Source organism: Anastrepha ludens, chromosome 3 (genome assembly GCF_028408465.1).
Source record: "Anastrepha ludens isolate Willacy chromosome 3, idAnaLude1.1, whole genome shotgun sequence".
NCBI lineage: Eukaryota > Metazoa > Arthropoda > Insecta > Diptera > Tephritidae > Anastrepha > Anastrepha ludens.
In genome coordinates, this window is record NC_071499.1 from 43,818,276 (window position 1) to 43,940,171 (window position 121,896).

The 121,896-nt window shown below is 37.2% G+C and overlaps 6 protein-coding genes across 8 annotated transcripts; 4 read left to right on the forward strand and 2 right to left on the reverse strand.

Annotated features, from left to right (window-relative positions):
* Nucleotides 1-31,618: 31,618 nt before the first annotated feature.
* LOC128857467 (jerky protein homolog-like) lies at nt 31,619-76,432 on the reverse strand. The gene is made up of 4 exons (XM_054093223.1): nt 76,326-76,432; nt 49,313-49,539; nt 48,959-49,190; nt 31,619-31,724 (listed from the first exon to the last, which is right to left on the reverse strand). Exons 1-4 carry the CDS (start codon nt 76,430-76,432, stop codon nt 31,619-31,621), a joined length of 672 nt encoding a protein of 223 aa, XP_053949198.1.
* Nucleotides 76,433-78,142: 1,710 nt separating this feature from the next.
* On the forward strand, nt 78,143-80,324 carry LOC128856383 (N-acetylglucosamine-6-phosphate deacetylase). Its single transcript, XM_054091680.1, has 6 exons — nt 78,143-78,506; nt 78,576-78,642; nt 78,983-79,248; nt 79,323-79,541; nt 79,607-79,928; nt 80,007-80,324. Exons 1-6 carry the CDS (start codon nt 78,372-78,374, stop codon nt 80,240-80,242), a joined length of 1,245 nt encoding a protein of 414 aa, XP_053947655.1. The 5' UTR covers nt 78,143-78,371; the 3' UTR covers nt 80,243-80,324.
* Nucleotides 80,325-81,487: 1,163 nt separating this feature from the next.
* LOC128857832 (uncharacterized protein F54F2.9) lies at nt 81,488-83,832 on the forward strand. Its single transcript, XM_054093611.1, has 5 exons — nt 81,488-82,049; nt 82,114-82,212; nt 82,280-82,392; nt 82,458-82,665; nt 82,743-83,832. The coding sequence occupies exons 1-5, from the start codon at nt 81,591-81,593 to the stop codon at nt 83,430-83,432; spliced, it is 1,569 nt and encodes a 522-aa protein (XP_053949586.1). The 5' UTR covers nt 81,488-81,590; the 3' UTR covers nt 83,433-83,832.
* LOC128857830 (anaphase-promoting complex subunit 4) lies at nt 83,769-86,776 on the reverse strand. Its single transcript, XM_054093609.1, has 9 exons — nt 86,548-86,776; nt 86,340-86,456; nt 86,133-86,281; nt 85,674-86,053; nt 85,428-85,604; nt 85,208-85,370; nt 84,883-85,135; nt 84,047-84,825; nt 83,769-83,985 (listed from the first exon to the last, which is right to left on the reverse strand). Exons 1-9 carry the CDS (start codon nt 86,657-86,659, stop codon nt 83,845-83,847), a joined length of 2,271 nt encoding a protein of 756 aa, XP_053949584.1. The 5' UTR covers nt 86,660-86,776; the 3' UTR covers nt 83,769-83,844.
* A 585-nt stretch (nt 86,777-87,361) lies between these two features.
* LOC128857833 (brain tumor protein) lies at nt 87,362-112,309 on the forward strand. 3 transcript variants are annotated; one of them, XM_054093612.1, is made up of 9 exons: nt 87,362-87,471; nt 101,912-104,633; nt 104,718-104,907; nt 105,341-105,796; nt 106,327-107,725; nt 108,629-109,172; nt 109,242-109,405; nt 109,465-109,697; nt 112,105-112,309. In XM_054093612.1, the coding sequence occupies exons 2-9, from the start codon at nt 104,059-104,061 to the stop codon at nt 112,207-112,209; spliced, it is 3,666 nt and encodes a 1,221-aa protein (XP_053949587.1). In that variant the 5' UTR covers nt 87,362-87,471; nt 101,912-104,058; the 3' UTR covers nt 112,210-112,309. The 3 variants fall into 3 exon arrangements, with proteins under 3 accessions (XP_053949587.1, XP_053949589.1, XP_053949588.1); XM_054093614.1 differs by having other exon boundaries at nt 108,632-109,172; XM_054093613.1 differs by lacking the exon at nt 87,362-87,471 and adding an exon at nt 89,950-90,167.
* LOC128857834 (uncharacterized) lies at nt 112,201-119,849 on the forward strand. The gene is made up of 2 exons (XM_054093615.1): nt 112,201-112,916; nt 115,253-119,849. The coding sequence occupies exon 1, from the start codon at nt 112,303-112,305 to the stop codon at nt 112,855-112,857; it is 555 nt and encodes a 184-aa protein (XP_053949590.1). The 5' UTR covers nt 112,201-112,302; the 3' UTR covers nt 112,858-112,916; nt 115,253-119,849.
* The last annotated feature ends 2,047 nt before the right edge of the window (nt 119,850-121,896 follow it).

The window sequence follows — 121,896 nt, forward strand, 5'->3', positions numbered from 1 at the left end:
TAGAGAGACGCGAATAACAAGAGTAAAAAAATTGTCTGCTAATCCAGCAATTGAAATATGTCACTAACGTTATTAAAGGAGATTTATTTTCGCTTTCGTTACAACTATAATTTTTGACTTGAATCTTGCTGCAGTAATCCGACAGCTGAAAAGATCTACCAATTTCCAAGTCAGAGCAGTATTTAGTATTCGATATCCACTTCCCTTTTATTTTAATGTTAGCAACAATGAACTTTCGAAGCTCAGTTTTAAGTAGTGTTTTGTTATTATACCAATGTGGCCATATGTCATGAACTCAAACAGCCTTCAAACATTGAGCACTGCTGCATTGTTAACCCTATACTCCTGACTACTAAACCTTTGAATAGCATTTGCAGAATAGTAGAATGTTTTTTTCATTGTAATCGACGTATGGAGAGTTGATGCTTTCTAGTTTTTCATGCATTTAGCCGTACTTTAAATCAGTACTCCATAAAAGATTAAAGGCTTAACAATTCACGCAATTGGCGCAGGTGCCAGTACCCTCTCAGACATATACAGCACCACTGAGGCCTTTTTGCCTCTTCCTGCTTCTATATAGGGCGAGTTTACTACCCAGAAGAGGTTCAAATTGCTGCGTACTTTATTTAAGCTGTAGAGGGAGCCCCTCAGCTTAGTATTGTTTCAGACGAGAACCTCTGAAATAGCACCATATCGGTGTTCTGAACATTTACACTCAACTCAAGCTCAGTTATCGAGCCGCTAAAGCCTCTCAGCCCTTGGCTCGGTAGCCGATGAGGTGAGAAATCATTTTTAAATAAATTTGTTTCTAATTTTCTTTCCAAAAAGTTCCTGACCAGCAAGGCAAAGATTTGAAAAATGATTATTACATTATATGCAACCTTCCTTGAATTATAAATGTATATCCAGAATTTCAATAAAAGAGCGGAGATAGGAATTACTATTAAACTTTACTGTCTACCTTTAATGCGATAAGGAGTGCGGAAAAATTAACAATCCCAAGGGACGCGGTTGAAGGATTCAAACATATTTCTTGCCAATTTACATGGATACTTCAAAGATGCTGCAAATTGTGACCAAGAAACAAAGTAGAAAGCAAAAACAAAACACAACTTAATGAGCAAAATCCCAGAACCAATAAGCAGGAGAAGGAAAGAGTACGGGCGAGCACCAAAAGAAATTAGAAAAAAAACCAGCTACAACTACAAAGTGTACACTTTCAGTAGCCGCACAATTGTTGCGGCCGTAACGGAAAACCGAAAAAAATAATGCCAACAAAAATTAAATTTTACGCGGTTCAATCAACTAAAAATTGCAATCATAAAATATTCGCCTGACCGCACTTTTGGCAGCCGATTGGAACATCAACAATAAGGAGGAGACAATACGAGTACACGGATTTTTCTATACTGTGGAAAAAAATGTAAATGTATGCGTAAAGAGTAAATCAAGTTTCAGTTTTGAAGAAGGGTACAAGTAGGCAAAATTAAAAAATGAGTAAAAATTAAATTTTTCAAAGGAGGATGAATGTAAAAGGACAATAGAAAAGTTGCATGAATTTGTATATTAGGGTGGTCCAAAAAAATACTTTCTTGTTGTTACCTGCCCACAGTGCTTACTTCTTGCCAGCTCAACAGTGTAGGCAAGGGTTAGTCAGCCGATACTGCCCTGCACTCATTTGTGGGTACTATTGAGAAATCTTTCTCGGTTAAAGAATATACTCTAGCAGCCTTTCTATACATTGAACATGCATTTCATAATATCGCTCCAGAGAAAAAAAAATAATATATATATAATTGGCGCGCACACCTTTTTTGGGTGTTTGGCCGAGCTCCTCCTCCTATTTGTGGCGTGCGTCTTGATGTTGTTCCACCTTTGGGAGGCCCCCGATAGTCCACTGGCATCGAGAGCAGTGTACATCGCTCCGACAACTCGTGGTATATCTGACAGTGGCCAGTGCTTTCTTCATTTCCCCAGACTCCGTTTAACGTGAGCCTGTACGCCGCCTTCATCGCTTCCTTTCGAATTTGAAGATCTTCTATAATAGTTAATGGTTTAATAAATAATTTGGTATCGGTTTTCGTATACTTAGATTACAAATATCGATCTGTAAGCGTTTACACCAAATTTACGGAAAAATAAATGTTATTCCTATGCAAATAGTAATTTTCAAAGCGTTGGCGAGAAGGCTGAATATTAAATAAAAAAGAAAAGGTGGCTGCTATAGCCTAATGGGTCGGTTCGAATCTCCGTGAAACACCAAAATGAAAAAAAAAAGTTTTTTTCTAATAGCAATCGCCTCTCGACAGGCACCTTCGAGTGTATTCCTGCCATGAAAATGCTCCTTATAAAAAATATCTGCCGTTCGGAGTCGGCTTAAAACTGTATGTCGCTGCATTTGTGGAACAACAATAAGACGCACGCCACAGGTAGGAGAAAGAGCTCGACCAAGCACACAAAAAGGGTGCAAGCGGCAATTACGCACACACAAGTAAGAGGTGTCTCGTTTTCTTGTTCATAGAACAAAACTATCCCCATCAAAAGCAATTTTTTTCTTTGACCAGACCACCCTAATGTATGCATACAATACAATTATTATTTTTTTCTGATTGGCACCAGCATTAGGTCATTCTTCAGTTATAACTTTCATAAACAAGTTTTCTAATTTTGATTGCTCTTCTATTAATTCCCGCTTTCGGTAACTGAAAGTACCATTCACTAATAAAAATTATAATAAACAATATGAAAGGATTTTCGCAGACTTTGAAATCGGCCGCACAAATTGATGAACGGACTCTTCACAACGAATCAAGTAAAATTTATCAGTCACAAAAAGTTTGAAGGACGTAAAAAAATTACCGCAAAATCTTATTTGCTGTCAGAATACAGAATAAGCAAAAAATAAACAATAAGAAAATTACCAGAAAGGCAATACAGCAACAGCAACGCATATTGGCACCCGAAAAGTATCAAAAAACGGACAAGCAAGAATTCCACAGACCAAAAAGGTAGACGAATTGAAAAAACAAGCTGTTGTTGTCTACGTGTTCATTTTTGTGTTTTGTGTTTGTTTTCAAACAACAAAGTAAAACCAACCACAATTGCAACACAACTAGAAATTCGCACATTAGTCGGCAATGGGAGAATTTTGGCTCAGCACGACGACGCCAGCGGAAGCACTCGTAATGCAATATGGCAATTTCCGTCATAATGATGCCAGCCACCGTAATGAAGTAACTGGTGGAGAAACAAAACACAACAACATTAACGAGAGCGAAAACAAAAGCAATACAACGGCACAGCTTCTTTCAGCCACTACGGCGGCTCTGCTTCTGCACGACCAGCGCGTAGCACTCGAAAGCATGCAGTTCGCAACAACGTACCGCTAGAGTGCACGGCACTCACGGCGAGGCAACTAAAAACATTTTTGTTTTTTTTATAAATATTTATTTATATATTTTTTTTTTTGCTGGCTCTACAGTCGCAATGCCGCAGCACTTGAGTGCCGTGCTAGCTGCCATTTCTAGGAATAACAATGCGCATAGCTTAACACGTAACTACCTTTATTATACTTACACACTCGTATACACTTTTCCACAGCATTGCAATAATTTAGTTAATATTTGTTTTTAGTTTATTTACGCCTGCGAATTTCTTGTATTTTTCTTCCAAAGCGGCTTAGCAAATTATACTCTACAGCCTATGGCAGGATTGTGAGGAAAATTCAGTTTATTTCAATTCAACAAAGATTCACTTAAATATTTTACCACACACAAATTCATATGAAATTTTTTTTATTTTCCTGATTGACATTGGAGTGCCGGAATAAGTGCTAGTGAAACGATGAGTCGAGAGCAGGACAGAAGAGCTGCGATATTAGAGTCACTTCGCGATGGAAAAATTGATAATTGAGTGGTTTGGCTACAAAAAACGCAACCCTGGATGGACCGCGTGGCTGCTGGAAGAGAATATGTGTTTCAGCAGGACTCCGCACCTTCTCACAAGGCAAAGAAGACTTAGGCTTGGCTCCAGAACAACCTACCCTACCACTGATCACCAGATTTTTGGCCACCTTCAAGCCCAGACAGTTGAAGCAAAAGTTAATGCGAAGCCTCATAACACTAAGGACGCTCTGAAAACAACCATCGAGGAAGTGATGCCCACAATGGACAAAAAGGAGGTATCTCGCGCATGTGGGCGCTTCAGGTCCCGGCTGGAGCAGGTAATTGCACGAGATGGAGGTTACATTGAATAATTTTCAACTATGATATGTGTACTCACACTATACAAAGTTAAGTGCAAATAAAATTATTTTTGAGTAAATATCCAATAGTTTTGTTTTTAAGTTCAACATTCCGGATTTACCTCGACGGCCCTGTATAGAAGTAGAAAGGCCAAGATTATAAATTTGCTAAAAACTAACTATTGCAACGATACGGTTCAAAATTATAAAATCTCTTGGATTTTGAAAGTCAGATGTGATCTTATTTACCTCGGAGGCCGCAAAAATTTTGCTCTGCTCTCTTCGTAACTTAAACGAATTAGAAAACATAGCACGCTTCTTAGGAAGGTGCCCTGTTTTGAAACAAATTAGACATCGGTACTTTGGGCAAGATGAAGTTAATAAGTGATTGAAGCCGCTAGTGTTTTACAATATAAGCAGTAAACTAATTCAAATTTGGAATTCAGTGTCAATTTAATTGTGTTTTCCCCACAGACGAACATTTGACTTATTGTCGTACATTCATTAATAAATAGTTTTTAAGATATTTATATTTATTTCCACAATAAACAAAATAATCTAATCTATAAAACGTTTTAATGGCGTGTGGCTTATTTCCATTTTCATTAACTTATTGAACCACTCTAATCAGTTGACGGCAACATTAACGATTTTCGTTCTTAGATGTGTCCACTCTTCGGGTTTCTAATATACAAGACAAAGTAGTTTTATGAAGCGCGACAGTGTCCTGAGTAGCTTACCAGTTTTAATTTATCTTCTATTTAGTCGGAAAAGATTTCAGTACTGAAGCAGTGACCCGAAGAAAATGCGAAACATGGGAAAAAAGAATAAGACTCAAGAAAGTTAAAATCGTCCATTATCTATTAATTCCATTCATGTATTGCCACTCTTAACTCTATGTTAATTTTATATAACTTTGGTCTTTTTCACCTCATCCCGTTCGCGCTTCGAGTCTAGTTCCTGAGACTTTAGTCGTTTCTTCTTCTCAATTGGCGCGATAACCGCTTTGGCTGAGTTCAACAAAGCGCGCCAGTCGTTTCTTTAAAGTCCAGAGATGCGATGGACTTTAGTCATTTACTCGCCTGTATTACACCGCGTTGTCTCTCAGTTCAATTTACTGTTTTAATATAAGATAAAAAGTTTATTACGCTTTAAATGCCAAAATATACCAAAAAGCCATGATGGAGAGAATAATGAGATTGCACCTATTGTAGTCCCGTTACTTTGCTTTCAGCGAATTTGACAACGAGTTACGTGATTTTAGCTCCGGTATGGCCAGATTACCATTTTCGTAACTTGATTTAGCTCTTTTTTTTGTTATTTAGTCTCGGAGTTTTAGTTCTTTCTTCATGATATTTTTCTAGCCTGTTCTATATTAATTAATGTTCATAGTTTTGTAAAATATACATTTTTTAATAATTAGTTAAATAATTCACTCAGTTTTATTTAGCTTTACTTTTTTTTAACATCTGGTGGCTTGGCCCGCGATTGCAGGCGTTGTTTGTGTTCTTCTGCTTTCGGCAGTAACATCTCTCTCTCGCTACTACAGTGTTGCCTAGCTTTGGATATAAAAACGCACTAAAATGCCCATTTAAAGAAAATAAACAATACATTTTTATTGAATCACTTAAAGAACTTTGTATGCGTGAGAAATTGTCTTTAGAATGTGCCTTTTTTAAATAATGTGTTATGTTTATGTATAAATTAATTTATGGGTTTTTTTTGTTAAGCGAGACTATTTTGTTAAGGGAACGACTTATTTGCTAAATTTGAGGTTATGTAACTAGATAGGTACTCGTTTTGTAAAAATGTCAGTATGGTTTCTTTAATATTTTCTGGTATTTTGTGGCTTCTTTTTACAATGAATACACCTCTTGATGCCCTATGTCCCACTAAGGATTGATGGCCGGAAGAAACGATTACACCTCTATGGTTTTAATCCGCATTCAGTAAATTCAAACGCCCTTTTAAAATGTGTAAAAGTTTTCAATCTTAAGAAGAGTTGAGAGAGGGACATTTAATATTATTGCATAACCTTAAAAGAAGCAAAAAAGCATTAAATTTATTGCGAAGAGCAAATGGTTGGCAATACTGCACAACTAGGAAAAATGTGACGTCACGTACTCTCTGATGGGCGCAATCTTCTTTCTATCATTCTTGCCAAAAAGCGAAACATTCTACGAATATATTCTGTATGACTTTCAGTTGCTTCACTGTACTCCCTCAATGAATAGGCATCAAATTTAAAAGGAATAAAAAAATAATCGCAAAAAATTAATTTTCTTTAGAAGCCATCTTAGGGAAATCACTTTACGTTTTCAACTGAAATATTGCAGTATATAATAAAGCAAATGGCAATTTACCTGCGGAAAATAAAATGGCAAAACTTTCGCTTAGCACTCAACTATAATTTGTAAAGTAATCGCGCCACGATGTAACGCCTTCTTGCGGGCGTTGAACAAATAGAAAATGAACGATTAGAATTGTGTAATGAATGGTAGCGAAAGTGCGCAGGTAAGGAGGCGAAAAATGAAAAGTGCGGAAAAGCAAAGGGGAACAGCAAACTACGCAGGCTATGGCCAAAGGCATACTTAAAGTGCGCCCACACTAAACAAGAAAAGAAGGGAAATTTCGCAGAAAGTAAAATACTTTTCGAAAGAAATTTTTAATTTCCCAAAAGTGTGTTGCTGATCGGTCTCCTGAATCTAAAATTTTCGTTGATAAATAATTCTCAAAAGTGACGTTCAGTTTCCAAAAAGTCGTCTACTAAATTTCAAAAATTACTTTTTAACTGTTTTGCAATTTCTTATCTGCTATAATTTTTGCCATAATTTGTTGTAGAACAAAGCAGCTGATCGTGGTAGAGAGATTTGTTTTTGGCATACAAACAATATAAACAAATTATTTGGCCATACGTACTATAGGTAAATTTTTAAAGGGTGACCAGATTGAAGGTACTTTTTCCAATAGGGTTTTTTGACAAATCACGCCTGACTACTGTCAAACTAAATACAAACTTTTTTTCAGTATTCATTGACATTTCTTCATGGACAGACTTACGCCTTAACAACGTTTACAAATCGTACAATTGTATGACGAAAATCGACGCTCTGTGAAAAGTGTACATTGCGCGCTCAGGCTAACTTTTGGTGTTCAGCGATGAGGCCCTTTTTGGCTTAATGGCTACGACAATAAGCAAAATTGCCGTATTCGGACCGAAGAGCAACCTGAAGCCAATCAAGCACAGCCATTAGATTCATTGAAAACAACCGTAAGAAGCTGCCTATGGAGCTGGAGGAATCATCGGCCCATATTTCTACAAAGACGAGGCTGGCGACAATGTAACAGTGAATGGCGAATGCTATCGCGCCATGATAAACGTCTTTCTGATGCCGGAAATTGAAGCTCTTGATCTCCACAACATTTTGTTCCAACAAGACGGCGCTACTTGGCATACAGCCCGTGAAAGAATGGATTTACTGCGTCGTCTTTTTGTCATCAAGATCGTGTGATATCCTTTGGAAATTTTATTTGTAGAGTATATTTAAAAGGTGTCGTCTCACAAGAAGCAAAGCGAATGGTCAGGTGGTAAACGAGAGCAAACCAAGCGCCTCGGACGATGACAACATCCGAAGGGCTGGTCCTTTGAGTATTTGAGTGAAAGATTCTGCGGAAGATATTTTGGCATTTGCACGATGGCAAAACAGGTGCAAAAGCTGGGACGATGACAATATCCGAAGGGCCGTCCCCTGGAGTGTTTGAGAGAAAGATTATGCGGAAGATTTTTAGACCTTTGCAAGAGAGCAAATCAGGCGTAGAAGCTTGGGCAATATCCGAAGGGCTGTCCGTTGGAGTGTTTGAGTGAAAGATTCTGCGGAAGATTTTTTGGCCATTGCACGATGGCAAAACAAGTGCAAGAGCTGGGACGAAGACAATATCCGAAGGGTCGTCCTTTGGAGTGTTTGAGAGAAAGATTATGCGGAAGATTTGTACACCTTTGCACGAGGGCAAAACAGGTGCAAAAGTTTGGACGCTGACAATATCCAATGAAGTGACACTTGGAGTGTTTGAGGGAAAAATTCTGCGGAAGATTTTTGGACCTTTGCATGAGGGCAAAACAGACGCAAAAGCTTGGACGATGACAATATCCGAAGGGCCGTCCGTTGTAATATTGGTGAGAAAGATTTTGCGGAAGATTTTTGGACCTTTGCACGAGGGCAAAACAGGCACAAAAGCTTGGATGATGACAATATCCGATGAAGCGACACTTGGAGTGTTTGAGAGAAAAATTCTGCGGAAGGTTTTTGGACCTTTGCACGAGGGCAAAACTGGCGCAAAAAAGCTTGGACGATGACAATATCCGAAGGGCCTTCCTTTGGAGTGTTTGAGAGAAAGATTATGCGGAAGATTTGTAGACCTTTGCAAGAGAGCAAATCAGGCGTAGAAGCTTGGGCAATATCCGAAGGGCCTACCTTTCCAGTGTTTGAGAGAAAAATTCTGCAGAAGGTTTTTGAACCTTTGCACGTTGGCGAGGGCGTGTATTGTAGGCGACTGAACAATGAGCTTAACGACGACAGAGACATAGCGCAGCGAATAAAGATCCACCGCCTACGTTGGCTAGGTCATGTCATCCGAAAGGATACAAACACTCCGGCTCTGAAAGAAGTATTCGATGCGGTACCAGCTAGTGGTAACAGAAGAAGAGGAAGGTCTCCTTCTTTGGAAAAATCAGGTGTAAGAGGACTGGGTGTCACTTGGCGCACTTTGTTGAACTCGCTTTGTTGACATCGCTTTGTGTGAAGCATCAGAGTCTTGCTGAAAGATGTACGTATACTATCAATCCAGGGTTTCATTCCTGTCTCTGGAACCTCTATATATGCAGCAAAATTCACTCGAAATCCTTGAGTAAAGAAGTGTGCTGGCATGACATGTCCTTTGTTGCTCAGAACACTTTAAACCATAACAATGGCTAGTAACTTCGTGTGCATCACAACAGCAACTTATGTAGGATTGGAACATTGCCAGTTGTCTTGGTCAAAATGTTTTTCGTCAGAAAAAACATAACAGCTCAGGTGCTTTAGGGTGTTTAATTTTGTTCAGTAGACGTTTTGATGGAACAACTCGCTGTTCTCGTTTGCTCCAACACAAACTGTTTCCTCCGCATAACGTAGGGTTTATACCGAAGATCTGCATGGACAACTCAACGTATAAGAGGCTCAAAAACATTAAGCTCCCCTTTGCTCATTGATTGTGAAGGGCCCTCCTCAATGATCGCTTGCGCTTGAGAAATAAATTCCTGCAGATCGGACAATGTCAGCACGTTCCTCGTATGTTTTGCATTTGTAACAGATCAGACTCTGCATCGCCGCCTGATGCTACCAATGTAAGGCGAACCTTAGAAAAACGAACATGCGCACTTAAGAAGAATAAAGATTTCTAAATCGGTCCTTCATGTCTTATCTAAAAACGAGCAGAAATAAAAATAATCGTGTCGGAAAGTTGTGAAAAACTTTTCCACAGTATTTTTCTGGTCTACACGTTCAGAAGAAACCTTTTTGGCAGTAAAATTAATGCAAAAGCATTTTTCTTGCCATGTCTGACCGCAGCTTTAGTACTGCAACATGAGCAGTCATAATTCAACGGACAGAGTAACTCTGTGTACTTATAATATTTCCTTTTTTTTTTTGGTATTTTTATTCGTTCTTTTGGCTTTCTTTTTTTTTTTTTTGCTGAATACAGTTATTTATTTCCTCTGCTCTGTTTTCTTTGCAGCTTTTGCCATACCCCTTATACAAATGCCAGCTAGCATATTGCATGCGACTAATACTTTTTCTAGGACATTGCAGCATAAATGCTAAATATGCAACAATTGCCCTTGCCAGCGGCAGCCAGCGCAACAATAACGCAACAACCGAGTCGCACTCTAAACTAAACTCTAAAAACAAAACCAAAAAAACAAAGTAGGTGTTGCGCAAAGTCGGCACAATTCTCTATGATTGCAGTGGTCGCCGTTGGCGGTGGCATGCAACGTGCACGCCGTTCACAGCTCACGCGCTGCCTTTCTCCACTTGTCATTCTGCTTGTTGCAATTTGTGTTTGATCTGGCACTGTTTGTTGTTTCCAACACAATTGTTGTTGTAGTTGTATTTGGTGTTGCTGCCTTGCGGTTTCTATTGCTGCTCATGTTCGTGTTCGTGTTTGCTTGTTTGTTTGTTTGTTTGTTTGTTTGTTTGCTTGTGTTCGAGTAGTTTCAATTGCGCGAAACTTCTTTTACCCCGCTTACCCTTCGCTGCGCTCCTTGTGCTTGTGCATGTGCCCAATTGCTAGCCCCTTCCGCCGTTTGTGACGCTTCTAAAACAACCTGGCTTGCTTGCTTCAGCTTCTCATTCTTCTCAACGCCGCCGTCTACGAGTTGTGTTCAAGTGTTCCTGGTGGTTGATGTCACTTTGTTATAGATATTCTTGTTGTTGCTGTAGTTGTTGATGTTATTGTTTTTTATTTTTGTTTGTTTCTATTGCTGCTAGTTTTGTATTGCTGCCGCCGCTTGGCGCACGTTGCTGCCATAACAAATTGCCAACAATTGCGCTTTGAATGTAACATTCGTTCGGGGAAATTGCATCACACTTTGCTTCGTTTCACTTTTGTGCCAGATTATTTGGTAGTTGTTGTTGCTATTGCTATTGCTGCCGCTCCTATTTACTTTGTTGTATTGAAACGACGACCGCAACAGCAATTGCTGTTCCTTTGTTGGCGCCAAGACGAGTATTCATGTTTAGCCGTTTGCCTCTTGTTAGTGCGGCTGTGATTGCCCGAGGTTGCATGCTGCATGTTGTAGCTTTCACTTTTAGTTTTTCGTATCTTTTCTATTACCAACCCGATGCCATGTTGTTTCACTGTTATTTTACCGTTGGTGTTTCCTGTTCTTCATTGCTGTTGTTGGCGTAAAGTCGCAATTGTTTAAGCAAATTCATTTCACGTTCGCTGCTCGTATCGTCGTCGTTGTTTGGTACACCTACTCGTGCTGTGCTCACCACCCTCATTGTTTTTGAAATGCTTTTAGATGCTCTGCTTTTGTCATTGCTCTGCTCAGCATCTCGCATATTGTAACAGTTTGTTGGCAATAAAGTGTTTCATAACTTCGCAGAAGGGGTTGTGGCATTTGGCAATGAATTCGATAATTGATTTGACAATGTTGATGCGAAATGGGGAATGGGAGGAAACGAGGAAATGAGGAAATGAGGAAAGGTAAGATTAAAGTTCAAAAATTGTTAAAGAAAATATGTACTTTGCGACTAAAAAATTAATTTCGCCCAATCAGCATGGATTTTTCATGAGTAATTCACCCGTTTCAAACCTAACTGCTTTTGCTAAATATTGTTTTTCAATTTTTGCTCAAGGTTTTTAAGTCGACTGTGTTTACGCGAACATTTCTTAAGCACTTGATAGAGTTTCTCACACAATTCTATGACGCAAATCAGCCTTGTTTGGATTTCACTCTGTTTTCTTTGAATGGTTTAAATGCTACTTATCCGATAGGCGTTGTGTGGTAATGAATGATTGTGAATGATCTGATGTTCATTGCATCTTCAGGTGTGTACAAGGCAGTGTTTTAGAGCCTTTACTCTTCGTTCTATTTATTAATGAAATTAATTTCCCTCTGTATGCCGATGGTTTGAAAATATTTTTTGCGATTGAGGATGTTCTATGGATGTTCCTATGTTGAAATTAATGCGCTCTGGTATCTCGCTAAAAGCAAGAAATATTTCCATGCTACTTTCGCTACAATTCAAAATGTTTTTCAATAATCTTATAGCGTTGCTAATACTTTACTTCAATCTGCTCATGAATTTAAAGATCTCGGTATGGTCCTTGGCTCCCATTTCTCATTTAATAATCAAATTAACTTAATTGTATCTACTTCTTACTCAATTTTAATTTTTATATGGCGTACAGCTCGAATGGGTTGGTGCGTGATGGCGGCCACCGTAGCCGAATGGGTTGGTGCGTCACTACCATTCAGAATTCACAGAGAGAACGTAGGTTCGAATCTCGATGAAACACCAAATTAATAAAAGCATTTTTCTAATAGCGGTCGCTTATCGGCAGGCAATGGCAAACCTTCGAGTGTATTTCTGCCATGAAAAAGCTCCTCATAAAAATATCTGCCGTTCGGAGTCGGCTTGAAACTGTAGGTCCCTCCATTTGTGGAACAACATCAAGATGCGCATACCACAAATAGGAGGAGGAGCTCGGCCAAACACCCAAAAAGAGTGTACGCGCCAATTATATATATTAAGTGCGCAACTAAGTTCTCGCTGTTTGTCAATAGATGCCGTTATCAGTCTGTGCTAGTCGATTCCAACATAACCTAAACATTATAAACCAAGCTTAGACATATGGTAAACAAACTGCTTCGGCACATTAGTGATTTTGTTTTGGTGTCATATACTTTTGGTTTTGTGAAAATGTTTGATTTTGTGCCGCATATTCGTCATTTGCGGGAGCTACAAAAAGTTAATGGAGATGCTGATTTAAGTGAAACAACGTACCGAGATTGGTTCCATCACTTCAAAGTCGGTGATTTTAATGTTGACGATCGTCCGCGTGAAGGAAGACCAAAAACCTTCGAAGACGCTGAATTGGAGACATTGCTCAATGAGGATCCGTGTCAAACGCAAGAAGGCTTGTTTCAGTATTAGGAATTACCCGCCAATACGTTTACAAGCGATTGCATGCTTTGGGAATGTTTCAGAAACAGGAGACTTGGGTTCCTTATGAGTTAAAACCAAGGGATGTTGGGCGTCGTTTTTTCGTCTGTGAACAACTGCTCCAGCTCCAAAAAAAGAAGGGTTTTCTTCATCGCATCATGAGGGGTGATGATAAATGGATTCATTACAGCAATCCAAAGAAAAGAAAATCATGGGGACTGCCCGGTGATGCTTCAACGTCGTCGCCTCAGCCGAATATTCACGCCGCGAAGGTTATGCTATGTGTTTGGTGGGACCAAGTTGGTGTTATTTATTATGAACTGTTAAAACCAAGCAAAACCATCACTGGGGATCGGTATCGGCTTCAATTGATGCGATTGAGCGGAGCACTGCGCGAGAAGCGGCCGCAATACGCGAAGAGGCATAAAAAAGTGATTCTACAGCATGACAACGCTCGGCCTCACGTTGCCAAACTCGTTAAAACCTACTTGGAAACACTGAAATGGAAAATCCTACCCCACTCACCATATTCGCTAGATATTGCACCAACCAACTATCACCTGTTCCGATCGATGGCACATGGTCCATCAGCATGGCTGACCAGCAGTTCCATTCATATGAAGACATCAAAAAATGGCTTGGAATATGGGAAAAAGTAATAGCCAGCGATGGGCAATACTTTCAATGATTCACTTGCAACCATTTTTTCAGGATAAAGTTGTATTTTCATCAAAAGAACAGCGAGAACTTAGTTGCGCACCTAATATATTGAAGTCGATCGGTTGGTAAATGACAAAGTTATTCAACGTTTACATACCGACATAAAAGATGGTGCACCTTGTATTAAAAACTGTATGAGTTATCATGCAAACCATGCCGGTAGAAGTAGTTTCGAGAAAAACGAGTTTAAACTTTCAAGTGAAAACGAAGGACGGCTACTTATGCGCCTCAAACTCTCGTTGGGCAGATACATTTTCTACTTTCTTTGTATCTAGGAGGAATTTTTACAGCCGACTTCCACAGAAATACGCCTAAAACTATAAAAAATAATAACCTGTAAAAACAAAATCGATTCTTTTTAATTCCTCTTAAAGGAGAAGTCGATTGTTCATTCCTATTACGGAGTATTCACTTTCATATCCTTACTAATAGGACTATGAATAAGTTCGTGCGGTTTTTTTTCGAAATTTGAAACTTTATTGACGTAAAATGGTTACAAATTTAATATTCAAAATATTGTCCATCGCTTACTACTACTTTTTCCCATCTTTCTGGCAATTCACGGATTCCCTTTGTGAAAAATTCGGTCGGTTTTGCCGCAATCCACGAATCGATCCATTTTTTGACTTCATCGTAATTACGGAAGTGCTGGTCAGCCAGGCCATGTTGCATCGATCGGAAGAGATAGTAATCGGATGGCGCAAGGTCTGGACTATACGGCGGGTGGGGTAGGACATCCCATTTGAGCGTTTCTAAGTATGTTTTGACCACTTGTTTGTAGACATCCCCCGTAATCGTTTCATTCGGTTTCAGTAGCTCATAATACACAACACCCAGCTGGTCCCACCAGATACACAGCATAACCTTCAGGCCATGAATATTCTGCGCCGACGTCGATGTTGAAGCATGGCCAGGGTATCCATACGTTGCCCGACGTTTTGGATTGTCGTAATGGACCCACTTTTCATCGCCAGTCACAATTCGATGCAAAAAACCCTTTCTTTTGTGCCGTTGAAGCAGTTGTTCGCATGCCATAAAACGGCGTTCAACGTCTCTTGGCTTCAATTCATACGGCACCCAATGGCCTACCTTTCGGATCATTCCCATGGCTTTTAAACGTTTGGAAATGGTTGATTGATCAACTCCCAAAGTTTTTGCAACCTCTTCTTGCGTTTGAGCCGGATCTTGATCGAGCAATTCCTCCAATTCGGTATCCATGAACTTTGGCGGCGCACCCTCGCGTTCTTCGTCTTCCAAGCCAAAATCACCACTTTTAAAGCGTGCAAACCACTTCTGGCACGTTCGCTCAGATAGAGCATGCTCACCATAAACTTCCACCAAGATACGATGACTTTCGGCTGCTTTTTTCTTCATATTAAAATAATGAAGAAGAATTCCCCGCAAAAACACATTATTTGGCACGAAATTCGACATTTTCAAGTGTGGTAAAAATATTGTTGTTTACGCTTCAAATAAAAAACTTATACTGACGTTTGTGCCTTACGACAGTAGCTCTCCAATGAATGTTTGGAAATGTGGATCGATGGAATAATAATCAAGTTACGCCATCTGTTGTAAAACCGCACGAACTTATAAATAGACCTATTAGATCCCCACGCAACACTTACCATTTCATCTTGAATTTCTTAACACGAATTATGCGCGTAATGCTCCTAATACCCGCGCACTAAGAGATTTCAATGAGATCTCGAGTTCTTTTTCGCATGACTTTTCGGTGTCAAAGAATGAATTTTATGAATTTTTAAACCATTTTTTTTTTTAATTATTTATTTATTCATTTATTTAACTATCTGTAGTAATTTCAGCTCATATTAGCTCTCAGTGGTCTATAAAAACTATAAATATGTTTTAGACTTGAATCAAATGAAAGAGAAAGAAAATGTTAAAGATATTTTTTTTAAGAATTTGGTTCAAGGATGGAGATCTTTATGCCAAGAGGAGAATATTTAAAAATAATTATTGTTTAGTCACTCAATTTAATTGCTTAACAATTTGCGGTCGCTGTAACCGAAATAGTTGGTGTGTGACTATCATTCACTTCAGACTAACTCAATTTGAACCATGGAATTGCGATGGTGTGGTTGAAGAGCCGTCCACCTCAACTCGTCTTCATGCCCAACAATTGCACCTCTCACGCTCGTCATTATGCATAAAGGCTTGCATTTACACGCTTACAAGATGCAACTGACTCAAGAACTAAAGTCTCTTGACCATTTCAAACGTCGTCAATGGTCAGAATGGTGGCAGGAAATGGCAACAGTGAATGATAACGAACTTTTTATGGCCCGAATTGGAAGATATGGATGTGGACGATATGCGGTTTTAACAGGACGGTGCCAATTGTCACACAGCTAACGAAACAATGGCTCCTTTGCGCGAAAAATTTGATGGTCGAATAATCTCACGTCGCGGCGATGTCAATTGGCCGCCAAGATCATGTGATTTGACACCGTTGGACTTCATTCTTTGGAATTATTTGAAAGAAAAGGTGTACGTCGCTAAGCCAGCAACAATTCAAGAGCTAAAGCAACAAAACAAAAAGCTAAAACCCTCAATTATGCCTCATTATTATCGAAAATTTGGACCATCGGATGGAGGTGTGCCGCCGAGGCCACGGCAGCCATTTGGCGGATATTTTGTTTTATACGTAATTCAGCCATACCAATATTATCATAATAAAGAGAAATGACAATAATTAAAAAAAAAAATTGTATTTTATTCAAAATCAACACCGGCCCTTGAAACTTAACCACCCTTTACATGATTTTGGTCGAATTGGTACGCAAATTATGTCCCATCATTTCAGTAATCGGAATGGGTGACTTTCTATTTCCATTCTGCAGTAAGCAATAATCAGTCGGCACCAGGTGTGACTATTCAAAAATGAGAAAGATATAAATAAGCATTTTATTTTTATATAATATTTATCACCTGCAATTTACGCTCCTTATCTATCCATACAATTCTCCTTGCAAATCTTTTATTTCATCTTCTATCTTCTGTCAGCTCCTGCAGGACGCGTGCCGCTTCTTCTTTTTCTTCAAGGAGCTAATATAAGCTAGTGTTCACTATTTCGAAAACGTTACTTATATTTTGAGTACACACATACATATGCCCATATATATGCATACTTTAAAGGAGGAAATGAAGTGTGCAAGCGATTGCCAGAACATCTCCAGATTACCCAAAAGACTTGAAGAAAATGAAACCGGAAATGCAGAAACAAAACCTAAACTAATAGAACAATAAAAGCAACAAAAACAACATAAACAACATAAACCACGAATGCAGCTAAGCAACTGACACAAATACAACGTAAATGTTGCATGGCAAACTGAATATTAATTAGATTGCAAGAAGGTGCTCATTGCAACAACAAAATGGTTCAAAACTTTTGCCATACAAACAAGAAGACGACAAAGACAAATGATGAGGAATAAGTTATATGTAGATATGTATGTGTGTATGTATGTAAGCATAAATATAAATTCCCACTAAACAATACTAGCTGGAATTGGAAATAATTTCAAATATTTAATATGATATTTATTTTGAATAAAGGGGCGCATGATTTCAGATAAAGTGCGGAGGTTGGTAAGACCTTGTTGAGAATTGCAGAGTTAAAGTGGGTGAATAAAAGACTAAGTTACCTAGGCAATGGGATTTTTCATCTTGGATGTGTCGAAATTTGAGATTGTGCATGACTACCAGCTGGTTGGGCACGGCTTCGAAGTCTAAGTGGGCATGAAATAAGAAATGAAAGAAATTTTTTTTTTATTTCATTCGGCCCTCAGGCATCAGCACACTTTTGCCATAAGAAAAAGAAAAACATAAGAAACCATATTCTATTTGAATAAGGCATTAAACCGTAGGCTTCTATTTAGCCAAACTCCAGTGATGCTGATTTTCAAATTTTGATATTTTTAGCACATCGGAAACCAAATAGGAATTGGACTATTTAAAATCGCTCGCTGATTCCGAAAATCGATTTAATTTTTTATGTTCAAAAGTTCCAAAAACTATTTGCAATTTACCGTTAATTAGCCAACAAAAACTAGTTTAACCTATTCAAGTATTTCTTACAAAACAAATGGCAATCTTAATACGCTTTGTAGAAAATGAAAGGTAATGAAATTTCGCACAATCGAGAAGCCCAATATTTGCTGAGAAAGTGAGTTTTGGTTTTTTAACAAAAAAATTCAAAAAATTTAAGAAATGTTATATTTCTACATTTTTTTTTTTGTATTAAAACCTGTTCTTTTGGAAAAAAATCAAGCTACTAACAATAAACAACGACGAGTAAATACGCAAGTTGCGAATGTTGAAGTGATTATTTTCTCACTATCCAGTCTTTCTCATACTTTTATGTATGTTCAAAGGGCTATATTGCCTGAGTACTTATCTTAGGCCTTAGTAAATGCTCCAGATCGAAGCTTGCAGATAGCCAAGAAAAGGAGAAACTTTAAATAAGAGGCAGGTATTCTCTGAAAGAAAGAGGAAGATACTCTTGCCAACTAAATTGAAGTTGGGTGGAAGAGCCAACAAAATGTCAACATGTTATTGCCAAAGGTAAAATGAAATATCCAGAAACCTGAGAAGTATCAAGAAAACTTAAATACTTATATAAGATATACTTATAAGTAGAGTAAAAGAAGTTAACCGACGACGAATGTCATGGTGCAGCAGAAAGAAAAGATGCTGCCTATAGAGCCACGCTGCGATCGAGCGCAACGCGAGCCATGTGGGATCGCTACCGAGAGCTAAGAAAGGAAGAGAGATGTATTATCCGAAAGAAGAAATAAGAGGCCGAAATGCGAGAGTGTGAGAAACTTTAAATGCTAGCTAATAGGAACAACGCCCGAAAATTCTACTAGAAAGTTCGGCGGCTTAGAGATGGTTTTAAGACCGGGGCGTTTTCCTGTAAGACCAAAGACGGCGATCTGGTGACTGACTTCCAGAGCATACTTAAATTACGGAGGGAACACTTCTCGAACCTTTTAAATAGTGATAGCTCCGCATGTCACAGAGTATGTGAAGATCTCAATACCCCAATCGTTGACGTCAGAACTGTCGTTCCGCTATCCGACCACAAGGAGGTGAGAATAGCGATAACGCGGCTAAAGAACAACAAAGCCGCGGGCGCCGACGGACTGCCGGCTGAGCTATTCAAAACTGGCGGCGAGGAGCTGGTAAGGTGCATGCATCAGCTTCTACGCAAAATATGGTCAGATGAAAGTATCCCTGCCGATTCGAATTCAAGTATGCTCTGCTGAATCTATAAGAAACGTAATCCTGCAATCTGTGCCAATTACCGCGGGATTAATCTTCTAAATATCGCCTATAAGGTTCTAGCGAGCGTATTGTGTGAAAGACTGAAGCCCACCATCAACCAACTGATTGAACCTTATCAGTGTAGCTTTAGACCTGGAAAGTCCACCATCGACCAGATAATCACAATACGCCAAATCTTGGAAAAGACCCATGAAAGGAAAATCGACACCCACTATCTTTTCATCGGTTTCAAAGCTGCATTCGACCTGTATGCCGCGATGTCTAAATTTGGTATCCCCGCAAACCTAATACGGCTCCGCAAGATGACGTTGCTCAATACGAGCAGCGCCATCAGAATTGGGAAGGACCTCTCCGAGCCGTTTGATACCAAACGAGGTTTCAGACAGGGTGACTCGTGAGATTTCTTTCACCTGATGTTGGAGAGGATCGTACGCGCCGCAGAACTTAATCGTTCAGGCGCAATATTTTATAAGGGCGTACAATTGCTGGCGTATGCCGATGATATTGACATCATCGGTCTTAACAACCGCGCTGTTAGTTCTGCCTTCTCCAAACTGAATAAGGAGGCAAAGCGAATGGGTCTGGTGGTGAAAGAGGACAAAACGAACTACTTCCTGCCATCAAACAAACAGTCAGCGCACTCGCGTATCGGCACCCACCTCACTGTTGACAGTTATGATTTCGAGGTTGTACAGGACTTCGTATACTTAGGAACCAGCATTAACACCGATAACAATATCATCTAGAAATCCAACGTAGAATCTCTCTTGCCAACAAGTGCTACTTTGGGCTAAGTAGGCAACTGAGTAGTAAAGTCCTCTCTCGACCTACAAAACTAACACTCTACAAGGCTCTCATCATGGCCATAATAACGTATGTCTCAGAAGCTTGGGCGGTGACAACAACGAATGAGGCGTCCCTTGGAGTGTTTGGGAGATTTTGCGGAAGTTTTTTGGACCTTTGAACATTGGCAACGGCAAATATCGCAGATGATGGAACGATGAGCTGTATGAGCTTTACGACGACATAAACATAGCGCAGCGAATAAAGATCCAGCGGCTACGTTGGCTGGGTCATGTTGTCCGAATGGATACAAACGCTTCGGCTTTGAAAGTATTCGATGCGGGACCATCTGGTGGTAGTAGAGGAAGAGGAAGGCCTCCTCTGCGTTGGAAAGATCAGATGGAGAAGGGCGTGGCTTCACTTGTGTGTGTCCAAATGTGGCAAGTGCTCCCACAAATCATTATGAAAACTACAAATTAGATGAGGCTTTTAGAACTGATAAAGTTGTTCCTATTTTTAAAAAGAGGGATCCTGCCTTAGTTGAAAACTACGGAGGAATTTAATTTATGAACTGCATTGCTAAGGTTACGATGATCATAATTACTGAAAGAATAACCTGACAGGACTGGCAGTATTTTGAACGAGTATCAAACCGGTCTTAGAAAGAACTGATCCACAGTCGACAATATATTCAATTTAGCCGCTGTAATTCATTTCCAATTCGAAGAAAAGAAGAAAGTTTACGCGTAGTTTGTCGACTTTAAAGCTGCGTTTGATAGAGTATCAAGAAACGCCTTGATTTGTAAGCTGCAACATAGTGACTTTGCAACGAAACCAGTGAAGTTCATAGAAAATATATACAGCAACACATAGGCAGTTGTATGGGATGGCTCAGAAATTCCAGATCGATTCAAAACATACTCAGATGTCAAACAGCTTCACATAAATGACTTGCAGGAAAGCTAAGAAGGAGAATTAAACATAGAAGAGAAAAATATTAGGCTTTTAATGCATGGGAATGATATCATTTTGTTAGCAGATCACCAAGACAAACCACAAGAGATGATTAATAACCTTCAAAGTTACTGCAACTTATGGAACCTTGAAGTACACCGCTCAAAGTCGCAAATAATGGTGTTCAGAAAGGGTGAGGAACTTAGTAAAAAAGCAAAATGGTTTTATAATAAGGAAGAAATACCGACTAGATATATTTATTGAGGAATGGAAATAACACCTCAGATGAATTTTAAAAAACATGTTGAAAAGAGAACAGTCGTAGCAGAAAATGGTATTGATATTTCGTGGACTTGTTTTTTTAAAAAAGAAAGAAATTTCAATTGAAGCTAAATGGCAACTTTTTCTTGCATTTTGTTGTTCAATGCCGTCATACACAACACAGGTGGGGGGTTTCTGAAAAAATAGGGTGGTTTGAAGAAGTTGATATAAATTCTGTCAAAAAGTCACCGGGAATTGTACAAAAAATGTATTTTGTCGCCTTTAAAATAGGCTCCATTCGAAGCAACACACCAACGCCAAATGCCAACGATTAGTCCAGTAATCGAAACACCTTTTAAACGCGTTTGAAGAGATCTTCTTCAGCTCCTTCAGCGAATTCCCCTTAGAGGCCTCTATCGACTCAAAGCGGCGTCCACGGAGTGGAAATTTAAGTTTTGCGAAAAGGAAAAGGTCACGGGGGGATAAATCCGGTGAATACGGAGGTTGTTCTCATCGAATTTGTTGAGTTTTTGATCGAAAAAGTGTTCACAATATGAGCCTTGTGAGACGGTGCGTTATCATGATGCAAGATCCAAGAATTTTCTTTCCACAAATTAGGCCGTTTCGTACGCAATTCCTCTCTCAAACGCCGGATAACTTCCAAATAATATTCAATATTTACCGTAGAACTATTTGGAATGAATTTCGAGTGCACAACACCATGATAGTCAAAGAAAACGAGTGGCGTCACTTGCACTTTTGACCGACTTTGGCGTGGTTTATTGGATTTCGGCTCATAAGGATGTTTTCATGTGGATAGCGCCATTCAGCCGACTGGTGTGCAAGCCAAACTCATATATTATATGTAGCTACGCCACATCACCTGTTACAATGCGCTGGGTAAACGTTGGGTCCGAATTCACTTGTTCAAGACACTGCTCTTCAGCCACCTTCTTTCGATGAATTTGAATGAAAGAAATCCAACTGTTTGGAACGAGTCGAGCAGCCACGCGTCTCATGCCCAATTGATGGTGTAAAATATTGCAAATTGATTCATGAGACACGCTAAGGTCACGAGCTACCTCCATCAAACTTAACTTATGGTTTTCTAGCACCATTTCCTTGACTTTGTCGACGTTTTCATCCGTTGAAGACGTTCATGAACGACCAGATCGAGACAAGTCTTCCCTCTGCAAAATCTTTATACCACTCGTATACCCATTTTCACTATAGAGTCCAGTTGTACCAACATTCCAGCAAAAAGGCGAAGGAGCTCGGCCAAACAGCTAACAGAAGTACTTTTATTTGCAACAAACACCACTGCCACTACTACTACCATATTCTCTCAAAGATCAAAGAAGCTCAAAATTTTTGTTTATTGGATATACAATACTTATTAGACACACACACCCATGTATGCATGTAAATGTGAATGCATTTATAAATACATCAAAACATACAGTATATATGTAATGAGTATGTCTACTGGTTGTTAGTGTACGTGAGTTCGTGCATTTTCGACTACGACATCTGCACTTACAACATGTCACTTTAGCCAAGCAAGAACTTAAAGGTAAAATGTAAAGTAAACGCAGTGCTGAGCGGGAGTTTAGTTGACATACGTACATATGAATTTACATAAATGCATTCACAAGCGCACACACACATATACACACCGCTTTTTGTTTGTTTGTGATATTTACATTTACTGCTGTTGTTATTGTTATTTGATAGTTCTATTTTAAAATTGTTGTTGTGTGATTGCGGTACCTCCAATTCTCTGTGTTTACAGGAAATTGTTTGTATATGTGCGCGTGTGTGTTGTTGTTGCTGTTTGGGGTTCATTAGTTGAGATTTGCAGGCGTGCCAAGCAGATTAATTAATTTTAGTACGACACCAACAGCGCATAAACACAACAACAACAACAACAAGAAAGTTTAACATGACAATGGCACCAGGCAAATGGCAAATGGCAAGCCGCAACAATAAAAACAGCAACAACCCTAGAAGTTACACATTCAACAAATAACACGTGTTGCACGACATTATGAATTGAATTAGTTGCCGCCCTCTCGCAATCATGTGTAGCAGTGGTTGCTACTGCTGTTTATGCCACAAAAAGTTGCATGAATAAATTTGCATTGCAGCAACAGCGTGGCCGCGCTATGAATAATTTACATGGCATTACAAGATTTTATTGATTTCATTTAAGGTTCGTTGGGTGAATGAGTTGTTGGTTCCGCTTTTGTTCGTCAACGCAGTTTACGGGGCGTATGAGTAACATTTCTAATTTTTCGTTGTTTATTGTTTTCAGATGAACTTTATTGAAGTGATGGATTGATAATAAAATATTGAAAATTTTCATCTGATTATTAAAAGATACAGAAACGCGTTCTATGATATTACAAGCCGTAGAAATGGAGTTTAACTTTGCTGTAGCAAAAAGTAAAACATGCATTAAAAAACAACTGGTGTCGGTCAATAAGGTCAAGTTTGCTGCGAAATTGCAAAATCAAATATAATCAATAATCAAAATCAATTAAATAAAGGGTGGTTAAGTTCTAAGGGCCGACGTTGATTTTGAATAAAATACAAAATTTTTAGGAAATTATTGTCATTTCTCTTTATTATGATAATGCTGGTATAATTGAATTACGTATGGAACAAAATATCGGCCAAATTTTTTTTTATTGAAACGTTATAAATATTTAAATACATTTCATTCTATTACACCTAGTGCACAACTATCAAGTAATATTATTTTATTAAATTCGACAGTATTTACAGGAAATACGTATATAACTGGAAGACAGCTGACAGAAATTTACATATATTTGTCAGTCATCAAACTTTCTGGAACAAGATCATTTGGTTTTTTTCGTTTAAGTCTCCGTCATTGGTCATCTAAATTGGCAAGTCGCCGCGCCTCCGGGTTAGTATGTTTTTCGAGCCTTTCGGCACCAGCTACAGCGTAATGTTTGACAACTTCTGATACTAATGACATCTTGAGGTCACGATATAAATCAGTGTTCCTCACATACATTGAAATCGTTGTATCTTTTCGATTTGAGTTTGTTTGGCACAATCCCATAGCTGTATACTATAAGTCCACACAGATTTAAATACTTGTTTATAAATTAAAAGTTTGTTTTGTATGGAAAGAGGAGACCTCCTTCCAGTAAGCCAGTTTAATTTTTGCATTTTGAGGTTTAACTCCACGTTTATTTTAGCGTGCTCTTTCCAGCATAGTTTGGCATCAAGCATCATCCCTAAGTACTTCACCGTATTGGAGTAAGAAATTTCGTGCCAGAAATATATACAGGATGATATTGAATTTTTTAGTTTGTAAAATCCACATGAATCATTTTGTTAACATCTTCCTGAAGTTTGCGAGAGGACTGTGTCTCATCGTCTCCAATTGCTAAAATGCACGTATCGTCAGCAAAGGTAGGTCAGATGTGAAAGCACGTAAAGTATAGGGCCAAGGATACTGCCTTGTGGAATCCTGCCTTTAATTCGCTTTAGGCTTGAATAAGAGCTATCTCACTTGATCCTGAAATATCTGTTATTTAGATACGAAGTAAATAGGTCCGAAGACTCCCTTGGAAGCAAGATTTTAATTTTATGGAGTAGTCCGTCATGCCATACTTTGTCGAAGGCCTGAGCAACATCGAGAAATATGGAAGAGCACACTTTTTGCTTTTCGATTGCTTCTTCTATCACATTTGTGATCCTATGCACTTGTTCGATTGTTGAGTGCTTTGCTCGAAATCCGAACTGGTGCGTAGGAATAAGGCGTTTGTTTTCAATCAAAGGCTTTAACCGCTGCAGAATTATTTTTTCGAGTAGTTTGGACATTATAGGTAGCAAGGAGATCGGGCGGTATGATGACACTTCGTGAGGACTTTTGCCAGGTTTTGGTATCAATATTACCTCTGAAATTTTCCAGTACGTTGGCACATATTTTAGCTTAAGGCATGCATTTATAAATTTTGTTGGCTTAATCAAGGTTTTTTGAGGAATATTATTTAAGATTTCAGCGGTGATAAGATCGAAGCCGGGTGCTTTTTTAGATTTCAGGAGATTTATTTCACGCTTTATCTCTGCAGGCGAAGACAAACAGCACTGGTTTTCAGCTTGATGAATATCTGTAAGCAAATATCGGCTAAATGACCGCCAAAATTTCGATAACACTGAGGCCAATTGACATCGCCGCGACGTGAGATTATTCGGACATCAAATTTTTCGCGCAAAAGAGTCCTTGTTTCGTTAGCTGTGTGACAAGTGGCACCGTCCTGTTGAAACCACATATCGTCCATATCCATATCTTCCAATTCGGGCCATAAAAAGTTCGTTATCATCTCACGATAGCGAACACTCTTCACAGTAACTGACTGACCGACCTCAATGATGCCGCTGGCCATTAAACCGCACCAAACAGTCACTCTTTGTGGGTGCATTGGTTTTTCGGCAATCACTCTTGGATTATCATTCGCCCAAATGCGGCAATTCTGCTTATTGACGAATCCACTGAGGTGAAAATGTGCCTCATCACTGAAGATGATTTTCTTCGAAAATGCGCGATATGCATTTTGATTTGAACGCCTGTTTTCATAATAAGCCTGAATAACTTTAACGCGTTGCTCGATTATGGATCTTTCCATGGTTCAAATTGAGTTAGTTTAAATTGAAAAATGTCAAAGAAAATGCAGAAAAAAACTTGACGTTTAGGTGTGGTTTACATTCAACATCGGCCTTGAAATTTAACCACCCTTTATAATATAAATATTTGTATACATATCTCTTCCTCCATTTCTCGGCCGCACCTGCAAATAATCCTCTAAATATCGAAAATCACATCTTTAAACTATTTAGATTAGAAAGAAAAAACTGTTCTAAGCTCCAAAAGCACCTGGCGAGTGACAGGAGTAACCAAAAGCCCACATTCTTCTTTCTCTTCTTATGTTGGTCTACAACAAACTACGGCGGGGGACCGAAAAATTCTAATGGTTTGCTCTCTTCTTTAAGATGCTGCACTAGGGAAAGATGCAAGCCCAATTCCGTTCTGAGTTTGCCTGAGGCTATGCCAGTCTTTTTTCAATGTCTGATAATGAGAGCGATTAAAGTTAAAGGGAAGCTAACATAGTTGATTCCAGTTACATCAAGAATTCGACAAGGGGACGCTTAAGCCAGTGTTATTTTGGATGAAATCATAGCGCAAGTTGAAAAACGCGCCTCGTTTCCGCATGACAACTGGTGATTTTTAAATAGTATGCTTCGCAGACGTTGCTGTGTTGATAGCAGAAAACGAAGACGACCTGCAGACATTACTGCTCAAATCTAAGAAAGTGGTTTCATCCTTAAACATGCAGATATGAGAGAAATATACCAAAGAAATCATATAACCCAAACAGCCAAAAAGATCCAAGCTAGCGGACAACAATACACCAATAGAACAAGTCATGAAGTTTACATACTTGGGCTCACAAATAACCAGCGTTAACGATCTAAGAAAAGAAGTGAAGACTGGGCAAATAAAGCAGCAACACTATCTGGCTGCCTAAGATCGACGATATGGAAGAAAAATAAGGTAGATAGATACCTATGAAATGCGACTTTCAGCTATTAATCCATAGATGTCGCTAGGAGTATTTTTTATCCTTCCCAAATGTCTTGTTTTTTTCGTCTGCCATCTGTCCATTGTTTGTTACGTTTCATACAACAATGCATTTTTGCCGCTCTTAAAAATGTCGAATTTCGTGCCTTCAAACTACGAATTGCGGACATCGTTGATTTTCTGTTATCAATTGAAGAAAAACGCTTCCTAAACCCATCAGGTGCTTATAAAAGCTTATGGTGAACATACTCTGAGTAGAGCACAGTGCTTCAGGCGGTTTGAAAAATTCCGAAGTGGTGATTTTAGCGTGGAGAACGAGGACCGTGGCCGGCCACCGATAAAGTTTGAGGACGCCGAATCGCAAGCATTGTTGGATGAAGATGATGGCCAAATGCAAGAAATGATGGCAGAGCAGTTGGGAGTGACCCAAAAAACCATTTCCAAACGTTTGAAAGATATGGGCATGATTTTAAAGCTCGGAAGATGGGTGCCGCATGAATAGGTGTCGGTAGCGACGGCTATTCTTTTGAAGATTAAATTTGTAACCATTTTTTGTTAATAAACGTTCGAAATTGAAAAAAAGGCTCATTTCATAGGTATCTATATCAAAATAAGAGCGAGAACAAGAGCAGAAACTTTCATAACCCAGCAGTATATTAGCATTGTGCCTACACTACGGACAATATCAGGATACACATTGCTTAATAGAAGACCAAATGGCGAAATTTGGAAGATTTGTGGTGCAAAAAATGTAAGCCAGTAGATAAGAAGAAGGAGAAAAATACAGAGAGATTATGTTTGCAGAATAACGATGAACTTCAGAATAATCCACATTAGACTACCCGGACGGTCACCGAAGAGATAGCACGAATGATGGACTTCCGAATCCATTAAACTACAGTAAAAGTTATCCAAATATATTGTTGTTAACAGGAATTTTCCCAAATAAACGCAGAAGAAGATAATGAAAGCAGCGGTTATTTCAATGTGATCCGAAATTTGAGTTCTTCTGCACGTAAACGTCCTCAAATCATGACTTTGGATACATTAGCACCACTTGACCTCAAAATTTCTTCGCATTATCAGCAAAAAACCGCTTCAAGCTCTAACAGACATTTTATTCGCCACGAGTGGAAATATATATATTATATATATATAAGGGAAGTCCAAAATAAACAAGACTGAGCTAAGATAGAAATGACAGGAGCTCTGTTCTGATAACTTCGAGCTTATTTATTCAAAATAGTCCCCTCAGGTCTCGATACACTGTTTTGCGGAATCAAAAGCTTTTCGAAAGAGTATTTCAGGTATTTGAGCGGAATGTCCTTCAGGATCTCGGTACAAAGCTTTTGGATGGCCTCTACGGACGCAAAACGTTTTTCTTTCATGGCCAAATTCAATTTTCCGAATTGGTAGAAGTCACAGCTAGCCACATTAGGGGAATATGGAGAGTGATTGATGGTTAAAATGCGATATCTAGTCAAAATATCAGTCACAAGAGTGGATCGATGAGATGGTGCATTATCATACAGTAAGCGCCAGCTTCCTCCTTCGCGGTATTCAGGGCTAATTCGTCGAATGCGATGCAACAAACGCTTCAAGCGCCAAGATAGAAAATTGCATTGACGGTTTGGCCCGTTTGTACGAATTCCTTGTGGACACTTCCCTTAGAATCGTATAAACAAATGAGCATCGATTTGATTTTTGACTTCTCCAACCACGATTTTTTGTGTGTGGGCTCGTCTGGGGCCTTCCATTCGACACTTTGACGCTTAGTTTCAGATTCATGTTGGAAACACCACGTTTCCTCGGTGAAGTTCTCGTCTTTTCTTGCCCCTTTAATGAGGCCTTTCGAATGTTGAAATCTGAGCAATTTTTGGTCCTCAGTTAACTTGTGCGGAACGAAACGTGCACAGACCTTTCGTAAGCTCAAATGATCTGTTAAAATGCAATAAATCGATGTTTTGGAGATTTTCAACTCCGATTCCGTGAATTTCAATGATGATTTCGGTTCATTTTTGATAAACCACCACTCATGAACTCTTCGCTTCCACTGAACCGAATGTCACCAAGCTTTCACGGGAAGTCAGCTAGGGATGTAACTTCCAACCCACTAACTCATTAAAAAGTCTGGTTCATTTTGGACTTCTCGTTGTATACAGTACCTGGCCATTGAATTATGACCGATGATAAAAATTACATATTTATGTCTTTGAGAGCGAATAAAAAGCAAACGGATTTAAAACATTTAAAAAAATTTACATATTTGTTTTTATTAAAAGCTTCTTAACATTTTTGCATTAAAAATAATTATTTTAAACTAATATTTCGTGGCTCCTCCCCTTGCTGTTAAGACGGCCGCAATTCGTTGAGGCTACGCACTGTGTTATCTTTATCTTAAGATTTTGCTCATTATACCACACATTTTCGATGTTTTCCTTAAGCTGTTATATTGTGGTATTATTCCGCTGGTATACTGCCGATTTCAGGTATGCCCAACAATTTTCGATGGGGTTAAGTCCGGTGAATTGCCAGGCCATGGCAAAACCATTATTTCCATTGAATTCAGATAATTCATGCTCATCGTGGATGTGTGACATGGAGCTCTATCTTGCATAAAGGTGTATTCGTCTCTCGGATACTTCAGGGTTTCTAAATATGGCTTCAAAACGTTTTCCATCACCTCCACGTACTGGGCAGAGCGCATTGTTCCCTCAACAAAATGTAGCGGACCAGGTCCATCTTAGGTTATACAGCCCCAAACCATAACACTGGGGGTCTTCAGAATATCGCTCTCCGGCTCTTCTGCGAACAAAATTTGCTGTTTTTGTGACCGCTTTCAATCGGCATTCATCGCTGAAGATGATCTGTAAGTAGAAAAACACAATCACAAAAAAGTGTGAATATTCACATCTTCTTACTACTGTTATTTGAGAAAGGAAAAACAAGTTTTCTTTAACTTACTTTTTTCCAATATTCCGCGTCTAAGTCCCTGTGAAGGTGTGCCCAAAGTTTCCGCCGATTTCGTATAATGGGTGTCAGTTTTGGCTTTTTTGCTGGTCGTCTGCAAAAAAGTCCATTTTCGTATAAGCGTCGTCGCAACGTTCTTTCCGAAATATTTGTTCCTGAACCTCTCTAAGCCTCTCTTAAAATCATCTGATTTGAAGCATTTCTGTTCCAGAGAACTGTTTGGACGATTTTGCGATCCTGCCTGGTTGAGGTGCTGCGTTCTCGGCGACAATTTTGGCGATTGTTTGAAGTTCCCGCTAAAACGTTGTTGGTATTTTTCAACTTTTTGGCAACATTTACCACAGATGCCTTGAATATTCCAACGGTTCTTGCTATGTCTGCATAGCTCAGGTTCTTGGCTTTCAAAATAAGTGCAATTTGTTGCTTTTGTCCCGATGTCAAACCCGAATTTCGGCCCATTTTCTAAAAAAAACTGGATAAATTAAAAAAAAGGATAATCCATGTGACAAATTCAAAAAATATGTATATTTTGTACTTACTGTTGCTATATTTCAGATATATATGAATATTCACTATTCTTTCACTTTTCAGACGGTCTCAGTTAATTTTTTTATGCTCCTCACACAAGATCAAATTAACTCGCACTGGCACTTGCACACTTAACTTTTCACTTATAAGCAAAAAAACTGATCCTTTTCTAATCGTCGCAGGCCAATTGACCGGAAATTCTTAGAAACATCTAAGAACAGGTTAAAACCCCCTTAATACCCTTTTTTATTTGGAGAAACCCAAATTAGATTGAAAATTTTACCTGATATTTGAAGTTTTCAGAAAAAATGCCTTCGGTCATAATTCAATGGCACGTACACCCTTTTTGGGTGTTTGGCCAAACTCCTCCTCCTATTCGTGGCGTGCGTCTTGATGTTGTTCCACCTACAGTTTTAAGCCGACTCCGAACGGCAAATGGTATTTTATGAGAAGCTTTTTCATGACAGAAAACACTCAGAGGTTTGTCATTGCCTGCCGAGGGGCGACCGCTATTTGAAACATTTTTTTTTCTTCATTTTGATGTTTCACTGAGATTCGAGTCTACGTTCCCCGAATTCCGAGTGGTACTCACGCACCAACCATTCGGCTACACCGGCCGCCCTGAGTGTAAATATGTGCGGGAACAACGCAAGTTAGTCCGCTAAGCATTGAAAAAGTAGTTACTTGCTATCGGTTTACGTAGTTTCCCCTTATTTTTAAATTTTCGAATGAATTTTTATTTTATAGAAATTATTTTTATGATTATTCCCATTAAAAAAGAGCAACGAACGAAATACAATTGTTGTTGGGCAGTAGAAAATGTTGTTTACATTTTTCTGCAACAAAAGAGAACAACAAAAGCACACAGCTGCGTAGTCGCACAATAATTTATGTATGCGAAAAAATAAAAATAATTAAACCAAAAGACAAATGCAAAAATAAAGTAATGCGAAAACGAAAAAAAGCAAAGAAGCAAAACAAAGCGGAATGCAGAGGAAAGAAGCAAAGTGGCATTTCAATGCTTTTTCCACGCACTTCCACAACGCCGCCAGTTTTCTTGCCACTTTTCTTTCGCGCAGCTGCCATTCCACCATCAACTGCTTCTCTCCTTATGTCAAGCGCATTAAGTGCATTTATTAAAAGCGCCGACAACAACCAAAACGGTGAAAAAATTACAAACAAGCAATGCACGAACAGCAACAATTCTGCGTTCATAAATATCTATGTACACAGACATACATACATACATAAGTTGAAAGCAAAGCTCCTGCAATAGCAACAGTAAACCCAATAGGAAAAACAACAACAATAGTACAACAAAAATGAATTTTGCTTTAAAAATGTACAAGCAAAAGTCCAACAAATGCAAGTTCAACTACAATTTATTGTTGTTGTATATTAATTGCTATACCCCGCCTGTCGCATGCCAGTGGCAATAACACAGCACATTGCTGAAACACAGCTGTAAATGCGAATGTTTTTGTAATTGTTGCTTACTATCAACACCAACAACTTGACTAGCTACACTGCTGCTGCTGCTGCTGCTGATATTTCGCGATATTTCACTGCTGTTGATGCCTGATAATTGTTGCTGTGGCTGTCACAGCTCTTTAATGCGCGATAACAACTTCGACGCAAATTGTAAAAAGAGAAAGGAAACAAATAAGCAAAATAAAATTTAAAAATAAAAATAAAGATATATCGAAATTTTAAATAAAAAAGCATCCCAAAGAAGAGAGTGAAAGCTGCAGGCAAAAAATTGAAAAGGGAAAAACAAAAGCAACTGAAAAATATTGAAATGTTGCATTCTGTTGCAGCTGAAGGGAGTAGACATCGAGTTCCTGCAGAAGCGCACACAAATCTACTACGACACCAACTGAAATGCGCAACGGTCTAGAAAGGCAGGAAGAAAGGAAGCACCACATTTTGTGCACAACGAAGGGCGCAATAGGGAATGGGGGAAGCATCTGCGAAAGGAGAGTTGTTAGTGATGCGTCAGCAACGTTAGTGAAAGGATATTTGTAATTATTTCATTCAATGTTGGCAGCGTAAAAGTGCCGTTAGTTAGCAAAATTATTGGAAAATACTTTGTATAGAGATGGGTAATAGTAGTTGTGATGCGGATTTAAAGGATTATAAATATTTAAAGGAGAAATAAAATGCGTGATTTTACAAGCTGCTTGCGTGCCATAAAATACGTACATACATACATAACGGAGAGATTAGTTGAGGTGACGGAGGATGCCATACTTCATGAAGGTGTATAGGGAACCTTGGACTCAACTGTCCCTTTAATTCCCGCATTGTCTCTCTGAAGAACTATGAAACATTGTGGCTGGTTCTAAGCCTGCCAGATATCCAAAGTAGTAAGAATTGAGCTCTGAATGTCGTTTTGCACTTACTTCCCATCGACTTTTATGTTATTTCCATCGCTGCTTAAAGTGTCTTCAGGTTAGAGTAGGTTGGCCTCTGGAGGCAATCTCTGAGGGTGTATAAGAGCATTTTTAGGCAGTTAACACCATATTTCTTTAAGCTTTCGACAGATCTCTCCATCCGCAAACTGGAGTTTGAGGGTCGTACTCAGGCAATATTTAGAACGAGGGGAAAGTCTGAAACGAAGCTTGCACCTCAGTCTTCAATGACGGTTTCAAGATGGAATCGAGAGTAAAGCGTTGGGTTCTCTCTTAATCAGCCAATTTATCTATCTCCTTTAAACTGCTGAATGCTGCTAGTGTTTTTCAGGAAGAAGCCTTTGCGATCGCAATGCTTAGGGAACGTGGAAGCGCGAGAGATATTAACATTTTTCCTATAGTCAAACCGCAATCAAGTCTCTAACAATGGCATGTTGCAGATCTAAACTAGTCAATTCCTTTAAGGAGAAGATCAAATATTTCGGGTGTGTAGAAAACATTTCTCTGATCCGATCCCAATACATAGGAACATTGAGGAACATAGAAAAACAATGAAATTTTTGACGAGCTTGCCAGAAAAGAGTCGATTGAATTAGTCTCAGGGTCATCGGCATTCCTCTGGATGTTGCTAAAGGGAAATTGCACAACTTATTTCTCAGGAAAGCACAGGATAGATGGAGCGCCATTTCTTCAAGTGCTATTTCGAATACACTTTTGCCCCAGTGCAATAGACGTAGGACGCAGATTGCTATGAGAACTCCACACCATTCAATTTCCAAACTCGTAGCTGTGTTTATTGGTCATTAAACGACCGGCACCCACATAGGTACGCTAGGTTTACCATTTAACCCTCATTGCGGGAACCTTTCAAAGAAGGCGGCTGTTGAACACTTTCTCTGTAATTGACCGGGTTTGGCAGCTAGACGATTACGGTCACTGGGAGCACCTTTCTTCGACAACCTGGGTCAGTGCGCTAACCTAAATCCCATCAATCTTCTCCATTAAATCAACAGCTCTGGCTGGCTGTAGATATCTGTCTGTTGGAGATCTCATAATGGTATCAAAACGGCACGTTAGTGCTGCTGGGGAGTGCCAGAGTGGTACTTCAATCTTCTGACCTACCTAAGAGCTAAGTCGAGTTCACCAGCTAAGTCGAGTTCTGGTAAGAGCAGAGCATTGATAGAGGAATTATTCACTGCCCTCCACCTCCTTCTCATTGCTACAGCTGGGCCAGAAGTTATTGGAGAGGAAACCTCATGCACGTTCCGTGGGTGTCCGTTAGACAACACAACTACTGTACTAATGAAAGGTCAGCTAAGAGGGATCTGGTTATGTTATCATTGCTTCTATGCTAGATTTATCTAAAGAGCTCCATGACCCATCAATACTTGGTTTACGCGATATAGACCGGACTGAGCTTGCTTGAGAATAAAGGTATGCCCACATACTGGGCAGAATTTAATAATTTAAGATCAGTTCCCTTCCTAATGAGCTCATGCACGCTGCAATTTCAAGGTATTGCAATGACCCAAGCAACACTCGTGAAGCTCTGCTTAGCCAGCCGATTTTATTGTATTATAGAGATTGCCGTGGACATTAGCTATAAAATATTTTGAATTCAAAAAAATAGTAATTTGATATGTAAGCATTTCATTTAATGAGAACGTCAAAATCTCTTTCTATGTGAATTTTGGAACCTTCAGTGTATATTAAAATCTTTTGAGTCACTTCTATAGACATAAAGAGTGAAGGTGTGGCCAAAGTCAAATCGCAAGATATCCTCCTCATTCTCATGCCAACGGAACCCAAAAATCGTGGTCTTGCTCTAGGAAAAGCAAGACACTCACAGAGAAAATGTTCAGTGCTATCCGCCCCCCCCCAGCATGACAGGCTCATCGGGTCGTCAATGATTCCAATGGTGGTCACATGCTGACCCCATGGGTTGTGTCCTGTAATGATACTGACCATCAACCGAACGTCTTTCCTTCCAAATTTTGGTAGAAAGTTTGACAGTTTTCTGTTGACTTGACACAAAACACTTTGCAGCTCTGCAGCGTTCCAGACCGGGCCATCGCTCGTTATGTAGATAGCCTACATAATCGCTCATCCAATTCATAATTCCTGCGGAACTGATTCCGATTATTGGCTCTGGCCCCTGTGGGGGCACCGCTGATCCACGGTTCGCCAGTTCGTCGGCAATTTCGTTTCCTTGAACACCGGAGTGTCCTGGAATCCATATAAGTACAAGCCTGTTTTGTCTTGCGACAGAACTAAGTTTCTTCTTACATTCTTGAACAATCTTTGAGGTTTGCTTCGTATTTTCCAGGGCCCTCAGTCCAGCCTGACTGTCACTGAAAACTCCAATCTGTTTCCCGCTCCATCTCCTCTTGAGTATCCATTCAGCTACTTTCAGGATGGCATAAACTTCCGTTTGGAAGTTTCCGTTTCTCCCATAGCATAGTGATACTTATTACTATCGCTTAAGTACCATCCGGCTTCAAACCCTATTTCATTTTGGACCCATCGGTAAAGAAAATATCCGTCAAACCTCCCTGCATGCATTCTGGATTGCTCCATTGCCCACGCAATGGAAATCTGACATCAAATTTCCTTCCAAATGAACATACACCTCTTTGCAGTCTGTATAGTTCCTGACGTGGGAACTTAACCATGACCCGTCGTCACTAAACCGCATAGGCATAAGTGATGAGTGAGTTGAGTGTTTGTGGACTATGAACGGTGACTAGTCTGCTATCGTGTTAACCTCCTTAGGCTGCTGATGAAGTTCATCAGATTTTTGTTATCAAGACCTGCTATATCAGCAGGCGCAGACAAGAAGTGAGAACCAAGGTGCTTGAATTTTAGCCCCGCGATAGCTGGGCAGCTGAGGAGCAGGTGCTGAGATGATTCCACCTCATTCTCCATACAGCTGACGCAAAAAGGGCTCGAAGTGATTCCGAGTATCTCGGCATGTGTACCCCGCGGCCAGTGCCCCGTGAGGATGACCACGAAATTTGAGAGATGAGATTTTGTCATCCTCAAAATATCCAAACGTGGCCAGAAGGACTTCGCGACCCTGAACGTTCGTGTACTTACCCAGCGCTCGCTGAGTTGGTGCAAAGCCCATCTTTCCAGGAGTAGAGCGCAGGTTGTCAAGGGGATCCCGATGCTCTCCTTTCGCGGGCACACCGCCTCACAGGTCCCTTGTCTGGCCAGCTTGTCGGCTTCGCAGTTTCCAGTAATGTCACTGTGACCAGGTACCCAAATTATCTTTATATCGAAAAATTCTCATGCAATCGAGAGAGAGACCAGGTATTCTCTGACCAGTTTCGAAAGCACCATAATAGAGCTTAGGGCCCTAATTGCCGCTTGGCTATCGGAGTACATATTTACCTTCTTAACAGTTATTACGCAAGTAAGTAGCCAATCAGCTGCTTCTTTAGTTGCAGCCACCTCTGCTTGGAACACACTGCAGTGATCCGGTAGCCTAAATTTGAGTTTGATGGAGAGCTCTTTGCAGAATACTCCTCCTCCAACCCTTCCGCCCTACTTCGAGCCATCCGTGAACAGGTTAACCAAGCCCTGTCCCAAAGTTTTGCCCCCGGTCCCCTCCCTCCATGGAATATGAGTGGAGAAAGTTCCGCTTAGACTAAGCGAAGGCACGCACTGATCCGTCGAAAGTTTCTGAGGATGCTTGAGTGCCCATATGTGAGATTGAGCTTATAGCCCAAGCCCCTCAGTCTAATCGCGGTACATGCAGCGGCCATTCTGCCTGCGATGTCTAGAGGTACTACATTTAACATTACATTAAGCGCTAGAGTAGGAGTAGCCCGAAGAGAAAACTGTCGAACTTTCTACCAAAACTTGGTAGAAAAGACGTTCGCTTGATGATTAGTATTAATAATGGGCACAACCCATGGGGTCAGCATATGACCATAATTGGAATCATTGAGGACCCGATTTTCCTGTCTTACTATGAGGAGGCGGATAGCATTGAGCACTTTCTCTGTGAGTGTCTTACCTTTGCTAGTGCAGAGCTACGATTTTTGGGTTCCGATGTCATGAGAATGAATAATATTCGTTTTCTCAATCTGGAGGATATTTTGCGATTTGCACGAGAAATCTGGAGAATTTTCATTGGACTAGCTATCCTGTTTCTGTCTCTGTTTGTATTTATCCTATTTCTTTCTCTCAGTCGCTTCTTTCTTTTCCTCCTTGACTATCTACCCTTTCACTTTCCAAAGCTTTGAATGAGCTTGTGTGTTACCAAGTTACCAAGCTCTCGGTACTTCTTGGCTCGCCTTCATCAAATTTCAATTTCGTGATCTTCGACACTTTGATGGATATCTCTAAATAAATACAGTAGCATTACTCGAGACTCTCATACGAATAAATATCGGATCGATCAACCATCAACTCAGCCCATCCCTTTTGTGTACATTTTAAGCGTAAATTTTATTAACGTTTACACACACGCACACACTCACACACTGCCACACACGAACATTCGCCATGCATTCCCATTCAAATACATCACACAGGAAAATGTTATCGGGGTCGATATTGATAACGTCGTTGTTGTCGTTTTAGCTTTTACTGTTACTTTTACTGTAATTTTTGTTATTGCCGCTGCTATTGCCGGACACATGCGCTCAATTGAGTTTAATTGCTGCTGCTAGCAAAGTCTGCCACAACAGCAGTAGCAGCAACATTTCCGCTAGCATATTGCCAGCCCTTGCCACCACCTCCGTTCGCCCCGCACCTACCTAGTGGCGCTTAAAAAATGCGCTGTCAGCTGCAATTTTTTCGCACAGTCGACACACTCACAGCAACAACAGCGCAGACAAATTTTAGTATAAGGCCAGAAAAAAGTAAAACTGAAAACAACACAAATACCATTAAACGGCAACGAGGCTTAACGTAGTCCACAACAGCAACAGTAACAAAAGCAATAGGGTAAAAAAAAAGTCTTAAAATACGCACATGTTCACACAAACACACACACACATACCAGCATACATGCGTAAACACATCGTTTCGTGCCAAACTGTAAGGAATATACTTTTTCATTGTAGAAAAACGATATAAAACCTGAAATTTTTTTCGCACAAAAAAAAGAAGCAAAAAGGCACAAATCAAAGATCGTAAGTAGAATGCGCTAAAAAATAGGGAAATAAAGTCAATGGAAAGTAGCAAAATGTTGAAAAGTGCGCAATTTGAAAATAATTGCTGAGAACAGCCTCGAAACCTCAGCACTCGCCCGCATTTCCACACACACACCCACACTTGCAAGTGCTTGCATCGACTTTGGGTCCGCCGTGCACGTTTTCCTGTTAAAATATTTCAACTGCAATCGAAATTGAAATGCATCGCCATGGCACATTTTTTAACTCGTTCCGTATTTTTTTGTTTTTTGTTAGTAATGATGAAGGCACAGCCGTGTGACTGTCTCACTTTAAGCCACTTAGCATACGGAAACTGTGCTCTTCATTTACAGTATTACTGTTGGTGGTATTCAGAGAGCTACTGGTTATTTATTGAATGTTGCCTTAGCTGGAATTTTATAAAAATAGAAGGAATTCTGTATAATTATATTAGCATGTGAAAATTTTTCGGAAGCTGTTACGATCCAGATTTGTGATCGCAACCCTAGGGACCTCAAAGATCAAGAAAAAAGTTAGCAGAGGAACACCCCTCTCCTATGGATGCTGGCATTAAGCTCCTGCTAAAGAGCCTAGAGGAGAGAGGACAACGTGTCGTAGGATATGCGGATGATGTTGCAATGGTAGTAAGAAGGAAATTTCCCAATACACTTAGAGAAGTCATGCAAGATTTACTAAACATAGTTGAAAACTGGTTAAAAGCAAATGGTCTAAGCGTCAACCCCAATAAAACTGAATTCATCCTATTTACCAGGAAACATAAAATACCAAATATAGCTCCCCCGACTCTAGATGGAACGGCAATGTCATTCAGGAATAAGGCCAGCTACTTGGGCCTAATACTAGACAGAAAACTAAGGTGGAAGGCAAATGTCGAAGATAGAGTAAAAAGAGCGACAATAGCACTCTACTCTTGTAAACAGCTGATAGGACTAAGTTGGGGAATTTCCACATCTATCGTATATTGGCTTTACACAGCAATTGACAGACCAATCCTAACATACGGTATACTAGTATGGTGGCCGGCTTTTATATATATAAAAGAACCAGGATACATGTACAAAGAATGGCCAGTCTTTGCATCTGCAGGGCCCTTAGGATCACACCCACAGAGGCACTAAATATTATGCTTAACCTTTTACCAATAGAGCAATTCGGTAAGCAAACAGCTGCCAAAGCAACTCTCAGACTAAGAGAAATCGGGCTAACGAACCAGCCACTCTTCAATTTTAGAAAAATTCCCCTGCATTCCTGGCACAATGGATTTCCGTAAGACCAAGGATATCAACTTAAATAAATCCTTTGTCACAGTATTTCCTTCCAAAGAGGAATGGGATAACCGGCTTATTGTTAAGAAAAATGATATAAACATCTACGCAGATGGCTCAAAATTAGACAACAAAGTAGGTGGAGGGGTTTACTCCGATAAACTTGGAGTTAGCCAATCATTTTGCCTACCTGATAATTGCAGTGCATTTCAGGCGGAAGTCACTGCCATAAAAGATGGGACTTACGGAAATAAAAACGAGAGTATTATCCACAAATGAAGTCTTCATATACTCGGACAGTCAAGCGGCAATAAAAGCGCTTGAATCTAAAACATACTCGTCAAAAAGAGTCTTAGAATGCTTTAAACTTCTGAATGACGTATCTAAGTGCTACAAAGTGCACCTTATTTGGGTGCCAGGCCACAGGAATATAGCAGGAAATTGCAAGGCGGATGAACTTGCTCGAACCGGTACAATGCTCGATCTCCAACCGGATAGGACGCTGATGCCCATGCCGGTAGCCACTTGTAAGTTACTTATAGACAGGGAAACCATCAAAAAGGTAAATACAAGCGGGCAAAACCTCACAACATGCGAACTAAGCAGACAGACATGGCCGAACTGGAACAGCGGTCGATCGCAGATCTTGTTAAGATTTAACAGAGAAGCTACATATAAGAAAAATGATAGGGGTATTAACTGGCCATTGTTTAGGCAGCCACGCTAGAAGGTTAGGACTCCCGTACTTCGATTTCTGTAGAAGCTGTCTTAATACAGAAGAAGAGGAAACAGTCAGACACCCTTTATGTGAGTGTGAAAGCTTAGCTATGAAAAGGCTGCGCACTCTTGATACAGCATTTTTAACCGATGTAGCGGACATAGACCATCTAAAACTAACGAAGCTCTGCTGGTTTATTTAAGTTACCGGATGGTTTGAAAAGGAACACGTAGGGTAAGGATAAGCTCCAGTGGTATCACAATGGGCCTGCGAAAGGTCTAAGTGTGTATTTACGGCAACCACCCAACCTACCTACCTACGATTCAGGATGAAATGGTTAGATAAGGTGTCGCAAAATTAATCATCCTTCTTTCAATAACTTTTTGTACTAAATAAAAAAACAATTACTTTGAGTGATGGAAATCCCTATTTTAACCTCGACGCGCCTTATTGCTTGTCTGTTTGTATACTTCAGTTGTGTAGTTCACAAGTGTCAAATATGATTGACGTACGACGGTCCGGGTCTTGACTTGCTATAACATTTGTGTCCACTTCAATTTATCCCTCGCTTGAGTTCTTCAACAACGTATGCCAAATAGCTTAGCGCCTCGATCTACACTATACAACGTTAGTTTTGGTCTTCCATATCCTATATTTCTTCTGCATGTGCCCAGTAGGAGGGTGAGTTTCGTCGGCCCATATAATGGGACCAGCCCATGGTAGACATTTAAGCTTTATTGTAGTGATAATATCCGGGTGTTTATACAGTCTTTGAAGCTCGAGACTAAATCGTATTCTCCAAATGTCGTTTTCGCAAACAGCACCAAATATTTTCGTAGAATTTTACGCTCGAAAACGTTGAGTTTTGCTCGTCGGTCTTGTTTAGTGCGATAAGAGTCTGATATTGAATGAATTGTTATTTTCCCTGGTCTTCCAAGTATGCTTTAAGCAATTTCAAAAGTTATGTTGTCTTTATTGTAGATTTTGACACCGAGATATTTGAATTCCTGAACAATTCCGAAAATGTAGGGACCTATTTTAAGACTTTGGCCGATGTCCTGTACTGCTCGTCCTTGTGGTGATAATACCATTGCCTTCGTCATGTCTGTAGCAGATCAAAGTTTTTATTCAAACAGCTCATGCGAGCCGTTGATGCATTTAGTACTGATACCTGCAAAACAACTGACAACAGAAATAAACTGCGAGCCCTTATAGGACTAACTACGGAGCAAAATCCTATCCTAAAAAATACACAGGCAGGCAGCAAAAAAAAATTTTCAAAAATTAACGCAATCTTTGAGCCACTTGAGATTACACTTGACTGCAACAAAATTGTATGGTTTATAAAACTGCATACTTTTTTCTGGACTCCAAAATTTTGATGAAGCGGCCGACGTAGCCGAATGTTTTGGTGCGTGACTACCATTCGGAAGGCATAGCTTCGAATCTCCGTGAAACAGCAAAATTAAGAAAAAGTTTTTTTCTAATACCGATCGCTCCTTGGCAGGCAATGGCAAACCTCCGAGTGTATTTCTGCCATGAAGAAGCTCCTCATAAAAAATATTTGCCGTTCGGCGTCGCCTCAAAACTGTAGATCCCTCCATTTATGGAACAGCATCAAAACGCACGGCACAAATAGGAGGAGCAGCTCGACATAGTACCCAAAAACAGAGTCTACGCGCCAATTTGGAGGTTTGCTATTGTCCGCTATTAGAGAAAACTTTTTCTTCGTTTTGGTGTTTCACGGAGATTCGAACATTCGTTCTCTCTGAATTTCGAATGGTAGTCACGCACCAATCAGTCAGCTACGGTAGCCGCGAGAGAGAGTTAGATGACATATTTTTGGGTCGGATTGAAAACGGACGAGTAACATTCTCTCTCTCTCAGCATACTGCTAAAATTCTTTAAAAAATCGTGGGACGTTTACAGTGCATCAATTAATTCCCACTCCACTTGTTTCTCCCTAACCTTCAAAACCTCTTTCCGGTCCATAAGAACAATGAGTGATATTGGATAATATTGTCTGAGTGCAATTTCCGGCCTTTCATAATTCCATTCCTTTCCCCCTAGTACGATGTCCTCTTCTTGTGAATACCTCCGCACTATAACTTTTTATTTGTTTATTTTTTTTTATTCCCACTGACTACGAGAGTGAATATTCCCAACACGACTGTCCCAACTCATTAAGGGCTCTCCCACCCCCTCTCGATCTCCCGCCCTCTCCCTTCCCCTCTTTTGTCCCAAAAACCCATTGCTCACTCAAAAATTAATTGAATGCACTTTATTCATTTTGTTAAATACTTTTTAATGCTCCAGTCACGCCCCATCGCCACAACGCGGCTCACTTACGCTCATTACCCCTTCACCCGCAAGGCACAGCGATGTTCCATTGAATGTCGATTTCGTTACAACGAATTGCAATTCGATGCAATTGTCATTCTTCGGTTACGTTGCGCTGACATTTTGGAATTTTCCAATGAGTTCACAGCAATTGAATTGACAAGCAAAAGTCAAAGAGAAACGCAGTAGCGGAATATGCACAACAATGGGGGTAGTGCTCAAAATGCCGCCTGATGAGCTTGAATGGCATACCAATGCGGAATTGTGACAGTTGATTTGTTGGAAAATTTAATCAATTTTATAATAACGGTTGGTAATTCATTTTTAAAAAGTCGCCATTATTCATTAACCAGTGGCAAGGCGAATAATACATGCGAGTACAAGCATATTAATTTTATTCGTGGAACTTGATGAGTGTATGTATATGGGTGTGTGTGCATCTGTGCATGTCAACACTAAATATAATACAAATATAGGAAATACCTATATATTTATTTAATTAATATTTAGGTAAGTTATTGTCATTGACACGTTGAAGCTGTTAATGCTTTCTGTGGTGTAAGAATTTATTTATTCTGCAGATATTAATTTTCATTGAATCCAGCGAAGGTAACAAATTGGCACAGCATTTTTGCCACCAACTCTCATTTGTATGAATTTTGTGTTTCTGGCATTTAATAATAATATTTTCTCTACATACAGTTGTTGTTGTTGCTATAATATTGTTCTTGTTAGACAAAGGCATTAATTAAAATGATAGGGCAAGCAATTAATTATGCGCATGGCATTGACGCTGGCGTGCCGTTTGCTATCGATGTCATTACAATAAAAATTAATGAATTAATAAAAATTAATTGCGCCAACCTGGTTGAATTTGCAAATAAAGTCGCAGCAGCCTGAAAGCACGCATGCATTGGTTCACACACACACACAAAGGGTGGCGCAATAAATTTAAAACTCTTATTACTTTCTAACTCTCACAATTATTATTATTATTATTAATTACAGTTAACTTTATTCTTTATTTCGTCTCAGTAAGCGAATTGAAAGTTTTTTAGTAAACGCAGTGCAAAACACATTGCCACGAAAAGCATGACACTTTTGCTAGGGAGAGCATCCAGGATTTATTTTTCGGGGAGGTTTGTTCATAAAATCTGCTCATAAATACAGGGACCACAGGGTCCGACACTCGAAGTGTAACCAATTAAAAAGGTCATAAATTTAGTTTTATTCAATTCAAAGTAAAAAATGTGTGAAAATAATACAAAATTAAGAATGAATTCACTTTTGCTCGATATGACCCCCTTTTGCCTAGGCTATGGCCTGAAGACGGTGCAGAAATGAATTGCAAGCTTCCCGAATGTGCCTTGCAGGTATTTTGGCTCACTCGCGGACAATGGCTTTTTTCAGCGCCTCCAAACTGGTGCATCTTTTAGTTCGGACTTTGCTCTCCAAAATGGTCCAAAGAAAATAATCCATCGGATTCATGTCTGGAGAATTTGGGAGCCATTCTGTGGACGTTATGAAGCTCGGAACGCTTTTTTTAGCGATTCTTGGTTCGCTCGAGCTTTGTGAGACGGTGTCGAGTCTTGTTGAAACGTACATGGTCTGCCACTGAAATATTTGTCCCACGGCTTCAAAGTAAGCTCCACAATAATTTTCCGATAATATTTCTCATTTACCTCGATTAAAACAATTGGAGAGCACCCATCTGCGGTTACGGCGCCTACAGCGGCCAAACCATTACATGTAGCGGGTGCTGCCTCCTGATGGCCAATCGATGACTCAAATTCTCGTATGAATAGACGTTCAAATAAACCTTATCGTTTTGGGAGTTAACGAATTGCTCAATTTCAAAAATTGTCTCGTTAGAAAACACAATGCTCGAAAATTGGCTGCTTTCGGCCAAGCGAAGCAACTCCTTCGCTCTTTTAAGTCTGAATTGTTGCTACTTTGGTGTAAGATCATGCGCCGTTTGGATCTTGTAAGGTTTGGCTTTGAGATTGGTTTTCAGTATGCGGGGACTTCGCTCACGTCACTTCTTTACTTTTTGAACCATTTCACGTGACGTTGCAGTCTTTTGATGACCACCTCCATGACGTTTCGCGATGCTACCAGTATCATTGTAATGAGTAGTGGTGCGTTAAACAAAAACTTTATTTACTTTAAGGTACTTGAGCTCACGAACACGCTGGCACGTGAAAAAGAAAGTCTACACCAGCAGCCCAGGGTCGATTCAAAACCTCAAAGATGGAATTCGTGAGACTATCGAGGACATGGGGCAGCAATTTGCAATTCATATGTACAACATGACATAGCCAATGAAGGCGCGGGCTCTTTATTTTCTGCACTGTGGCTGTGTGAGCGTAAAGCCCATGCTGCCCTCATTGTCTGTGGGATTCGCCATCGCCAACGGGCTTCAAAAATCTACAAGGGTCATCTCATTGGTTGATATCTCGTCGAAAACTTATGAAGTGCTAGTCTTGTTTGTCGATTATATTAGTAGAAATTGCTTTAGTCCAAGCCATACCAAAGTGTAAATGTGATCAAGCTTAATATTTTTTAGATCTTTCAAAATAAGGGTCAATATGATTCACACGGATGAGATATGTTGGATTGAAGTGCTTCACAAAAATACATGACCTCAATTTTTTATTATTATTATTATTTATAGGGGATATATAAAATATAACCCTAACTTAACCACCTCAAACTTTATTATAGACTATCAAAGGTAATAACTTTTTTTTTTCGGGACAACTAGCAAGTGCAGCACTCAGACACAATTAAGTCCATTGTACTTCACTCGGATTCCCTTTTAATTTTCTTTAAATCTACCAGATCTCCGAAGAAATCTGAGTAGATCTTGTGGTGCCAAGGAGCCAAAGTGGTCGCTTTTTAACACATCAGTGCCAAAGGCCTCAAACCTGATTCGAGCGAAGGCAGGTCAGACGCACAGGAAGTGGTCCACCGTCTCATCCTCCTCTTCACAAGCTGGGCAGAGTACACTGTCTGAAATGCCTACCTTTTTCATGTGCTTCGCCACAGAAAGTGGTCCGTCATCAGTCCAATCAGCTGTCTGCAGTCCCTTCTGCTAATCACAGAAAGGTTTGCGACAGTCGATCGGACATGACAGGTAACATCAGTTTAGTCCATCTGCAATCCCTCTCAGCTTGTCAAGCTCACTTGTGGGTTGTAGTAACCCATTTGCTAACCGTGGTTTTAATGGCTGCAAAAGGGAGTGGCTGAACGGGTTCCAGGCCAAAGAAGTTGGCCTCAGAGCCCATCTTAGCTAAGGAGTTAGAGGTCTCGTTACCCACGATACCCACGTGTCCCGGGGCCCATGTTAGCATCGGGTTATTATTATGTCTACCGACATAGGTCAGCCTCGATTTACAGGACTCGACTAGCCCTGATGTGGTTGGGGGGTTGCCTAAGGCCATGAGCGCATCTTGGCTGTCGCTGCAGACACATATAGATCTGCCTCCCCATCTGTTTTCCATAACAAAGTTCATCGCTTCTTGAGCAGCATACACCTCCGCTTGAAACACAGATGCATTCCAAGAGCAAAATGCTGTTTTGTGCTGTTGAATTCCACGTAGACCCCTCAAATTTTATTATAGACTATCAAAGGCATTAACTTAAAAACACTTCAAAACCAATATCGATGTTTACAGACTGAACAGCAAGTGAGCCAATATTCTACGGCTCTTTTTTTTTATTGCTATATAATTATAATTATTTTTTTTTTTTTTGTTTTTTGCTACTGCACAATTTAAATATTGGTGCGCAACTAACTTCCCGTTGTTTGTCAATAGATGCCGCCAGCAGTGTGTGTTAGTCGATTCTAGCATAACCTAAACATCATAATCACATTACAGATTTTGTTTTGGTATCATATACTTTTGGTTTTGTGAAAATGTCTGATTTTGGGCCGAATAATCGTCATTTGCGGAAAGTGTTGGTTTTCCTCTATCATTCGAAAAAAACGGAGGCTGAAGCGCATCGAGAGCTACAAACAGTTTATGGAGATGCTGCTTTAAGTGAAACAACGTGCCGAGATTGGTTCCGTCGCTTCAAAGACGGTGATTTTAATGATGACGACCGTCCGCGTGAAGGAAGGCCAAGAACCTTCGAATACGCTGAATTGGAGACATTGCTCAATGAGGATCCGTGTCAAACGCAAGAAGTGCTTTGGGAATGATTCAGAAACAGAGGACTTAGGTTCCTTATGAGTTAAATCCAAGGGATGTTGAACGTCGTTTTTTCGCCTGTGAACAACTGCTCCAGCGGCAAAAAGGGAAGGGCTTTCAACGGGTGATGAAAAATGGATTCATTACAGCAATCCAAAGAAAAGAAAGTAATGGGGACTGCCCGGTCATGCTTCTACGTCGTCGCCTTGGCCGAATATTCACGAATAAGTTGGTGTTATTTATTATGAATTGTTAAAACCAAGCGAAACCATTACTGGGGATCGGTATCGACTTCAATGGATGCGATTGAGCCGTGCACTGCGCGATTAGCGGCCGCAATACGCGGAGAGGCATGAAAAACTGATTCTACAACATGACAACGCTCGGCCTCACGGTGCGAAACCCGTTGAAATCTACCTGGAAACACTGAAATGGGAAATCCTACTCCACCCGCCAAATTCTCCTGATATTGCGCCGTCCGATTATCACCTATTCCGACCTATGGCACATGGTCTAGCTGGCCAGCAATTCCATTCATATGAAGACATAAAAAAATGGCTTGATCCGTGGATAACCTCAAAAGATGAATAGTTTTACCGCGACGGTAAACGAGATCCACCAGAAAGATGGGAAAAAGTAGTAGCCAACGATGGGCAATACTTTCAATGATTCATTTGTTAACATTTTTTCAAAATAAAGAGGTACTTTCATCAAAAAAACAACGAGAACTTTGTAGCGCACCTAATAATTATCACTGGCGTTAGCCAAATCGAAAATTTTATGTGAATTTATTTAATTTAAAAATTACTTTACAATATTTTCTTATCTAATAAAATCCAATGCCATATAAAAAAGTGCAATTGAAGCACCCTATACCTGTACTTAATATCACGTGGACAACCACTTTCTCCTACGCCGTCTCACGCTCAACGCATCTACACACAACTAATTGTCATATTTCTTTCGGACAACTCCCAACTCAGCCGCAATACTTCTCCTCCCTTTTTTTGGTGATTTATTATGGTTGGTTATTGCGATTTAAGCAACAAAAAACGGTTTTGCAAATTTGTCACACTAACTCAAATTAGTAGGTGCAAAAACAACGCATGTATGAAAGTATGTGGGTATGCATGTGAATATTAACGGCATAATCAACGCAATTTGCTTATCAGCTGTTCAGGCGTATATTGAAATTCCTCAATCAGTTGCTTAAAGGTAAAGTGCAAAATTTTCCTTGCCTTCTCTTGTCGAGTGATTTATTAATGAGGGTATGTAGGTAATTTATTTCCTCGCTTTTTTGCTTACTTAAATTTGTAATTAATTTGCAATTGTCGCTAATGTTATAATTAAATAGTTTAAGCCCATTATTGATCATAATCAGGTAAGCACAAAATGTCCTTACCAAATATTTATTGTTTAGCCAACATCTGTAAATGACATTTTTCTGAGTTTCGCATGCCGTTCACGGAAAGAGAGGGTCCTTCCTTTCTGATACAGCAGTAAATATCATAATAGAGTACCATTTTTTATGCAATACTGGTATCGCAATGGGCCTTAGAGCCACCGAGCAACCTGGCTAACCTAATCTAACCTGTGCGATACTAAAATTATTCCATCTGATTATAGTATATTATATATATATATTGTATATAATTGGCGCGTACACCCTTTTTGGATATTTGGTCGAGCTCCTCCTCGTATTTGTGGTGTGCGTCTTGATGTTGTTCCACAAATGGAGAGACCTACAGTTTCAAGCCGACTCCGAACGGCAGATATTTTTATGAGGCGCTTTTTCATGGCAGAAATACACTCGGAGGTTTTCCATTGCCTGCCGAGGGGCGACCGCTATTAGAAAAATGTTTTCCTTAATTTTGTTGTTTTCACCGAGATTCGAACCGATGTTCTCTCTGTGAATTCCGAATGGTAGTCGCGCACCCACCCATTCGGCTACGGCGGCCGCCATTCTATCTGATTATTATTATTAAATACAGCGCACGCTCGATAACGTGAACTAATTCAAACCAAGGCAGTTCACGTTAACAAAAGTGTTCACGTTTTGGAATGCCCAAAAAGACTAAGTAAATATATTTTTTTACATTTAACTTCACATTTTATTCTTGTTTTCGTTAAACATTAATTGAAAATTAAGTCATACGATGGTTTTATTTTAAAAAAATTAGTCATCTTTTTTGTATCTTCTGTTTTTCTAAAACTTGAAGCACAGCTTTATCCCTTAACCGTCTTAGCACACTCATATCATTTTGATCGACGTCTTCATGACCAGCCCATATTAACGCCTTGTTGAAAATTTCAACTGCTTCAGTCGGCTTAATTTTCTCCAGTTGCTCAGATAAGCTGTCATCATCGGATTCGTCCTCTTGTTGATGATCGTCATCTGCATTGCCCTCCTCGATATCTTCGTTCTATTCATGAATGACTGGTAACGTGAATTCAATCTGAAATTTTTAATAAAAAAAAGTTTTTTTAATAACCCACATACATATCTTTGAGCATTCAGCGAACCTCAGGATTTAAACTACTAAGGAGATCGACGGTGTTGCTCATCAAGGTGCGAAGTTCAGCTTCCCATTTTTCTTTTAAAACCGCCAACGGAACATTATCTGCGGGATCATCATTGTTTACCGCAAAATTTAAAATACTGTTCCAGCACTTAGCTAATGTCGCTTCACCAACACGAAACCAAGCCGCATCCAAAGATTTATAGCTGTTTTTAAGTTAATTTTTTTCAACGGCTCGAGCAAATCAGACTTTGTCGCTGCTATTGAAGCCAGAAGACTATTTCTGTAATGCAACTTAGTGATTTTTATTGCATTCTGATCCATCGGTTGAATGAGGGGAGTAACGTTTGGTGGCATAAACATTGCCGAAATTTGCCCATTCTCCGTTGTCAGTTCAGCTACATTTGAGTGAGAAGGATCATTGTCGATTAGGAGCAGAGCTTTAATTGGTAAGGCTTTCTGCTTTAAAAACGATGTAACCTTCAAAAACAACCAGTTAACCTTATAAATCGGACAAAACTTAAAAGGAATATTCAACTGTGGAACAAATGACTCATGAAACCATTGCTTGAAATCGGACAAAACTTAAAAGGAATACTCAACTGTGGAACAAATGACTCATGAAACCATTGCTTGAAAATAGCCGACGTCATCCAGGTGGATTTCGAGCTCTTATAGTCGGCAGGACACTGAAATTTTTTAAAGCAGCGTGGATGCTTCGCCTTTTCAATTACCAAAAGCTTAAGCTTGTGGGATCCAGTGGCATTTGAATAGAATAAAAACGTTATTCGCTGCTTCTCGGACTTTACCCCTGGGGCTCTCTTCTCCAAACTTGACGTGTACGTTTTCTCTGGCAAAAGTCTCCAGAATAACCCCGACTCATCAGCATTATATAACTGATTGTTGCACAACTTTAAGTTTTTCTTTAAACGGATCCACCAGCTGAGGTTGCGAAGACAGTTTTTCGCCTGATATTTTAAGAACACGAATACCGTACCTCTCCTTGAATCCTTGGAGCCATCCATCGCTAGCGAAGAAGTTTGCTTCATTTCCTTTAAATTTTGCATGCAGTGTTTTTGCCTTTTCTTTCAACATTACAGTACTTACTGGCCAGTTTTTATCTCGCATTTGGATAAACCAACGATAAAGAGCCATTTTGGGCAACTTTGAAGAACGCAGTGTTTTTCTATTTCCAGGCCCACAATACGGGTTGTTTACGCATTTTATAATCACTTGCTTTTTCGCTTTAACGTTACAAATTGTTGATTTAGCAACATTATATTTCTTTGCTAAAATCGTCACAGATGAGCCTTTTTTAAAAAAACCGAGAATTTCAGCTTTTTGTTTTAATGTCAAGCACCTGCTTTTCACCAGAAAACATAAGACGAAACACTTTTTGCAAAACCAAAACCGCGACTGAAATATTTTACTCCTTACATGCAATTACGAATAAAATGCCTATTTTATAATTAAGGGATTCCCCAATTTCAGAACTACTTGAGATCAATGTAAACTACATTCAATTAATTGTAATGATTATTGTTGTTGTTATAGAGCTTTTTGGGTTTGTTCTCGTTTTAGAGTAGTCAATGCACAAAAATGTCTATTCACGTTTTGCGATGTTCACGCTTTAGAGCGTTCACGTTATCGAGCGTGCGCTGTATTTTTGGGATTTTGTGAAAAACACTCCCTCAGATTTTTTTTCTTTTTTTCTCCATTAATAGCTGAGACTGCTCAGTCCTGAATGTTTCCTAGTGGGATCCCATTAACTTCTCGAGTTATATACAAATTTTTTCAATAATTTTTTTTTTATATTTTTTTTAATGAAGCCGTATAAATCTGACGGTGTAATTTTGTAATATTTTGATATTTTCGCAAATTTTTTTCCATTTGCTCACAAAAAGTGAAAACTTTGGTATGATATTAGTAAGGTGATAGCTCTGTTTCATTATTTCCATTTTAGATTTTATTATGCATTACAAAGCGAACTTTAATGCAAAAATGCGATTTCGAGCAATTCTACAACAAAAAATTTTAACCGTAGCCACTCATGTTGAATATGGTCAGTCTTTAATCATTTCGACCGTTTTTGCATTCATAATATACCTCTAAACTATAATTAAAATACTTAATTAATAAAAAAGTTAAACAAATACAAACAAAATAAACTAAAAACGAAAACCATTGCCACAGGTGAGAGAGGAGTATCGCCCACATCGAATTGCGCGAATTATACCTAGGGCTACATAGAAGTAAGCGCCTGATGTCATTAAACAAATACCAAGAAATTTTAATTAAAAAGCAAAAGAAATACAAATGAAGCACCTAACAGGCAGCACTAAAGGGGTGATAGTTGATGCAATGGAGAGGAAGCGCAAATTGTGGGAAGAAAGTAAGCATAGCCGTTGGTGGATGGGCAAAGAAAGCAAAATAAAATTACCACAAAACTTGTCAAATTTATAAATGAGCAAAACTTTAATTCCACAGATGCAGACGCAAAGATGCGCTCGCCACTTTACAATTCAAGGTAGAGCGAAGCAAACAAACTTCGAGCAGTCAAGCATTTTTGTTTGTATGCATTTCGTTTATTCGTTTGTTTGTCAGCCAACGGCGCGCGTGTTGTTGATGTTGTTGCACAATAATTTTTGGCAAAATTTCCTTCACTCACAGGTACTTAAGGCACTTCAATTGCTGCAGCCAGTTAGACGACGAAAGAGCGAAACGTAGCTGAATTCGCTCACCTGGGCCGCCTTAACAGCTGGCTAACGGCACAACTGGCAGAGCAAACAGCAGCCGGGAGAGATGCGCACTAGACAGAAGCACGCGACTTTTTGGCATTCATACAATCATACAATTACATATAAATTCGTTTGCATTTTGGCATTCATTCATGTATGTTTGTATGCATGTAGGTATTTTAGTATTTTACTTACTGTGCCGCACATAAATATACTTTAATTGAATGTAATTTAAATTGTTGCCTCTTCACGCCCAACTCTCATTTACTGCTTGGCTCACTCGCAATGAATATGTGTAGGTTTTTATGTGCACATGAATATTAGGGCGGATCAATTTGCACTTAAAAAAATAACCGACGTTGGATCGGTATATATTGTATATAAAAAGAATTGATTTTGAAATAATAACTATTATTATATACATATGTATATATTTTTTTTTAATAAATACTTCAGTCGCCCCAACAAAGTAGACAAAGAAATGTGGCCCGCCCTAATGTATGTATATATGTAGATTTATGGTTAGTAGGAGAGCCAGTTTTATAGTTGCCAAAAGACGACTTTGCTTGTCAAGTACTTGGCAAAGCTGTGTGCATGCATGTAACTATACTTATAAGTATAGAAGTACGTAAGTATGCCGGAGTAGTTCACTTTCAACCAAATTAAGTGCACAACGAGACGTTCAAGTCAAATAAAACTTTCGGCCAAAAGTAAAATTAATTTATTTTAATTTCAATTAGTGAGTAATTTGGATTGCTCTCAGCCATTCAAATATGTACATAATGGGTGTTATTTCTTAGAAATAATAAAGAAAGTTGAATTAATATTAAGATAAATATGTATTAAGAGGACAAAAAGGATCAATGAAATGACTAATAGTATTTTGGCTTTATTAGCGTGTAAATTTCATCGAATTTCCAAGCAAACATATTCGGAGCACTTCAAATTTATGAGTCCGCAATTAGTACTACTTAAAATAGAAAATAAGCATCGCTGGTGCTTCCACCCTTTATTGGATGTTTGGTCGAGCTCCTCTTTTTATTTGCGGAGTACGTCGTGATGTTGTTCCACATACAAAGGAGCTTACCATTTTAAGTCGACTCGGAACAGCAAATGGTTTTTTATGAGGAACTTTTTCATAGTATTTCATTCCCGGAGATTGGAAACCTGAGCACTTCCGAATCGCGAATTTAGCCGAGTTTAACAAAGCGCGCCAGTCGTTTCTTTCTCGTTTTAATCGGCGTCAGTTGGACACGCCAAGTGAGGCCAGTCCTTCTCCGACTGATCTTTCCAAGACCTCCTCCTTGTTCTTCCTCTGTGCCCACCAGCTGGTACCGCATCGAATACTTTCAAAGCCAGAACGTGTGTATCCATTCGGACGACATGACGCAGCCAACGAAGCCGCTGGATCTTTATTCACTGCGCTATGTCTATGGCGTCGTAAAGCGCATACAGCTGATTGTTTCATCGCCTACAATACTCGCCCTCGCCAACGCGCAAAGGTCCAAAAATCTTCCGCATAGTCTTTTTCTCAAACACTCCAAGGGCGCCTCAGCGGATATTGTCATCGTCCATCGAGTGTTAGTTTTGCTCATCGAGAGAGGATTTTACTATTTAGTTACCTACTTTATCAAAAGTAGTAGTTGTTGGCATGAGAGGTTTTTGGATGGATTTCAAGGCTGACATTGTTCATCAACATAAATCAGTGACTCGACTTAGAGCATGCAAGGGATGCTTTTTTGCAACACTACGTTTGATGAGCTATAATTCGAAAAGTCTGATATTTTTTAGCGTTCATATAACGATTTCACTTTCGAGCTTCATTTGTTCTTTTTTCAGTGAGTTGAAAAATGCATCTTGGGAAAATTTTTGTGCGATGATTTATTACGATTTCGACGTGGATTATCGAGCAGGAATGCATTGATCAACTTACCTCAACTTTTGGCGTTGAAGCACCACTTTGAAATGCGTGTAAAACAAGTTCCAACGTGGCCGTCAATCCTTGCAGAATGAATTTCGTGAAGGCCATTTCAAAACGGTTGTTCTGCCAGAAACAATCAATCGAGTCACATAACACGGGATAGAGGCATCTTTGGGCATTAGTGCAACCAGCATACATTCAATATTGCATGAACAGTTGATCGTCAAGGCGATTTGTTCTCGTTGGATAGCCCGAAAGACGACTCGTGTCGATTGGTATAAAAAAATGTTGAAAGAAATTCAGCGCGGTTATTCAAAGCACGTCTCTGACATCCTAGCAGTCGACAGAATGGGTGTTCCAAGACGAAAAGTTATGCGCGGAAGAAGGAGCTCAAAGCAACCTGGTTTCGTCTTACTACTGGATCGGATGATATTTATTTTAAAAGCTTAAATACTTTCTAGATTCTGGATTTCCTTCTTACATGACCTTACCGGACAATTAACAAAAACAAACAGTACTGAGGTGGCAATATTTCCAACGTTTTTCAAGCTTTAGGTGATTAGTTTGCTTTCGCGGAAGTACCACACAGATCGATAGTCAAACATTTCGAATACAAAAAAGATGTTAACGTCACAATAAAAACGTTCTAAATTACAATATTTTAATTAAAAAATCAGATATAACGTCAAAATACATAAGACAACTTTGGTTCGCCGGTTGGACTCGACGCATTGCCGCAGCAATTAGTCCAACAGCGTAAAAAATGTAAAATTAAATATATTTTTGGAATTTTTTATTGTTTTCCTTCGGCGTTCATTTCATGATTTATAATTTTACACAGACGTATAACAATAAAAAATTATACGTCAAAAGTTATTGTATGGCGAAGCAGAAATTAAAAAGAAAATTAGGTCAGGAAAAGACGTGCATAAATGAAAATAAATGCTGAGTTTTTAAAAAGACTGCAAGAAAAGATTTTTTGTTTTCCTACATTAGTTATACATCTGTCACACTGACAACTACAGGGTTTGATTGAAAAGAAATGAGCCTTCCCGCGCGGAGCGTCTGTCAAGCGATCAACCGAATCGGCTGGTGGAGGAAAATGATCGTTGGACCTTCCACTAGAAACCGGTCCCAGTTCGCTGGCAACAGCGGTGCAATCAACATCGCTCCGCGCGTGAAAGCTGTTTTAAAAGTGTGTTAGGATTTTGCACTGGCGAAAATGCAGCGATCGTTGGAGCAACGTTACTCGATTAAATTTTGAGTAAAGCTAAACAAAACGAGTACCGAAACCATTGGGCTACTCAAGGAGGCTTACGCGGACCAATCTCTGTCCAGTGCCCAGGTAAAACGGAGTCACAAGTCGCTCAAGGAAGGCCGGGAGGCGCATGTCGAAATCCAAGGTCAAAACCATGCCGATCACCTTTTTCGACTCTCGAGGCATCGTCCACAAGGAGTTTGTACCTCCAGAAAGCACTGTAAACGGCGGATTTTAAAAAGAAGTGCTCCTTCGACTGAAAAACCGCGTCGCCTGGGTTCGGCCCGACCTCGTCAACAATTGGACCCTTCATCACGACAATGCGCCGGCGCACACCGCCATGAACGCGATTCCGGCGGATGAGTTTAAAAAATGTTTCCTGCAATGGAAGGACCGCTACCAGCGGTGTATTGACGCTCAAGGATGCTATTTTGAAGAATATTAGTTGTATAAGCCAAAAGGTTTAATAAAACTGTTTAAAAGAAATAAGGCTCATTACTTTTCAGTCAAACCCTGTACGTCAGGAACTATGTCATTAAAATGTATGATGCTACGCTCAATGTCAAGTTGTGTTTTCAAAGGTGTACTTAGAATGAGTAGTTGAGAGATGTGTTTTCGATACTCATCCCAGTCAGTCCACTTTGTAAATATTTGGGATGTTGTCTCTGTAGGATTAATTTTAATTGTGTAGTTAAGTATTATCGGCGAGTGCTCAGAAGATAGTTCATAATTTGGTTTAAACTTCAGCTGGTTATGGTTAATATTTTTTATTTGTCAACCTTGAGCCCCAGTTAGTATGCTTTGCGTGTAAGTCTCCTCCAGCAATGAATCTATTGACTAATGTCTTAAAGTAATCAGAAAATTATTTCTCACAAAATTCTTGTAATTTCATGCATTATAATTTTTTATTATAATAATAGCTGCATTCGTTTGACCAACCACCAAAACTTTCCCTTGAATCCAACGTTGCATGCCATTTGACAGCAATGCATTTTTTTCGTTCTGCTAAACTTTTATGTAATTTCATTACTTCTTAAAGCATCGCGCCTGAACGGGGTGCACAAAAAATAATAAAAAATATCGCTTTTTAAGCATAGGTCTCAAAATCTATACAATTTGCATTGCCGTAAAATATGCGTGAAATTTCGTATGTATCTCTCAGCAAGGTAGTACTCAGTGCACGCCGTGAAAATACCGCGCAACATACCAGCAACATGATGCCAGCAACATTTTTGCACGCCTATGAAAAAATTCGCATTTCATTTAAAACTAAGCGAAAGCTGACCGTTTGTTTGCGAGTAAAGTAATAATACATATATTAATTGGTTTAAAAACACTTTTCTCACAAAAATTCGCCAATTGCTTCTGGCGCGAAGTTCATAAATTTGACGTTTCTTCTCATTTGATAACCGAAGTTGCTAGAAACACTTCACGGCAAAACAAAGGCATATTGCTGGCAAAATTTCACGGCGGCGAAACTAGTACTAGCTTTCATGCCTGAAAACTTGTGAGCTAACCAGCTAACAATAAAGTCGCTTGAAAATTTCCCGTTAGCCGGTTCCAAGTGACCGGAACGACCCGGATTTATATACGGTTAAGGACTGTTACTCCAGCAGCGTTCCTCAAATATTTATGGGGCACGTTTACTCTGCTACAACAACAACAGCCACGTCACTAAACTACTACCACTTTCACATTAAGTGCAAACAATGCGGATTTGCAACTAGACTTAATTCTCATACTTTAAGCTACATGGTAGTTAATATCTATTGTGAATGAAAAATGATCGAACTTTTGAGGAGAAGAACAGGAAAGACTGGATGCAATGCTAGTTTGCACTAACACGTTTAAAATTACATTAATTGTTTTGATATTTCGGAATAGTTTGCAATTTAAGATTTTATTTTTTAACCCTCACCGGCCACACATCAGCCAGGCCACATAGCGGCCACACCGGGGTAACTCATTTCCGCACGCTGAAATTCGGTTCTGCAGAATATTTCGATGTTTTAAGACTTATAACCTGTTGTGTTATATTTTTTAATATTCCTTTAACATTTCTTACTATTATTATTACTGAATTAACAAATGGATTTTTAAAAAGTAGTCATGAATGTGAAAATTTAGCAAAAATGGTTTTTTTTTTTAATTCATTACTCCGCCATTTTTCAATATTATTATTAGAATTGTATGCACAACATATGCCACAAACCTAAATAAATATTAATATGGCGAGTATTAAGTATATTTATTTTACAAAATTACTGAAGGGAAAAATTAAAAACATTACATACCATAAAATTTTCTTTTTTTGTGTGTTATTAGCTTTTAAATACATTTTTACGGGCGGAAAAGCTTAAAAAATGTTATTTTTATGATATTTTAACAAAAAAACATTTACTCAGAATCCCATTTTATTCACCAATATACGTAGTGCACAAAGGCAAGAGTTGAATGCTGCAAACTGGGCTTTTGCAAGCCGAGCATCCAACACATGTTTTTTTTTGTCTGTCCACGCATCTTCGCGCTGAATCGAAGGTAACTTTTTCCAGGTCCCCTATTTCTGGGTTGGTGTCAATTTCTAAGATTTTCCTCATGATCATCTGCAGCTCTTTCCGAAGAAATTGTCCTTCCAATCTCTGGCGTAGCATCAGGAAGGTGAGATGAGCAACCAGCATTTTCAAAACGATAATCGCAGAAGTGGATTCCCGTGTGCCACTGCAGCTCGACAGCTGCTTGATCGAGCTGCTTGATCAAAAAAAATCTATGTCGAGCAACGGTTGCGGCCACACTGGAGTAACTAGTTACCCCACGTCGATAAAACTGACGCTCGCCATGCCGCTACGCATTTTTTTCACTTCTTATGTAATGGAGTTAAATCTCACACTTGTTAACTATTGACAGATGGCGTTACTTGTATCAATTTTTAAATTATTAGACCTGTTATTCCACTTTTCTTGAACCTGGAGTAATTATTTACCTCGTGTGGCCGATAAGGGTTAATAAATAATTATTTCCTAGTTGCCAGCGATCCATCTTTTATTGACAAAACTATCGAATAAGCAAATCAGCTGTTCACTAATCCGCGCAGCAACCATCTGTCACACCACAGTTTGAATCAGAATTAACTGCGCCGGTAATCCCGATTAACGCCGCCGTTTGTCTTGGCTGACTGTCACAAAGCATTAATACACAAAGTTCTGTCCTGAATTTATCAAGCACAACTAAGTTCAATTCGTACACACTCTTCAGGAATATTTAAAGTTCATTGGCAAATTCATCCGATTCACTAGTAAACATGAAAATATTGTTCAATAGCTATCAGCCAACAATCGATCAAGTCACAATGGTAAAATTGCCAAAATAACTCGAAACTGAAATGCACTTTAACTTCTTAAAAACTTGTTTGTATCAAAGCTCTTTCACTAACTTCAGTTCTGTTTATCTGTAAGTATGTATGTATGTATGTTGGTAAGTTTGTATTTGTAGGCATGCAATGTCTATAGCCTTGTAACCAAATTTTCAATAAAACGCGTCATGTCTCAGCCCAACATTTAGGAAGTTTCCAAAATACAATTTCAAGTTTTGCGCGTACTAAAATAGAAACGTTCGTTCGCTCATTCCGCGTTACTGACATCTTCTGGCAATCATAGTGGCGAATAAGTTTGAAGAACTTCAATGTAACCGCTAAAACTGCCACCTAAAAAAACGCTTAACCCAGAAAGGGTGCTTGATGGTGGGAGAAAAGAAATTGATGTGACTGTAGCGCATTGTAATAGCTTTGTATTTTGTACTCGGCTTAGCTTATGCGGTTGTTATTTGTTTTGCAATGTGGGCTTGGAAAATATTATTTATTCTTTGTTTTCCTTTTTCGCAAGTTTGTTTGTTATTTGATTTTCCAATTATAAAACCAATAGGACTTTGAGTTGAAGAATGGCAACATAAGAGCAAAAGAAAACTAAAATTTAAAGCTCCACAATCTATGCTTTAGAGTTTGAATCAGTCAAATGACGCGTTCCGAATATTAAATCTCAGTTAAAACATAAAATCGTGTTAGCAACACTACCAACATATATTTTTTTAAAATTATTTTTAAAGGAGAGCACAACTCAAGATTGCTTAAGAGCCGATGCACGGATAAAAATAACGGTTTTTTTTTATTGATAGCCATTTTAACATAAATATCATAACAGAGCATAAGAAAATTTGATGTAACACAACAAACAGGGAGAATTGAGCTCGATGTCAACCAACAAAAAACGAATCATCTAATCAACTAACCTTTGTAGGTGTTGATAAATTCAAGTACAGGGTTCCCCATATTCGACGGACCCATCTGGCAACCCTGTATCTTTTGACAGAGACGTCAGATCGCTTAATGACATACCGCGTTGGAAGTGTCAGTCCAAGCAGATTTTTACCATGGAACAGTACATGCCACGCGAGCGCTCCCAAATTTTTGAAATTTACATTCAACAAAAGAAGTCAATTGTGAAAAGAAGAAAATTATGATCCCAATTATTCTTCGAAAGCGTATGAGGCAGTTCTGGTTTCAACAAAACGGCGCTCCACCACAAACAGCTCGTACCACAATCGATTTTTTGAAGGAATTGTTTCCTCGTCGTTTGATGTCGAAAAATGGCGATTTTGACTGGCCATCGCCCGATTTAACGCGCCTGACTTCTTCTTGTGGGGATATTTAAAATCAAAGGCTTATATTAAAAAGCCAAAGACCATAGAAGAGCTCAAGAACAACGTCCGTGAGGAAATAGCCGCTATTCCAGCCGAAATGTTAGCTAAAACTATGGAAAATGTTGCAAAACGGGCACAATATGCCGTACAGGCTCAAGGCGGCCATTTGAGAGATATCATATTCAAAAAGTGAAGTCAACAAATCTACTTGAACCAAATAAAGTTATTATTATAGTCAACATCAAAAAAAAACACATTGGCCCGTCGAATATGGAGAACCCAGATTTGGGCATTCTAATCATAAAGGACAATCGCGCTAGAGCGGGCATTCAGGACCGAATATTTGAGGCAAATAAAACCTACTTTGGCCTTACGCACCCATTTACATCGAAGATAATATCTAGGACTTGGAAACTGAGTATATATAAAACAATAGTGAAGCCCATTGCTACATATGGCACGGAAGTGTGGTCCATGCAGCAATCGAAGAAGAATCTCTCAAGACTTTGAAAGAAAGATACTCGGGAGGATATATCGCCCCAGGCGAAACGAAAGAAGTGATTACATAAAGGAACCAACGAAGAGTTATTCCAATTTATGCATGGCGAGGACTTTGTCCAATTCATCGAAGCGCAAAAGCTAATGCGGGTTGGACATGTTCTAAGAATCGAAGACATGCGTACTCGAAAACTAATAATGCAGTACAAGCCTATGATAATGAGAAGTAATGATCATCCGCGTAGGCGAGTAATGGACTGTATAGAAGTTGATCTATGAACGCTCGAAGTAATCGAATAGAAATATCTAGCGAGAGACAGATAGGCCTGGAGGAATATCGTAGAGAAGGCTTGGTTATGATAGCACAACAAAAAATAACACTAACACGAGGGAAAATAATGTGACATAACAAAACATAGTATAACATAAAATAAAGTAGGCGCGTACACCCTCTTTGGGTGTTTGGTCGATCTCCTCCTCCTATTTGTATCGTTCGTCTTGAGATGTTGTTCCACAAATGGAGGGACTTACAGTTTCAACCCGACTCCGAACGGCAGATATTTTTTATGAGAACCTTTTTTTATAGCAGAAATACACTCGTAGGTTTGCCATGGCCTTCCTAGGGGCGACCGGTATTAGAAACAAATTTTTCTTAATTTTGGTGTTTCACCGAGATTCGAACCTACGTCTTTCGAATGGTAGTCACGCACCAACCTATTCGGCTACGGCGGATATTATGGATGAAAAAAATTAGGGTAGGTTAATTTTCGTGAGACTAAGTCCTTCTTGATTGGCGCCATAACCCCTTACGCAATTTTGGCCAAGTTTAAAAAAGCGCGCCAGATGCTTCTTTCTCGTGCTAACCGGCATCAGTTGGGAACACAAGTGAAGATAAGTCCTTCTCCACCTGATCAAACTTAACTAAAGATGTAAACGCGTGGCGATATCCACGTAAATCGATTTTCTGTAGACCAATCCCCTATACATCATGAAATCTCTCAATAATTCTTCTGTGAAGTTTTGTGTCACCTTGGAACCTTAAAAAACCTGTATACAAGTTGCCCGGTAGCAGAATTAGGAATTAAAAGCTAAGTAAAAAATAATTACTAATGGTAAAAGTTCAATTCAATAACTGTTACAAGGAAAACAAACGCGGACTTTATTGACTTTTACGTCACATACACTCTTGGAATCTGATCTCCATAAAGCATAAAGCTCTTACTGGAGAAGTGATGTCGGGATGTCATTACTCACGAGCGATATTTTGTTTTAGTGCTGAGATGGTCGCTGGGTTTGTTTCATATTCCTTACTTTTGAGTTACCCCCCCAGAAAAAAACCTATAGGGGTAAGATCGGGGAAACTGGACTGACTAGGATATGTCACCGAAACGGCTTAACAATTTCTTAGGGATGAAATCAAATTATGTGTGCACTGAAGGAATGATGTTTCTAATTATTGAAATAAAATAATCGTTCAGCATGCGCCTATAAGAGTCACCGTCCAAAGAAATTTTGTTTTCCTTGTTCACTCCTCTCGAAAGCATAGGGCCTCGGCAAGACTCAGTCTTGCATTGGTTTCGTTAATCTATTTTGATATCTGACAGGTCTAGGTGATTAACCTGCCGCTAAAAGTATTTACCCCCGACGATTTTCAAAAAACATGATCCAATTATTCCACTGCTTGACAGGGCGCACCAAATTGTAAAGTGATTGTTGATGTTTTAATAGTGGATTCTGTGCTTTAGGTGAGTAATCGTTAGACTTAAGCGCTTGCACAATTTGAATTTTGAAAGGATGAAGATCCATCCTTATTATTTCCGCCACAACAGATTTTGGATTTGTGGCCGAACTAACGCGGATTATCGTGCAAACTTGTAGCGACGAGTTCAATATTTTCATTTGTTCTCGATATCCGCCTGGGTCTCTGCCGCGGGCTGTTTGCTACCGAACTTATTGCCCGGAATCTCCGCATCCATGAACGAATTAAATCTTCCCTTGCGGCATCACGTGAACGTCGACTGTTGTAACGTAAAGAAAATCTATGACGAGCAGTTGAACACGAACCTGTTACGCCTTGATTGCGAACGAACGTGACTAAATAACTCGCACGAATAACGAAGCTAACGTGGTCCCCTGCCCGCTCATACGCTCAACCATTAGGCAGGAAATTTATATTTAAATTTTAAAACTTAATAATTGTAATGCGAAAAGCTGTACTTTGGGGAGTGCTTACCTCGCCTTGAAGGTTCTGCTGACAAGAAATTCAACTTTATGTCACTATGACCCAATGATGATAGATTTACCAGGTTTGCTCTTTATCTATGGTGGAAAAGAAAATTATGAGGGGAACTTTGGCTGCCACGTCACTTGGGGACTCGGCCGCCGAATTCTGAGCGATCATTTCACATGCATTCATGCACTCGTCCAATCAGTCGCTGTCCAATAGCAACGAAGCAACATGCGAGAAGACTATGTTGATTAGTTTTCGTATATCACTAACACAATCTTATCGCCAGCCGAAACTATCACAATCATTTCACACATATTCGCACACTCGTCCAAACACATACTTACACACTCTTCCAATGCACCTTTTGTGACGGTCTAGTGGAAAATGAGGAGCATGTTTTCTTGTCTGCCCCCGGTTTGAGCTGGAAAGGGAAGATTGGAGTGATAAGGTTGTGGAGCCAATAATGGTCAGTAACCTAGTAGATATCATGCTTGACTCAGAAGACCATTGGTACGCTGTCATATTACTGCAAGAATGGTAATTACCAAACTGCGTTGCGTTGAACAACAGCGCAGACTTTCTGTAGAGGCAATAGGCCGCTCCCCCTCCCGTGAAGTAATACCTAACGGTACTAGTAACTAACGATTGTCCGCGGGAGAGAAACAGGGCTGGGGTGGGTTTTTAGTGGGTGAGTCGAAAGACAAGTCCCACATTTTCTGCTTTCAATGCTTTTTGCCACCTTTAGAAAAAAGAGAAAAAAAAACACTCTTCCAATCAGTCCTTGTTCAGACGTGAACGAAGTGTCTTTGGTTGATTTTTTTCGTGTGTCACTAACACAAGTTAAATTTTGTTAAACACATCGCATGTGACGTCAGCCCAACAGCTGATTCTGTCAAATTCGTTCAGAACCGAATAACGGTCGGCTAAAACCTCTAAAAATCTGTTCACCATGACTATGACCTGGCAGTTAATTTCGGCAGAGTCAGGCCAGTTTAGCTATGTGTTGTAGAGATCGGCGACGGTCTCGGGCAAGTTTGGAATTGAACTAAAATGAGCTCAACGCTTTAGTTACAGTACTCTAACTCTGACTAAAAATAAATGCATTTGCTTCTAGAGATTCGGCCCCAAGCTGCTCTACAGGGTCCAAACGAACTCCGTATTTCAAGAAACCACGCAATCAACAATAATGACAAAACGTACGACAATTTGTTATCATTTCCCAGAAATCAGGTTCCATTTCAAAAATTACATCAAAGTTCTTTGACCAAATCAAATTCATTAATCTTTAAATTGATTTTGGAACTTCCAGAACTTTCTAACTATCAAACCTTCATTCCGCCTTTAAAAATTAAATTCTGCCAAATTATACCACTACTAATGTAACACTTTCATATTAATTGTAATTGCAGTTCTCCCCTGTTTAAGTAAAAGTTATGCTAATTATCGTACATAACGATTTTTTGAGCAGAAACGCTTACTCTGCCACGAGCATCACACACATGGCGCCCCAATAAGTACCCATATGCTTGCATATACGAATGTACATATGTGCATTTTCTTAAATAAATTGAACCAAATTAGGCAGTCTATGGCTGAGTATTAAGTGGCAAAAGGAAACTTATAATCAGTGAAGAAAGTCAACCCACGCATTAGCATGCACGACCCATTGAACTGACGGCGTCGCAATAAACTCAGTGAAAAGAGCTCGTATATACATACGTATGCAAGTGTGTGTGCGAGGCTGAATATAAAGATGTGAAATAGAAAAAAAACTAAATAAATGAGTGCATAAAAAGTGGGGCGTCACTTTAATGGAGTTTTAACGAAAATACGAGCACATAAAAGATGCCCCTACGTTGCTCCAAAATGACATTGAAGATGCTTACACAAGTAAAGTGTTTAGAAAAGCTGTAGCAGTGCACAAAGTCATAGCAGAGATTTGAATTAATTTATCGCATGGGATATTCGGGTGCCAACAGTGGGGAATGTCTTTATACCTAGATGTAGTTCACACACACCTGCATACATATATAACTAATTGGCAAGCGAGTCAGGTGTCGGCTTTAAAAGACAACGACATCGGCAAAGGCTGTGTGAGCGACAACGGTTGGCTGACGTGCTCCTTCGTAGTGTGTTATGTGCTGCTGGTACACATACTTAAATGTTCGTGCCACCCACTTCGTATGCAATTTGGGTGTGTATTGCACGTTAAAGGTGCTATAACTTAAAATTTCCATACACCGTTTTTTGGTGCAAAACTTTTCGAACTGCGTCTTTTTAACTCCTGTAGAAAAATAGTGGTAGATTTTTGTTTTTTTTTTTCTTGCAAATCATCAAATAGGTTTAAAGTTGTTTTCTAATAGCGGCCGCCCCTCGGCAGGCAATGCCAAACCTCTGAGTGTATTTCTGTCATGGAAAAGCTCCTAATAAAAATATCTGCCATTCGAAGTCGGCTTAAAACTGAAGGTCCCCCCATTTGTGAACCAACATCTTAAGACGAGCGGCACAAATAGGAGGAGGACCTCAGCCAAACACCCAAAAGGGGTGTACGCGCAATTATATATATACAGTAATGGTCATATAAATAGCACATTTAGACTTTGAAAGCAAAGAGTTAAATATGTTAAAATAAAAAACTTATTTACTTCCACTTTAATTTACGAAAACGTTGATAACTCACGAAACCTCCTGGACACATAAATAGCACATCCTAAAAAATTCCAAATAAAAGCATACCATAATCAGATATTTAAGTAATAATATTGTTTTACCAGATTAGTATTTTTTACAATATCCACCGTTTTTGATTACTTCTTCAAGCCGTCGCTCCATGCTTTCTGCAACTTGTGGCATCTTTCCTTTGGAATCGAGTACCAAGCCTCCTCAACTGCGGCCCACAAATCATCAAAATTTTTAAAATTTTTGTTAGCGATTTTGACCTTAGCGTCATTCGACAAATTTTCTATTGGATTGAGATCAGGTCTCTGCGCCGGCCAATGCAGTACATTAACTTTTTCTCTTCTGAGCCATTTCTTCACTGTCTTTGCAGTATGCTTTGGATCATTGTCCTGCATAAATGTCCAATTGAATAGCATAAACTCAAACACAAATGGCCCCACTTTATTTTGGAGTATATCCAGATACTGATATACTGATACTTAACTTAATTAAGAGGATTATAAACCATTTTCCAAGAGCACATCATCATTTCAGCTATTTCTGCATAGCTTTTTCCGTTTTGACTCATACGGTATATAAGAGCTCTTTTCTCCTGCGAGAAATGCTTTCCACGTCCCATTTTTAGTAGTTACTTAAAAATTTTATTTAAGAAACAAAAAATTATACTAAAAATCGCTGAAACAATATTAAAGTTTTACTTTCCGCTGCACAAATTAAAATGTGCTATTTTTGTGTCCACTTCAAAACAGCAATAAGCATAAATAAAATAGATCGCAAAAAATTCCATAAAAAAACGGTAAATTCCTCGTAAACGGTAAATTCCTGTAAACAAACAAATTTATTTGGTCAAAGCAGAGTTCGTACTAAAAACTTAACTTAACATATGAGGTTCACATTTGTGCTATTTATCTGTCCATGGCTGTATTATTTTTTTTTTCTCACCAAAATTAACCAAACCAACTTAACCTAACCTAACTCAATTCTAAGGTAAAATAGAATAACTCAACTTAACCTAACCTAACATAAACTAAAATTTCCTCGCCTAACCTAATAAGTACCGATTGCAATAGAAACTAAATATTGGAAAGATTACAGATATCAGCCTACAGTTACTTCACTAATACTCGCACCAACCCCAAAACTTAAACCAAAGTTAATTCTAATATTATTTACAAAGTTTCATATCAAATACCTCCTAAAAACATCCGCCACTTGGCACTTCAGTTTTCCCCAAAAGTGCAACGTTGTACCGAACTCAACATTTTTACCTACTTGTAACTCAAAGCTTTCCAAATTTTCCTCACCTAAGCGCACTAAATTTAATTTAAAGTTTCAAATCCCAGCTCGAAAAAAACACGAGCTCTATAAAACTTCGAAAACAATAACAAAACGCCTTTTAAAGATATTAGTCTAACCGCAAAAGCTCCCAACGCACCTGTTGATGTTAGCAGCGGAAGACGCTTGCACTGACTTTGTCTACCATTCCACCGCTTTTCACTTTCCACTTGTTTCCCATTCTGCGTTGTGTGCCATGCGAGTTAAATATTAGTTTCTTACACAAAAAGATATGTTACAATTTTTATTAAAAACATTACCATTATTTAGTGCAAACAACGCGAACAAATAGCAATAAAATGGCAACAATTAAAATGAGAATTAAGTAGTTCTTGTAATTGTAGGAAACGTAAAGAGGTGCAGAGGTAGAGGGTGACCGAAGAAAATGAAAAGCGAACAAGCTTTGTGAAATGGCAAATATTTAGTAGGCAAAAGCTGTGTGCATTTGATGTAATTAGAAATTACACTCACACATATGCACTTAGCTCCCCTATGCACTCACTTGATGTAAAGCAACTGACACCCTTACATGTGCACACCTGCACACGTGGAGAGGCCCATAAGTGGCGTGCGCTCGTTGCACTTGTCTATGCTGTCAACAGCCAGGTACAAGCAACCATGCAAGGTACATAGTTGTCTACGATATTACAGGAGATGAACGTCAGTGGATTGAAGTCGAAAATACTTCATAGAACTTCCTTAGGTTTGGTTAATGCATACACGCATATCTCTTCATATAAGTGAGTGTTTGCAGGTGCAAGTGCACACGCGAAATGCAGCCGAAGTGTGGGTAGTAAACGGCGTGCCGCAAGTGATGGCTTCATTCCGTCAAGTACAAACTCTGATATTTGCACATGCAAGTTATTTATGCATACATAAATACGAGTATATGGTGCATATATTGGGCACATGCCTGCAATTAAATCTACTAGTTCCGAACTAACTTCACTAGTTTCTCAAAATTGTCAAGCATCAACGGCGTTTTAATGTCACTTGTAACTTGCACTTTGTTGCATTAAAATCAAATGAACTATAGAATTGCATACCAAAATTATTCTAAAAACTCTAATTAAAAAGTTGGAAATATTAGCGAAAATTTGCAGAATTTTCATAATTTTTGTACATACAAAGGTTTAAAAAACGATTTTTATACTTATCGTTTTTTTTGGGTAATGAGGTAAACTTTTATGAAAAATTAATATGTACATACACTAAAGAAAAATAGCCAAACCTAGTCCAAATCTAGCACTCCCCAAGTAGCGCTAAAACGCCGTTTTGATAACATTTCGAGACCTCCAACGGGCAGATATCTACAGCCAACCAGAGCTGTTGATTTAATTGAGAAGGTTAATCGAATTTAGGTTGGAGCAATGCCCCCAGCTATCAAAGAGAGGAGCATCTAGTGACTTTAATAGTCTAGCTGGCAAACCCGGACATTTACAGAAAAAGTGCTCAACAGTATCCTTCTCTGAAAGGTCCCCACAGCTTCTGCAATGAGGGTTAAATAGTAAACCTAGCATTCCTCGCGGATCGTCCAATGATCAGCAAGCACAGCTACGAGCTTGAAAATTAAATGGCGAGAAGTCTCCAGAACTAGCTGAGTCCTGCGTATACACGAAGAAATGGGACTCCATCTGTCCTGCGCTCTTCTGAGATATAAATTATGCCAATCACCTTTAATAAAAGTCAAGTGAATGCCGATGTCTGGGTAGGAGACCTCTGCGGCCAATTCAGTCGACCAGCTTCCTGGCAAGCTCATCAGCAATTTCATCGTTCGTCTATGTTCCTCTATGTTTCTATGTTCTGGAACCCAGATCAGAGAAATGTTACCTGCACACTCAAGAGATTTTATCTCCTCCTTACAGGAGTTTACTATTGTAGTTTCGTTCTGCACCATGGCGTCATCAGAGCCTTGATCACAGCTTGGCTATCGGAAAGAAATATTAATATCTCACTGGTTCTCCTGTTCTCTAAGCATTCTGCATGACTGCAGAATCACAAAGATGTCTGCCTGAAAAACACAAGCACTATTCGGCAGTTTAAAGGAAACAGATAAATTACCTGATTTAGAGGAACCCCCTGATCCGTCTCCCGATTCCATCTTGGAACCGTCAGAGAGGACAGAGGTTCTAGCATCGGTACAGATTTTCTTCTCGTTCCAATTCTGGCTACTTGGAAACATTGCCCTAGCAGCCTTTATAAGTGATGTATATAATTTTGGCCGGCCGCTATAGCCGAATTAAGAAAACGTTTTTTCTAATAGCGGTCACCCCTCGGCAGGCAATGGCAAACCTCCGAATGTATATCTGCCATGAAAAAGCTCCTCATAAAAATATCTGCCGTTCGGAGTCGGCTTGAAACTGGAGGTCCCTCCATTTGTGGAACAACATCAAGACGCACACCACAAATACGAGGAGGAGCTCGGCCAAACACCCAAAAAGGGTGCACGCGCCAATTATATATATATATATACATATATATAATTTTAGTCTATTTTACAAAATTAATCAGCCTATCGGAAAATTTATAATTTTTGCAAATGGCATCGTACGTCAATCATATTTGGCACTTGTGAACGAAACAGCTGCAGTATACAAGCAGACAAGAAATGAGGTGCTTAAAGGTTAAAATAATAATTTCCACAATTTAAAATATTTTTTTTAATTCAGTAAAGAAGTTATTACACTGACTACCCAGTGCCCGAAAAAATGATGGTTTCCATAATTTTTTTTTTTTGCTAGTCAATTGCTTTATTTTACAAAAATAAAAACATAGCATTAATACATCATGTTTCGACTTGACTTAAGCAAAATTTCAAAAAAAAATTAATAATTGTAAAAGTTATCGCTGTTTGTGTGGAGCCCGTTTCTCTAGAAGTCCCTTGCGGGGATCATCACAAAATCGAAATTTATGAAAAAAAATTCCTTCAAGGCACGAGTTTTTTATGTTTTTCAAAAACAGTATAAATATTATTGAAATCTACTAAGCGGTTTTTAAGTTACAGTTTTACTAGCGATTCCTGAGCGCCCGAACCCCTTTCTTAATTGTTGAATAACTCGAGAAGTATTTGTCGGATCCACTTCAAATTTTCACACAATATTCTTAAGACATTATACTTTAAGAAAATGTAAAAAAATCCGATTTTTTGAACATTCCGACTACCCCTAACCCCTCCGATTGGTCATATGCCAACTGGCACAATTCTAGTTCATCTCGAACTAGTATGAGTTCTACCATTGAATGCCATTTATTGGTCTCGAATGTTTACTGGGTAGCTTCATTTTTCACTATAACCATTTTATATGTATGTGTTTGAGGAAAAGGCGTATGTTCCTGATTCGTTGCAGTAGATAGCTTAAAGTTTTCAGCAAGTAAGTACGAGAACGGGCAGCAGTAAAAGGTAAGCACACTTCATATGCAGCAGCATTTCTTACTGGAATGTTAAATAAATAAAATGATGCCGGTTGCTTCGAGTATTAAATTTTGTAAAAAAAAGATAAAATTCGAATTGGTAGTCCCTTTAAGAATTTCCGCATATAAATTTGTTTAACTATGATCGGTGTCTATTGAGGTACGGAAAAAGTTCGTAGCGTTTTCATATTTTCTTTGATTTTACAACTATTTGTTTGCTGATTGGCAAAGGGGCTTACCCCTCATTAGAAAGAACTCTTTCTGTTATCCAAAACTACAATGTTTATTATATTTTTGTGTTGTTTAACTTCTTATAAGTTTTGAAGCTTAGAAATGAATTACCCAGGAGGCAAAAATCAACATTTTCGACACCTGATTTTCTTTGCTTTTCATCGAGGACAAAAAGATGCTGTAGCAGCCTAGGACATTTGCGACGTGTATGGAGAAGGTGTCATAAGCCAGCACCTACATGCTGCTACAGCACAGAAATGGCTTGCAGAGTACATAAATGGCGACTTTGTCGTCGATGACACGTCCGGCAGCGGAAAGTCTTCTAAATTCCTTCGCCTCAAATCACTTTTGAAGGAGAACAGTCGCCAAAGGAGTCGTGAATTGGCGGAACAAATGAGCTGCGATCATAAAACGGTTCTCAATCACCTTCATTGAACGGGATTTACCGAAAAATTGGGAGCTTGGATGCCTCACGAGCTCAACGAAAAAAACAAAGGAAGTCCCCTTCAAACTGTTTCTCAGTCTCCCGTCAGACAGCGCGCAACACGCGGTCATAAACAACGATTTTCGTACCAAATCGGCACGCAAGATGAGAAATGGTGCCTATACATCAATATGAAGCAAAAAAAAAAAGAGTGGGGGGCTCCAGGAGATACGCCAAAGCGAGAGTCAAGCTCGATCTGCATGCAAAGAAGATCATGATATGTGTTTGGTGGGACTGGGAGGGCATTGTGCGCTGTAAATGTTCAAAAAGAAAGCCACGGTCAACAAGGAGCTCTACATTGCCCAGCTACATCGCGTGAATGAGGCTATTCGACTGACATCGACATGGTCAATCCATACTCTTTCACGACAACATCAGACCCCATGTTGCACAAGTCGTCAAAGGCGCACTTCGAGTGCTCGAATGGGAGGTTCTTCAGCATCCGTCGTATTCTCCGGACCTTGCAAAGATTACCATCTTTTCCGCTCCCTGTCAAGCCATATGAAGGGCGTTACCTTCGACAACAAAGAAGTCCTCAGAAACTGGCTCAACAGCTTCTTTGACACCAGACCAGGCGATGTTTGGCGGAACGGTATCAACAAATTGATCGAGAGGTGGGTAGACCTTATTGATATAATTATTGTTTTTTGTTTAAATAAAATTCTTCGGTAAGTACGCTAAGAACCTGAAATTAAAAGTGTGCAAAGAAGGTATTACGTTAAAATTATTGCATTGTAAGCGCTTTTGGTCGGTTTAGCGCCTTCTCATATTTATGTGGTTGTTTTGATTCACAAGCAAAAAATACGCACGGAGAAGTTTTGTCTGCATTTGAGGAGGAAAAAATGTTACCATGGAGAGAGAGAGACCTTAACATGCGAGAGATTTCTTCAGAATTATTGGGTATGGGCATAAGTTTCCGTTCTTTCTTAGCCAAAGTTACGAATTATTTAAACAATTAAATAATATATGATATTATGTGAAGTATGTGCCATTAGAAGCTACAACTTTACTCCACCTTTCAGGCAGCATACGGATCCTCTGACGAAAAATTCGAGTTCTTTTGATTTGATCGATTCATTGAGCCAGTTTGCGATGCTCTCGTAAGAAGTGAACCGCTTTCCAATAAGGGGCGACTGCATTGATTGGAACAGATGGTAATCCGAAGGTGCAATGTTTTTTCATGCAGCAAAATCAGTTTGTCATGTCTACCATCGAATTCCGGCCGCTTTTCATTGAGAGCTCGATTCAAATGCGTTAGCTGCAGTCGGTAACGATCGCCAGTGATAGTTTTAGATGGTTTAAGAAGTTCATAATAGATGGCACCCTTCTGATCCCACCAGATGCACAACATAACCTTTGAAGCATGAATTTTTTTTTTCGCTGTCGATGGACCTGGTTCACCTGGTGGGCTCCAACATTTGCGACCCTTAGGGTTACGAGGGTCGTTTGAAAAGCCCGTGCAAAATTAAAAACTACTTAAATGTTTGGCGTAAACCTTTTTTATTATTCGACATAGTCTCCTTCGCCCAACGCTGTTCTAGTTTGTTGATCCCTTCCGCATAATAGGATTTGTCCATACATACAACCCGCGAAAGAAATATAACACCTCAAAATTTTTACAAGTTTGACTGTTTATTTATTAATTTTTTATTTTAAATAACTTTTTTTTAATAGTTTATTCTATAATATAGACCATATTTTATTCAAGTTTCAAATTTATAAAAATTAGAAAAATTTTCTTAAAAATTCCAAAACTTTTTACTATAATTAAAAGAAGTTGAAGAGACTCAACACTTCCGTTGATTTTCGATATTTTTTGTTTTTTGTTGACGTAGTTGGGTATTTTCTCCAATAAAAAAAATTCTTGGATTTGCATTTTATCATACTAAAATCGGATATGAAACTGAGTACTGAATTCTGATTAAAAAGTTTTTAATTTTCATAAAAATTTGTTCAATTTTTGTATAAAATTTGAAATTCGGCTCGATATGGTTTTTTGTTAGAGAATGAGATAAATTTTTTATAAAAAATTAATTTTTAGACAATATAAAAATAATGAACATTAAGAAAAAAATGGTCAGAACTGATCTAAATATTAAAATGTCGTATTTTTCGCGCAGGCTGCATATACCTAAACTGCTACATCAATAATCGTTAGCTTATATATTTCGTCAGATTAGCTCCTTACAGTTGAAGTTGTGATTTACTCAATTTTACATAAAAATTTAAGATTATAAGCATTTGAAATTCCATTGTTGATTAAATAACACAAATTACAGAAATTCGCTGTACGCAGCTTTCAATGTTAGTTACACCAATTCGAAGCCCTGTCAGCTGCATCTTCAAAAGGTATATAGAGACTTGGGCAAGCTGTAATGAAATCCTTGCCATTTTAGTCACGTTTAGGACTCGCGCGCATACCCCGCCGTCAAAGCAACCAACTTTAACACCTACAAGCAGCTTGACGACTAAACTAATCCCGTTTACTCGCTACTACATATTTTCTGCATTCTGCATGCGGCGCGTGAGCCACGCTGCCAATTGCTGGCGCCACAGGAGCGTGTTGTATAAATTTAGTTGCTCACCAACGCTCCAGTCAACCAACCATCGGCGTACATTGCGCTCGCACTTCGAGTGGCCCAATACGCGGCGCGCGTCCTTCTGGTTGATCAAACTCTTTCCCTACATACATACTCAAATATGTATGTGTATAAATACTCATGCATACATACATGTGTATGTATCTGGCTTTTAGGCACTCAGCCACGCAGTGAAATACATACAAATAGCGCTCGGCACACTTAATTACCAGAGCCAAGTGCACGCAGTCACTCAAGTAAGGCTTCAGTCGTTCACTGCGCTATGTGTGCATGTGTGGGTGTATGTCTATTGCACTCTTTCGCTACCTTTTCACGTAAGGGTCATGCTCTCTGCCTGCCCCTTGTACTTCTTTCGTTTTAATTTTCTGTTTGTTTTCTTCGCTTGCTTACCCTTTGGTAGCTATCCTCCTCGCCATCGTAAGATTATCTTTTTCATGTTAATCAAGTATAATTAAGAAATTTCATTAAAATGTTAAATGAATATGAACGAACGAATAAACGACTGTGCGAGCGTACAAACGTACAACCGAATGAGCGAACGAACAAATTCATTTAAATATGCATGGGACGTCGTTTGTGGACTTGTAAAACTCCGTTTCGGCGTACCGTGCAGCTTCCGAATGGGCGGCGTCTGAGGTAAGTAGATTCATTTAAATAAACACAGGCAATAAAATTTTGCCAACCTACTGGCTATAACAATTTCGACAAATAGACAAACAAGCAATAGAGTCAATAAAAATAACAACAACAATTGAAGAAGCGGGGCGCGCAATCTGTAGCACCCCCATATACTTATTATGGTGGGAAATTTGCCGCTTTTCAGCTGTTGACTCTTAAAAATTCCTCCTAATTTTGCTGCGGTTTTTAAATGCGCCCAAAGAATCATGGTAAATGTCTATGAAATATTCTAAGTAATGCCATTTTTATTACTTCATTAAAATGTTTATTCTTTATGTAATGTTTTAATTGCGGTTGAATTTATGAGCTGAAAACACATTTACACTAAATTGACTGAAAAAAACTGTGGGCGACTTTTAAGAGTGGCTAAATTTCAAGGGCCGATGTTGAACGTGAACCACACCTAAACGTAAAGTTTTTTTTTTGCATTTCATTTGACATTTTTCAATATCAGACTAACTCAATTTGAAAGATACATAATCGAGCAACGCGTTAGAGTTATTCAGGCTTATTACGAAAACGGGCGTTTAAATCAAAATGCATTTCGCGCACTTCGTGATTTCTTCGGTCAATTTAATCGTCCAAATGTGCGTACAATCGGAAAAATTGAGCAAAAGTTGGAGCAAACCGGGTCTGTAGGAGATGTGAAAACACCAGTGCATTCTCGTACAGCTCGTACTGCAGAATACATTGCTGCTGTTCGCGATAGTGTGGTTGAAGAGCCGTCCACCTCAACTCGTCGTGATGCCCAACAATTGCACCTCTCACGCTCGTCGTTGATGAACATTATGCATAAAAACTTGCATTTACACGCTTACAAGGTGCAATTGACTCAAGAACTAAAGCCTCTTGACCATTTCAAGCGTCGTTAATGGTCAGAATGGTGGCAGGAAATGGCAACAGTGAATGACCAATTTTCGCAGAAAATCATCTTCAGTGATGAGGCAAATTTTCACCTCAGTGGATTCGTCAATAAGCAGAATTGCCGCAATTGGGCGAATGATAATCCAAGAGTGATTGCCGAAAAACCAATGCACCCACAAAGAGCGACTGTTTGTGCGGTCAGGCAGTTACTGTGAATAGTGTTCGCTATCGTGAGATGATAACGACCTTTTTATGGTCCGAATTGAAAGATATGGATGTGGACGATATGTGATTTCAGCAGGACGGTGCCACTTGTCACACAACAAACGAAACAATGGCCCTTTTGCGCGAAAAATTTTATGGCCGAATAATCTCACGTCGCGGCGATGTCAATTGGCCGCTAAGATCATGTGATTTGACACCGTTGGACTTCTTTCTTTGGGGTTATTTGAAAGAAAAGGTGTACGTCGAAAAGCCAGCAACAATTCAAGAGCTAAAGGATGAGATAATTCGGCATATTAACGGCATAGAACCTCAATTATGCCTTAGCGTCATCGATAATTTGGACCATCGGATGGAGGTGTGACGCCGAGGCCGCGGCGGTCATTTGGGAGATATTTTATTCTATGCATAATTAAGCTACACCAGTATTATCATAATAAGGAGAAATGACGATAATTTCCTAAAAAAACTGTATTTCATTCAAAATCAACACCGGCCCTTGAAACTTAACCACCCTTTAGAATAATTTTGAAACTGTCCTTTTATTCTTCTTTCTTTTCGATTTTGGCCGGGTTTAACAAAGTGCACCAGTCGTTTCTTTCTCGTGCAAACCGGCGCCAGTTGGACACACCAAGTGAAGCCAAGTCCTTCTCCACCTGAGCTTTCCAACGCAGAGGAGGCCTTCCTCTTCCTCTGCTACCACCAGCTGGTACCGCATCGAATACTTTCAAAGCCGGAGCGTTTGTATCCATTCGGACGATATGACCCAGCCAACGATCATGATACGATCATTGTACAAAAATAAAAGTAAAAACACATCTTCTTCCTATTCTTTGACAGACACCCTTGGTGTGTGTCTTTTCGCGTATAGGCGAGGTTGCTATGCCAAATTCGAATTTTTACGGTAACATAATACATAATAATAACAAATAAGACAAAAAAATGGTTAATAATATATTTGACTTGGAAAATTGACAATAAAGAATATTTTTAATATATTTCTTAGCTATAATAATACTTTTTATCTGAAATATCTGAATTTTTACGTCATCTTTTATACTTTTTGATACGATTTTCTATGAAATGTTGTAATTTTTTATGCAACCAGGTGATCTCAGTTGTGGGCATTTTTTTTAGAACCAGCTGAGAGTGTTTTACTTATGAATTTGTACAATGGATCTTGTACAATGTATACTTTGTTGATATATTTGAGGTTACATAACAAGATAGAGTACCATATCTACCTTTAGCTGCACCTTTTGTAAATAATCGTTATAGTTTCTTCAGTATTTTCTGGTATTTTTTTGTTTATTGTATTTTTACTATGAATATACCTCTTGATGCCCTATATCCCACTAAGGATTGAGGGCCTGAAGAAACGGTTACACATCTATGGTTTTAATCCGCATTCAGTAAATTCAAACACCTTTTAAAATGTGTAAAAAAGTGTTCAATCTTAAGAAGAGTTGAGAGAGGGACATTTAATATTCTTGCATAACCTTAAAAAATTAAATTTGCACTTTCAAAATATTAAACTTTATAAGAATCAACAAATTTTCATTAACACTAAAATGTTCTCAGAGTGACCTTTTTAACCTTCTTTTGTTTAACAATACGGTTTTGTTTTAACTTACAGTTTTGGTAGTTTTAAATTTAAAAAAAAAGAAAGAAACACCAAACTTAAAAATTTTCGCATTTTGGGTATAGAAAGCATTAAATTAATTGCAAAGAGCAAATGGCAACACTGCACAACTCAGCTAATGTGACGGCACTCACTCTCTGACGGGTGCAATCTTGTTTTTATCATTCTTGTTGTTATCTATGATTCTCGTTTTAGCCATAGATGACGTTTTAGCATCACACTCGATCTGTATTGTTGCCATATTTTTATCAAAGCCAACTAAGTAGTTAATAAGTATTTGATAAACAAGTTTCCATGAGCTGGGTTTCATCAGGTGAGGAATTAGAAGTGCATTAACTTAAGCATACATGTAAATATGTATATATTTATATTTATTGCTTGGAACATTTTACAAGTATAAAAACAGTAAGATTTCAAAAATGCGTGCATAAATTTAAAAGATGCGCCCCCTTCCTAATTGCAGCATAAGGCGGAACAAACATATAGGGCTTTCCAATAAGAGGTGTTATATTGATATTCAACGAAAAATTATATTTTTTAATATAAAGGGTGGTTAAGTTTCAAGGGCCGGTGTTAATTTTAAATAAAATACAATTTTTTTAGGAAGTTATTGTTATTTCTTTTTATTATGATAATATTGGTATGGCTAATTTACGTATGGAGCAAATTAGCAGCCAAATGACCGCCGTGGCCTCGGCGGCACACCTCCATCCGAAGGTCCGAATTTTCGATGACGCTAAGGCATAATTGAGATTCTATGCCGTTAATGTGCCGAATTACCTCATCCTTTAGCTCTTGAATTGTTGCTGGCTTATCGGAGTACACCTTTTCTTTCAAATAACCCCAAAGAAAGAAGACCAACGGTGTCAAATCACATGATCTTGGCGGCCAATTGACATCGCCGCGACGTGAGATTATTCGGCCATCAAATTTTTCGCGCAAAAGAGCCATTGTTTCGTTAGCTGTGTGAGAAGTGGCACTGTCCTGATGAAACTACATATCGTTCACATCCATATCTTCCAATTCGGGCTATAAAAAGTACGTTATCATCTCACGATAGCGAACACTATTCACAGTAACTGCCTGACCGGCCTCATTTTGGAAAAAATACGGCACAATGATGCCGCCGGCCCATAAACCGCACCAAACAGTCACTCTTTGTGGGTGCATTGGTTTTTCGGCTTGCACTCTTGGATTATCATTTGCCCAAATGCGGCAATTCTGCTTATTAACGAATCCACTGAGGTAAAAATGTGTCTCATCACTGAAGATACTTTTCTTCGAAAATACGCGATATTCATTTTGATTTGAACGCCCGTTTTCAAAATAATAAATAACTTAAACGCATTGCTCGATTGTGTATCTTTCCATGGTTCAAATTGAATTAGTCTGAAATTGAAAAATGTCAAATGAAATGCAGAAAAAAACTTGACATTTGGGTGTGGTTCACATTCAATATCGGCCCTTGAAATTTAACCACCCTTTAATTTCATTATAGAGAAGAATGTATGCCGTTAATAGTGGAAAATAACATCAGGCAAATGACCACCACGGCCAAATTACAGGACAATATCGTTTTCATGAAATTTTCCATAACCGAATTGCTGTCCTATGTCCTCGATAGCCTCACGAATTCCATCTTTGAGGTCTTGAAATCGATCCTGGGCTGTTGGCGTAGACCTTCTCTTTCACGTGCAAATCGTTAACATCTCTCGATAGAGCATCCATTCACCAATAACACCTGTAATTGGAAAACCCTATACATGTGATGTTTTCCCCAACAGCTACGCTGCCGTAAATGTGGTTAAGCGGCTGAATGTTGAACCACACTCTTTGAGCTTTCGTAAACTCCCCACAAAATTTCGCATTCTTATCGTTACCAAATTTACCACAATTACCCTATCGCCATACACGAACAGCTGATTTACTTGCATAAAGAAAGCTCTGCTGGTATTCCATTGGCGCTCTGCCGGCCCCAAGTTAGAACGTTTGGAGACGGCTACAACATAAATAGTTCGCCGATGTGTGTCGTATGTGAAGGGGGATGTGCTTTGTTTTGCGTATTATAGGATTGTACGCTTATTTTTCAAATTAATTTTGTCGTTTGTTTTTATTTTTTATTCGTTTTAATTATTACGGACGTGGTCACGCGCAAATTCCAGCTTGCCGAAATTTCGCAAATGACGCAAGGCGAACTATTGCAATTCGTGAGTTGTCGTGTGGTGCGTAATCATAGGCTAATACAGGAGGATCTTTGGGTGCGCGATGGCAAAATAATTAATCCAGAACCAGTGTTCTTCGACGAAAAGCAGCAGGTAGTTTAAATTAAGATGCATGCTCCAGCTCTGCAGTTTATTCTACTTTTTTTTATCTTTGGTTGGCAGGCACATCGGCAAATCGACTGCGAAAACTCCATTATAGCACCTGGCTACATTGAACTTCAAATCAATGGTAAACAAAACTGATTACAGGTCAACGCCCTCTCCCAGTTTTCATTAATTATATATTTGTAAATAAAAATGTGTATGTGCGCGAATTCGTTTTAAAGAAAACGTAAAAGCAGTGCCGTTCAGCAGCCGCTTTATACAGAGTGACCAGAATGTTAAACTGCTTAAGTGCATTGCCATTATCGTCGAATAAGTGGATCGAGGTTTTATCATATCAGCGTGCTCACACTCATAAACGTTATCTACCAGGAACACGCATGAAAGCACTGATATCATTGCGTTTAAGAAATATAACAAAGCGCCACTGTTTTCAACGTATTAATGTTTGTATTGTTCTCGTTCAGGCGGATACGGCGTTGACTTCTCACACGATGTGGACACCGTCGCCGAGGGCATCGAGAAGGTCGCTAAAGAGTTGATTACAAATGGAGTTACTTCATTTTGTCCAACCATCGTTACTTCACCACCGGAAACTTATCGCAAAATAATGCCACAGGTAGGAGGCAAAACAGAAGGCGCACAAGTTTTGGGTATGCATTTAGAAGGTCCTTTCATTAGCCCACAAAAGAAGGGAGCACATCCAGAAAACTGCATAAAAGATATTGAAAATGTAAGTTTTAATATCATTTAATTTTCATAAATATATTTGAAAAACTTTCTAAACTTAATTTTTGGTTCGCACAGGGTATCGAAACCTTGGTTGACACCTACAGCAGTTTGGGCAATGTCAAAATTATTACGCTAGCGCCCGAAAAGGATCCCTCTGGTGCTGTGACAAAAGCTCTAGCAAGTATGGGCATTACGGTGGCACTGGGGCATTCAGTGGCAAATTTTTCACAAGGCGAAATGGCCGTGCAAAGCGGAGCGCGATTGATTACGCATCTTTTCAATGCCATGCTACCGGTGAGCAGTTATTCTTGTACTCAATAAGGAAAAGCATGTAGAAGTTCAATATGTATTACGCACAGTTTCATCATCGTGATCCTGGTCTCGTTGGTTTACTAGCATCCAAAAATATACCACCCGGCCAGGAGATATATTTTGGCATAATTGCTGATGGCATTCACACACATCCGGCCGCTTTACGTATAGCACACCGCACTCATCCCGATGGCCTTATACTGGTCACTGATGCCATTGCAGCACTCGGCCTGGGCGATGGCAAACACCACTTGGGTCAGCTGGAGTTGGAAGTACGAGATGGCAAAGCGCTCATAGCAGGCACTAATACTCTATGCGGCAGCATAGCACCGCTGGATGCGTGTGTACGCATCTTCAAGAAGGCGACCAGTAAATTAATGTTTTAATTTATAAATTTAGTATAGTATTTTAACAATCCGGCAAACATTTTATTACCGTTTTTTTCAGACTGCTCAACTGTATATGCGATAGAGTGCGCTACACTACATCCGGCTACTTGTTTAAAAATGGCCGAAACAAAGGGCACCTTAAATTTTGGCGCTGACGCCGATTTTATAATTTTGACAGATGACTTGTTTGTGAAGTCAACATGGATTAACGGCAAATGTGTGTACCGTTGTCAAAGTGAAGAACTGGCTGCCCTTACCTCCAGTCCTATTGAGAAATTATGCGATTGCATTTAAAATTTAATTGAGATCAAAAAGCCTTATATACTAGAGTTCTTAACATTCCACATATTCTTGGAATAAAATATTATTGGTCGAATTTCAATTTGTATATATATGAAATTACCACATGACTTTTGTGTCTTTGAGTAAACTTTTTCCTAGTATTCTTTTTGGTTGATTACAGTTAAGGTTTAACGCTTTTCATATTTAAATTTTAACGGCCAGGAGCGAGTGGGTTGTTGTTGTAGCAGCATATTTACTTTCTCTGTTGGGCGTTAAAGTTTATGGTTTTTTTTCTCACATGTAATTCGTGCCGCTCAGTGCCAGGGCTGCCAAATTTTGGTTTATTTTTTCAAACTGTTATGCTGAAAACAGTAAACGACGTAAACGCAGTCCCCTGTCAGCTGTTGCGATCAAACTAATGAGAACCCCATGTAAATGAAAAATTCTTTCCTTCTGTATCGTAGATTTTATTTCACGATATTTAAAAATTCCGTTACTATCCTGTCAGCTTATTGCTCTCTCACCACACAATGCTGCCAAGCAGTACATTTCGAAATCATTTACAAAATAAACTGAGAAAAATTATAATTTTTATTAAAATAACTTAAAAACACTGTTGAATATTGTTAATTATAGATAAATGAACTATTTGCATTTGTTGGTTTTTGGCTTTGGTTTATTAAACAATGAAAAATTGTAACTGATAACTGGGATGTGTGAAAAAGTGCGTAAGCAAAAATATCAATGGCAACATTGTGTAGATACAACCAAACACATACACACACAAACCGATGTATTGTGAAAATATGTAATTAAAAGAACGCAGTTGTTCTCGAGGGTGAGTTTTTATGCACGGTAAGGGACTGTGTACGTCGTTCACTGTTTTCAGCATTAAAGTGTATGGTTTTTTTTCTCACATGTAATTCATGCTTTTTTTTCAAACTGTTATACCCTGATCAGAGAACGTAAATTCATTGCCCTGATCACGCTCTACAAAAACAGGGTGGACGTTGTGCAGCTGCTTTTTGTTATCTGTGTAAACAATGCCAAACATTTCAACATAAAAAGTTACGAATTGGAACAGCATCAATGTAAAATCTTCGTACCATAGCAAACAATGTTTTCATCATTAACTGTTCTACTGATTGGCATTAACCGTTATAAAGGACTTTTTTTAATACTTCAAGCATACGCGGCATGCTGTAATTTCGCTTGAACGAACTGTCAAATTTTCCGTATTTGTTTTGCTCGCAATTGTTGACGTTGTCATTTCTACAGTGCCAGACGGCTGGCCCCGACTTAGTGCTATTCACATTACCAATATAATTTATTTGGTTTTTTATTCTACTAAAATTGCAGAATGAAAGTTTATGTTTGCGTATTGCTGCTGTGCAGCTTCTGTTTCGGTGCCCTCGCCTGGGATTCTGAAGAATTAGAAATTTTCGACTTGGTTGAAGAAATCAATCAGAACTTTTATGAGTTCATGAACATATCGCAGGAAGCGACGAATACTGAAATTAAACGCGCCTTCCGTTCGCTTTCCATCGTCCTGCATCCGGACAAAAATCCATCAGAAGATGCCAATATCCAGTTTCGTAATTTGGTATCTATCTACGAAGTTCTAAGAGAGACTTCCAAACGTGAAAAATACAATAAAGTTTTGCGTGAAGGCTTGCCAAATTGGAAGTCAGCATTATACTATTACCGACGCATGCGAAAGATTGGCCTTTATGAGGGAGCCGCCATACTTTTCGTTATAATTACTATTGGCCAATATTTGTTTGCATGGGCGGCGTATCTGGAGAAGAAATATACTGCCGTAAGTTAGAATGTATGTAATACTGGTCTAGCCCATTAACAACTATAACTATTAATTTCTCTAGGAGCAAGTATTTGGTTCTAAATTGAAAAAGTTGCAGAAAAAGAACAAAAGTATTGACATGGATGTCATACTAAAAGAAATACCATCGCCCTCGATTTTGGTAATGCAAAAACCCATCTAGACATCGCTCAAGTCAATTATACTTCATTGTTTATTTTCGATTACAGAACACATTACCTTTCCAAATACCTCTCTTCATTTGGCATTTACCACGCACAATCAAAGAAGGTTTTAGTAGAGCTAATGAACTCAAGGAAATCGCGCTGGAAAAACGACGACTGTAATTTGTCTAAGATGTATATGGTATTTTGTGCCTAGTTTTGCTTAGATTTGATTTTTTCACAGAGAACTCGAAGAAGTGCGTCGGCAGGAAGAGCTCGAGCGTGAACTGGAAGAACAGGCACGTTTGCGGAAAGAAAAGAAGGAAAATCTACGTAAACGACGTCAAAACACCACTGCCCCGGAAAAAACCGATGAAGAATTGCGCGGCTATTCACAGATACAAGCGCGCGAATTGACAGAGGAAGATGCTGTAAAGCCTGTGCTACAAAAAGTAAGAACAAAAAAAGCGATCATTTCTGATGAAATATTGCCTATTCTGAACTAACGAACACTTATTCCCACCTATAGACTACGTTGAGTGGCGGCTTTTGGACTGATGAAGATCTCACTGAACTCATACGTTTAGTCAAGAAATATCCCGGTGGTTCCAGCGCACGTTGGAACATCATCGCCGAAACAATGAATCGCTCTGTGCAAGAAGTCACTTTTATGGCAGCAAAAATGAAGGAGAATGGTTACCGCCTTCCAGGCCAAAGCGCTGAACAAAGCTCGGAATTCACGCCACAAGCACAGGAAATTACAAAGAAGGAAAAAGTGAAAAAGACTGCGCCAGTTGATAAGAACATACTTGTGCCCGAAACAAACTGGTCACAAGAGCAGCAGCGCGCACTGGAATCGGCCATAACTAAGTATCGTAAAAATGCAACCGGCGATCGTTGGCAAAAAATCGCCAACTGCGTGCCAGAAAAATCAAAAGAGGAGTGCTTAATGCGCTACAAATATTTATGCGAACTAGTAAAGTCACAAAAGAAGAGCGAAGAAGAAGCGGCCGCTGAGAATGAAGAGACAACCAATGAGAAAACGGAGGCCATTGTGGAGGAAGCACCAGCGTCGCTCAACGTTGCCGATAATAATGAGGAAGATGCGTCCATGGAGAAGGGAGGTAAAAAACGGAGTAAACGAAAAGAGCGTAGACGCAGGCGTGACATGTCAAGCGAAGAAGATTCAGATGATGCTTATCAGTATGAAATGAATTAATGCAGGAAGATGTCTAGTTTTATTGAACATTTCGGAAGTTTGATTGCCATTTTCTATTTTTATGTCTCTTATGTGCGGTTTCATCAATCAAATTTAAAATTCAAAGTTGCACAAATCCAAGACGAAACTTGCTATTTTAAATTTTAAGTCTGTTACATTTAGAATTGATTGATGAAACCAGTCATGACAATTGTGAACCTTGAAAAGGACAAGTATTTACATATTGGCATTTGATTATTTGCTTTTAAGTTGCGGGAGTTTAGTACCTCAGCATTTTTTACTTTGTTGAACTTGATTTTACAAAACAAAAAACAAAAAGCGCCTACATAACACCAATCCCAGCTGGCTAAATAGTAAAAATATTTTTGAATAAATACAAATAGAAGCAATTTTCAGCTTATTCCAATTTATTTTATTCATTTGATGATGTAGCCGATTCTTTACTTATTTCTAGCAACGAATTTTGCGACATTTCAGTCTCATCTTCTTCGTCCTCGATATCCATTTCGAAAATGGTCATTTTATGGCATTGATCGGAGAGCACTGTGACCACCTAAAGATATTTTTTCGTTAATAAGTTACAAAATTGTATTATTTAATAAACGGCGCCTCACCTTTCTGCTGCCCGAAACCGCCAGGCGTGTGCACTCGCCTTCAAGAGGTTTTATGATGTTAGCATCCATTATATCAGGAATGTGGCATGCAAAGTCCACATCCACCAAGTTAACATTATTTGGCATTATGTGTCGCGTTCGTTTCCCCTTTGTAGCTTCCAAACTACATTGCAAGAAGTAGCTTCGTTTATCATCATTTTGTCCGTTATTGTGCAGCAATATCGAGAGTAGGCTCTCATTATAAAATCCCAAGTCAACAAATTTTAACGAATTAAAAACGACATCGCGCAGAGCATGACTAGTAAATGGTCCAGGTTGCAAATCGATGCGCGTACATTTTAGAAAAGAAAATTGCTTATTAAACTCCAGCAACAAAGCTTCGTGCCAATTTATCGTTGTAACCAACAAGTCTGTACTTGATTCCTCATCCACAAAAAATGAACTATGAAACACAGGGTGCATGTCACCATCGTCCGGTGCGGGCGGCAACGAAGCGCACGTGATGCTCGCATCCTGCACAAAACTAGCACTAATACTTTCATTAGGGCGTTTGAAAACATCCTCGACCGCTTTTAGTAGCTTGTCACGCTGCTGTATAAGCGAAGTTTCTTTTTCGTGCGGAAAGAGTAAAGAGCAATTGCGTAGACATTCGTTTTCTTCTAGTAAGCGATGCCACAAGTGATGCGGATCCGATTTGACAATCTGCTGCAAATTTCGGTTTTCCAAATATTGCCCAACCTTTTCCAAATTGAATTTGCGCTTTGTCACAGTGCCGTCCTCTGAAATGAAGTTACTTTAGAGTAAAAATTGGTGAAAATATAAAAATATTTTAATACCATTTTCCACAACGCTGTCCTCAAAACTGTTTAAGTATTCCGCCAGATATATTGTATCTTCCGGTGTTATCTGTGTCATTTCTTCGGGTATATCATGCTGATAAAGGCGCAAAATCACTATACAGAGCCAAGAGAAAAATAGCTTCATGTCATTGATGCACTGATCGATGACTTGTTGCACTTCCAGCACTTTCATCAAGAAAGCGCCACATGCACGAAGCGCCTCTTGGGTGGCATCTGATGAGAGAAGCGGCTACCGTTGCAATAATGAGAGAAAATAGATTACTAAATAATTAGAGTTTTGGGCGATAAAAGTGGCGCATACCTCAAAAAAATAAGTAATACGGCTTAGGCCTTTCAATGCATTCAGAAAATAGAACATATTTACGCTGCTACTTTGTAATTGCTTAGTAACAAGACTCGCCACAGTGGAGTAACTAAGATCGACCGAATTCGCCAACTTTTTCAAACCCTTCTCGTTTAAATCACTAAAAAAAGGCTTTAAATTGCATATTACTGAGTAGATATAAAAAGATTACACTCACTCTCTGAGAAAGTCCTCGATTTCATGTGTAGCATATCCAAATACCAGCAATTCCAAAAAATCCGCGGCGATCGAGCCTTCTGGTTGTTGATTTGCATATTTTGTTAGTTTGTTATCCATCTCCAAGAGCACTGTTTCCCACGCTTCCATAATACTTTGAATGGTTTCGTTTATGTAGCTTAAGAACGACAGGACAGGAAGTATGGATTAAATTAAATCAAGGTAGAAAAAAGTTGATACGCCTTACTTTTTAGTCTCCAGTACATTAGCACAGTGCACTGCTAAATGCAGCATTGGTGAGATATACTCCTGTAGCACAGCATTGTGAAAATGTAATACCTTCAGGTCGGAGCCATCGGTAACCAGGGCATAGATGGCATTGAAGTTGCCACTCAAACGAACATCATGTACTATGAACTTTTCTGGATGTGTAGCGTGCTGCTTCAAATCTATGTGTCCTGCACGTAGTGCTCCAAGCAGCAATAAATGTACTTTCCCAGTTACGGTAATGACTACCAAGAAGCAGGGCGAACCTTTAGCAAAAGATCTCTGCTCTTCCGGTGACTTTGATAAAGATCCGATGCCGCTTAAAGGAGGTAAAGGTGGTAGAAAAAAGTCGAAGGTGTGCTACCGGTAGGTTTAATATTTTTCTTAGTGAATAAAAGAAGAAAAATAAAAGGCACTAGACATAGTATAAATCTAATACCTCCTTGCGATTGCGATAGGTGCTACGGTAATCGGATATTTTTATAGCTTTGGTGAAGTACACGCGTTTGATATCATCTTCAAAGTTGAGCATTGAAATTTGGTCCTCTCGTTCGGCATCGAGCAATGTCACTCGTCCATTGCTGTAGCCTGCGAAGAAAAAGTTATTATGCCAATTCATAAAAATATGGTTGCTTGATTTACGCACCAGCTGCTAAAACTGTTTCATCCAGTTGCCAACCGAGTGAACGTACCGCAATATCTTCGCCCTGGGAAGGAAATGTCACTATCTTTTGCCAATTCAAGCGTTGTATTATAACTTCACCTGTTGAATAGATAGTCATAGTTAATTTTTGTACCTCTTGTGCCATTTCCATTATTGGTAGGCAATCTCGATTTTTGGCTTTTTGGCTTACCTCTGTCGGTGCCATAGGCTATCAAATCCATTTTATTGCTCCATTCCATGGTTTGAACAGCACCACCCACCATACGGGAGCCCATTTGTTTCATGAAGATCGCTTGGGCCATATTTATTACTTATATATAATTATATTTGTTTAATTATTTTATCTTATTTGCACCAAAAACAAACTATCCATTTTCTTTTCGAATTGACAACTTCTATTCTTCTGGTTATTGCAATTTTACATAAATGCCCCCGAAAAGTATTGCCAAGCAAATGCTTTTATTTGCATTGCCACATTTACCAATTACGAGTTTTAGTATCGCCAGTAGAATGTTTATTTAATTACAACCTTTTTGAAGACCAGAACAATTGTTCGGTTCTAAAATATCAATTAATTTATATTTTAACCTGAGTTTTTTTAATATTTGTTTAATTATGTTAAAAAATCTGTTAAATCAGAAATTTCAAGTGGTGACCGCGAGTTTCACTGTTAAAACATATCTGCCTTGGAGCATTTTTTGCCGTGACTGTATTAACATCAGCTGTTTTATCGTAGTATAGACAACTTTATTTTCATTTTACCACTTCAATTTCTTGTAAGAATACAGCGATCCAATTTGCTTGATGCCATTTAGAAAATGAATTGTTAAGACAGCAAGTTGTACATAAATACGAGACAAAGGCAAACAGAAATTTGGCATATATTAAGACACTTTTAGTAGAATGTAGAAGATGTGAAGGCTAAGCGCATGGCATGTAGGCTTAGTGGCAACGTCGATTACTGACAGCTGTCAATTAATAATGTCCAATTGGAAATATTAATGCCCCCTACTGAACCGGCGCAAAATGCTCGTGAAATTTTTTCACACCGCACAGTTTTACTTTACAGCCTGCGCCATTCCATTAATAGTGAAAAAATCTTGTGATGGCAAAGGTGAGTGTTTAAATTTCATAAAAATTGCATATTTATGGAGTATAAAATGTGCTGAATATGTTGTGATATGAAAATAAATGGAAAACTTACATAAATATGTGTAATTTTGCATTGAAAAAACACTGAAAAATATCTCGACATTGGAAACGAAAAGTTCTTTCTTCATGTGGCGCGGTGAAAGGGGTCGTCGCGAAAAAATCTAGAAATAGCGTGAAAAAAAGTGTTGAATGCTAAAAAAATAAAATTAAGAGTTGCAAAAACATAAAATTACAATGAAAATTGAGATTTTTAAGTTGAAGGACATTTCTGTTGGAGCCTGAGAAAAGAAAATTACTTTCAAGGACAAATGAGCATTGACAATAGTACTATGGTTTTGATTGCTGCTTTAAGGGGCACGAGGCTTTTCGTGCATGTATTTGTACGCGTGCCACAGTAGTATTCGCTGGGTGGTGGTGGGCTTGCTTGCTGGTAGCAGGCCACAGGGCCTTCCGGAACACGAACTGATGTGTAAAATACTCGTTAGACATTTAACAGAATGCGGAGGGTGGCCGAACGTTCCTTACACTGATTGTCTATCCAGGGTCGAAAATTTGCTTACGCTTTAACAAATAGGAGGTCGGCTTGATCTGGATTGGGCATAATGTATGGAAATATTTAATTTTTTACTACTGCTGTGTTAGCGCTGTAAAAAAAGTTTTTTTCTTTTTTATAATACGGATATTGTAAATTTAGTAGTAGTAGTAAATTTAGCTAGTTTATTTAGATGCGCGTATTCAATTACAAAACAAAAAGGGCGAATATTTAATAAACTAAAAAATAATAGAAAATCACGACATAAAAGCAGTGTACATAAAGAATGGACAAGAATTGCAAGAACCAGTAAAGAAGCAAGTGCAAAAGGACAGAATAACATATTCACACATACATATGAATTATACATACGTGATGTCAAACCATCGAGATAGGTAATTTCAATAATTCGAATACCGCAACGAACTGTGCAGCACACAGAGTTGCCAGAACCTTGTGTGTTACACTTTGAAGGTTACAGGATCGCTGGTATGCGCAGACTAACGAGTGGACACGTTTTATGTTAAACGACAAACTATTTGGTCAATTTATGAATTAATGAGGAACTTTGGAAAATACTTGTAATATGTAAATAAATTAGTTGTTATTCCACAAAGTTTCAAGAGGGCTTAACGTATATATATTTTCTGGGAAATTATGTGTGTACGTTCGGCGCGCAGACAAAGTGCTAATTCAAATATTGATTGATTATGGAAAAAAATGCTTATGCACAAGCTGAGCAGTGTTACAGAATCTACAAATCATGCAATACATTTTTGTCTCTATCCAACTACTCGCAGGTGCATAAGTTATTAAACTCCTATAATAATAAAAAAGTGCACTACATTTAAATATAAAAGCACATGTTGCGAAGCAACTGAAAATATTGAAATGTTGTGTTTTATGAAGATAACAAAATAAGCAATGTACTTTGGGATTGATATGTACGAACTTCAAAAGCTTCCGTATGCTAAATATCTAAGAAGATTTCTTATGTAATTGAATTCCTCAACCTCATATTTAATACACGGCACCTCATATTTATTGCATGACAGATATGTACATACATATATGTACGCTTTTGGTGCGACCCAAATTTATTTTTGATCTAGGATTGAATTGTAACATATGTACATAGCTTTATACAAAAGCATAAGTTTATGCTTGTACAAAATTACTATTTAACACGTGCACATTTCTGAATAATTGTAGTGTGATGTTCATATTCTCCGTACAATCTGTACATATTAAGGCCGAGCTTATCAACTAATTCGTGGGTTTCTTCCTGAAATAGAATGGAATATGCCGGGGGAAAATTTCCATCTGGTTGCCCATGAATTAAAAAAAAAGGGTTACTTTCTAAAAGTGGAAACCTCACCGGTAGCAGGGTTATCGTTTTTAAGTTATTTGAATTCAGAATTTGTAAATTGACCAAGAATTCATCTATTTTGGTTATTTCAACGAGCAGAAGTGCTGCCAGACATCTTATACATAAACACTATAAAACATTTTAGAATATAATAAATGAATAAAAATACAAAATTTTATAGTTTATTTATATATTACTTACGTCTAGGGATATATATATATATATATATAGGTGTATTTATGGATATATATATACATATATATTTATATACATATATATTTAAGTAAAGTATGTTTGATTGTATGCATTTTGAGTTTACGGATTTATATTTGGTGGGTGTAGGATATTTAGATTTGTATTCAAACAAAAAAAGTTATTTATTAATATTTCATACATATATATGTTTTATTTAAAAAATATCAAATATTAATATTTGATATATATATTCATATAATTTACATATTATCTATGCTTTACATGGCAACCCGTTGCCAGCTTTAATTTCTGTTCCGTTATAACGGTATAGACAGAAAGTAATTTTGGAATAATATTCCGCGAGAAGAAACCGGTGAACCTGCGAGGAAAAAATCGATAGTATAAATTAAAAATCGGTGAAAGTATAAATTAAGTGACAAAGATAAACGGCAATGTCAGATGTCAATAATGTGCGTGTGGCGGTACGCATACGTCCTATTGTGCCTTCAGGACGAGAGCGTGGTTCCCAGAAGCTGTGGAGCGCGTCGACGATTCTGCACAGGTGATTGTAAACCGCAGCGATATATTCACTTTCAATTATGTGTTTGATGCACGATACACGCAGGAATATATCTATGATGTAATTGTGATGGGACTATTGAACAAATTCTTTTCCGGATTCAATGCCACAATACTTGCCTATGGTCAGACTGGTTCTGGCAAGACTCACACTATGGAAACTTGGATGAAATGGCAGGGGTTATACCGCGAATAATGTGCGATATCTTTGAACGCATTAAAACGTTAGAAAGTGAATATAACTTCGTAGCGAAACAACTCATATAACTGCTCCTGATACAACTCCATAAAAGAACAGAAAAAAGTTGTATCAGGAGCAATTATATGATTTGTTGTCGGATCAGCCCCATGAGCAATCTATTGTAGAAATGTGCGAGAACCATAATGGCATTATTATGCCAGGATTAACCGAAAGCCAAGTCTCATCGGTTGACGAAACAACAGACTGTCTTATGCGTGGCTCATCAGGCCGCGCTGTTGCGGCTACTGCCATGAATGAGCAGTCATTGTTTTTTCACTATTACTGCTCATTTATGGCAGTAGCCGCATCGTTTTAATGCGATTTTCACCATCACCGTTGAGGCCACTAAGAAAGACGAAATGTACGTATAAGGACAACTAAAAACATTACTCAAATGCAATTATAAGACTTGGGGAAAATTTCCATCTGGTTGCCCATGACTGTTAAAAAAAGGGTTATAAGGTGGGTAGAGGAGGCATTCTACTTTCTAAAAGTGAAAACCTCACCGGTAGCGGGGTTATAGTTTTTAAGGTTTTTGATTTCAAAATTTGTAAAATTGTCCAAGAATTCTCCTATTTTGGTTATTTCAACAAGCAGAAGTGCTGTCAGACATCTTATAAATAAACAATATAAAACATTTTAGAATATAATAAATGAATAAAAATACAAAATTTTATAGTTTATTTATATTATATTACATACGTCTAGGCATATATATAGGTATATTTATGGATACATATATATATAATTATTGTAATAAATAATTATTAGTGACGAATGAGAGTGGTGGCGCGGCCTGGGGGATGTGGGAAGGGAGTTCCATCATAAAAACATGCCTACAACATTCATTGGGTGAAAATATGAATGTTTAAAAATTTTTACGTCATTTGGTGTTGTCGTTTCGTAGTGATGCGCGGACAACGTACAGACATTCACCGTTGTAGTATAGAGAGATATATAAGTTATATTAAAAAAAAAATAGCGCTGCAGGCGAAATTCGCCTCATTATTCTAACAGAAGAGTGTGGAAATTATGTTCCTATGTTGCTTCGTTTTATTTCGCGTTCACATTGTTTTCTTTGCTTCTGGCAGCACTCCATTTCAGCGATGCTTTTTAGTTATTGTTAACTTGGCTGGCATATTTGGAGTTTGCAATTTAAATTGTTAATTTATGAAATATATCAATAAAAAGTGTTAGAAACGTGTGTGTATATTAAACAGTTTTAATAATTATTAAAATAAATGTGATAAGTGCACTTATTGTATCAAAATTTGGTGAAGGTAAAAAACAAATTTTATTAACAAATAACTTAAAAACTATTATTAACTGAATAGTGTTGGCGCTAGCTTAAGAAAAATAAGTACTAAATCAACATCTGCTGTGAGTTTCATTGAAAAATTCGTAATATTTCTCACAAAGTGACGGGCAATCAGAAAGAGTCCTAGCCTATGCCGGTTCCAAAGGTTTTCATAAAAAATATATTATTTTTGTGGCAAAAATGCTCTGGGAAGCTTGCAATTGTGTGCTGGCGAAATAAATTTGTTAAATGCATAATAAATATATTCAAAATTTTTTATTTATCATAATAGAATAAACAAATTTTTAATGTTTGCATATCCGTTTTGACTTCGGCTTCAAAAGCCTCTGGACATTCATACATGCATATGTACATACATATGTACTATATATTGACCTTGACTCCGTGTTTATAAATTTGTCTACGAATACAAGTGTGTTGTGTGAATGTAATATTTAAAAAAAAATTTTCCGCCAAACATTATTAGTTATATCTTTCACGTTATTTTCCATCTTTCAATCCAATAACTGCAATAGAACGTAATTTATACGAAAGATGTTCGGATTATTGCACATTCAGTTGTCTAACGACATAAATTGGTGCACATAATGTATACATACATAGGTATCCATATAGATGTGTGTATAAAATATTTGTTATGTACATACATACATATGCACATCTGTATGGGGAACAGATGCGCCTTTACAATCAGTTTCAGCTGTCATTTGCGGCTACGGCTCTGCACTGATGCTTTGGGGTTACGTTACCTTTCTTACTCTATATTTTATTGTTGTGCACGAAGCTATCCTCAATTGTGTAAGAATGTTTGTATGTATCTACAAATCAAATAGCTGCTTGAGTACATGTATGCACACATTTAATGTCGCTCAGTGTTTGAAGCTGCTTGGCACACGTTGCGTATACGTGTTTTTCTCATTGTTTGCTGCTTCTCGTTGTTCTGACCGTAAAATCTCATATACATATATATTGTTTTTTTGCTTTTATCGCATTAGTTGGGCGATCGGTGGCGTCGGCTGCTGCTAACTAATTTTTTCATAATTATTAGTTCCGCTGTTACTTTACGTGGTGGTAATGTGTTTTCCCCATTTTAGTGTAGGAACTGCACACGCTTTATTAAGTTTACTAGTTTAAACGTTGCGTTGTCGTATGCTCGTTAGGTGAATTGTTAGCTTCCTCAATTTGTTGTTAACCTTTTCTCCCCTTAGAAAATACAGTAACCCCTAAACATTCGTCACTAGTGGAATCAAAGGCTGTTGCTATAATCAAAGCTCTCACAATTATCGACTTTCTGTACTGAAGATGAAATAAAAATCAAATATTTATATTGCACCATACATTTTCATTTTATAAACGCAAAAATTTACTTTAGAGGCACTAAGGTAAGAACGCGTTTCTTATTTTTCGCAAATACATACATACGTCCAAATATGAACAAAATAATAAAATCCCAATAATTTGGGCAGTTTTGGCTACTGTTATTATTTTTTTTTTATCATATATTATATTTAATATTAATTTAAATCAAAGTTTCAAACTTTGTAGCACATTTATAAGAATCCTAAAGTTTTCGTTAAAATTTCAAACCTTTTAATCAGAACAAAAAAAAAATATTGGGTACACAGTTATAGAACTGGGGTATAAAGTTGTAGTTATAAAAAATTAGCTAAAGCCCATTAAGTTTTAGTATAATAAGGTGCAAGTTTGAAGTGGTTCAAAGTTCTCTTTAACTTTTGATAATATTTTCCACCGACGGTGTTGCACATATTCTCCATAGAGAGGACAATTTGCATTCGTTGCATTGTTCATTGAGATATATGATTTTTGTGGTAGAATAATCTATATTTTTTGGAAAAATTTATGATTCCATTATTTTGTATGTGTATGGATACTCTATACATGGAAAGAACATACGAACTAGAGTATGTATTGCTGAAAATTGTACATCTATTTTTTAAAATGTCTACTTGTTTGTTAATTTAATAAAAAAGTCAAAGCTTGAAAAAAAACTTACAAAGAATCAAAAACATTTATAAAATTGTAGGTAATTAAATGGTGTAAAGAAGCAGATTTCAGAAAACAAACAAGAACACATCGCTCATTTTCTGCAAGAGTCATAATCCAAAAACTATTTTTTTAAACATCATGAAGGGAGGGAGGATTAGTTAATTGAAAAACTTTGAAACTGCGTTTTGCAAACTTGCCTAAAATGAGCTATATTAAATAAAACTCGGCTAGCAAATTCACCATCTAAAAACCAAGTTTTTGAATTCGAACTCTTGTTATTTTTTAATTATTAAATTAACCTTTATAAACCCTGTTGAGAAATAATAAATATTTATAAATAATATTTATATAATATATTTGAGATATGTATTTTTAGATATCATATTTTAGTCGCTCGGAATATAGTTGTATGTACCTAAAAGAAATATGTTCGGGTGGTTAAGATATTTCGAAAAACTATATCAATATCAGATTTGGTCCATAATTGGAGTATAATTAAGCCACTTAATATTATAAATTGTGGCAAACGCGTTCTTTTGAAATGACTAGGGGTTTTTTTTGTTTTTTTTTTTTTTGGATGGCTCAGCCAGTTTGTTTAATACAAGATAATAAGATACATTCAATGACTTACTATATATTCTACTCAGCCAACCTGATTTAAATGTTCGACCGCGATCATGAATTGCAAAGTGAATATTAAATAAAAACTAATTAGTTACGTTTACCTCCTATATACACCTGGGGTCATAATAATGGGAGCGCGGCCAATTGCAAAATTTTAACTTGTTTTTTTTTTTTTTTGCTTTTAATTTTTTAAATGTTTGTTTTGGTTTTATTTTTTTTATGCGTTTTTATTTTATTTTTAATTTTTTTTTTTCTGTTTTCTGTTTATATTTTTTTTTTTATTTTTTTTTTTTGTTTTTTGCTTAATTTTTTTGTTGTTTTTTTTGTTTTTGTTTTTTTAAATTTTTTTTTATTGTTATATTTTTCTTCAATCTGTTATTATTTATGTTTTTTTTAATTTTTGTTTTTGTTTTTTATTATTATTATATTTTTTTTTTTTTGTTTTTATTTTTTTTATTTATTTATTTTTTATTTTTTTATTTATTTTATATATGTACATATACATATATAGCTTTTTTATTTGTTTTTTTTAATTTTTATTAATTTTTTTTTACCATATAACACAAAGCTCCAAACAAACTGTTTTTATTATTTTTTTTTTGTTTATTATTTATTTTTTGTTTTTTTTTTTTATTATTTATGTTTTTTTTTTATTATTACTGTTTGGTTTTATTATTATTTTTTGTTTTTATTATTTTTAAAATTTTTTTATTTGTTTTTATTTTTTTTTACTTATTTTTTTATTAATTTCACATATGTACATATGTATATATAGTTTTTTATTTGCTTTTTTTAATTTTTATTATTATTTCTTTTTACCATATAACACAAAGCTCCAAACAAACTGTTTTTATTATTTTTTTTTTTTTTTATTATTTAGTTTTTGTTTTTTTTATTATTTATGTTTTTTTTATTATAAATTTTTGTGTATTTTTTTTATTATACATTTTTGTTTTTTTTTTATTATAAATTTTTGTTTTTTTTTATTATACATTTTTGTTTTTTTTTTTATTATACATTTTTGTTTTTTTTTTTTTATTAAACATTTTTTTTTTTTATCATAAATTTTTGTTTTTTTTATTATACATTTTTGTTTTTTTTTTATTATACATTTTTGTTTTTTTTTTATTATACATTTTTGTTTTTTTTTTTTATTATCCATTTTTGTTTTTTTTTTTATTATACATTTTTGTTTTTTTTTTATTATAAATTTTTGTTTTTTTTTATTATACATTTTTGTTTTTTTTTTTTATTATACATTTTTGTTTTTTTTTTTTTATTATAAATTTTGTTTTTTTTTTATTATACATTTTTTTTTTTTTTTTATTATACATTTTTGTTTTTTTTTTTTTATTATACATTTTTTTTTTTGTTTTATTATAAATTTTTTTTTTTTTTTTATTATAAATTTTTTTTTTTTTTTTTTTTTGGTTTTATTATTACTTTTTTTTATTATTTTTAAAATTTTGTTTATTAATATATTTTTATATTTTTTTATGTATTTATTTTATTTATTTTTTTACCATATAACACAAAGCTCTAAATTTTGTATAAAATTAACAAGACTCGTTATAAACATTTGTACTTTTTAATCATAATATTTAGAAAACTCCGAGGTATGCAGTTTTAGTAAATACACTTTTCTTACTTTTATATGGACGCTTCTTCTGGCGTTATCGCTCCATTCTTTTCCTGTATATGTCACATTATATCGCTTACCCTTCTTATGTATGGCTACTGAGCTGCAGATTCATTCAACTTTTATTGGAGAAAACACATCATTTAGTTTAAAAAAAAACTATATTTCCTAACTTCCCTAGAAGTCATTACAGCATCTGAAAATATCTCTTTCTCTTGATAGGACTAAGTGATCTAAATCTATTGTGTGAAAGTCTTTATGGTGTTGCGCATTTTCTCCACACAAAAAATGAATAACAATAAAAAAATTATAAAATGGAAATGGGGCTTTTTAGTAACTTCGAACTTGCCCTTTATTATGCTGAAATTTAATATGCGCTAAAACTGCACCCAATGAATGTAACATTAAAATGATAGAAAAAGTGTTTTTAAAAGCAGGCGCCCTGCGGCAGACACATCTCCGAGTGTACTTCTGCTATAAAAAAGTTTCTCATAAAAATCATCTGCCGTTCGGAGTGGGCTTAAAACTGTAGGCCCCTCCATTTGTGAAACAACATCAGGACGCACGCCACGAATAGAAGAAGGAGCTCAGCCAAATCCCCCAAAAGGGAGGTATTTACATGTGGTTGCAATTACTTACCGTTATGCTAACAATGAAGTGAGGAATCCTCTGGCTTGCTTTTGCTTTTGTAAATTCGTTAAATTTTAGTTATATAGTTTTTGTTAGACAATGACCTATACTTTTATAAAAACAGTAATGAACATCCGAAAAAAAGGCAAATAGTCAAAACTGGTCAAAATATTGCGGTGATATCGGTATATATATTTTGTTATGTACATATAAGTATATATATTATTTTATATGTATTACTTTGCAAGCTTTTTCATTTCTCATATTCTTAAATTTTTGTTTCTTCTCTTTTGTTTGCCCTTTTTTTTTTTTTTTTTTTTGATTTTTTCAATAATTTTTGTTGCTCCTACTTCTGACTCTGCAACACTAATTTATATATGTAAATACATATGCAATCTTAACATTTTGCATATTTAATGCAATGTAAAGAGTCTTTTATTGCAATTATAGTCCGAGATCGCAATGGCGTGTGGTGAATAAGAAACCAGATGTACTATGTAAGCATGTATGTATGCATGTGTGGACCCACGGCGCCCCACTCTTTGAATTCTTTGCGTGTTTTTTGGTTGCGTGTAGATTTTTAAATTTACATTAAACATGCTTTAGTTTCATGCGTTTAATATTTTTAATTGAGGTTTCGAGTGCAGGCTAATTTATAATTGTATTTGGAAGATTCTTCATTGGTACACTTGTACGTTAATCATGTAGAGATGTTTTTGCATTTTTCTGTTTTTTTTTTTTTTTTTTTTTACAAAATTGTTTAAGGCCCAATGATTATACAGTGCACTCGCGATAACTCGAACTAATTAAAACAGGCGCTGTTCGATTTATCGAATTTGTTCGACTTATCAATTGAGTGTGCTATGTTAAAAAAACAGTCATTGATATCGATTTTTCGATCGATTGTTGAAAATGGAAGCCAGTAGAAAATTTCTGTAGTATAGTTTCGTTATACGAATTACATTTTGGTCCATTGGCTGGATCAATGGTGTCACATTCGGCGGCATAAACATAGTTAAAATTAAACCATCCTCGGACTTTAATTCGATTCCGTTGGGATGTGATGGGGCATTATCAATTAGAAGAAGAGCCTTCTCAGGTAGTCCCCCATCTTTCAAATATTTTCTTACCTAAATATTAAAGTCATTTAACTTGGTTAAAAAAATTGTTTTAATGAATCTGGATTTTACCTGCGGCACGAACGAATTATGAAACCAGTCTTTGAAAATCGCCGAAGTCATCCAGGCTGATTTGGAATTTTTGTACTCCACCGGACAGTTAAAATTTTTGAAAACACGAGGATTTCTTGCTTTGTCAATAACGAGAAGTTTAAGCTTATGGTTGCCGGTAGCGTTAGTGCAAGCCATAAATTGCCTTATCTTTCTTTTTTATAAGACTTATGGTGGACTTGGCTACCCCATATTCCTTCGCTAGAGAAGTAACACTACGTCCACGTTTAATTTTGTTAAGGACTTCAGCCCTCTCTTTTAATGTTAAACACTTCAACCTTTTACGATCCATTACTCACGTGCACTGATATACTACAAATGACAAATTTAAAGCAATTTGGTCAATGCAAGATGTTGTTCCCAGAAAACTAACGGGATATTAACGCCGAAATATTCATATGGACAATACACTAGTATACATATAATTTATATACATATACTATTACATATGTATGTATGTACAAAATGTACATGTTTGAAAAGAATGTGTGTACAAATAAATTTGTTTTTTTGTTCGAGTTATAGCGCTTTTTTATTGTTCGAGTTACAAAGAAGTCAATAGGGGGAAAAATGTGTTCGAGTTAGCACGTCGTTCGACTTAGCGGCTATTCGAGTTACCGCGAGTGCACTGTATATATAGTATATGAAAAAAAAAATTTTTAAATCAACCATCAAATCAACTAAAACTTCCACTTATTTTACAAGAATTTGAACATTATTAAAAATTTGGTCGATGGATTTGTGGTGACATCGCAGTGGTCTGGAGGCGTAATTCATCCATTTTTCGAAAATTCGGCTGAAAATGCGGTTATGGACAATGGATTACGCCATCAAAAGATATTAACAACTAAAATTTGGTTGTTCAACAGAGCGAAACGGTGCCATATGTCACACATCCACAGAAACAATGAAGTTATTGTAAACAAAATTTTCTGATCGCATAAATTCACAAAATTTCTGCCTTTAATTGGCCGTCCCGATCTTGCGATATTAAAGATAGACACCTAACTTACAAATCGGCAGCAATAGCTTTGAAATAGTCAATGAATTTATGTACCTTGGAGTTGTGATTGTCATATAAGACAGGATACAAGCTGCAAATAAATCTTACTTCGCGCGTACAAAACTGATGAAGTCGAGATTACTTTCTACAAACCAGAAAGTACGAATAAACAAAACTGTCATAAGACTAACACTCACATACGGGTGCGTAGTCTGGGTGCTGAAATTCAGTGAAACCGATCAATTAATTTTGAAAATGGTTTGAAAGAAAGATTCTAGGGAAAATATATAGACCTGTACCACTCGAAGGCGGTACTTAGCGTATTCGGCAGAACGACAAGTTAGACACACTTATCAGGGGTGTAAATGTAATCAGGTACATCAAAGCGCAAAGGATTGGATGGTACGGTCACTTTCTACAAATGAGCAATAAAAGAGTTATAAAAAAGATTTTCGGAACAAATCCACAAGGCGAAGGAGAAGAGGCCGGCCAAGACATGGCAGCCAGTTCTACGTTACCGGAATGTCTAGGGTTTTTCCCGACCAAGGGCTGCCGCCCCAGTAAACTAGCACTATCTAGTGTACCCTACCCCATGCCGGCCAAGAAAACAATGGAGAGATGACGACTTTGGAGCTATGAGCATCTCTGATATCAAACTAAAAGCTGATGGCCTAGTGACGTTGAGGCGAATTGTAACGAAAGCAATTATTCACCCCGAACTGCTGTCATGATGATGAGATCTTAACGATAGAGTACTTATATGGAGCTAATCGAATCGATTACAGCCTTAAAACTCAAAAATCTTGTCGGGATTAACGCAGCAAAGTGAAACATAAATTCTTATTGAAAAGCAGCACCTGAAGAATCTTGTAAAAAATGTACTTTTTTCAATAGGAGTTTTTTTTTACAGATCACGCGTGACTACTGTCAAACTAAATACATAATTTTTTCAGTATTTATTGACATTTCATCATGGAAAGGCTTACGCCTCTGTGAAGTGTTCAAGTGGCCAACTTATGGTGTTCAGCGATGAGGCCCAATTTGGCTTAATGGCTACGTCAATAAGTAAAATTACCGTGATTGGCTGAAGAGCAACCCAAAGCCATTTAAGAACACCCATTACATCCATTGAAAACTAACGTTTGGTGCGGCTTATAGGTAATCATCGGATCATATTTTTTCAAAGACGAGGCTAGCGCCAATATAACAGTGAATGGCAAACGCTATCGCGACTTTTTGAAGCCGGACATGGAGATCCGTGATCTCCATAACATTTGGTTCCAAGAAAACGGCGCTACTTGCCATACAGCACGTGAGGATGGATTTACTGCGTCGTCGTTTCGGTGGACAATTTATCTCTCGTCTCGGGCCAGTGGATTGGTCACCAAGATCGTGTGATCTCACACCTTTGGACCTTTAAGTGTGTGGGTATGTACACTCTAAATGCTTTGTGGATAAACCAGCTTCGATTGAGACATTGGAAGCCAACGTCACTAAAGTTATTCACCAGATACCAACTGAATTCCCCCAGCGAGTCATTCAAAATTGATGTTTACGGATGGCCGAATCACGGCGTAGTTGCGGCCAACATCTGAAAGGGATTATCTTTAAAAAATAAATGTCATGGATGGTTCTACACAAAAATAATAAAGATTGCCTAATCAATTTGATTTTTCGTTGTTTTATTTCTATTTAGAATCCGATAACTCTAAATTGATCAACCTGTACAACATTTAGTGTTAGGCCAACAATGTTGAGTTAATTTCATTGATACTCTCTTGAACGCTCTTTTTGTGTTTTAACAAACGAGCTTTTTAAATTGTCGATTCCCTCTATGTCGAAAGAAGACTTTCTGTCAGCTGGATGAAGGCAGCCTACCGTGTTTTAGAGAGAACGATATGCTCCTGCCCAATTCGGTGCGTGTTTTTCTTACTCTTTCACTGAGTTTAGTAAGAACGGGAGGGTAGTAATATAGACTAGTAGTTAAACCTTCAAAATTACAGTAGAAGTTATTCCATATTTCATTGCTTTGTTGTTATACTTAACATTTTTCCGGTGAGTCCAAAAAAAAAAAAAAAAACAACAGCTTTTATTCGAACGATCACTGTGGATATACATACATAGTTCAACCATTCCCTCGATAGTCGATTCAAGTCCGGCCGAGAGCTGTCAGTTTTCAGCAGATTTTCCACAAATTTTTGGAGAATATTTTTTCCGTTTCAGCAACAACGGCAGGTCGACTAGCAACACCCCTTATGCAGTTTGTAAGAAAAATGTGTAGGAAGTTGGCAAAGTAGCATCACTGTATACATATTATCCTCAAGATATAAACCTCATCAGTATATACAATAATTTCTAGACAGTTCCACAAGTTTTTTTGTTTTTTTTTTAATTTCCGATTTCTAAGAAGAAAATTTGCCTCCGAACAAAAATAAAAAAATAAATTGGCATGTACATTTCTCGTTAGGTGTTTGGCCGAGCTCCTCCTCTCATTTTCACCTTCAGTTTTAAGCCGAACGGCTTTTTATGAGGTGTTTTTTCATGAAAGAAATACACTAGGAGTTTTGCCGGGGTGCGACCAATATTAGAAAAACTTGTTCTTCATTTTGGTGTTTCATGGACGGAAAATCGAACCTACGTACACCGAATGGTAGTCACGTTCCATTCCATTCGGCTACGGCGGACGTCACTCAATCAACTCATTCACAAAATCCACTAACGTTTTTTCTACTTCCACCCGTCAGTCTAGTGCACTATCTGAAAAATGTCCAAGTGACAGTAAAAACCGAACTAAAATATTTTCAAGCCAGTACGCCAAATAGCCGAATTTAATGTTTCACAAGCAGCTTATTGCGTTTCTACTTGCTGTTGATTATTTAAAAAATCGCAGTAGTCAATGTAAAAATTTCTACAGGCCATTCATATTTTTATTAAACGTACGATTGAAATCAAATTAAATATGTACAATTGAAACCGAGTGAAAAGATAAGTAAAGAAAAAGCTAAAATTCTGTATTTTTTTCTTATAATTTTGCAGACGTTGGGTGTTTAATAGACTGTTCACTAAAGACCCCAGCTATATCAACAGCAGCAGCGGCTATATAAACTGAGTATTTATTATACAAAGGCTTACACGGAAATATTAGAGTGATTTTCTTTAAATGCACTAAAATAAATACAAAATAACGAAGCAAAAGGAAAGGAGAAAGTCTTCGTTACGCAGTGAATTAGGCGCTTTGGCAAGATAAGTTGGAAGTCATAAGGCGGTCAATCGTGCGCTTCAACGCCTAAGGTCGTGGGCATATCTTCAACAACGCAAATTCAACCAACAAACTAATTCGCTCATTATTCATCCAGTTGGTTATATGCATAGACCCAAAAAAACGGTTTTCCGCTTAAAATCCTTGGAATAGAATTCAAAGGGCAGGCAACGACGGCGACTATGCAACTGCATCCAATGACAAATTTCATCTGTTAATCAGAAAGTAAATGTGTGAACAATAATTACGATTCTACAACTCTATATACACATACATATATCTGAATAGTATTCAACAATTAATAACGTAAAAGAAATTAATAATCAGGAAGCAGCGGTGTACGCAATCGAGAGAAGTAGAAGCAGAGTGCGACACACGAAAGACGAAGAGTCGAAGGAATTTATTGTGCGTAGCTGAAAAGAGCACACAAAAAGCAAATTTAAACCAGTTTTAAACAGAAATAACAAATATTTTAATTATACACTTAATAATATACATTACAATATTTTATTTTAAATCATATATATGTATAACAAAACACAAATAAGTTCAAACTAAAAACAAAACAAAAACAAAAAAGTACTTTGTGAAAAACCAACGTTTTGTTGGTAATTAGAATTGCAAAAGAAAAAGAACATAAATAAAAACAAAAAAAAAATCACGCAAAAAAGGCGATTGATCGAGATTAACTAGCCCAAGTGTGAGCCTAAACACGCTCTGCGTACTGAATATAATCTCAATCTCAACGATACCCATAAGAGGCTTCAATTTGTGCTTAAATCCGCTTTTGGATTTTCGTGCAGAAATATTTAGTGCCACCAGTGGTTGCAAAGAAGTCTGAAAAAAGGCGCCATTTTAAAGCGAAAGCAAACACATAAAATAATAAAACCAAAAAAAAAAAAAAACAAAAAACAATAAAAAAAAATAAGAACATTGCCAATCGCTGAGCTGAAACCCAAAACAAAAAAATAAATCCAGTGGAATTTCGTATACTTTTGGATACTATTGAGTTGCAGAGCAAACAACAACATCGGCATACAACGTATCAGCTGGCGTACATCAATCTTCTATTCTATTAAGACTTTACTCGCAAAACAAGCCATTTTACTAATTGACGATATATACATTTACGACAAATATTTTTCCAACGTTATTTTGCCTATTTCTTTATTGAAAGCCGTTTAGAAGCAAACTTTGTTCCCACGAATTCGTAACTTTTTCGCGCATTACTCGTATTCTTATCGCTTTTACTACTTATATATAAAATATTCATCGTTTTAGTTTATGAAATCGTGTCGAGCTGGTCATTTACACAAACATATATTCTCATAATTTGCAAAGATACGAGCGCCATATTTGTATTATTTTAAACTAAAACTAAAAAAAAAAACCAAAGCCAAATCCTTAAAATACAAAGGAATTCGGAAAAAAGAGAAGTCTCACAAAATCAACCACCAGGATATCAAAATCTCTGAACAAAACTAATCAAACTTGAACTTGAGAAGAGGGGAAACCATACAATTTAACTCAACAAAAGATTTAAAAGCAGAAAACCTTAATCTAAACCTATTTAGAAAAAAAACACACACTACAACAAAGAACGGCATTTGCCGCATTTGCCTAAAACAAATCACCGAAACTCCAACTTCCGTTTTTTGCCGCCGGATATTCAAAAATACTACAAATATATTTAATAATAATTAAGACAGCAATTGAGATTTGCACGCTTTACGAAAACCTCTGCATTCTTGAAAACTCTTGTCCGCTTACACGCATTTGTCGGTCAGCAAGCGAAAGTTTTTGCGCTTCAATTAATCTAATTGGGCACTGAGTATCAAGTGCGCATTTGAATTTTTGCCTTCAAAGCTAAGTTAATTGCTGAATTTTTTTCTTTTAAACGCGAGCGCAAACGCAAACGCCACTTATGGCATCACTCGAGGAACAACCAATTTCTACGATCACCGCCATTTCCACCTTTGATCCCGCTACCACCAATACCTCTACTGATATCACTTCGACCACATCCAACAACTCTTCCGGTACTGCTGTTGCCAACTCACTGGTTGGCAACTCGCTGGTGTCATCATTGGAGCCCGATTTTGGCATTACCGCTTGTGCTGAGAAGCAACTGCTGACCCCCATCGTCAATAATTTGAGTGCCGGAGGCAACAACACAGGCGCGTCCAATATTAATACGAACGCTACGTCTACTGGTGTGGCTGTTGATTCTATCGTGGAGAAGCTTGTGAGTTCGCTAACACTGGACATGGACAACGAACCGATTGGTAGTGGCAACACAACGTTGTCACGTGAATTTAACGGTAACGGAGTTGTGGCCAGCGATCATAAGAGCGTGTCTTCGCGTTCGTCCTCCTTGGCTGGTACTATGTTTAGCGAGGTATTCGAGAATAAAGGCAGCGATTTGGAATCGGGTTCGCTTGAGGATTCGTGTGGCTCGTTGGGTGCCGATGGCATGGACAAGAATTGCAAGATCTGCAGGTATGAAATATGCGAAATGCATTGCTTCATTTATATATATCTATTTCACACTTCCTAATGATTTCATTTTTCTTTAACCTTTAGCTCGCGCTTAGTATCACCTCGTGTGCTCTCATGCCTCCATGTTTTTTGCGAATCTTGTTTGTTGAAATTGCTTACAGACGAGTCGAATGGCAATTCCTCATCGGCTTCATCCACTACTTCGACCGCTGGAGAACTAATGCCACCATTGAAATCTGTTATCGAGTGTCCCACTTGCAAGCAAGTGACTATGGTAAGTTTCGCCGACAGATGCCTGGATAAATTACAATTTTACGGGTCTTCATGAAAAAATGCAGACAATAAGGAATTTTTGATGAAAATTAAAATTTTGTATATTTACTGGGAACGGAAATGCGCCTAAAAATATATTAATTTTTCCAGGCATAGTTTTCCTTCTGAAAAATAGAGAGTAGAACGCAAAGTGGCCCAAGAATGTAGTGCGGAGTGTGTTGAGTAGTGAAAACGAGGTTTGAAGCCTCTTGAATTTTAAAACGACCACTGCTAATTCTTATGCCAAATGATTTACCTTATTCGAAATATTTGAATAGTTTTTTCACTAAGGTTTGGTCATTATTTTTGTAACTAAATTTCGCTTATTAGGTTAACGAGACAACGTATTATTTTAAACATATCATGTTTTTTAATCGTTCCTCTTACCCTTTCAGATTGGCTCCAAGGGCATTGAATCATTGACATGCGATTATATTTTGACCAATATTCTTGATCTCTCCACCATCGAATCGGAGCAGCTGTCGTGCACTTCTTGCAAGAGCAAAGAGAAAGCCATATCACGTTGCAGCGAGTGCGCCAATTTCTTATGTAGCGGTTGTGATAATGCCCACAAGTATATGCGTTGCTTCGAGAATCATGAGGTGGTCAAGCTTGAGGACTTACAGAAGGCTACAGCCGACAAACCATTGACCATCCATAAGCCGCTTTTCTGCAATGTGCATACTGCTGAAAATCTAAAGTATTATTGCTTCAATTGCCAGATTCCGGTTTGCAACGATTGTTTAATTGCCGATCATAAAGGTAGTGAGCATCATTACGATCTTATCGCTATGGCCGAGAAGTCGGTGCGTGTTGATGTCGAGAACTTGATGAAGGAAGCTAAATCAAAGGTTAGTTGCTTACTGAATGCTACAAATTTTGTTTACTTAATTTGATGCGTAAATTTGTTTTCCACCGAATGATTTGCATATTGATCGATTTAAAAAAAGTATTTTAGACGAAAGTCAAAAATAAAACTTGCGAGTAAAGATAAAAAGTCGTATTGGTAAATTTTGTCCGTGAAATCTACGCTTAAAAAATATAATATCTCTTAGATTAACTGCGAATATTTTTTTAATTTTTCTTTTTTTGACCCGCGATTTTTATTCTCAACTAAGTTCGCCTGTAAAATTTGCCTATTTTGCATTTAGTGACATATTTTCAAGTGTTCTAAAAAAAAGCTTTAGTCGCATGTTTGCAAAAAATCTGGCGCGCTTAAAAAGTTGAATATCAGTATACGAATTAAAAAAAAGGGCAAATGTTTTCAACGAAACTCTCGATTTTGAAGAGTCAATAACTCTTGGGTCAGCAACGGAATCGACATGCTTCGTCAGCACAGTCTTCATTATATTTCTAAAGGTCAATTTTATTTCCATCTTAGGTGCAATATTGCGATGCTGCTGCTTCAAATCTATCCAGCGCTCTCACTGAGCTTCAATCTCAACACGATTCGGCACGTGCCCGCATCGAGGAGACCTATCAGAATTACAAGAAGATTTTGGAAAAATGTCGCGATCAATCACTTACCGAATTAGGCAAATTGCACTCGGAACGGGAACTTAAAATTATGGATTTGTTGCAGAACATCGAGAACACCAGCGGTAAAATCGATAGCACCTGCAAGTTTACGATGCGTGTACTGGAGCAGGCCAATGGCGCCGAGTTTCTCTCAATGAAAATGCTAATAAGCACTCAATTTATAAATCTCATTAGTAGTACACCCAAATGTGACATTAACTACTCGCTGACTTTTGACACGAAAACCGAGAAGTTCGAACAAGTCGCCCAGGAGACGTTCGGAAAATTCCGCACCGAATCCACGCCTCCTTCACCGAAGGAGAGTACACCGCCACCAACTTTACCCGGCATGCCACCCACCATGATGAGCAGCCGTAATGGTGGCATGAATACTTGTGGCTCACAAGGGCAGTTGGCTGGTGGCAGTTCTGTTACTGCCAGCAGCCCAATATCGCTGCCTACATCCATGCAGAGCTCTTTTGATGGTGATTTCTCGGTACTAGGCAATGGATTCCTAATGCCCAATGTGATGGCTCCTGATTCCCCACCACATCAGCCACCCACTTTGCACCATCAAATTTCGCAACAGCAACAACTACCACTACCACCACCAAGCCAACCACCAGTACATGGGGTTAATGGTGTTAGAGGCTTCGAAGGTGGTGTTAACTGTGTCAATGCTGTCGGTATGTCTGGTTCAGGTATTGCCAACGGCTTGAACGCGCTTTCTGGCGGGCACGGTCCCATTCATGGCCACAATCAAGGCCAAGGTCATGGTCACGGTCATGGCCATAATGCTGGTGGCTCCAATCCGCTGAGTGGACCTGGTAATAATTTAAATGTTGGTTTGAACAGCAATACATTGGGCAATGGGATAAACGCGTCACTTAACCAAGGCCTCAACGGACTCAACGGTGGTACTAGCGGTATGAACGGCGGTCTTAACGGCAACCTCAATGCTGGACTTAATGGGCCAGCAAATGGTGTCGGTGTTGGTGGTGGTGCACCACCACCAAGCGCTTACAACAGTATTCTTGAGTATAATTTGTCACGTCTTGCCAGCCTAACTGAGGCAACACCAGATGTTGCCCTAAACGATGCTTTAGTGGGCCCAGGTGCTGGCGCTGGTGGTCACCACCAGGCGGTAGTACCAGCATCGTCATCGCAAAATCAACAAATCTCATTGGCAGATATACTCTCAGGTGATCAGCGCGCCTTTAACAATTTACAAGCACTTGCCAAAATGGGGCTCAATAACAATGGTAAGTACAATTGCAAAAATATGGTCTTATAATCGGAATGAGCAAAATTGGGTGTTTTTATTTTTGACGATTTTATTCTCTACTATGAATTACTACTTCTGCACTACCACCACCACGACCTAAATCACCTACCAGCTATAGGTTTATTGCACTTTTGAGTTTGATATCCGATTGATTTGAATATTTCATAACAGGCTGAAGTTGAAGCTTGTTTTTTTTGGTTAATTTGTAAACTGGCTTTCTAGGGTGTTATCGCTTTTAAAATTCACTAAAAAAATTTGTTTTCAATATAATTTTTTATATCGCTATGAATTTTTAGCATAATTAGCTATGAGAGCTGTAGAAAAACATTTTGTTTTCAAAAGCTAATTTCGTTTACTTTTTCTCGAAATTATTTACAATATAATATTTGAGCTATTATTAACTATATCCATAGTTATGCCCAATTATGTTGTATTTTTTCGCTAATTTCATTAAGATTATTTCTTAAATGTAAAAGTTTCTGTAATTTAAGTTATTTCGCTTTTAGTGTTTTTGTGATTTTTTTTTCTGATTTTCTTGATTTCTATTTACCTTTTTATCCTTTTTATTCTTGCATTTTATTTTTGATTTTCAAATGGCTTCTACACTACTACCACATCAACTACTATCACCATTACTGCTATTATTACCACCAAATTCCTTCAAAATTTGTCAAACGTCCTTGCGCATCGCTCCGTTTGGTTCCGCTCTGCCTAATCACCACACCATCCACACAAACCCACAAACCAATTAAATAAATAAAAAATTAAAAAAAACAAAAACAAAAAAAAATGCCAATGTGTTTGCCAACTCACCACACCACGTCGAATATTATTTACCTCGTCGTCTCGTTTTTTGTTGTTGTTGTTGGCATAATACAAGTAGATTTTCACACAGACATGAATCAGCTTTTATCGAGCGGAGCTTCACCCGGAATTGATTGTATATTACCAGATTTCTGCCTACCCGCAGCCACATCGCCCAGCCTCTCAACACTTGGGCCACTTGGTGCTGGACCCGTCGACGACATGTCGATTGCAAATTTCCATGCTGGTGCCGCACCAGGCACAACCAACATCGTTACCGGGCGCAACAAAGCCACACCAATGCAGATTCGTTGCAAATTCGGTTCACTTGGCACCACCAAAGGCCAATTTAATTCACCACATGGTTTTTGTTTGGGCGTCGACGAGGAGATTATTGTCGCCGATACGAATAATCATCGCATTGAAGTTTTTGACAAAACCGGCACACTGAAATTCCAATTTGGCGTACCTGGCAAAGAGGAAGGTCAACTGTGGTATCCACGTAAGGTGGCTGTCATGCATACCAATGGAAAATTTGTCGTCTGTGATCGCGGCAATGAACGTTCACGTATGCAGATCTTCTCAAAATGCGGACACTTTATGCGTAAGATTGCCATCAGGTAATTTATTGCAATTTAACAAACATACAAAATAAATACTTATATCCCATCTTACGTTCCCCACTTTAGATACATTGATATCGTCGCTGGCTTGGCCGTAACCTCGAAGGGCCATATTGTGGCTGTAGATAGTGTTTCACCAACAGTGTTCGTCATATCGGAGGATGGTGAACTGGTGCGTTGGTTTGATTGCAGTGACTATATGCGTGAACCTTCGGATATTGCCATACGAGGTAAGACGGTGTAGAATTTTGACGCAAATAATTTGCTATGCTAACTAAACTTCTTTTAGACAACGATTTCTATGTATGCGACTTCAAAGGTCATTGCGTTGCTGTCTTCCAAGAAGATGGTACTTTCCAATATCGCATCGGCAATGAGAAAGTCACCTGCTTCCCAAATGGTATTGATATTTCCAATGCCGGTGATATTTTGATTGGTGACTCACATGGCAATCGCTTCCACGTAGCCTGCTATTCGCGCGATGGTATTTTACAATCGGAATTTGAGTGTCCACATGTTAAGGTGAGTCAATTGAAATTGTTTTTACAACTTCGTATGTCTATTTCAGCGGAAAGTAGTTCTGTTGTCTGCGAAATAGCTCTTAGTATAATATTAAAGAGCTGCACCGGAAAAAACAAATGTGAAACTTTTGGATATTGCAATAATCTGATGGCCCATCGAGCTCAATAGTGACTTGTACTTCCTGTTGTTATCGTAACAGCTTTAGCGTTCCTCATTAGTTATGGGAAATATGCTTAGCCGGATATAAATCCGAGTCGTTTCGATAACGTGGATCAGACCGTCGTTTGTTTGTTTATTAACAGTAATAGAAGCCCCGCTAGTGTAGGGCATATCACCGGTCGTCTTCGTCTAGCTCATCTAAAGGTAGGCCCAGGAAACATGCTGTTTCGACGCGTTGGGTCAGTCCGTCGTCGTATCGCTCTCTTGCTAGATTTTCTGTGCTGCTGTATACTCGCAGTGTGCACAAAGATGGTTGTAACTGAAAAAATCATTATCCGAAGTAAGTTCTTTTGCTTTTTAATAAGAGTTGTTTTCCGGATAAGATCAAATATACTCACTCACCTGTCGCCTGTCTTGGCCGAGAATTCCAATACATGCTAAGTCATGTGTGCCGATATTGCGGCTTTAGCAGGGTCTAGTAGTGTGTTCGTTTTCAATCTTCTTGTGTATATTGTTTCGTTGCAAAGAGTGGAAGCTGGAGTGCTGTTGTATACTTTTAGCTTGCCTAGCAGCGAAAGAGTTTATTGAGTCGTTTACTGTGTTAACCTGCAGATCTCTGTGTATGTTGTCGTTCCGGACAAACCAAGGTGCTTTAACGATATTTCGAAGCACGTTGTTTTGACAGCGTTGTATTATCTCCATATTACTTTTACTTTAGTTTAAGAACCTGATTTTGCTTTCGACACTCAGCTTTGTGTGTTCTGCCGATAAGCCAATTAAATTTATTGCATTTTATATTAAGCTCAGCTGCTTTAATCTTAACGTGCTCCCCCCATTTCAGCTTGGCGTCTAGCGTTATGCCCATTTACTTTGCGCTGTAAGCGCGTGGAACGTTTAGTGAAAATATATCGATAATTTTTTTTGTTTGTAAAATTTACGTGCACTGATTTTGTGTCATTCGGTTCCATGTTCCACATTCTAGTTTAGCCCGTTTTCACCAACGGAGAGCACGCACGTATCATCCGCAAATGTTACGATTTTACTGGATTCAGGAACGAGAACATCAGAAGTGTAAAACAAGTACAAAATAGGTCCGAGTATGTCGCCTTGAGGAGCGCCTGCATACATTTTTGTACGTTTGGCCGTGCCTGTCCATGCTTTATTCGAAAATACTGATCATTGATATAGGTTTCTAATAGATCTGTAATCTTCATCGGAAGTATTGTTTTAAGTTTGTAGATTAGTCCCTCGAACGCCTTTGCGACATCGAGGAAAATGGCGTAGCAGACGCATTTTTGCTCCAGAGCTTCTTTTATTGTAGGGACTAGGGGTGGCAAATAGCTTCTCAAAAAGTTTTCCCAACAGTGGAAGTATAGAAATTGAGGATAAGAGGCTGCATCATTTGTATTTTTGCCTGATTTGGGAATTAAAATATCCGAGAATTTCCATTGCATGAAAAATCGCATTGGTTAAAAATCGCGACTTTTCTTCAGTTTCTGCTTAGAAATTTGGATAAACCTATCAATTATTTTATGGGGTTCAAATATCCTTTCAAGGTTTTGCGTGAAAACTTTAGTCTTTTCGATATCTCTTTTCGCCCAAACTTGAGAGTTATTTGCTTTTTAATTGGAGAATTGTTGATTATTGGTTTCTTTATGTTCGCTGTGGCTTTCCAAAGAGAATAATATAATAGAATTATCAGAAACCCTTGTGTTACTAGATCAAATACGGTTGCTTTATTAAACATTTTCCTCCGTAAAAATTATTGCCTCTAATCAAGTGCACTAGACTATATATAACAATTTTCTGTAACAACAATTAGCCCCATCAAATTTCAGAAAGTGTATGTACGTAGTCATTGAAGTAAACTCTGAATAATAGTTATTTAACAAGTTTCTTATATTTCATTGCCTTTACCATTGGCACTGGCCTTTTAATCTGCGCGCCACCATATTTCTCTTTACCTCTTTTAGATGGCTCGTTGCAGGTAGTTATTAGAAAAAAAATTTCACGTACTTCTGTCACGCGAAATGAAAATATGTATACTTATTACACCTTGAAACGGGTTGGTTTTTGTTTGAATGAATGTGAATTTTTGTACAACTTATATTACTTTGAAATTTTCTTTAAACTCTTTTAATTTTTTTTTCTTTTTTTGTTTTGTGTGCTTGTGTTTCTGTATAATAACCCAATTAAATTTTGTATTCATATTATTCATATTGCTAAAATTTGCTTTACTCTACAAAAGGTTTCACGCTGTTGTGGCTTAAAGATAACCTCCGAAGGTTATGTAGTCACTTTGGCCAAGAACAATCACCATGTGTTAGTACTTAATACGCTCTACGTTCACTGATCGCAAATCAAAACCACAACTAGCAGTTGTAGCAGTATAAGTGCCAGCAGCAACAGCCATAATAACACCAGCGGCAACATAAACACTTTTCCAATGAATGTATCCAACAGCGGCATTGGTGGCAGTGGCGGTGGCGGTGGTAGTGGCAGTGGCAGTAGCAGCGCCAGCATCTATGAAAATGCTGCTGGCTACAGTATTGTCGCAGGTAATAGTGCAACCATCAACAATAGATACACATCGAATAGCGGCAGCAATAATCACAATGCCAGTAAAGATCATCACCACGCTTATCAGCAGCAGCAGCAACAATACAACCACCAGCAGCCGCATAATCACCATCATCATGGAACTCACCATTATCAGCAACCACAACAACAACAACATCAGCACAATTTGAACAGTGTTGGCAACAACACCACTACCGGTAACATTAGCAGCGCCGTTCACAACAACAGTCAAACGCATAGCGTTGGCAATGCGCTACAACGTCCAACAGAGAATAAATCAAGTCTCTGGTTGATGATGAATGGTGGAGGTGGAGGTGGAGGCGGGGCTGCCAACAACAGTGGGCAGCACAACATAGGTAGTTGTGTTGGTGTTGCCGCAGACAGAACTTTGCCACAACCACCACCGCACGTGCAACACTAAAATTCTACCAATGTCGCAATCAGCAACGCAATGAATGGTCGGAGAAACGGTTTTAGCAGGTAATTGCTGTAGAGCAGCCAAAATAAACCATACATACATACATGCATATGTATAAATTAGCCAGTGAAAACGAATTATTCGATTACTAAGAAATGCCTAAAATAAGTAGAGATTTTATCTCTTCCAGAATACGATTTGTGAGTAAAAAATGCAAATGAAAAGAAACTATAGCAATTAGAAAAAGAAAAATAATGTTTACAAACATACACATAAAAAATACTTGATAACACCAATACACAACACTGCGCATAGACAATTTGAAATCTCAAACAAAGAAAATAACAACTTTAAAATTACGAAATCCCCCAAAAAAACAAAACAAAAAAAAAATTAATGGAAGTTATACGCAGCTTGTTTCTTCTAAACAAAAAAAAAAAAAAACTAAAAAAAGCTTTTAGCATACAAATATATATTGTTTTTGATCTCTTCCAAGTTTTATTGCTTTTTCAAATTTATACCACTTTTATATTGAAGAAACAAATTTACTCAAAATGCGTTGGGAAAAAACGAATGAATCTTTTTTTTAATTCGCTTTTCTTTTACAGATTACCAGAATACTAAATAAAATTTAATTTATTTATTTATTTTTGTTTTTGTGAAATTTGACAAAAGAAAAGCTTTTGAATACGAAAATATGTATGTTCATACAAAGTCTATATGCAATTGTCGTAAGCCATTAGAAAACGTGGTGCGCGGATTAGGTGGGAAGTTTACACAAGCTGAAGTGGAGAGCAGCCGTCAGGTGCTTCTTTTAGGAAAGGACAAAAAATACGAAAAAATGCCGATAACTATTTAATACATCTATTTGCTATTTCACAAGGCACATTCCGAGGGAATATTTAAAATAAATTGAAAGAGTTTGTGGTAAAGCAGAAAAAATTAAATGAAGATAAAATGGCAATGGCACAATGTTAAAAAGTTTTAATTTTCTTAAAAAACAATAATAAAAAAATAAGTGTTGCCAAGAATAATTCTGTGATAAAATTTAAGCGATCGAAAATGTACCAGCAGTTGTTATAGTTTTGAAATCAAACATTGGTTTTCGCTGGAACTAAATTAAGCGCATAAAAACATGAAATGAAAAATTAGCTTTCGCAAAAAATTAAATAAATGCAAATTAGATGTTTTTGTATACGTTTAGCATTAGCCTGACGAGCACACAACCTCCGCTACACTATTTGCCTAACCGACGCATAGTAAGCATACTTTTTTTAGATAACTGTTTTCAGACAATGGAATTGCAATTGCAAGAAACCAATATTCAGGCATTTCATTCAATTAATTTGTATTCATCTGAAATAAGCATTTAGCACTGACAATTTGTTTAGGTTTCCACTTTTTTTATTTGTTGTTATTGATGTTGTGACAAGTGATTGTCAAGTCAACATGCAGTGCCACCATAGGGTGCTTCATAGTCATTTTTAATTTTTAAATTAAAAATAACTTAAGCTTTTGTTATTTTTGAAAACAAGCAAATTCTTTATATACACACATACATATGTACGTATATATGCCTATGTATATAAGGTTATGTAGATTTTACTATTAGGTTTTTCTGCTATTTTTATATAAATATATCATTTTGAACAAAACAAATAAAATTTTAAAAATAAAAAATCTAAACCAAAATTAGAAATAGAGTGACGTTGAAAACTAAAACTACGACAAATGCATAAAACTAACGCAGAAGTGGGGAAAGCGAAAGATCTTTCGATTGCGCGTATCTTTCTGCATTTTTTTCTTAACTTTTTTGTTCTTCAAACGGTTGGTAAAGGAAAAGCAATACTAAACTTCATATATATACACACATATAGTATAATTTTTATTACAACTACAACAAAGAAGCGAACAGAAAACGAATTCAACAACAACAACAAAACAAAAACAACATAAAGAAGGCTGGTTTTCCAAGACATTATTATTACCTAATATTAAATTAAAATTTAAATACTAATTATTATATTACATTTTAAAACAAAGCGAAATATTTTACATATTTTCTTTTTGCGCTGCATATTTTAACGTTTATTTGAATCCGACTTTCTTTGTGTTATATAAAACTTTTTTCGTATTGAAATTCAATATTAAATCTTTATACACACACAAACTGAAAACAACAACAACTTAACTTACATAAAAAAATGCAAATGCAAATTTGTAAATACTTTACTTTTACAACGTTGGGGGTTGGCGACAAATTCCATAAAAAATGAATATGTTTTTTTATTATTATTATTATTTTCTATTTAACAAAAGGCCTTTCGTTGCATCCGCCCCATTTTAATATTATTAATATTATCAGTACATACTCTATTTTCTTCTTCCTGTTTTTTAGCTTTTGCAAACTTATTTTATTAATTGTTGTAAATGAAAGAAAATCAACTAAAAACATACCAGCAACTTGCGTGTTTCAAATATTTTCTTGTCATTTTTTGTATTATAAATATTTTTAACTTTATTTTATTTTCATATTACGAATAAATAGAAATTTTAAAACTTATTGTATATTTACAAAATAAATATGTAAAACGCAAACAATAACAAAAAATGTAAAAAAAAAACAAAAAGCTACCTAAGAATTTTTATTGCAATTTTTATATATTATTTTTTATTTAATTTTTAATTTGATTCCTTTTTGTTTTGTTTTATTTTAATTTTTACAACATGTAAATGTATAAGACTTTTATTGAAGTGAAATGAAGCGAAAAAAGATGATAATAAAAACTGTATTTAGCAGTAGTATACGGCAAAATTTAAGGTCGTGGGAAAGTAAATGCTATTAAGAAAGTATAATAAGAGAAACAAACTACAAAATCAACAACAAAAGCATAACAAACACAACCAATAATCGCATATTTTCAAGTCATTTTTTTTTATTTACATAATTTTATTATAATTATAAATAGCCTTAGTAGATATGACTTAAAAATGTTTACAATAATTGTTAGTGTAGAAATTATATACTTATATGAAATTACCACAGAAGGATTTCAGCGTACGAAAACGAAAACAAAGCAAAAAAAAAAATATATATATACATATATATTAGCGAGAAATAGTTTAGAGCGCTTGAAAAGAGTTTAAGCGAAGCTTAATGAATATGGAAATTTTTAAGATGTCGAAAACATGACAATTATAAGTTTTTTTTAAACAAATTTGTATAATTTTTACATAAAGCTTGAAACGTCTAAATCTGTGCATTATTTCAAAGTGCAAGCTGTGCACTTTAGTTCTCATTGATTAGTCGGTTGTTGCTTTTCACATAACCTAATTTTCTTTTCACATACTCAAAAACTTGCCACTTATGCGCCAATTATAGTAAATTTGTTTTTGTTCGAGTGGCTATTTTTAAAATGTGCTTTTGAATTCATAAAAAAAAACAAAAAAAACATAGACCGAAAAACTCCCCTTTCTTAATAAGTGGCTTAATTTTATTAAATATAAAAATTTACATTTTAGATTTAGTTAGACATATATCATTTTTTAAATTGTAAATCTGCTGCTCTGTGTTTTTCTTTGTTTTGGTTTTGTCAAACAAAACTTCTCTACTCTATAGATTTTTTTCTCTTTTTAAGCTAATGTTATATAACTTTTAACTTAAGACTTGTGTATTATTATTACTTTTATTTTCCATTTTCGTTATCGAAACTAACGTCAGAGAAATCAGCAGCAAACAGCATTTTCGTTCTGTATGCCAAAACGTATTGATATTATTTTTCACTTCCACTCACCGAAAATGACTACAACAACAATTACAAAAATAATACAAGTGTTATTAGTTTGAAGTGATTTTAATGTGTAATTATTTATAATTGAATATTTTTTGTTTTTACCATTTTTATTTGGTTTGACTTAGTTCAAATGTGCTTTTATTTAACTTACATTTTAAATTGTTTTTTTTTTTTTTTGTTTTTTACAATAGAAAATTTAAGAATCCTCGTTGTAATATTGCAGTGAAGAACTAGTTTTAATTTAATTATATATATTTTATTATTTTTTTTATTAATATTAAGTGATCAACGTAATGCGCTTTTAATGATGTCCTTGTTGTGTTAGTGAGACTTTCGTACTTGACGCTATTTTAGTTTTTGTAGGAAGGTTTTTCTTCGTTCCAATAAAAATTTATTAAAACAAATATTTAATTTTTACAAGATCTTATCGTAAATAGTTTATCGAAGCAAAAAATAAAAATAAATATACTATATATAATAATTATAAATTGTTAAAATGTTGAATTTGTGCTCGAAAATTTAGAATTGATAAAACGTCACTTTGCTGTGCTTTTACCTTTTTATTAAAAAATTAAAAAAAAAAAATTATAAAAAAAAACATTAAGTGTAAGTTTAACTATTTTACTATTTTTTGTGGTTTCCAAATATTACATACATACAACATACATATGTATACAAACATGCAATTAAAAAGTAAGAAATTTGCATACTTGTAGAACTTAGCGACCTCTTTATTATATTCCTTTTCGCAATTAAGTGTTTAGAATTTATATTTATATACATAACTCATACCTGCACACACACAAACATCTAAAATATAAATAAATACAAATACATGAAAATTTTGTTTAAAAAAGAAGTTGCATACTTAGCTCAGACACATTCTATATACGCAGTGTGCCCAGCTCTTGAATCCAAAAACACAAATTAAAACTTTTTTTTATTTATGCTGGTAACTCTATTTCATGATGATTGATGTAACAGTATAAAACATTCCCAATACATTATGAAGGATGCTGCTGAAGTGACAATCCTTGGTTGAATGTAAATTCAGATCGTTCGGTGGCTTTCGCTAAAGAGCACCAAAGTTTTTTCGAACTTTTGTGTTTCAGTTCAGAGTTTTACACAACTTTTGTACATAAGTTGATACCTCAATCACAATTACACACTTGATTTCTTTCAATTTGGTTTCTTAAAAACTAAAGAATTTTTTTCTATCACCCTGCTTTTGTCTTTTGCATTTTGCCTTTATTGATCATAATTCGAGTTAATCACCACTTGCCATGGCAAATTTTTTTTTTTTATAAAACTTGAAAAAAATCAGTTTTTTTCTAAGGTTGATGTCAAAGCGAACGTTATAAGCTATGCGAAGCTTAAAGCGATAGTCGTTCCAACCGAGAGTGGTCTTGTAATAAGAAGTCAGTGAAAGCAGTAGAAAAGTTGAGCGAGCTGCTGTACTCCTTTGTATGCTTTAAATGTGAACAATAGAATCGGACGAAGAGTTTGTATTTGAAGCGGTGGTTTTACCAATTTATTTGAAAAAAAATTGGAATACATTAAATTAAACAATTTCTATATTAATTTTTTTAACATTAAATTATATTTTTAATTTTAATTTTATTCACTGGATGCAAAAAAATAATCGTTAATTAGCTTTTCTACAACGATTTCCGTTGTTTGGTTCGATTAGCTCGCACGAGTAAAAATCAAAACACTTGCTAAAATTTCAAAATGCATCGTTGCTTATAATATTGGAAAACATAAATGCGCGTATTTAAACTTTCAAAGCACCAAAACAACAACTAAAACGTCACCGAAAAGAAAACATACACAAGGAAAATCAGTGAACGTTCAAGCGATGAACCATTATACCACCTGCTTGACTGCTCTGTGCTCTCGAAATCACTAAAAGTCTCTTTCCTGCTCGCTCTCACGCTGATATCTTTTGCCTTTTTCCCATAAGAATACACACACAGCAGTTTATAGCTGGAAGTAGCGCCATGTTGCAGCACTACTCATAGTGTGGAAAAAACTTGTTACGGCCCTTTGCCACTTAACGGAACGACAGGAACTTATATATATGTATATATACACGGACCGCTCTGAAATAAACCTGAGTGATGTATAACATCTGATGAAATTGAAAAAGCTTGATTATTTTTTAAACGCCCACTGATCAAATAGTTGACACACTGTATGTATAAATGCCATTTTATGGTTTATCGCTAATAAGGTGGTTTCGGTTGAAAATAATTTATTAATTAAAAAATCGTTTCGTTTTCAGAAATTACCGGAAATTTTTTTCTTTTTGTAATTTGCGCAACCCTTGCTAAACTTGTATTTTTGAGAAAAATACCACATTTTGAATATTTTATATTTAATTTTATAAATCAATGCAAATATTTAAGCATTTCTCTGCTTTACTAATACTGTTCTACAACGCCAGCTCAGTTTTTAACATTTTATTGTGGTTTGGACCCAATAAATGATGGTAAATACATTTTTATCATCTTGACAACTTTTTTTAGGTTTAATTTCTTATGACTTATTGTCTCTTCAAGTCACTCAAATGGTTTCAATATTTGCTATCTCTCTTAAAACCCACTCTTCTATATTTATGATTTCCCCACAGTTTAATTTCTCTCAAAAGCTTAGCTCTCAGTGGTGAATTCTCGCGCACATACATTTGCACCTTAACCTCTTCTATTTGTGATAAACTGAAATTGCTAAATGCACTTCTATTTAAATAAAAAAAAAAGAAACGAAACAATGAATTCAAATGCAAAGACCTAGAAAAAAGAAATTGTTAACACGTTCCACCAATTTTGGTTTTTTCAAATATTTTTTATTTTTATATTTACAAATATTACATTCTGAATTGTAATAGTGATTTTGTTTACTTTTATGTTAAAAAAATGATAACAATAAAAAAATTGATTTAAAAAAGTTAATACTATAGTTACACGATTAAATACACATACATATACGTATGAATACACATGAAATGCGTGAACTTATATATACCTAATTTGTTTGTGTACACATAAAACATTTATATATATATATATTAATATATACGATGAATTGTATTTAATGCTAAACATGCGAGAACGTTGTGCAAACGACAGCAAAGAAAATGGGGGAAAACGAAGAAATATTAAAAAAACAAAAAATAGAAGTCAGTCTGCTGTTTTTTTTTTTTTTTGTTAGAAAATCCAACAAATAATAGGTTGAGGGCCAAATAATGACACACGTCATCTTAAAATGGATTTTTTTTTTTTAATTGCACTGTTAACTTTTTCATATTATTAATTAGTCAATTAAAATGTGGGTCGATGATATCATTCTCACACACCAACTCATATTATATATATATATACATACTTACATGTATATAAGTACGAAGCGAAAGTTTTTGTGCTCCCTGAATATTGGAGTGGCGAGTTTGAGGTGAGGAGGTGTCGAGGTGAAAGGTTATGATAAGCAAAACAAACAAATTGAAGCAAACAAAACGAGACTATTTACCTTAAATGAATTTTTACAACTTACATTTACATTTACAATATAAATATTGTTTGTTTTTCCTTTTTTACAACTAAGTTTAATTCCTTTTTACAAAATATAATATTTACATAAAAGAATACGAGTATATATACATAAATAAATAGATAATGCATAACATAAAATCAAACCACTTTCGGCTAACACGTAAGCTATGGTTTTTTTTTCTTTTTGATAACCGGGGATTTTTCAAAAAGTAAATTGAAAATGTGGCAAGAAAATGTTGAAAAAAACGAAAAAAGAAAAAAATTATGTATTTAATAAACTCAACCCAATGAGTGGTTTTGTATCATGCATTTTAATACGCTACAAAGGTTCGTTAGACGCTTGATATGTGTTTATAATCACCCTGGAATAAATTTTTATTAGTGTACTGAAAGTTTCAATTTGTATTAAATTTTTGTGATCAAAGTACCCACCTTTAAAAAACAAATTTTACTACTGCATATCGCTTAATTTTTATTAAGTAATTACTGCGCCATTAAAATGTCATTATTTTCAATGCTGGCATCTTTTCGTTTTTGTGTTTTCCGATTTTTATTTTTCAATACGGTAAAATGAGTCAAGAAAATTATTGAGTGGAAAGTATGCAAGAGGTGTATAAGGATATATATGTTTATATATTATGAAAACCCATTCAACATAAACATTTCAATGCTAAATTATTCTATCTCACTGAAGAAATTGTGAAAACTAATACACTCTTTCGAAATTCACTACTAAGTTCTACATTTTCTATTGAAAATGTGCAAAAAACAAATTATAATTAAATTAAACGCTTGCGTTATATTTCATATGTTGTTACCAAAGATTATTATTAGGCTTTGAAAAACGTTTTAGCAAGTTAAAAAAAATAATCGGAAAATAATTTTAAATTAACATAAATCTCTACAAGCGGCTCAGCAAATTTGAATATTTCGAAATGAGTGAAAAAATATAGCCTGTCGTTGTGTCCGGTGTTAAAAATATAAAAAAAAAAACAACAAAAATTTTTTTTCAAATTGTGTATAACTAAGTTATTCTCAATTCAATCATTGGGATATTAAAAAAGATAATCTTTTTTTTTTAATAAAATACTTTTTAAAATTAAAAGTAAAAAAATTCATAATTTTTTTATAACCAAGTTGTTCTCAATTCAATCAATTAAATTAAAAACAAAATTATTACCAATTCATTTTAAATAAATTATCTTTAAAAAAACAAATATATATTTTCTTTTTTAAAAAATATTTTTAAATTTTTTATAACTATCAATTTAAATGAATAAAAAGGTATTACCAATACATTTTAAATAAATTACTTCTTCTTTTTTTTTTAATAAAATAAAAATATTTTCTGTTTTAAAAAATATTTTCAAATTTTGTATAACAAAGTGGTTTTCAATTCAATTAATTTAATTAAAAAAATAAAAAATACATTTTAAATTTTATGCCACTAAAAACTTATTTGTCACAAAAACTTTCTAAAACAACGAATTTTTTTTTTTTTGCAATGCAAACCAGTATGAGAGTATAACATTGAGATTGCCATTTTACAGGGAAACCTAAAAGTATTTTTTTGTAGCTTTTCATTTTTAGATTTACTTAGGTTAGTAATTAAATTTTTTCTTAAATAACTGAATCATTAAATTTTAACTATTCACTAAAAATCTTGCAAAGAAGTTGTTTTAGATAAAACAAAAATTCTG

Excerpts from the sequence above, each read along its gene's own strand:
- LOC128857832 (XM_054093611.1), top strand. The coding sequence starts at position 81,591 with ATGAAAGTTTATGTTTGCGTATTGCTGCTGTGCAGCTTCTGTTTCGGT. Across the intron at positions 82,213-82,279 it reads TACCATCGCCCTCGATTTTG|AACACATTACCTTTCCAAAT; the intron begins GTAATGCAAAAA and ends TTTCGATTACAG. Across the intron at positions 82,393-82,457 it reads GCGCTGGAAAAACGACGACT|AGAACTCGAAGAAGTGCGTC; the intron begins GTAATTTGTCTA and ends ATTTTTTCACAG.
- LOC128857467 (XM_054093223.1), bottom strand. The coding sequence starts at position 76,432 with ATGGCAACAATACAGATCGAGTGTGATGCTAAAACGTCATCTATGGCT. Across the intron at positions 49,540-76,325 it reads AAGATTGCACCCGTCAGAGA|TTTGGAGAAGAGAGCCCCAG; the intron begins GTGAGTGCCGTC and ends GTACACGTCAAG. Across the intron at positions 31,725-48,958 it reads GCTTCAATAGCAGCGACAAA|TTGTTATCGCGCATTAAAGA; the intron begins GTCTGATTTGCT and ends TTTGCGTCGAAG.
- LOC128856383 (XM_054091680.1), top strand. The coding sequence starts at position 78,372 with ATGACGCAAGGCGAACTATTGCAATTCGTGAGTTGTCGTGTGGTGCGT. Across the intron at positions 78,507-78,575 it reads TCTTCGACGAAAAGCAGCAG|GCACATCGGCAAATCGACTG; the intron begins GTAGTTTAAATT and ends TTTGGTTGGCAG. Across the intron at positions 79,249-79,322 it reads GCATAAAAGATATTGAAAAT|GGTATCGAAACCTTGGTTGA; the intron begins GTAAGTTTTAAT and ends TGGTTCGCACAG.
- LOC128857833 (XM_054093612.1), top strand. The coding sequence starts at position 104,059 with ATGGCATCACTCGAGGAACAACCAATTTCTACGATCACCGCCATTTCC. Across the intron at positions 104,908-105,340 it reads CTTGCAAGCAAGTGACTATG|ATTGGCTCCAAGGGCATTGA; the intron begins GTAAGTTTCGCC and ends TTACCCTTTCAG. Across the intron at positions 109,406-109,464 it reads TTCGGATATTGCCATACGAG|ACAACGATTTCTATGTATGC; the intron begins GTAAGACGGTGT and ends AACTTCTTTTAG.
- LOC128857834 (XM_054093615.1), top strand. The coding sequence starts at position 112,303 with ATGAATGTATCCAACAGCGGCATTGGTGGCAGTGGCGGTGGCGGTGGT.
- LOC128857830 (XM_054093609.1), bottom strand. The coding sequence starts at position 86,659 with ATGGCCCAAGCGATCTTCATGAAACAAATGGGCTCCCGTATGGTGGGT. Across the intron at positions 86,457-86,547 it reads AGCCTATGGCACCGACAGAG|GTGAAGTTATAATACAACGC; the intron begins GTAAGCCAAAAA and ends TCTATTCAACAG. Across the intron at positions 86,282-86,339 it reads TGAAACAGTTTTAGCAGCTG|GCTACAGCAATGGACGAGTG; the intron begins GTGCGTAAATCA and ends TTTTCTTCGCAG.